Source organism: Vicia villosa, linkage group LG3 (genome assembly GCF_029867415.1).
Source record: "Vicia villosa cultivar HV-30 ecotype Madison, WI linkage group LG3, Vvil1.0, whole genome shotgun sequence".
NCBI lineage: Eukaryota > Viridiplantae > Streptophyta > Magnoliopsida > Fabales > Fabaceae > Vicia > Vicia villosa.
The window spans coordinates 128,988,337-129,132,515 of record NC_081182.1 but is presented as its reverse complement, the minus strand read 5'-3'; positions in this window follow the sequence as shown (position 1 = coordinate 129,132,515).

Sequence of the window (144,179 nt, the reverse complement as noted above, 5' to 3'; positions counted from 1 at the left end):
ATCACTTCCTCATAAGTCCCCACAATATGGTGAGTGGTCATTCTCACATCTCAGCATTCATCACATCTTATACCATTAAGGTAACAAGCAACCTTATACCATCTATATGATTCCACCTATTATCAACAAGAGATTAAGGGTGATCAAGTCCTCAATTTGTCAATAGATAGACGACAATCATATTTAAGCATAGACCGTTGTTACTACATAATAGCGTCTTTTCCGAGTTTGCACCCAAACTCAACAACATTGTCATAGTCTAATAATTCTCTATGGTGTCCTTCTTCTAGAATATTCTTTTTCAGCTCGGTAACATCTGGAACACAACTGCGACTTCTAGACCTCATTACACCATCCTCGTCAATTCTGAATTCACCGTCTTTACCTTGGCAATTCAAGGTCGACTTATCGATCAACTCAACATCAGCTTTCTGATTTCCTCTAATCTCGTCAGGAATACCATTAGTCAGTTTCAGTATACCCAATCTAACATTATTAGGAGCACTTTCACATACCAAACTTAATTCTCTGAATTGTTCAATTAAATCCAACTCTTTCACCATCAGCATCGATATTTTTAGAGGCAACCTCGAACCATACAAATAATGTCACTGCAACATCAAAACAAAACCATGGCTGCCAATTCTAAATCATGAGTCAGATAATTCCTTTCCTGCGCTTTCAATCGTCCGACGCATAAGTTACTATTTACTGGTTTTACATCAATACACCATCCAAACCCATCAACGACGCATCACAATATACCACAAATGGTTCCAAAGTCTATGTCGCTTTTTTTTTTCCTACTGATTCCCTCATCACTCAAATCCATTAATACTTAAATCATCCTGATCATCTTATTCATCAACGACATATTCTACTCGACTTCGTTCCGAACAATCGCGGTAATAGGCATTCTTATTCAACACTTGTTCATGCTTCTTTAACCGACATCATCATATCTCCTCATAGGACCAGTCTATGGTATTTATAACTCTTCCACAATGTAGAACATAATCTCTCCTCTTCGTGGATTCAAACGGTACATTAATCTGACACTCAGAGCTCAAGACATGAATGTTTCCAATCGTTATCCAAGATACAATACCGACACCATGCAACAAAACCCTATACGACATCTCCAAAACTTCTCAATTGGCACATTTAATCTCTAAGATTGCTTCTCAACAAGCCTCCTCATTATTCCTTTATTCTGTTTAACTCTGACACTGACATCCCATGCCGCACCAACGAACAATCTAGTTCTAAGGACAAGTGTAACCGTAACTTCACCTCTTTCCAACAGCACCCGGTCACAATTAAATATTGTTACAGCTGCTGCAACCATTTTTATAACAAACTCCATCTCTTTAGCTTTCCGACGCTTCAAACGGAACTCAAATCGGATGTCCAGAACTCCAGTTATGAATTTTCGAAGTTTCATAACGATTCAGCAATCTTCCTGCGATTTGCTTATGGAAATTCTGCTCCAAAACTCGTCCTTTTCAAATTAATCTCATTATTAACATTATCTCATCACATATCTTCGCTTCCAAACTTCTTATAACTTAAACAACACGTTTCATCGCTGAAACTCGATTTCTACAACATCCTGAAACCAAATTCATGTACGCCATCATCAACCTTCTTATCCTTGAGATCACACTCGTCTCTTTGCATTACTCGCACTTCGAAACTTTCTCAACAATATCGATAACCTCTACTATCATCTCAATTACTTACTAGTAATCCTACGACAAGGTCTACGTCAATACTTTCTTTAATCACTACTCCGACAGCGACCTTTCACATAGGCTACTCACACGACAACATCACAATACGTCAGTAGCACTTGAAGCATCACAACTTCGAAATTCCATTTCTCAGAAATAACCATCATCTACTCCGAGACACTCCAACTGAATAACGACCACAGTCTTCAGCCCAAGTCACCTTCACTTCAGAAAACAATAAGTCTACACTCTTGTACTGCTGCCCTACGCATCACTCTAACATCTTGCATCTGAGACATATCCGAGAAGCATAGCTTCTCCCCCACTAGTCTCAATCCCACTTCTACAGGCAAACAGTTAGAACACACTGAGTACCGACAGTGTTTCACACACATGTCGCATACCGAAAGGACATTAACAACAAGACTCTGGTCACAAGGACCAACCAGGCTCTGATACCACTATTGTAACACCCTTCTAAACCCCCGCGGAAAATAGAATAATAATCAGAGTAAACATGAAATACAAGGATGTCACAACTTCTTTAGCAGAAAATTACCATAGTCATTTGTCATGCTACACGAGGAACCACTTAACATAATTACAATTCATGTTCAACACAGCGGACAATAATCCATAACTTTGCATATTCATTATCCATGCAAGTTATTCTAAAACAATCATAAAACAACAAGACCGACATAATAATTCGTCTCTAAACTATCGTTCCCCAGTGTTACAATCAGAGCATGACTCGACACGAACTACGGGCTAGCTTACAAGCTATCTTCACCCAATCAAGACGCCGCTACATCCTTAATCTGAAATCATCAAAGTAAGGGTGAGTTTCATTCGAATTAATAAGCATTATGCAATCATAAGCAATAAAATCTCATAGTAATTATCATCCACTCAATCTTACATATAATCGGAATTATTACAACAAGCAAGCATCATCCAACAATATTGGCCATCGGCCCACAACTCATCAATTTCATCAAGGATCAAGTCATATTAACAACATCTTTTTAATACATCAACCATGTAAAAACACACCAAGGCATAACACTGGATCTCATCCAATCATGTTATCACTAATGCATATGATGCAACTGACACTATGCATGTGGTACCAAAATTCGTGAATCATATCACAGGACTTCTCTCTTTGATACTGCCCTCTAGTCGCTCACACCCCACATGGGCACACGACTACTGCCTCATCGCTCACACCCCACATGGGCACACGATGACTTCCCGCTAATCTCCACACAATGGGAATTAGCCTTCCAATGCAAATGATTTATGAATAATGCACACATGACACATACTTACATCTTCATACATCATCATCATTCCGATGCTTAACATCGCTTATCACCTCTTACCAATAAGGTCACAACAAGTATGTACATGTATAAGCATCATTCAATCATTCACATCCATACATCACATCATCACAATTAACATACACATCATATTAATGTTAATTGCCACCATAACCAACATTTTAATATTAACAATATATTAATATTCACAATCACCAATCATCATCATCATACTTCGTACATCTATCATCATTACACACCACGTATTAATTATATAAGACAACTCAACAGTAAGTCACACAACATGTATCATTTACGACATGTTATACATCAACATCATTCATTGGATATTATAATCCCATCACCAACATAAATACATGCATCAATAGTCATATGAATAAGCACATATACGTATACCATGTTTCAATCATCAATAATTAATTTGAGTTCTTAAAGTAAAGTCGGCTACTGCCCATTTATCAATTCATCAGTTAAAGCATCTCATTAGCTTCGCAACGCCCAAAACGGCACATAAATCGGATACTCAGATCAAAAGTTATGAGTTTTCAAAGATAAAACATTTTTAGAAAAATGCTGCAGGAACGGGGTTGTCCCTACGTGGGAACCGGTTCCTGGCTGTATCCAAAATCACGTCTCTGATTTTTACTATGGGGAACCGGGTTGTCCCTACATGGGAACCGGTTCCCAGCTACCCAGAATCCATATTTCTCTGTTTTTACAAGGGGGAACCGGTTCGTCCCACCTGGGAACCGGTTCCTACGTACCTGCACAGCCAAAATCAACATTTTGACAGCTTTTACCCTATCCCATAACCCCAATTTCAGGTACATACGAACATACACACAATTATCATTGATTTTCACACAATTACACATTTCAAACAAGTTATTGACATGTATTAACATCATATATCACAAGTATCAACAAAATCATGTCAATTCATACAAGATTATCCAAACCTAACAAATTCCCAACCCGACACGTACGATTGAACTGGACCACAATCCTAATCAATCATACTACCTACAATCACATAAGGAATACTAACCCGAAGAATCCCCCCTTACCTCAGAGTCGAATCTTCGAAGATCTTCTTCCCCTTTGGCTCTTCTCACTTCACGTGTTCTCCCTTTCTCAGAGTCTGTCTCCTTTCCTCTCCTCTTTTCCCAATTCCTTTATTTTATGAAAAATAAAATAAAATATTATAATGGGCTTGCTTAGTCAACACCCCCTCTTCTGCTAATCACCACTCTAGGCCCAATGCCAATAACTCATCATTTTCCATATAATTCAACCAAATACTAAATTATCTCTAATTAATAATTTAATTTCCAATTAAATTAAAATTAGAAAATATGGGGTGTTACAGTCACCATTGGACCCCATCTTCTGGGCAAGTTTCTGATGATCTTCTTTACATGATCAGCCTTGGTGTAGCCTTTGTCCAGAACTCTTAATCCAGCAGTTAGCGTTTGAAATAGCTTTACTGGATGTTTGTAACCATCCATCAGAAGATCCCATAAGTCACCATCTAGACCAAGGAAGTAACTTTCAAGTTTATCTTTCCAGTATTCAAAGTTTTCACCATCAAATACTGGCTTTATAGTATAACCATTGTTACCATTTCCATTGTATTGCTCAGCTGAGCCAGATGTAGATGTAGATGAAGGTGGTGGAGTCTCAACCATCTTTACTTAATGTTTTTCTCTTCCTGAATCTTTTCTAAACACGGTTAAGTGCTTGCACCTTAGAACCGACGCTCTGATGCCAATTGAAGGATAGAAAAACACTTAGAAAGGGGGGGTTTGAATAAGTGCAGCTTTAAAACTTGTAAGATAAAAAAAATTTGCACAATGATTTTTATCCTGGTTCGTTGTTAACTAAACTACTCCAGTCCACCCCCTTGGAGTGATTTACCTCACCTGACGATTTAATCCACTAATCACACGAGATTACAATGGTTTTCCACTTAGACAACTTCTAAGTCTTCTAAAGTATACTAATCACAACCTGATCACTCTAGGAACAATCTGCTTAGATACCCTCTAAGACTTTCTAGAGTATACTGATCAACAACCTGATCACTCTAATTCTTACAACTTAATGTAAACAAATTCTAAGAGTTACAATGCTTCTTATAAAGCTATTATCACAACTGTGATTTCTCTTAAGTTTAAGCTTAAATCTCACTAAGATATTACAACAGCAATGTAGTGAGTTTGATGAAGTTTGAGAGCTTTTGAATTTGACAGCGTTTCTGTATAATGCGCAAGTGTTGTATTGAGCTTCTCATGAGAACTTAATATTTATAGGCGCTTGAGAGGATGACCGTTGGGAGCATTTAATGCTTTGCGTATTCCGTACAACATTGCATTTTATGTTTCACTCTTTTGTCAACTACCTCGAGCCTTGTTTTCGCTGTGTCTACTGACGTTTCCTTTAATAGCTTCTAAAGTTTCTTTTATCAGTCAGCGTAGCCTGTCAGTCTAGTACTTGCTTCTGATCTGATGTTTGTGTGAACAACATTTGAATATCATCAGAGTCAAACAGCTTGGTGCAGAGCATCTTCTTGTCTTCTGACCTCGAAGTGCTTCTGAGCGTGATACCATGTGAACTTCAGTGCTTTTGCTTCTGATCTCAAGTTCTTCTGATGCTTCCATAGACCCATGTTCTGATTCTGCTTGACCATCTTCTGATGTCTTGCCAGACCATGTTCTGATGTTGCATGCTGAACCTTCTGAGTCAGTGCTTCTTGCGCTGATTTTGTGCATACTCTTTATATAATTCCTGAAATGGAAATTGCATAGCATTAGAGTACCACATTATCTCATACAAAGTTCATATGCTTGTTATCATCAAAACTAAGAATATTGATCAGAACAAATCTTGTTCTAACAGTTATCGGGTATCATTATTATTACAACCATCAGTAGTTAAAGTCATTAACATAAATATTAGAAGTTGTTTCATTTATGAAAATAACACATATGTAGTGGCCTTGCAGCAATTGGATAACTATTGGTAGTTATCATTTGATTCCAAGGGTGCCAAAAAGGATAATAACTTTTCAAACAGGGTTCATACTTTACAGCTTTAGAGATCCTTCTAAACGGCTACAATCTGACAGGTCTTTGACTGAGCATTTACCATAACGTGCCGATGTGTAGCCTGATGTTGAGACATTAGGATTGACATTACAAACTCAGCTTCTCTCTTGATGAAACTTCCTCTAGTTAGAGAATCAAAAATAGGTATCTTCACAAGAGTATTCATCTTCAGATATACCAGAACCACATTGGGACCCATAACCAGGAAGATTCTTCTAATTAGGTCACCACAAATAAGCTTAAGAGATACCTTATCACGATCTTCACTCTCGTATGGCGGTTTTGATAGTTATACTCTTTTGCTTCAGCTCCGCCCTCTCCTTTTATCAACAAGAATATTGAGAATGAGGGAATAAGTGTTCTGGACAGATTGGTATTCAAAATATTTTAACGATCTTCGAACCTCCATTGACCGTTGGGAAAGCTGTTAGATTTTCTCCATGAATGTTGAAATGACTTCGGCACCTTTTTAGCAACAACCTCAAGATTGTTACTTCTTTAATATTGGAAATATTAATCTTATAACCAATTGGGATCTGGTTCCAAAATAATCTCCACAAAATAACACACTTTTGTCGATAGGTCTTCAATTAATCTTCAGAGGAAAGACATGAAAATAGGGCTTCCAATAGTTTCTTTTTCAAGTTCAGGGTGTTAAGCCCCATGTCACAACATTATGTTCAACATATTAGCACCTGCTAATAGAATGTCCCAACAGCCGGTAGGACATCAGGTCCCTTCTTATGGAGCACACAACCTGAGCTTGGTCCTGAAATTGTTGCGGCTTAAAAAAAACATCCCTTGATTAGCTTTACCACAGACAAACCCAACTCTACCAACAACGACCAGACTCAGAGTTACTTCCTTAAATGCATCAAGAGTCATGAAGACTCCATTAGAGACCAAAATAAATTTCTCCAATCTCTCTTCAACAATCCGTAACATAGGTGGCGTGTTCCTTGAAGAAGTGAATATCAACCATATTAAAGTGCCTTTATGAGTGGACTTGAGAGCCAGAACTCAAGTATCGTTGGCCACTTTATTCAGATGATTGAGCCAATTTAGTACATACCTTATCATAGGGTGCAGATCAACCCCTAATGCTAAGACACCCAGGTTTGAAAGAGACACCATGCAGCGAAAATACATCAACAGCTCCTCGACTGTCTTCGCGAATAACACAGACACCTCATCATAGGTGCAAACAGATAGGAACTATTCCAAAGCTACAACCCTTACAACACCAAATTAGACCAAGTCTCACTTGTTATGAACAATCCATCGTCCACTTCTAGGGACCATTCGACTATAACATGAACTTTCTAAGTACAAACAATCTATTCAGTACGAGCCTCCCTTACCAAACCAGAAAGTTGTTAGAACAAGATTTGTTCTGATCAATATTCTTGTTTTGATGATAACAATATATATGAATTTTGTATAAGACAATATGGTACTCCAATCCTTTGCATTTTCCATTTCAGGAAATACATAAAGAGTATGCACAATTCAGCGCTCAGAAGCACTGACTCAAAGGTTCTGGATGGCTGCATCAGAACATGCTCTGGCAAGATATCAGAAGATGGTCAAGCAGAATCAGAACATGGACTATGAAGCATCAGAAGAACATGAGATCAGATGCAAAAGCACTGATGTTTTGAACGGTATCACGCTCAAGCACTTCAAAGTCAGAAGACAAGAAGATGCTCTGCACCAAGCTGAATGACTTTGATATTCGAACGTTGTATTTACAAATCTGAGTTCAGAAGCAAGTACAAGATGACAAGCTATTAAGTCTAATCTCTGACTGACAAAAGGAACGTTAGAAGCTACAAAAGGCAAAGTCAATAAAAGCAGCAAAAGCATGGCTCGAGATAGTTGACAAAAGTGTGAAACATTAAATGCAGCATTGTACTATTCATGCAATGCATTAAATGCAACCCAGCGATCATCTTCTCAAACGCCTATGAATATGGAAGTTATGATCATAAGCAGTAATACAACTCTTGCAAAAATACTGTAACGCTGTTGAAATCAAAACTCACGAACTTCATCTTCAACCTCACAAACTCTTGTAATATTTAGTGAGTGTTAAGCTTAGAACTTAAGAGAAATATCACAGTTGTGATTATAGCTTTCTAAGAAGCATTTCAATACTCTTGTAAACATTTATTTTACATTGATTGTAAAAGGTTCCTAGAGTGATCAGTTAGATCAGTAGACTCTAGAAGACTTAGAGGTTATCTAAGTGGTGAATTCCTAGAGTGATCAAGTTGTGATCAGTATACTCTAGAAGACTTAGAGGGTATCTAAGTGGAAAACCATTGTAATCAGATTGATTAGTGGATTAAATCCTCAGTTGAGGTGAATCACTCTAAGGGGGTGGACTGGAGTAGTTTCGTTAGCAAAGAACCAGGATAAAAATAATAGTGTTCATTGTTTTTATCTTAAGAGTTTTTAAAGTCACACTTATTCAAACCCCCCCCCCCCCTTCTAAGTGTTTTTCTATCCTTCAACTGGCATCAGACGCCGGTTCTATGTGCAAGCACTTAACCGTGTTAGAAAAAGATTCAGGGAGAAAAACACTAAGTCAATATGGTTGATCCATCAACAGCTGCATCAACTGCTACATCTGTTTCTAATGATCAAAACAACAATGGAAATGGATATTCTAGACCACCAATATTTGATGGTGAAAACTTTGAATACTAGAAAGATAGACTTGAAAGTTACTTTCTTGGTCTAGATGGTGACTTATGGGATCTACTTCTGGATAGTTTCAGACATCCTGTAAATGCTAGTGGAGTAAAGATGTCAAGACAAGAAATGAGTGATGATCAAAAGAAACAATTCAAAAATCATCACAAGTCAAGTATTATTTGTTGCACCCCAAAATTTGCCCACTTATTTATTCCCCAATTGGCCCTCACCTTACATTCATGTGCATACCTCATCTAGGCCATTCATCCATTACATTCTTCCATATCATGGTTACTATTCAGAATTGATAAGAAAAGAGCTTCTGCAGAAGAAATTCCTGATCAAAAATAAGAGAAGATTTGGAGTCTGATTGTATGGCATCATTCCCATTAAAGTCCTTCTAAAATCAGGGTTTCATCATCTCTAAGCCAAAGCTTTGATTAAAAGATACAATCCTCAAGTTCACCAGGCTTTCCAAATTAGGGCTTTGACCAAAGTTAACCCTGTTGACTTTTTGGTCAAATTTTAATCAGGAGATGATTTTGAATGTGAAATGTGGTTGTCCTGAAGAAACATTTACGGGAATTCGTTGTTTAGAAATTGATTGAGAATTGGATCAGAAACTGATTAATCAGGAAGTTCATTTGGAATCGGAAAAATCAGGAAAAGCTGACTTTTTGGTCAAAGTCAAAGTCAGCTGTCAAATATTGACTTTTGGTGGAAAATCGGTCAAAGAAAATCAAAGAAATAAGTAAAATCAAGAAAATGTCAAATTTTCCAACACTTAGAATTTTTTTGAAGAGTTTAAGATTGGATGAACAGTCAACTTCATGCCATGATTACACGAGTCAAAATGCATTATTTCAGAAAAAGTTCAACACCAATGTTGTTCATCTCATGGCATACTACAAGTTTGCAGTTGGGATTATTTTCAAAAGATGCTTGGATCAAAAGTTATGGAGGTTTGAAGTTGAACATTTCCATTGGAACACAAGTTAAGTGGCAAGGCAAATTTCTGGGCATACGTGAAGCGTTTCATCAAGCACTTGGTGTGTCACATTGGAAGCCAATTTTAGGACAGTGCCAAAACCATACGAATTTAAACTTGGTGTCCACCTCTTCTTTGTCATGCCCTCTACCAAAAAAAACCAAAATCAAGGTAACTTGATGAGTATTGAATCATCTATGGAGCTTTAAAGTCATGACTCCACCAAGTCATATTTTGGCCAAGACAAAGGCACTTTTCCAGGGCACGCGCAAAGCATTTTGTCAAACACGCGGCGTGCCATTTTAAATGTCAATTTTAAGGCTTTATGGGTCTCCATATGGATCAAGATTGATGCTAAACCATTCTTTACCATGTCCTCTATCTAATGAACCCGAGTTCTCTAATTTTGAACATGTGTGGACCAAGATGGAGACGTCTAAAGTCACGCCCTGACCAAACCATATTTCTGCCAAGGACGTGAGACCAAACCAAGTCACGCGCGCCAGCCATATGCAGCAACCACACAACATGTTCAAGTTCATTTTTCTCATACTTCCCAGTCTCACCTCAAGGATCTTTAAACACCAAACTTGTGCACTACGTTTAGAAAAAGCTACAATAAAAACATACACACCATAACCTCCATGCACACTCACACTATAAAAAGCAAAACTCTTCACAATTTCAACCACGATCTCACTTCCCATTTTTTTCAGTCTCAAACTTTTCTTTATCTCTTTTCATCACTCTCTCTTTTCTCTCATCTTCATCATTGTAACAAACTCAATAGACTTCGAACAAACTCCATAACCGCCTCGATCTCCATCTTCATCAACCTTCACCACCACCATAGTCACACCTCTACCGTTCCTTCAAGTTCTTCATCTCCTTCTTCAATCATCATCACCACCAGAACATCCATGGCCAGCCGTTAATCATCATCATCTTTGCTTCTTCATCAATCTTATGGAGCGAGTTGTATCCGGTTCGAACCATAAGTCTTGAGTTTATTTCTCAAGCTCTCAATCATTTTTTTGCACCGTGTCCAAGAATCAAGGAGCTTAAAGCTTGTAGAGTCTTCCTGAAGAATCGTCCAAGATCTTCAGGTGAGTTCCTTGAACCTTCTGATCACTGTAGAAGTATGAACTAGGACATATGCATTTGTGTTTCATCTTGAGCTATGATTTGGTTTGCATGAATGAATTGCGTCTGGAACGCATGATCTCTATGTTTATGTATTGTTAGGCGTGAGGTTTGTCTTGGTACACAAACCTTCAGCTTTTCATGAAAATATTAGAAGTAAGGGATATGAGATCTCATTCTGTTAGCACGTTAAAGGAAGAATTGGAAGAAACAGAGTTTAGATTCGGAATCATAGTGAAATTCCGAGTAAGAAGATGGTCCCTTTTCTAGTTTTTGTGCGTTTTAGTCGTAGCTCCGACGATGGTAGATCGGAGAAGACGACCGGAGCCCTAGCTCCGGCGTCTGTTTCATGCCATGCGTTCTTTTTCCGTCGCTTAGTGTTTACGGTGATTTCCTGTAAACAACCGCTAGTCTTCCAAACTATAATAAATATGATTTGGTTACTTGCAGGATCGACTAGATTGATCCTAGGACACATAGTCAAGAAGATTGTTATCAATGTTTGTTCGAACCATATTCATTATTTGTCTTCTTCAATAAGCGTTGTTTGATTAACAGAACAAATAGTCTTGACAATCACTTTGTTACATATAAATGTGACTTCAATGGAAAGATAAGTAACATAACATAGAAAATTAAAAAGACTATTGAAACGTAAAGAATCTTAAACTGCAGAAATGTAAAAGACTTTGAAAGTAAATAGCATGAAAGTAATTCGAAAATAAATGACGTTAAAATAAAGATACAGAAATGTAAATGGCAAGAAGTAAACGAAATGCAGTAATTCTGGAAGATAAAAACAAAAGATAATACACATGTATTAAAATGGTGGTGTCATACGTACATTTTCTCAGCGAACTCTTTCTCTTAACGCTTGATACTTGAGTAAATATGTGAGTGATTTGTACAAAATGAACACACAGAATCCTAACATTAAGACTCCTATTTATACTAGTTTCGACCTTAACGGTCCTATACTAATCTGCTGCCACGTTTCTCATCAGAACTTCCAGCGAAGCCATCTGTTATTGAACGGTTACGAAACCGTCTTCGAATTTCAAATCTTCCCGCCTGAGTCCGTTTTCGACGCGTGGCAGTGTATTAAAAACATTACGAAAACACGCTAAGTAGTAATACTTAAATACATATTCTATGAATTTTGTCTAAGTCCCGAAGACATATGCTTTCATTAATCTTTCAGCGTTCACTTATCTTCATCGAACTTAGAAGTCTTTATTTTTCAAAGCATGACCATCAGTAGCCATTCTTTTACTTTTTAAGGGATGGCCATCAGTAACCATCTTTCCTTCGATTCTCAACTCCTTCGAAGGACAAACAGTACAAAACGAAATCTTCAGCTAACAAATTGCCCCCAATAAATGCCTGTTTCGAGAATCAACAGAAATAGGCGTTTCTTGTCATTATAAGATTTCGTTTTTATGATCCTTGAAAGTTCCAAGACTGCTGACTAGCGTCATAATCATTGATAACACTGTTTCCGAAACGTCTTGTCATTTTCAAAGATGTCTTCTCATAACTTACATTCCCACGTTTTAACCTTACTTCCTGATCATTACTCCTACATACTAGGAGTGAAGCTAACTCATTCGACCGCCGTTGGATTAAATCACCAGCCGCCACGTGTCTTTCGGGCTTTACCCAAAAGATTTAAAAAGGTTTCCGTTAAACCTTTAAATACTTGATCTTGTGCCTCTATACCGCCTTTCATTCATCTTCTTCACCGAAAAATTGAAACATCTTCACTCTTTTTAGAATCTTGTTCTTTTAATCAAAAATTTCTCCATGGCTTCATCTTCAAACGTTCTTCAACCCGCTTTGAAGCTCCAATCAACAACACGTTCTGGGGAACGAGAGTTCGTTCCAAACCCTAACACTGAAGAAATACGCGCTATTTACGCTTCCCAGGTAATCATTCCCTTTGAACTCTCTGGAAAAACTCTTGCCTTTATGGGTCCGTTACCGAGTGAAAGTATCCAATCTGTGAATAAATTTTTCCCTGCTTACTACAAGACTAGACCATTAGTTAGCAAAGTTAAGATAGATGAAGATGGTCGCTCTCCTTTAGGCAAATCTGCTAATGTTGAGGAAACTTCAACCGCAACCCCTTTAGCTTTAACCAAAATTAGGTTAAACTATATGACCAATTCTGTAAAAGTGTTTAGGTCAATCCCTTTAGCCAAAGATCCTGACTTGTACTATGCCTGGCTAGAAAAGGTAGAGAAACAAAAAGGATCCTTCTGGAAAACATTAGGAATATACGATTTGATTCAACTGTCAAGAACGGGTTTAGAATACAACCAACCCATGTTAGTAGCAGCGGTTCATTTTTGGGATGCTTCTCACAACACCTTCCATCTCCCATGTGGAATGGTTACCCCCACGCTTTTCGACGTGGCCGCCATTACAGGACTTCGACCAACTGGTGAAACCTTCGATCCCAATGAAATGGATAATGACACTATTGGTTTTAACGATTCGCAAGTCACTTATACGGCATTCATCCAGAAGCATCATATTACCACTGAAGCGACAGTATCTGATGAAGAGCATATTGCTTTTCTAGCATTATGGCTTTCACGATGTGCCTTCTGTTCAAGGTCTATCCAAGTTGCGAAAAGGTACCTTTGCATGGCTAATCAATTGCATGCTGGGAAAAAGCTCAACCTCAGCCAACTACTTCTAGGGTCTCTTTATGAAAACCTTAGTGAAGCTGCAAACCTTACCAAGAATTTCAAATCTGGTAGTTTACTTTACGCTGGTCCTTTCTGGCTATTGCAACTGTGGCTTAATGCTACATTCGAAACTCATCTTCCCTTTCGAGGAGATGTCAATGAGGAGGATAGCACAATCAAAAATCGAACTATAGAGGGGACCAGGTTAGCTTACCTAACTCCAAAAGAGGAAATGGGAAAGCTCCATGAACATTTCCTGGCGTATTCGATGATGTTTGCCCGGCGTAACCAGTTCGATCCTTCTATGGCCCCATTTGTACACAGAACAATAGGTCCTGAATGGTTTACTCGAAAATTTCCACCAACATCTCAGGATCAACAAACTGAATCTATGGAAATTTGGGAAGCCTTTCTGACTCCAAGATTATTTTCCCACCGTCTTCGACCATCAAAGGGTCAATGTATCCTCATGTGTTATCAACCAAATTTGGTCTCGAGACAGTTTGGGCTAACCCAAATAACACCCGAGTGCTTATATGAGAAAAGGAACCATATGTGTTTCCACACTTTGTATTTGACTGAAGAAGAATGTGAACAAAAAATCGACAAATACGTTGACGTCACCAATCTTTCTCCTATTCCTTTTGAACCTTCTTTTTACTCTACACCAGATTTTCATCAATGGTGGACAGAGTATTATAGCTCTCAAATTTTTGATGCTGATAGCCTTGCTCAGGAACTAACTGCAGCTTTCAATGATGTGCAGGAGAACTTCCAAAAAGGTACTTCCACTCATATTAAAGAAATCCAAGCTTTTCAAAAATTCTTTGAAACTATCTATAGGCCTGATGATCTTAGTCGGACCGTTCGTGAGGCTGCAGTTACTTTGCGCGAAAAGTTTTCCGCCAAACTAAATAAGTTGAAATTGCCCTCGTATGTTCGACCAGAACTACGTTATGAAGTGGCTTTCAAACTCAATCCTCCAAAATTCCCCCCACTACCAAGTGCTGATTTTGGTGTGGCTCTAAGTCCTCCTTTCCCAGACTGGTTCGTGTGTGGGAATGCTCTCAAAATTCTTCAAGAGAGTACCAAAAAACGCGCTGAACGAGTGGTTCCGACTAAGCATACCTTGGATACTTTCAAAGGACATCTTCATATAGATCTTAAACATGTTCGTGTCCTGACTCCAATACCTGAAGGTCTGGATTAAGACAATCTTTTCGACTGACTTATCTTTTCTTTATTGATATACTGATTTCAGTCTCAACTACAGCTGTTGCACGAAGGAGGAAGATTAAGGAAGCTTCTGCCCCAAAAGACTCTGGGACATCTAAAAGCAATAAACCAAGTGGGAGTGATTCCCTCGTCACTGATAAGAAGCCCACGGTACATACTTATCTCATACTCTCAATCTTGTACAATCTGTGATTAGTACTCATCTTTCTCATTTTCCACTTGCCAGAGTTCGAAACCCCCAACGGGTTCGAAGCGTAAAGCTTCTTCGACCACTGGTTCGGATGGCGAAGATAAATCCCCTCCTCAAACTAGACAAGGACAGAAGAAAAAACACAAAGCTGTTACCCCTTCAAGAAAAGGGAAAAAGGCAAGTCCTTCCAAAGCTGTTTCTCCTGGTGATAAAGCGTCCTCTGAAGAGTCTCCTTTGAAAGCTGCTAGTAATGCTTTCGTTGTGGAAAGCCATAATTCAAGTCCAGACAATATTCTACCCAAGGTATTTTGGGTTTGTCCCACATATTATCTTGTGATTTTAACTAAATAATTGTACTGACATTTTACCTTGTTATTGCAGGATGATGCTGGCACTGCTACTTCCGGTTTTAAAGACCCTGGCCTCACCATTGATGTTGACAAACTTTATGGTAATTGTCAAACTTTAACTTTCGTTAACTAAACTCCTCAAAAGTTTATTTTTATGACTAACTTTGCTCTGTTTAACATAGGTACCTCTCAAAATCAAACTCGTGTTCTTTCGCCAGTCTTTGAAGACGTTAGGCCAATTGCTACCATATTGCCTAATGAACCAGTCGAAGAAAGCCACTCTACTGACGAATCCCCACCTACCCATCAAGGCAAAAATTTGGAAGAGGATCATCCATTCTCAGGCAGCGACAATGTGAACCCGCAATCACATGACAACGAAGATTCTGCGTCGGAGAAAGATGTTATGGAAGAGATTTCTCAGCCTGAAAAACCAGTTTCTCATGGAACTTCGACTCTTGACGCAAAAACCATTCCTGAGACGATTTCGACGCCTGCCCCTGCAAAGCTTACTCCTTCAGAGCTTGAACAACTTAAGCAAACTGATCCTCTTAGTTTCTTAAAGGCCATTATGAATGTGAATACTCCTTCGCCTCCGGAGCTTAATGTCTCACCAGCTGTAACTGCAGACTCTAGTGACAAGGAAGATATTCCCAGTCTTCTTCGACAAATAAAAGAAAGATTCTTTGGGGTCAATCTTGTAGATGTTCTCAACCGGGACCCTATTAAGAGCCACAACTTAAATCAACTTCTAAAGAAAGTAGATTTGCTTCAAGTTTCCATAGAAGTTTCAGAGGTAATTGTTCTGCTGGGCTCTCTACTCGAGCAACTCCAAGCTAACATCCTTCGAAGGCAAAATGTCGAAAAAGAGCTATCTGAGACAAAGGCCTCTCATGACTCTTCATGGAATTCTGCTATGGACGCAACGAAACAAGGTGAGGCCCTCAGGCTCAAACATTCAGAAAATCAGAAGGCCATTGATGATTATGAGAAGAAAATCGGCTCTTGGAAACAAGAAATCAAAGTACTCGAGGGCAAGATAAAGGAGGCTGAAAGTTGTCAAGCAGTCCTACAAAAGTCTAATCAACAAGACTTGCTCGAAGTGGTGCAGTCAGGAATGAAACATTTCGAGACTGCACAAAAGTTAGTGCCAGAAATCGAAAGGTTGAAGAAACACCGGGCACTAATTGAACTTCGCATGTCTTCATGGGAGACTCAATATCTGAAGATCAAAAAGGATCTCCCTGAGGATTTCAACTAGATGTTTTTCGATCTTGTTACTTATTGCACCTTTATTTTGTAATCGAGACCACTGTAGACATATAATATTTGTACGCTTGACTCCCATTTATCTCTATCATATTTGCCAGTGTTGATTTAGCAAATCTTTCAATTTCTTGTCAAAATATATCTTTAGATTTCCTACAGTGCTTTTATTAAATGCAACATGTAGAACCTGAACATCCTTCGCAGCACTCTTGCCTCTAGACTTGACGTTTCCACTTCTTCTAGCCATAATCATTATTAAAAAGTGACGTCACTTTCTCCAAACGTCGGTTTTAAGACGTGCGTGCATCAGTTTAATGATTACTTCTCAACTTCCAAGGGCGGGAAACGGCGGAAGCCATAACTTCTTTCTTTGGAAAACCAACCGCAGTCCAATCACTCATTAAAAATTGAAACCCACCCTTCAGTATTCCCCTTCTATATAAAGGGTCTAATATCGCCTTTATTTCTTCATTCATGCGTTTTCTCTCCAAACCAAACACAGAAAAAAGAAAAACACACAACTTCTCTTTCAGAACAACTTTCTTGTCTTGTAATGGCTGAACCCCTCTTTTTTAACGACATCAAAGCCCTCATCAGAGGCGAGTTCAGACTCTCTGAGGATGAACTTGTTCGCCATTTCATCACCATCGAAACCCTGTTTGTTAACCAGGAACTAAACTTCTACTTTGAGGAAGTCCTGGAGGGTGCTATTTACCCCAACATGGTGGCAGAATTCTGGATGAATGCGTCTTTACGCATAGATCCTGAAGGTAGGACCACCATTGATTCTGAAATTCGACACGCTCGTCTCAGCATTACTCCCACCACTATTGCCAATCTGATAAAATGCAATAACTCTGGTGAAACTTTTGATGACAACAGTTTCAGCATGACTACTCATCTCATGCTGAGAACTCTTATGGACAATGATCGCTTCAGTGCCAAAGTCATCAGGATCTGGCACCAGATGCTCGTGGGGAACTTCCAACCTCGGCGGATTGACGAAAACAACATCATGGTTGAAGACTTGGAGTTCATCCTCTGTGGTCTTCGAGGGAGGAAAATTAACATACCTTTGATGATCTTCAAGGGACTTGTTAAAGCTGTCTCTGCCGGTGTTGACCGTCGAGGGAGCGTGACTTGTCTTCCCTACGGGAGACTCCTTAGTTACATTTTTCTTAAGAAAGGCGTAGTGAGAAGGATGCGTGATTCTGGAGCCAGAGATATGTTCGAGGCTGAACCTTCTCCTGTGTTGTCTTTGGACAATTTAAACCAAAGGATTGACTAGCAAGTTTTTACCTTAGGTTTAATCTTTTTATATATATATGCCTTCCTTTCTTTTTGTAACCTCAGATCCTATTCTTTGGATCTTTTTGTAATGAATGTACCTCTATGCTTGAAATGAAAAGAATATTTTGGTGTCTTCTTTGATTTTTCTTTCCATAATTCTTTCTGATTGTGAAGCCATTTTGATCAATGTGAAGTATGTTTTTTGACACACGCCTGACCATTTTGGCTTTTCGTAGTACCCTGAGTATCTACGTCTTTGCAATCCTTACTTCGTGCATACTTGGTTTATATCTCTTCAAATATTTCCCGTTTACTCTCAAGATCCTATGATCTTCTGCTAATTCTTCAATTTCGTAAGCATTGTTCGAGAATACTTTTAAGATTCGAAAGGGTCCTTCCCAATGTGGGGACCATTTACCAAGTGCCTGATTCTTTCGATCTATAGGTAAAATAACTTTCCAGACTAAGTCATTATTAACAAAAGTTTTACCTTTCACCTTTTTATTATAAGCTCTGGACACTCTTTCCTTTTGCCTTTTTATCATTTCCAGTGCTCGAAGTCTGTCTTCGTCCAAATCTACTAACTCATTCATCATTAACTCCCAGTATACGTTGGGAGGAATGTCTGCTTGTCTTTGTATCCTTACTGATTGCAAACATATCTCAATTGGAAGTACTGCGTCATGTCCAAACGTCAACTGGAAAGGAGTTGTATTCGTAGCTTCTTTTGGAGATGTTCGACAAGCCCAAAGTGCTTGATCTAAAGTCTTATGCCAATTCTTGGGTCTCTTTCCTACATGCTTCTTTATAAGGCCAATTATTATTTTGTTTGCTGCTTCAACCTGTCCATTTGCTTGGGCGTAATAAGGTGTAGAAGTAAATAACTTGAAACCTATTTCTCTGGCAAAATCTTGCATTTTTCGTCCAGTAAAGACTGATCCCTGATCAGTTGTTATACTTTCTGGGATTCCAAACCTATATATAATGTGTTTCTGAATAAACTCAATCACCGCCTCTTGATCCACATTTGCCAGTGGGATTGCTTCGACCCATTTTGTGAAATAGTCTATTCCTACCAAAATGTATCTTTGCCCTTTGGATGACTTGGGGTGAATTTCTCCAATCAAATCTAGTGCCCATCCCCTGAAAGGCCATGGTTTTACTATTGTACTTAGTTCGTTTGCTGGAGCGTGTTGGATACCTGCATGTTCTTGGCACTCTTGGCACCCTTTCGCGAACTCTATGCAATCCTTTAGCATCGAAGGCCAATACATCCCATAACGAAACAAGAGCCATTTCATTTTGTGCCCTGCTTGATGTGCACCACATGCCCCACTATGTACGTTCGACAGAGCCAAGTATGCTTCTGCTTCTCCCAAGCATTTCAACAATACCCCTTCAGGAGTTTTCTTGAACAATTCGTTTCCCATCAGAAAATATGACAGGGCTCTATACTTGATTTTTCTGTCTGTATCCGTCGAAGGATTTTTCAGATAGTTAATAATTGGACTCCTCCAATCTGTGTCTGCCAATGAGTCTATATTTAGTACTTCGAATTGTTCTTTGTTGGCATAACCCAATTGTGAGTTCTCTAGATCACTTGGCGAAAGTTTAGTAAACATTGCTCTTCCTCTTACTTCAATCAATTCCTCCAACTTTTCTTTTGATACTTTATATCCCGAAGCTAATTGAGCCAAGTCGTTTGCTTCCTGGTTATTCACCCTTGGTACATGTTTTAATTCCACGTATTCGAATTTCCTGAGCAACCTATTTGCGATGATAAAATACATGATCAAATTCTCTTTGATGCACTTGTACTCCTTTGTCAATTGTTTGATGACCAATTCGGAGTCTCCTTTAATTTCGACTCTGGTTGCCCCCAATTCTAACAAAGCCTCAAGTCCAGCAATTAATGCTTCGTATTCAGCTTCATTGTTGGAGCATAATGGACCTTCGATTTTAAACTTGAGCTTTGTTGGAATTCCATCAGGAGAAATTATCAATATTCCAACCCCAGTACCCTCTCTATGCGTTGAACCATCGAAATATAACTTCCAAGGTTTTAAGTCCACATAATGCTGATGATTCTCAACCACTGCATGGTCGACAATGAAGTCTGACACAATCTGACCTTTCATTGCCTTGAGAGGCTGAAATATTAATGAATATTCAGTAAGGGCTAAAGCCCATTTGCCAATTCGACTATGTAGTATTGGCTTAGATAACATATGTTTAATAACATCACAATGAGATGAAACGTAAACATCAACTGGCTTTATATAATACTTAAGTTTGATACAGGAGAAATACAAACAAAGGCAGAGTTTTTCTATATCAGTATATCTAGTCTCTGCATCATTGAGTACTCTACTTAAGTAATAAATGGCTCTCTCGATGCCATTCTCATCCTCCTGGGCAAGCATGCTGCCTATTGTTTTATCTGATGCTGAAATATATAGGCGCATGTGCTTCTTCCCATTTGGGGGAGATAGAATTGGTGGACAAGTCAAGTATTGCTTTATCTGATCGAAAGCTTCTTGATGTTCAGCACGCCATTCGAATTTTCCTTGCTTAAGCCGAAGTAGAGGTGAGAAAGCTTGCGTGCGTCCACTTAAGTTGGAGATAAATCTTCTTAAGAAATTTATCTTACCCAACAATGATTGTAATTCTTTCTTCGTGGAGGGAGGCTTGGTCTCCATAATGGCTTTTGTCTTGTTTTGGTTGATTTCTATCCCTTTTTTGTGGACTACGAAACCCAAGAAATCACCTGCCTGCACAAAGAAAGCACATTTAAGGGGGTTCATCTTCAAGCCATATTTCCTCATTCTTTCGAATGATTGGCTCAGATGATCGAGATGACTCATACCCGAGGTAGATTTTACCACAATGTCATCTATATACACTTGCATGAATGTTTCTATGAAGTCGTGAAATATAGAATTCATTGCTCTTTGATAAGTTGCCCCTGCGTTTTTTAAACCAAAAGGCATCACAACCCATTCGTAAGTGCCTATTGCTCCTGGGCAACGAAATGTTGTCTTGGATACATCATCTTCCGCTATAAAAATTTGATTGTATCCCGAATATCCATCCAACATGCTCAAATACTCAAAACCTGCGGCTGAGTCTACTAACATTTCTGCTATAGGCATGGGATATTCGTCCTTAGGAGTAGCTGCATTAAGGTCACGAAAGTCTATGCATACTCTTAATGAGCCATTCTTTTTAATTACAGGTACTATATTAGCAATCCACTCAACATACCTTGTAGTTTGGATAAATTTGCACCGTAAGAGTCTTTCGACCTCTGCTTTAATCTTTGAGTGAATTTCTGGCGCGAATCTTCTGGGAATTTGCTTTATGGGCTTCTTCCCTTCTTTAATTGGTAATTTTAATTCGACTAAATCCCTTCCTAGACCAGGCATCTCATCATAGTCCCAAGCAAAACAATCTCTGTTTTCTTTCAACATTTTGATGACCGTTGCTTTCAATTCTGGTTCTAGCTTCGCGCTGATATACGTTATCCTTTTTTGATCACTGTCTCCAAGATTTACTTCTTCAAGTGGATCTTGGGCCAACATCTTTATATTCGGCGCCATTGGGTCTTTTTCGAACCCCAAAGGTTCTTCATCGTATATTGCATCTAACCTTTGGTTTGGTTCTTCTCTTATGATCTCTTCGTCTGGAGTCGTGTGTTCAGGGAGTTCGACACTCGCACGTATCTCCAATTCTGTTATTCCTTCTTTGGTTGAAACTGCATCTATCTTTGTATCTAATAGTTCGGCTTCGAGAGCCGCCTTTCTTTTGTTTTCGGCCACATAGGCCGAAATCTTTTCGAAGAACGAAGACTCAGACATGATTAATGTAATCGTCCCAGCCTGTTGGCCGTACTGTCGGATAATTCTCCAATGGTGCTGTATCTGGTGAACCATCCATGATCTCTCTATCCCATTGGAATCCATTTGGGTGTAAAGTTAAATAGTATAACGCATTTTTATTTGGGGTATACATCTCTTCTGCAGCATGACAAGGGCCTATGTTTGCCAAGTTCCTGTCGAAGTTGTTTTTGTTCACCTAGTTGACCTCAGCCATGTAGTAACTCTGATCACCTTCGATATTCTCCACTATACCATCTTCTCTCCAAATTGTCACCCTCTGATGCATTGTTGAGGGCACAGCCGCTACTCCATGAATCCATTCCCTACCAAGCAAAAGGTTGTAGTTTGCCTTTGCTGGTATAACCATGAACATGGTTGGCCTGGTAACTGAGCCTACTGTCAAATTGACTTGAACAACTCCCAGAGTTTGTCCTATTTTGCCTTCGTAGTTAGATAAAACCATGTTATGTGGCCTTATATCCGTATCGAACATACCAATTCTTTTTAGCATGTATTGAGGCATTAGGTTCACTGCTGCTCCCCCATCAACTAGGACTTTATTTATGCCCACGTTCTCAATCTTAGCCCTGATATAGAGTGGCTTCAAATGATTTCGCATACCCTCATCAGGCCTTTCGAAGAAAGCATTCTGTTCTTCTACTGCACCGTTATTCAGCACATAGTAACACACAGGTTTGTGTTTTGCCATTTCTTCGATATCAGCCTCTTCACAGTCTTCTACTTCAGTTTCCTGATTAAACTCGTGAGGGAGTACAGAGACAACATTGCAATTCAAGTTTATAGATGACACTCCATCAGAGTCAAAATCATTTGTCATTCTGTCCTCTTCTTTCCAAGAATTTGAACGCATCTTCTCTTCTTCATCCAAGAGTTTTTCAGCTTCGAATAGTCTGCGTTCCACCGGAGGTTTGTTCGACTTTGCCCCCTGGTATGGGACTTGGTTGCTACTAGAGTCTCCAGCTTCTCTTGGCCTGTATTCCTTCTGAGCCTTTTTTATTCTCTGATGCCTTCTCCACTGGGACCGAGACATAGGATTTCTTCCTTTATAATTTTCCAACCGATACGCCTCTCGATTTGGTCTTTGGAATTGTTTCCTATATGCCATTGCAGTTCTTCCACCTTGGTCCCAACTTCTGTTAGAACAAGATTTGTTCTGATCAATTATCTTAGTTTTGATGATAACAATAATATGAATTTTGCTTAAGATAATATGGTACTCTAATCCAATGCAATTTCCTTTTCAGGAAATATATAAAGAGTATGCATAATTCAGCGCTCAGAAGCTTTGTCTCAAAGGGTTCAGCATGCAACATCAGAACATGGTCTGGCAAGACATCAGAAGATGGTCGAAGCAGAATCAGAACATGGGTCTATGGAAGCATCAGAAGAACATGAGATCAGAAGCACTGAAGTTCTGATGGTATCACGCTCAGAAGCACTTCAAGGTCAGAAGATCAGAAGATGCTTTGCACCAAGCTGTTTGACTCTGATGATATTCAAACGTTGTATTCACAAACATCAGATCAGAAGGAAGTACAAGTGTCAAGCTACGCTGACTGACAAAAGGAACGTTAAAAGCTATTAAAGGTAACGTCAGTAGACACAGCGTGAACAAGGCTCGAGGTAGTTGACAAAAGCGTATAACATTAAATGCGATGCTGTACGGAACACGCAAAGCATTAAATGCACTCAACGGTCATCTTCTCCAACGCCTATAAATATGAAGTTCTGATGAGAAGCAAGGTTAACTATTCTGAACAAAAACAACTCATATTAACTTGCTGAAACTCTGTTCTATTCAAAGCTCAGAATCTTCATCTTCATCAAAGCTCACTACATTGCTGTTGTAATATATTAGTGAGATTAAGCTTAAACGTTAAGAGAAATATCACAGTTTGTGATTATAGCTTTTAAGAAGCAATTGTAATACTCTTAGAATTGATTACATTAAGTTGTAAGGAACTAGAGTGATCGTGTGGATCAGAATACTCTAGGAAGTCTTAGAGGTTATCTAAGCAGGTTGTAACTAGAGTGATCGTGTGGATCAGAATACTCTAGAAAGTCTTAGAGGGTATCTAAGCAGTTGTTCCTGGAGTGATCAGTGTGTGATCAGAAGACTCTGGAAGACTTAGTTGCTGACTAAGTGGAGAACCATTGTAATCCGTGCGATTAGTGGATTAAATCCTCAGTTGAGGTAAATCATCTCTGCGGGGGTGGACTGGAGTAGTTTAGTTAACAATGAACCAGGATAAAAATAACTGTGCAATTTATTTTTATCTGTCAAGTTTTAAAGCTACACTTATTCAAACCCCCCCTTTCTAAGTGTTTTTCTATCCTTCAATTGGCATCAGAGCGCCGGTTCTAAGGTGTAAGCACTTAACCGTGTTTAGAAAAGATTCAGGAAGAGAAAAACGCTTCAGTAAAAGATGGCTGATGAAACTGCAAAGTCTACATCTACATCTGGCTCTGCTGAGCAACACAACGGTAACAATGGTTATACTAGACCGCCGGTATTTGATGGTGAAAACTTTGAATACTGGAAAGATAAACTGGAAAGTTACTTTCTTGGTCTAGATGGTGATCTATGGGATCTTCTGATGGATGGTTACAAACATCCAGTAAATGCCAGTGGTGTAAAGCTGACAAGGCAAGAAATGAACGATGATCAGAAGAAGCTTTTCAGGAATCATCATAAATGCAGAACTGTTTTGCTGAATGCTATCTCTCATGCTGAGTATGAGAAGATATCTAACAGGGAAACGGCCTATGACATATATGAGTCTTTGAAAATGACTCATGAAGGAAATGCTCAAGTCAAGGAGACTAAAGCTCTCGCTTTAATCCAGAAGTATGAAGCCTTCAAGATGGAGGATGATGAAGACATTGAAAAGATGTTTTCAAGATTTCAAACTCTTACTGCTGGATTGAGAGTTCTTGACAAGGGATACACCAAGGCTGATCACGTAAAGAAGATCATCAGAAGCTTACCCAGAAGATGGGGTCCTATGGTGACTGCATTCAAGATTGCAAAGAATCTGAATGAAGTTTCTCTGGAAGAGCTTATCAGTGCCCTGAGGAGTCATGAAATTGAACTGGATGCAAACGAGCCTCAAAAGAAAGGTAAGTCTATTGCATTAAAATCCAATATCAAGAAATGCACTAACGCTTTTCAGGCTAGAGAAGAAGATCCTGAAGAATCAGAATCTGAAGAAGAAGATGAACTGTCCTTGATCTCCAGAAGGCTAAATCAACTCTGGAAGAACAAGCAAAGGAAGTTCAGAGGCGTCAGAAGTTCAAAGAAATTTGAACGTGGAGAATCTTCTGATGACAGAAGATTTGACAAGAAGAAGGTCATGTGCTATGAATGTAATGAGCCTGGACACTTCAAGAATGAATGTCCAAAACTTCAGAAGGAAAATCCCAAGAAGAAGTTTCATAAGAAGAAAGGTCTTATGGCAACCTGGGATGAGTCAGAAAATGATTCAGACTCTGAAGATGAGCAGGCTAACTCTGCGCTGATGGCGACAGAAGATGACGGATCAGAATCTACATCAGAATCAGATTCTGAAGAGGTATTTTCTGAACTTACTAGAGATGAGTTAGTTTCCGGTCTAACTGAACTTCTGGAATTCAAGTCTCAGATTAGTCTCAAATACAAAGAGCTGAAAAAGCTATTTGAATTTGAAACAAAGAAGCTTGAGTTGGAGAATTCTGAATTAAAAGAAAAACTTTTAAAATTATCCAATAATGTTGGATCTCCTTCTGATTCAGAAAAATCCACTCCTAGTCTAAACCATATTCTGAAAGAATATGATTTAAGTTTCAGGAAGTTCTTATCTAGAAGTATTGGCAGAAGTCAGCTAGCTTCTATGATATATGCTGTGTCTGGAAACAAAAGAGTCGGCATTGGTTTTGAGGGTGAAACCCCATACAAACTTGAACCTGTTGATGAAATGAAATTCACATACAAGCCATTGTATGATCAGTTCAAGTATGGCCACTCCCATGATATTAGGCACACTTCACATGCTCAAAGTTTTCACATAACACACACCAAAAAGCATGTGACACAACCTAGGAAATATCATGAAACTCACATTAAAAATTATCATGTTGTTCCTCCTATTGCTTACAATGTTAAACCCAAGTTCAATCAGAACTTGAGAAAATCTAACAAGAAAGGACCCAAGAAGATGTGGGTACCTAAGGATAAGATTATTCCTATTGCAGATATCCTTGGCTGCAAAAAGGACAAAGCACAACATGTCGTGGTACCTGGACTCTGGATGCTCACGACACATGACAGGAAGAAGGTCTATGTTCCAAGACCTGGTGCTTAAGTCTGGAGGAGAAGTCAAGTTTGGAGGAGATCAGAAGGGCAAGATAATTGGCTCTGGAACTATAAAGTCTGGTAAATCTCCTTCCATTTCTAATGTACTTCTTGTAGAAGGATTAACACATAACCTCTTATCTATCAGTCAATTGAGTGACAATGGTTATGATATTATCTTTAATCAAAAGTCTTGCAAGGCTGTAAATCAGAAGGATGGCTCAATCCTATTTACAGGCAAGAGGAAGAACAACATTTATAAGACAGATCTGCAAGATCTTATGAGTCAGAAGGTGACTTGTCTTATGTCTGTTTCTGAAGAGCAGTGGGTCTGGCACAGAAGATTAGGTCATGCTAGTTTGAGAAAGATTTCTCAGATTAACAAACTGGATCTTGTCAGAGGACTCCCTAATCTGAAATTCAAATCAGATGCTCTTTGTGAAGCATGTCAGAAGGGCAAGTTCTCCAAACCTGCATTCAAGTCCAAGAATGTTGTTTCTACCTCAAGGCCATTAGAACTCTTGCACATTGATCTGTTTGGCCCAGTCAAAACAGCATCTGTCAGAGGGAAGAAATATGGATTAGTCATCGTAGATGATTATAGCCGCTGGACGTGGGTAAAATTCTTGAAACACAAGGATGAGTCTCATTCAGTGTTCTTTGATTTCTGCATTCAGATTCAATCTGAAAAAGAGTGTAAAATCATAAAGGTTAGAAGTGATCATGGTGGTGAATTTGAGAACAGATCCTTTGAAGAATTCTTCAAAGAAAATGGTATTGCCCATGATTTCTCTTGTCCTAGAACTCCACAGCAAAATGGAGTTGTAGAACGAAAGAATAGGACTCTGCAAGAAATGGCCAGAACCATGATCAATGAAACCAATATGGATAAGCATTTCTGGGCAGAAGCAATAAACATTGCATGCTATATTCAGAATAGAATCTCTATCAGACCTATTCTAAATAAGACTCCTTATGAATTGTGGAAGAATAAAAAGCCCAACATTTCATATTTCCATCCTTTTGGATGTGTATGCTTTATTCTGAACACTAAAGATCATCTTGGTAAGTTTGATTCCAAAGCACAAAAATGTTTCCTTCTTGGATATTCTGAACGCTCAAAAGGCTACAGAGTATACAATACTGAAACATTGATTGTAGAAGAATCAATCAATATCAGGTTTGATGATAAGCTTGGTTCTGAAAAACCAAAGCAGTTTGATAATTTTGCAGATTGGGATATTGATATATCAGAAGTTGTTGAGCCAAGAAGCAACGCATCAGAAGCAGAGCTTCTCAGAAGCAAAGAATCTGAAGATCAAGTATCAGCTTCTCTGGAGAATCTAAGCATTTCTGAAGAACCATCTGTCAGAAGATCATCCAGACTCATCTCTGATCATTCAGAAGATGTCATTCTTGGAAAGAAGGATGATCCAATCAGAACAAGAGCATTCCTTAAGAACAATGCAGACTGTCAATTAGGTCTTGTATCTTTGATCGAGCCAACTTCTGTTGATCATGCTCTAGAAGATCCAGACTGGATAATTGCTATGCAAGAAGAACTGAATCAGTTTGCAAGGAATGATGTTTGGGATCTTGTTCCTAGACCAGATGGATTCAATATAATCGGTACAAAATGGGTCTTCAGAAACAAGCTCAGTGAGAAAGGTGAAGTGGTAAGGAACAAAGCCAGACTGGTGGCTCAGGGTTATAGTCAGCAAGAAGGGATTGACTATACAGAAACCTTTGCACCAGTGGCCAGGTTAGAATCTATTCGTCTATTAATTTCATTTGCCACTCAACATAACATCACTCTTTATCAGATGGATGTTAAGAGTGCCTTCTTAAATGGTTATATAGATGAAGAAGTTTATGTCCATCAACCTCCTGGTTTTGAAGACTCTATGTCTCCTAATCATGTTTTTAAATTAAAGAAATCGTTGTATGGATTGAAACAAGCTCCCAGAGCTTGGTATGAACGCTTAAGTTCTTTCCTTCTGGATAATGGTTTCACTAGAGGAAAAGTGGACACTACTCTCTTTTGTAAAACCTTTAAAAGGGATATTTTAATTTGTCAAATATATGTAGATGATATTATTTTTGGAACATCTAATGCTACACTTGGAAAGGAGTTTGCTGAGTCTATGCAGGCTGAGTTTGAAATGAGCATGATGGGAGAACTCAAGTATTTCCTTGGAATACAAATAAATCAAACATCAGAAGGAACGTATGTTCACCAAACCAAGTATGTGAAGGAACTTCTGAAGAAGTTTAATCTTCTAGACTGCAAAGAAGCCAAAACTCCTATGCATCCAACATGCATCCTAGGTAAGGATGAGGTAAGTAAGAAGGTAGATCAGAAGTTATACAGAGGTATGATTGGATCTCTTCTATATTTGACTGCTTCTAGACCTGACATTCTGTTCAGTGTTTGTTTGTGTGCTAGATTCCAATCAGATCCTAGAGAATCTCATTTAACTGCTGTTAAGAGAATTCTAAGGTATCTGAAAGGTACTACTAATGTTGGCTTAGTTTACAGAAAATCTAAAGAATACAACTTAGTAGGATTCTGCGATGCTGACTATGCTGGAGACAGAATTGAAAGAAAGAGTACTTCAGGAAGTTGCCAATTTCTTGGAAGTCATTTGATCTCCTGGTATAGCAAGAAGCAAGCAACTATTGCTCTATCAACAACAGAAGCAGAATATGTCGCTGCTGCTGGTTGCAGTACACAGATGCTCTGGATGAAGAGTCAGTTAGAAGATTATCAGATATATGAGAGTAACATTCCTATATTCTGTGATAATACTTCTGCTATATATTTATCTAAGAATCCTATTCTTCATTCAAAGGCTAAACATATTGAGATTAAACATCATTTCATAAGGGACTATGTTCAGAAGGGTGTTATATCTTTAAACTTTGTTGATACAGACCATCATTGGGCTGATATCTTTACAAAACCCCTGGCTGAAGATAGGTTTAAGTTCATTCTGAAGAACATCAGTATGGATTTATGCCCAGAATAAGAAGATGAGAAGTTCTTATGTATGAGTATCTTCTGAAATGAATGTGGATTTTTTTTCAGAAGTTCTGATTGAAATCTTTTAGAAATTATGATTCGGTTATTACTAACGTTTCATTGTCTAAGTTGATTCAGAACCTCTTTTAAAGCAAAACAGCTGTAACGTTTTATCTCGGGATGGTAAACCTGTCGTTACTGTTCATGGATAAGCGCGCGTGCAGTTGAAGGGACGCCGACCATAGGTAACTGTGCTAGTCACCTCATCTGTCTTTATTATCTCTCCTCATGTCATGTAACATTAAATGCTATCCAACATTTGTTTCATTTTATTTTCTTTTAAATACTCTTCAAACGCTTCTCCTTCCCTCCTATATTTTCTCTATTACACTCTGTCTCTGTTTTCCTGCATTCCTCTTTTGTAATCTTTCTTGTTGATTATCAATGAAAAGTTTCCTTGGTTTTACATTCCAGTGTTTTTATTTGTCGTTTTATTCATCTGAATCTTTTGAAATATTCTTTTTGATGTTATGACAAAAAGGGGGAGAAGATAAATGATAAATGATTTGATTAATCTATCAGTTGCTGGGTAAAGCTCCCACACATTTACTAACAAGAACTGCAAGTTCTATATGGTTTAAGTGTTTTGCAGGTATAAAGAAGTGAAGAGAATCTTCAAAGCAAACACAAGAAGCAAAACCATAAGAAGTGTTATTCTGTAAAAAGAATAAGCTCATGGAAACTGAAGCAAGCTAAGTGCTGTCAAGCTTCAGAAATCAGAAGCAAGAAAGAAGAATGAATCAGAAGCACTGATAATAGAATTTGATCCATATTTGTCTATTTGCTCTGACAAAATTCTATTTGCTCTGATACATTATTTTAGCCTATATGGCTCTAATACATATCATGTGTTCGAATATACATTTTATGTTCTGACTCGTTCATGCTGACTTTTGTCGTTTAGTTTTTGTTCTGTAACATTTCAGGATGTAGAGATGCTCTGATGATGCTCTGGTACATTCAACAATGTTCTGATACAAATCTAGCATGAAGTGATGTTGGTAGAAATTCAAAGCTCTGAAGCTATCCGAGGGAAGCAGAAATCAGAAGCTGTGAATGTTCTAAAGATCCAGAAAACTCAAGTTCTGAAGCTGTCCTAAATGGAAGCAGAAATCAGAAGCTGTGAATGTTCTGAAGATCAAAGAAATTCAAGTTCTGAAGCTGTCCTAAATGGAAGCAGAAATCAGAAGCTGTGAATGTTCTGAAGATCAAAGAAATTCAAGTTCTGAAGCTGTCCTAGATGGAAGCAGGAATCAGAAGCTGTGAGTGTTCTAGGGATCTAAAGAAATTCTAGTTCTGAAGCTGTCCAATGGAAGCAGAAGTCAGAAGCTATGAATTCTCTAAAGACAGAAGCTTATGTGATCGTCTCTACCGAAATAATCAGGGAAGTCTTTTATTAAAAGTTCTTCGAGTATTTATTTCAGGGGGAGATTATTTATCTCAGGGGGAGATTGTTAATCTCAGGGGGAGACATATTCATATGCTTATGCTATAGCTGTGTAATTTGTCTTTTGCCGTCTGCTCTTTCTGATCGCAAATTCATATCATTTATATATGTTTTTGTCATCATCAAAAAGGGGGAGATTGTTAGAACAAGATTTGTTCTGATCAATTATCTTAGTTTTGATGATAACAATAATATGAATTTTGCTTAAGATAATATGGTACTCTAATCCAATGCAATTTCCTTTTCAGGAAATATATAAAGAGTATGCATAATTCAGCGCTCAGAAGCTTTGTCTCAAAGGGTTCAGCATGCAACATCAGAACATGGTCTGGCAAGACATCAGAAGATGGTCGAAGCAGAATCAGAACATGGGTCTATGGAAGCATCAGAAGAACATGAGATCAGAAGCACTGAAGTTCTGATGGTATCACGCTCAGAAGCACTTCAAGGTCAGAAGATCAGAAGATGCTTTGCACCAAGCTGTTTGACTCTGATGATATTCAAACGTTGTATTCACAAACATCAGATCAGAAGGAAGTACAAGTGGCAAGCTACGCTGACTGATAAAAGGAACGTTAAAAGCTACTAAAGGCAACGTCAGTAGACACAGCGTGAACAAGGCTCGAGGTAGTTGACAAAAGCGTATAACATTAAATGCGATGCTGTACGGAACACGCAAAGCATTAAATGCACTCAACGGTCATCTTCTCCAACGCCTATAAATATGAAGTTCTGATGAGAAGCAAGGTTAACTATTCTGAACAAAAACAACTCATATTAACTTGCTGAAACTCTGTTCTATTCAAAGCTCAGAATCTTCATCTTCATCAAAGCTCACTACATTGCTGTTGTAATATATTAGTGAGATTAAGCTTAAACGTTAAGAGAAATATCACAGTTTGTGATTATAGCTTTTAAGAAGCAATTGTAATACTCTTAGAATTGATTACATTAAGTTGTAAGGAACTAGAGTGATCGTGTGGATCAGAATACTCTAGGAAGTCTTAGAGGTTATCTAAGCAGGTTGTAACTAGAGTGATCGTGTGGATCAGAATACTCTAGAAAGTCTTAGAGGGTATCTAAGCAGTTGTTCCTGGAGTGATCAGTGTGTGATCAGAAGACTCTGGAAGACTTAGTTGCTGACTAAGTGGAGAACCATTGTAATCCGTGCGATTAGTGGATTAAATCCTCAGTTGAGGTAAATCATCTCTGCGGGGGTGGACTGGAGTAGTTTAGTTAACAACGAACCATGATAAAAATAACTGTGCAATTTATTTTTATCTGTCAAGTTTTAAAGCTACACTTATTCAAACCCCCCCCCTTTCTAAGTGTTTTTCTATCCTTCAACTTCGCCATTTGTTGGTTCTTGCATCAGCTTGTACCCACCTATCCCTTGGCGCATTTGCAGGGACTTTGAACGTCACCCTTCGAGTCCTAGGATGTGGGATATCAGGCCTCTTTGTTGGAGTCCAAATGTCGAAACCGTACAGGTTGGGACGCAACCCCTGAGTTTCTTGACTCATGTAGCAATACACACGTTCGAATGATCGTGCTAGCATTTCGTCATAGACTGCCCCACATCTTGGGCAGAGAGCAACTTCAGTGTTTTCTTTGTGGCATCTGACCAAAAATCCTACCAAGCTTTCCTCCATCTTTGGGTACAGTTGTAGTAGGGGATTTGGCTCTCTTCCTGGGTGATCCCACCTTTCGCGTCGAACCCTTTCAAAGTTGGCTTCGACCCTTCGATTCAGCATGATCGAACACCTTGGACACATCCATTGCTTACCACCATTTCTCTCGTGGCAATTCCAGAGATATTCTTTGAGGCTTTCGGTTCTTGGAGGAACTTCGATGCCCCCATTTCGCCTCGTCAACCATGTCTCTAGTTCGCCAAATTCAGACACTGGTCGTCTGGCGCTAACCATGTTAACCGCTGCTGGAGGAACTTCAGAGATCTGAATTTTCTGGAGTTTCATCCTGAGGTCTTCAGTGGCCTCGCTGTTTTCTTCCTTCGAGACTTCAGTTATCTCTGCCTTGGAAGATTCTTCAACATCAGTATTGAAGATTATGTCACCATTTAGGCTTTCAGTAGCCTGCTTTCCATTGAACATTGCTTTAGTCTCCACAACTTCGACTTCAGAAACCTCCACCATGTTGATATCTTCTACCTCGCAGAGGCTAGCGTCAGCAATGTTTAGGGGATTGGTATCGACCCTCATATGACTCTTGGTCTTGTCAGCAAACTTCAACCTTCCATCATTGAGAGCATTTTGAATTAGATCCCTGAAAAGAAAACATTGAGAAGTTTTATGGCCTAAAAATCCATGATATTTACAAAAACCTCTTTTCTTCCGTTGTTCCAACGGAGGAGTTTTTGAATTTGGAGGTAGTATCATTTGGCCATCTTTTACCAATAAATCAAATATTTCATCACACTTGGTAATGTCGAATGTATAAGTTTTCTTAGGGAACCTATCATTCTTATCGTTTTCTACTGGGTTTTTTCCATTGGCAGGATTTAGCAGTTTGCAAGCATAAGGTGGCGCCTCTTTCAATTCAGCTAGGTCTATTTCGACTTCTTCAGGGCTATACGAGTCATTGAAAGACTCATCATCAGCGTCCTCGGCTTCGACGTACGCTATTCTCTCTTTCTTATAACTTTTATTCGCCCTAACTTTTTCTGCCTTCAGTCGTTCGACTTGTCGAACCCTATCTGCTAATTGGGCCATGTCCCTAAGGTATTGGGTATCTAGTTTCTTTCTTATTGAATAATCTAGACCACCTGCAGCCATTTCAACAAGTTCATGCTCTGGGACTGTTGTAAAACACCTTGATTTCAACAGACGGAACCTATTTAAATAATCATCAATTGTTTCTGTGAATTTTCTTTTAACACTGGCCAATTCTTTCAAACTTATCTTAGTTTGACCCATGTAGAATTGCTCATGGAAAAGTCTTTCCAAGTATGCCCATGCATCTATCGAATTTGGTGGCAAAGTAGTAAACCAAATGAAGGCATTTTTTGTCAGTGAACTAGGGAAATACTTGATCCTTAAATCCTCGTTTCCCGCTAAGTCTCCTGCTTCTGTCAAATATCTAGCAATATGTTCCACTGTTGACTCGTTCGTTTCGCCTGAAAATTTTGTAAATTTGGGTACCTTAGTGCCCCTAGGCAATTCTGTCTGCATGATATAATCTGATATTGGGGATGTATAGTTTGGACGTCTAAGTCCAGTACTAAGGCCATTATTAGCCATAACCCTTTCTATCATGGCAGTTAAGTTATTTTCTGTAGCCAGATTTTCTCTTCTGACTCTTTGAACAATCTCATCTGGGTGTTCGTTCCTACCCACAATCCTTAATCTGGGTTGCTCCTCCTCCGTTTCTTGTCGAACGGGGACGGTTCTTTGATTTGAAGATTCTAAGTTAATTATTGGAGTTCCTTCGAACACCTCCGTTCTTCGTGAGGGGCCTACATCCCTAGTAGCCGTCCTAGATGATGGAACTATGTCTTGTACACGTTCTAAAATGGGCCTCTCTTCTTGATTCGAAGGCTGTTTGACTTTCCTTTTAGGTGGCTTATTCCCATGAATTCTGCCATTCGATTCATTTGAGATGATATCTTTTGGAAAGTCTCCATGTTTTCTCTATTTGTAGTAGTAACATTTGCCATTAGTGGGCTTAAAACTGAAGTCAATTCTCTGGCCAAAACCCCTACCATATCATGGTTGCTTGCATCCATTTCTTGTCGAAATGCTGCTTGGTTATTTGTGGTAAAGTGAGGCATCTGGGTAGAGAAACCAGTGTTATGTGCACTTCGACCCACTGAACTAACATTTGGTGAAAATGTCGCATTGTTAGTTGGGGCATATATAGGTCCTGCCCCTCGTACGCCTGTTCCATATTGGTATGGCATTTCGTATGGATTATTTGGTCTCCATTCGAAAGCGGAATTCGTGCCTTGACCAAATAAATTGTTTGCAGCATTTGTCGAGGCAAACAATACGTCCTCTGCGCTTGTGGATGAGGGTGCGGTTGTCGACGCTGAAACTGGAATAGTCCCTGAGGGTCCTGTATTATTTTCAGGCATAGTCTGGGAATTATCTGCAGGTCTCGATCCATTTGGACCCGTTGCATCTCGTGTTTCTTGAGTAGAATTCGAATTTGCCGCTCCTGATCCTGAACCTTGTGGGGGATCTTGATTACCCCCTGCACTGGCCGTAACGACCATTTTCCTGTTGTACCTTCGTTTGGGAATCGGTTGTGCACTATTCTTTAATTTACCGTTCCTAAGGTTCATACAAGATTTTGATATTGTCTAGACAAAAATAAAGCAATTGATTAAAACAATCTGCTCGACACTGTCCCACTGGGCGTGCCAATTTGTTTACGGTGATTTCCGGTAAACAACCGCTAGTCTTCCAAACTATAATAAATATGATTTGGTTACTTGCAGGATCGACTAGATTGATCCTAGGACACATAGTCAAGAAGATTATTATCAATGTTTGTTCGAACCATATTCATTATTTGTCTTCTTCAATAAGCGTTGTTTGATTAACAGAACAAATAGTCTTGACAATCACTTTGTTACATATAAATGTGACTTCAATGGAAAGATAAGTAACATAACATAGAAAATTAAAAAGACTATTGAAACGTAAAGAATCTTAAACTGCAGAAATGTAAAAGACTTTGAAAGTAAATAGCATGAAAGTAATTCGAAAATAAATGACGTTAAAATAAAGATACAGAAATGTAAATGGCAAGAAGTAAACGAAATGCAGTAATTCTGGAAGATAAAAACAAAAGATAATACACATGTATTAAAATGGTGGTGTCATACGTACATTTTCTCAGCGAACTCTTTCTCTTAACGCTTGATACTTGAGTAAATATGTGAGTGATTTGTACAAAATGAACACACAGAATCCTAACATTAAGACTCCTATTTTTACTAGTTTCAACCTTAACGGTCCTATACTAATCTGCTGCCACGTTTCTCATCAGAACTTCCAGCGAAGCCATCTGTTATTGAACGGTTACGAAACCGTCTTCGAATTTCAAATCTTCCCGCCTGAGTCCGTTTTCGACGCGTGGCAGTGTATTAAAAACATTACGAAAACACGCTAAGTAGTAATACTTAAATACATATTCTATGAATTTTGTCTAAGTCCCGAAGACATATGCTTTCATTAATCTTTCAGCGTTCACTTATCTTCATCGAACTTAGAAGTCTTTATTTTTCGAAGCATGACCATCAGTAGCCATTCTTTTACTTTTTAAGGGATGGCCATCAGTAACCATCTTTCCTTCGATTCTCAACTCCTTCGAAGGACAAACAGTACAAAACGAAATCTTCAGCTAACACTTAGGTGGCACGTCGGCATTGGTGTGTTTTCCCAGATTTTTGTTAACTTTGCTTTGTGCTAATGATTGGAGAATGTGTTGTCTAATGGTGATTGGCTCATGAATTTTTTTTTGTTTTATTATAATTAAAAATAGTGGACCAATTAATACGTGTTGTGGGAATTTTGTCACGTTTCATAACACATGATATGCATGCTGAATAATAAAGTTGGAATATGGCATAATGTGATAAGAGGTCTTTCTTCTGACTGGGCCTTAGCGCCACATTTGATTTTCACACCCTCTGGAATCAGACCCAAACGCCATTGTAATTAAGTCTTTGTTCATATGTTAACTGCTAATGCACCCTCCTGGTAATTGAATTTTAATTTTGTTTCTATTATTTTTCTAACCTTTTAATCTTGTTTGATAAATCAGTTTTAGATAATAAAAAATAATAAAAATGTCTTTCTACCCAATTAGAATTTTTAGGAATGTTTGTTTTTATTAGAACTTTAATTGTTGAATTTCTTTGAATTTTGATTGGTTCTCACATAAAAAAAATAAATAGCTTTTAGTTTTAATTTTTGAAAATAGCTTTGACATGAATAAAAATATCATTGTGTTTGTAAATATTTTCTTTAATAGTTTAGAGTTTTATTTCTCTTATTTTTGTGAATACTTTTCATTTTTGTGAAATGTCTAAAATACCCCTAGTTGTTAAAGTTGACTTTAGTCAACTTAAACAACTTTCTTCTTGGTTAATTCTCTTTAGATGTTAGGTTAGTCCTTAATTAGGAATTAGACTTGTAGATTAGAATAACATAGATTAGGATGTTAGATTTAGTTCCCCTATTTCATTCTTTTTTCTTTTCAACATTAAAATACTAATAAATAGAGATGCGAATCACACCTTACTAAAAGTGGGAGAGAAATGAGTGGGATTTATTCCCTAATCTGTTTCTAAGTCACTTGGTGGGAGAGAAATGAGTGGGATTCATTCCCTAATCTGTTTCTCGATCACTACATAATGGGAGAGAAATGAGTGGGATTCATTTCCTAATCTGTTTCTCGATCATTATACATTTTATGTGATTCAAATCGCAAAGTAAATCCCCTTAAAAAATACTCAACCAAAAACATTTAAAACACTTAATAAAGGTTCAAATTAAAACAAAGTAATGAAGTGGTGCGAAGCCTTGTATTGGGTTTCGTTCATCATGTAGTTACATAAAAAACACAAACCCAATTTTTCTGCTGCTAAGAGCAATTTAAGTCCAATCCAGAATTAGGCGTATAAGTCTCCAAAGGTCGAGCATCGTGGATTGTGACCTTAACCTCTGTTCAACCAAAAAACACAAAACAAAATGGAAACTATTGAGCCGAATTACGGTCGCTATGATTCCTGAAAAGGATACGTAGGCATTGGGTCGCGGGGCCTAACCGAGCACACTTGTAAATAATTCCTTCTTTTCCCCGTATTTCTTTTGCATTCATTCGCATTTAGGTTTAGACATAGATATACACCCTTTAGATAGAAACAAACATAGGTGGATACCATCGAGTATGATGGACGCGAGGGGTGCTAGCACCCTCCCTTTGTGTAACCGACTCCCGTACCCTGTTCTCTGGTCGAAAGACCTTGTTCTTGTTTCGAGTTAGGTTTCTGATATTCCTTTCTCACGATGGGATGAATATATTGGTGGCGACTCTGATCCATTTTTCGCGGTAGCGACACCTGGCGACTCTGCTAGGGATGTGATAGATCTGTGCTGGTCCATTCTTAGCGAGTCGATCCTATCCTTTGTTTGTTTCGTTTTATTGGGTGTTTCTTTGTTTATTTATATGTTTGCATCAATTTTTTATATGCTTGCATATCATGTTTATTTCTTGCTTGCATATCATGTTTACTTTCCGCATGCATCTGGACTATATTATGGGTCCCCGTGGGGGCCACATATTTTTTCTCTGATTGCAGGTTGGGTGGGATGTTCTATGAGGTAAAAGGCCCAATACCCAGGCCATGAGTGATACCTTAGGAACTAGGAATAGAGTGGCCATGACGGACAGAAGACGTATGTCTGATTGCTCCGATCATGTATCCACGGGCAGAGCTTGGTTGAACGAGGCAACATCGTATGATTGCGCCTACTTTCAATCCTCTGTTAGCTTTTTTGACCTACCCTGGCCTAGATTCACCTGGGAGTGGGGAGGGATATACATGATAGGTACCATTGGTGACTCGGGTTTTGTTGGTGACTGTTCATTTCCGTTGGTGACTATGGTTCCTTTGGTTCTGTGGTATCTATGTCGGACCTTTGATCTCGTGACATCTGACCTACATCATTTGTTCAGAAGATTGTACAGATGCTACTCAGATTATATAGACCTTGATCACATGCTTTTGCATTGCATATCATCATTGCTTTATCCACTTCATTTGTGGGGGATTCTAAAGTCTATTTCCAAAAAATAAAAAAGGAGGAAACAAAAAAAAAGTAGAAAAAACAGAAAAGATGGAAAAAAAGAAGATACTATATGCAAAAAAAAAGAATAAAAGAGAAACAAAAGCTGATGAAAAGACTTTAGGATCCCTTAGAAATGAAACATGCATTCATATTATCATGCATTTCATGGTTCTCTCAGAAGCTTATGGGGGCCCTTTCTACTCAGATTCTAACTTCAGCAACAAAATTGACTTCTCACCGTTATGTGCTTGAAAGTTAATAATGGAACAACTCCGTGAGATCTTGACTAAAGTGAGAACAGAAATGGGGATTATGAATCAGTGCATGGAGGTTATTCAAGATTTTTCTCTTTGACAAGAAGAATAGAGATAGGTTCCTCAGAGGCCAAATGTTAATCTCACCCCGAGAGGAGGTCTTATGAATCAGAATGTCTGAAATACTGTTGAGATTCCCATTCCTATCAAGGAGACTTTGCGTCATGAGAACAATTTGGGAACTGAAGTCTTCAAGTTTCCGATCATTGAAATAACAAAAAGATTCCACCTCTTGAAGACAAGGTTGAAAGCCATAAAAGATTTTGACTCTGTTGATTTAGACATTGTTGGATTGTGCCTGGTGCTTGATGTCAAGAGCTGCAAAGGTCATTTATTCTCTCTCTGGATAGTTTGGACATGCAAGCCAAAGTGGTAATCATCACTTTTACATATGTGGAAATTGCTTGGGGCTCCCGACCGAGGGATAAGCAAGACATATTCTTATCTTGAGCATTGCATCATTCACATTGCTAAAATCCCTAAAAGCATTATAAATTCTTGTGCAACTTCGTCAGAATCTTTTGACATATGGTAATCAAGAGTGTTCTGCAGAGGCATTTCTCATTCTCAAGCTGTTGCTTCATATCATATGTTACCTCTTCCCAGAATTTTCTTCTCGGTGGCCTTTGCTCGTCAACGGAGACAAAAAGAATATGGGAAACATAACGATGTAACTCAAGTGCCTCGTGCCCAATTACTTCCCTGCTGGTTAGAATCTCGGTTGGTTGAGATTTGTGTTGTGGGTATTCCTTACCACATGTAGCTCTCTTGAGTTTGATGATCATACTAGCGTCTTCCATTTATGATGGTGATTACTGTTCTAGCATCTATATTTGGGGCTCCCGACCAAGGGATAAGCAAGACATTGTCTATCTTGAGTATTCCATCATTTGCATTGCTCGAATCCCTAAAGTAAGGCAAAAATGCACCACTCTTGTACGCCTTTGTTGGAATATTCTTTGGGGAAGTAATCTAAAGTGTGTGGAAGGAACATATGATAATTCTAAATGGCTACCATGCTGGGGCACCTAGCCATTCAACTGAAGGTGGTAGGACACTCAAAGGTAGAATTCAAGTCCTCGTTAATTTCAGAACAACCGCATCCACTCCAAGAGGTTTTATGCACAAATTGAAGTCTCGATGGGGTATCAAAGCTACAGAAAGCATTCAAGAGCAATAAGTCCATACGGAGTCAAATCTCCTCCACAATGGCATTCATTTAGTTCTTTATCGCATTCTCATTTGTAACATTTCATTGTTTGTTTAAGCATTTGATTGCATGTAAAAATTTGTTAATTTTCAAATGAAAATCATAATACATTGTTTATGTTTGTCTTGAAGTAATCCATTCGTTTTCACTCAAAAAAGAAAAATGTTTTGGCATTACGATACCAGCTTTTACTTATCTCTTGCTTAGGCAACGAGCGAAGGGAGATTGATGATGATATAAAAATGCAAAACTCCCTAATTGTGTGTTTTTGTATAAAACCCTGCTGATGATGTACAGGCATTGTTTTAAATCCCCAAACACCGGAGATATAAGGGAGATAGACCCTCGTCAACCCCTTTGAGCCTTGAAGTAGGAGTTTCTTTTCTGATCAGACAAAAACCTTAATCTCAACCCTAGGGCAGGTTACTGTTCATTTAACTTGATCAAGTGTTCAAAACTCATATAGGGTATGTATCTAAGGATACAACAATGGTTATCCTTCGAAAGGTTGAGGAGAGTCAAAACCGTGATGGTTATCCTTCACCTGCCAAAAGCTCAGAAGATGACGATACCACAATGGTAATTCTTCATCAATCATGGAATGAGACAGTCGCAATCACTTTGAACGAATCAAAGACAATGCGAGGTCACACGACTTGTTTCAAAAAAAAAGAGCAAAAAAAATATGGCAAAATAAAAAAATAAAAAAAGTGATGAAAGAAAAGAATATAGCAATAAAAGGAAAAAGGATGGTGAAAATAAAGCAAGAACAAAGTCGTGTGATAATAAATCAAAAGAATAAAAGGTGAGCGACTGCCATGTCCAAAAACCTCATTGATTCCTCAACCGTTTCAAAATTCCTTGTGAGGGATGAGCACTCATGTTGAGTTAAGTGAACTTAGGAGTGGAGAACATCACGAAGGGGGTGGGCGCCAAATAATTTTGAGCCTAAAAATCCTTTATTTTCTAAAAACCATGAACCAGGCCAAGTTACAACCCTTAAAAGTCCTAATTGAAGTAGGGTTTATTTCGAAAGCGCACTCCGATGAGATAGCGTTTAACTGACTCTCAATGAAGCATAACACATATTTATGTTGGTATTGTATGCCCGCTTTACATTTCATTCACAAGAGGTGGCCACCTCATTGCATATAAAGTTTTTAAACTTCAAGACTAGCATAGGCTTTGCATTAGAATTACCATTCTCATAATTAACATTCTTTTGCATACAAAACATTTGCTTAAACATCAAGGAGGTTTCCATGATGAGAATCCATGAAGAGCTTGATCATGTCAAAGTAAAAGAGACTTGAGAACTCTGTAGAATAAAAAGCAGTCATTTCAGAGACTGGTTATCAAAGCAAGTTATCTGAATACTCCATTGAGCATGTGCATTTTGATGCCCTCATTGTTTGATCATTAAGGGACAAGTTCCTGAAGACTCCGCTGAGCCTGATCAGTTTGATATTGTTCTTGATTGGTTACCTTGAGGGGAAAGGGTTGAACGCTCCATTGAGCAAATCAGTTGATACCTTCTTTGATTGATTACCCTGAGGGGAGAAATCTGAATACTCTGTGGAGCAGATGCATTTTGATTAAATACCCTGAGGGGAAGAGTTTGAAGACTTCATAGAGTATGATAAAGTTGCTCCGGCAGTTTGTTTGATCTTAAGGGAAGTAAAACTTGAGGATTCTGATAAGAGGTACATAATCAGGGGCAGTCACGATGAGGAATCCCTCTCATGAGTTCATCCAATCTGGGCAATCAAATCGAGGTTTGACATCTCAAAATCCGACCAATCGGGATCAATCAAGTCGAGGAATCTCTTTCTTGATTTTGACCAATCTGAAGTAGTGATGGCGAGACATCTCTCTCAAAATTCAATTAATCAGGGATAATCACGACGAGGAATCCCTCTTGTGAATTCGATCAATCCGAGGCAGTGATCTTGAGACATCTCTCTCAAAATCCAGTCAATCTGGGGTGTTGCACCCCAAAATTTGCCCATCTAATTTTTCTACTAGTTGGCTAAGTTTCACATTCATATGCATCTTTCCATTAGGTCATTATACACAACATGCATTCATTGGATACATCATCAAAGGATCAGAGGAATAAGGGATAGTGGCACATGCTTGATGTGGGTATATCAAAATAGACTTCTCAGGACTGTGGATCAAGGCGTTCATCATTATTTAAGGATTAATTCAATTGATCCTCATCATCTCATCTACCTTGGTTTGAGTGGGCTTTTGTTATCATCTGAAATATTGAGTTAACCTGAATATGTGGAATTTGTCATTTAGATCCAAATCGAAAATGATTCGTTATTCAAGTGAGCATCATGACCCATTACAAGCTTCATTCAAGGTTTTCCATAACAAAGTTTCAAGCTCATAAGGTCCAATTCATTATAAATGTTTCATTACAAAAAAGCCATACCATTACATCATTCAAAAAGTTCCTACTAATTACATTGTACATACCATTCCATCTCAAATTTCATCACAAGCCATCACAAGTTATTCCCAATTTAACAAAAGGAAACAATGTCCTAACCTCACATGAAACGATCCATATATTTCACACCAAAGGCCGTTATTTAATCCCATTACAAATTCAATATGTATTCACTACATTTTTTAAGACTACCCACTTTAAAACCTAATTTCAATTTTTTATTACACACATGAAAAATTGTATACAAAAACCTACACAAAGCCAATGTAACTTCCTATCTATTGCCCTAATCTTCAAGCTGCCCTTATAACAATTCCATCTTCATCATCCTTCCTTCACCGCCATCTTGTTTCCATGTATGCTACATCACCAAGTTGTGTCTCTATCCCATTTCAAACCAGCTGCCAAGTCTCCTATCTCAACAAAACAGAGCCTGCATCAGTATAAGTTAAGAATTCAGTCTCACAGTTTGAGTATATTACATAAGACTTACACAATCAGAATTCAAGTCCAAGTTTCAAGTAGATGACAAAAAAAGAAAACAGTTTGACCTTAGTTCTATACTTTGGTCCCTATGCGGCCACCTGAGGCGGATTGATTCACGTGACAGTCTTGCTTTGTCATTAAAACGGAACGATCCTTGAGCTTCCTGTACCGGCCACTCCAATCCCTTAGAAGCCACGACATGCAATCAGGCCCGCTGCCCAAACATAATCCCTGCAACGGTACCCGAATTGCAACACCATCAGTCAAGTTAATATAAAATGGTGCAGAAAAAAAAGGAAATTCAAGAACAAGTGCCGGTGGCCGGAAAATCTAGTATGTTCACTTGGGAAAAGAAACAACAGTCATGTTCATTTTATTACATCAGTCATATTGTGTTCCAATGTATCACCTACAAGAATTCATATTCAGCTCTGTGCCTGCATACATACACACATTCTTTAACCTTTCCAACTAGCAACCACTTTCCAAACCTAACCTATCAATTGTTTCTAACAAATATTACCTAAACTAACTTAACAGCATTTATAAATAACTATCAGAACTAACAGTTTTCCTAACCTCCAACAGATTTCTAACAGAATTTAGCTCCTGACAGAATTCAGTTATTAACCCTAACTGTTTCAAACCAAGTTATAACAGAAAAAAAACAGCTTTGTAACAACCTGTAACTAATCCTAACAACCTCTAACTGATTATTTAACTAACAGTTAACAGAATTTTCAGAGGAACAAACCTTTAGCTTCTATATATAATCCTCAATCCCTTCTTCATTCAGGTCCTCCACCATTTTTGCTCTCTCCACTTTCACTCATCTTCCTCTCTTCACTTCATCACCATACTCTCCTTTCTCCCCTTCATTCATCCATTCGTTCAGCGCCATCTTCACCACCACTTCTCTTCCTTCACTCTCTGAATTCTTCATTCACCATCCTCCTCCATCTTCTTCAGACCACACACTCAGAATCAAGACATTTCTTCAATCTCATTTCAACCTTCATCATCAATCAACCTTCAATCTACAACGCGGCAACACCGAATCCTCAATCATCAGCAACCTTCAACAATAATCATCGAATCTTCAAGCTTCAATTTTCAACTCTTTCCCTCAATCTCGCAGCAAGAACAACAGAGCAATCACAACACAAAAGAGACAGAAATCAGAAGAAAGATCAAGAAAAAGATTTGAAGAAGAAGAAGAGCGAAGACCTGAAGAATAATGGATGCTTAATATTACCTGAGCTTCAAAGATATCTCTGATTCTCTTGCTTCCTCAAGTTGAAGAGGCGCCGGACCGTTCTCCGGTAGGTAAGCTTCATCGATCCCCGAATCTCCATCTTTCTCTTCAAGCCTTGATACCACAACGTGAATCTGAATCCCCGAGCATTTTTCCCTTGCTTGTCGATTAGAAGCGCGTGTGATCTCCTCTTAATTTCAAAGTTAGGGTTTTTAGGATACTTGATTTGGTTAGGTCCATAGATGGGCGAAATGAGTCGATTGATAAAGAGCGGAGAGATGAGAGGTTGAATTGGACATGAGAGAGGTGGTGGCGCCGGTGAAGCCTCGCCGGAGAGGAAGAATTTCCCGGCGCCGTTTGGTTGTGCTCGAGAGTGAAACGAGAGAAGAGAGTCTGAGAGTGATAATGTGAACGGTCATAACTTTACCCTAATTTCCAATTTCCATTTTCCTTTTTTTTATTTAATTAATTGTTTTGTTAATTAATCAATTTAATTGCAATTAATTAGAGCTAATTGGACATTAACCAGAATTTTATTTGAATAAGATAATAATCTGAAATAATGTTGATTTGGATCAAATGTCCTTGGGCTACACGAATTCCTTAATACACCTCCTTCTGGCCCATGCATCCTGCGTTTTTTTGGCTAAATGCCTTCCCAACAAAAATACCTTTTGGGCCATACCTGGGCCCTGCGCTCTTTGCTATTCAGACCTTAATATTCAATATCACACCCCCTGATTCACATTTGCTTTATAATTAGGATTAAGACTTTTTTCACTTAGGTTTTCCTATCTTTTTAGATGACTTAATGATAAAACTACTAATCTTCTTTTAGGCTTTAATCCAATTTTAGACATAAAAAATGCGCATAAAAAAAATATTAGTTTTAGGTCATTTGCTTTAGTCTTTTACTTGATTAGAACTCAATTTCTCCCATAAAATCAATATAAAAAAATAGTAGTATTTTTAGGCCACTTTTGTATTATATTTTTTGCCTTGTTGCTTCATGCTTGTGTATAATTTGGTACCATTATATCATTCTCAATTTTGCTCATGTATCTTACTTATGACTTCTAATTGTGACTTTATTTTCATGTCTCTTTAACTCCTAACCATTAGGTAGAAACCATGACAACATTAGGACTTAGAAGTTCCCTTCATAACATTAAGCTAGTTATTCATTTTAGGCTAGTTTTCTTCTTCTTTTTCTCTTTCAACATTAAAACATTAACAAATGGAGATGCGAATCACATTAAGAAAGTGATAGAGAAATGAGTGGGATTCATTCCCTAATCTGTTTCTCAATCACTTAGTGGCATAGAAATGAGTGGGATTCATTCCCTAATCTGTTTCTCGGTCACTACTTAATGGGAGAGAAATGAGTGGGATTCATTCTCTAATCTGTTTCTCGAACATTAACTAATGGGATAGAAATGAGTGGGATTCATTCCCTAATCTGTTTCTTGAACATTACCTAATGGGATAGAAGTGAGTGGGATTCATTCCCTAATCTGCTTCTCGATCATTATACATTTTTATGTGATTCGAATCGCAAAGTAAATTCCCTTAAAAAACACTCAACCAAAAACACTTAAAACATCTAATAAAGGCTCAGACCTAAACAAAGTAAGGAAGTGGTGCGAAGCCTTGTATTGGGTTTTGTTCATCATGGAATTACATCTAAAAGACACAAACCAATTTTCTCTCTTCTTTCTCTTGCCTCCGAGGCATTCTTTCTCTTGCCTTCAGGGCATTCTTTCTCCTAATCGGACACGTTATTTCCGCTCCATTCCCAGCTTAAGACTCCAGAGGTCGAGCAGCGGAGTGCGAATGTAACTGTTCAACTAAAAAACACAAAAACAAGCAAAAACTAAAGAGCCGAACTACGGCGCTCTGATTCCTGAAAAGGATACGTAGGCATTAGGTCGCGGGGCCTAAGCGAGCACAACTATTTAAAAACCTTATTTTCCCCGTGTTTCTTTTCTTTCATTTGCATGCATTCTCTTAGTAATTAAGCTTTAGATTTATACACCCTTTAAATAGCAACAAACATAGGTGGATACCATCGAGTACGATGGGCGTGAGGGGTGCTAGCACCTTCCCCTCGCGTAACCGACTCCCGTACCTTATCTCTGGTCGCAAGACTTTTCTTATCCATTCCTTATTCCAGGTTTTCTGATATTCCTTTCCCTCTTTGGGGTAAATATATCGGTGGCGACTCTGTTCATTTTTGCGAGCGTGCGACAGCTAGCGACTCTGCTGGGGAAGTGATAGACCTGTGCTGGTCCATTCTTAGCGAGTCGATCCTAGCTTGTGTTTGTTTTCTTTTCTTTGGGTGTTTATTTATTGCTTTATTGCTTTATTACTTTATTGCTTTATTGCTTTATTTCTTTATGCATCGCATTTTATTTTCATATACTATGATTATTATTCTGCTGTCTGTTGGGATGGGATGTTACTGATTTGAGGTAAAAGGCCCAATACCCAGGCCAGAGTGATACTTAGGCTACCTAGGATAGAGTGGATAGTCATGACGCCAACAGAATGTCAGGTTCTGTTGATTGCGATCATGAGACCCACGACCAGTTGAGGTTCAAATGGGATACCATTGTTGGCATGTATTTGCAACAATGATGGTGTCTCAGGAGAACTGTTAACGCTGGAGACCTTTTAACCTACCATATACTAGATCCTACCTGTGAGAGGGGTTGGGAAATTTTGTTTTGCAGGAAAACATGCCTCCATCCCACCCTATGCCCATTCATACTATCTATCATAATCAACATCGAACCTCTGAATCTGGAAGGTTCGACCTTATTTGACTTATGCAAAGGTTATCTATTCTGAATCAACGTCGAACCTCTGAATCTGGAGGATTCGACCATCTTTGACTTATACAGAAGTTCTACATCAGTTATCTATCAGAATCAACGTCGAACCTCTGAATCTGGAGGGCTCGACCATCTTTGACTTGTGCACCGCCTATTTATCAAGAAAGCAACGTCGAACCTCTGAATCTAGAGGATTCGACCATATCTTATTGACCATAAGAAGTTATAGTCCAAGAGGCCTTGATCCTTGATCCTGATTCATGATACATTTGCATCTCCATTAACATTTTTGCATTCATGCATTCGCATCCATGGTTACCAAAGACTCTTACCACTCTTCCTCCATTAGATCATACAAGACGATTCCTCGACACCACTATTTGACAAGAGCTCACAGACAAAGAATCATGGGGAATTACAAACAAAATCAAGCTACTATCAAAGAACCCCACGCCTCCTCATGGGGGCACCTTCCACCATTGGAGCTTAAAGACTTCATGTTTGTCAGAGAACATTTCATTTGCATTAGAATAAGGCCAAGCTTGCCATTGTATAGATTTCTCTAGTATTTTTTATTGTACTATTTTCGTTGTTATCAAGTACTATTCATTGTAAGAAACTCATTCTGTTTGAATAAATAAAAATAATTCAATATACATGTTTTTCTCAAATCATTTCATCTTTGTCACTATGTTCATTGATATTCAACTCATTTGTCTTAAGCAACTAAAAAGGGAGAATGATGAAAATCAAAAACACATGCACTACTAACCGTATGCTTTTGGAACAAGATCCTGCTGACGATGTACAGGCATTGTTTCAATTCCTAAACACTGGAGTTATAAGGGAGTGAAACCTTCGTCAACCCCTTTGAGCCTGAGGAGAAGTAGTTCTTTTCAAAAAATACAAAACCCCCAATCTTAACCAGGGGCAGGGTAGTCTTCAGTTAGTGCGACCGAGCGCTCAACTTTCAGGTACTCCATCAGAGGATCAATCATATTCCATCTCTCACAACAAAAGAAGAAGAGCATAATCCACAATGGATGTATCTCATTCATTAAGAAGAAGGCAGTCACAACTTTTTCATCAAGTCAATCACAAAAGTCATACAACTTGTTCCCGAACGAGACAAAAAAAGAATGAAAAGAAAGTTATGAATCATGATAAAAAAGGAAAGAAACAATAGCCCGCTAAGTCAAAAAAGGAAAATAAAAGCTTTGAAGCAAATGACTTAGGCAAAAATTAGGGCATATCCCGCTGGACAACGAAAACCAAAATCAAAAGAAACTTTCTGTCCAGGCAAAAGTTAGGGAAAGCAAAAGAAAAGAACAAGAACAAAAATCCTCCAAAGGACAAGTTGTTATATCATCAACGAAAGCACCAAAGGGTGACTGCCACCTCCTTCAAAGCCATAAAGGATCCTCATCCATCACCATCCTTCCTGAAAGGCGAACGCTCGTGTCAAACTAACTGAACGTAGGACTGGAGAACATCACGAAGAGGGGTGGGTTAAGTAGAACTTGAGCCTTTATCCTTTGTTTCTTAAACCGTGAACCCGGCCACGTTACAACCCTCAAAAGTCCTAATTGAAGCAGGGTTCGTTCCGAAAGCATACAAACTGTGAAATCATGTCAAACTGACTCCTAATGTTGCTGTGTCATTTGTGTTAGTATCAGTACAACATTTTGACAAATAAAACTTTTCTTTTGAGATTAACATGTGCATTGCATTCTCATTATCCTTTTCAAAACAGAATTGTCTCTAATCAGAAAGTAAGTGCTTGATACCAAGGAAAGTTCAACATTGAAATTCCATCGAGTGATCTTACAAAGGCAAAGGTTGGTCATCCACTAAGCAAATATCTGAAACATCCATTAGGTGGAATAGTTCCCTACAATATGGGGCACTCATCCCTCGATCTACACTGGGGCATACCATTTCAAGTCTCCATGATTCAAGCATATCAAAGTTCTATCTCAAAAGATCATACAAGCTGGGGCAAGATAGAAACAATTCATCTCTTCATCTCCAATCAAGTGTCAGATATCGAGACTGGTGTCGAGGAGTCAAGCCAAACACCTCACCTTCACAAATTATATCCTTCAAGCAACAACCTTCCTGCAAGGAACCATCCATCCATTCCTAGTATCATGGAAATAATCATTCCATTCATAATCATACATACATCATGCATATCATTTCATTTTCATTATCATTTCTCCCGCATGATCCAATCATCAACAAAGCAGGGGCATCCACCTCACCTTGAATCTCAAGCAGAGTTTCACAACTCCGCTTAATCTATTCCCTACACAAAACAGAAACCCTGATCAATCAGTACACTGCATATAGAAATCATTGCATTGCAGAAGTGCACAAATAAATCAAACATTGCATAAGATGAGGTCCCTACAAATATTCAATTGATAGTCCACTAGATCACTCAAAGTTACCATTGTGGTGTCATCTCCCAAAGTCAATCATGTTATCCCTTTTTCAACCCAGAGTTGATGTTTTTGTGTTCAACTTAGAGTTGATTTTCCTTTCATCTTTTAACCCCGAGTTAATTATCTTTTCCCACTCAACCCAGAGTTGACGGTTATTGCTTGTCTTTTCCCACTCAACCTAGAGTTGACGGTTATCTGTTCTCCTTTCCCACTCAACCCAGAGTTGACGGTTATTCCTTGTTGATTCCTTTTTTCCCACTCAACCCAGAGTTGACAGTTATCCTTTGTCTTTTCCCACTCAACCCAGAGTTGACGGTTATCTTTCTCCTTTCCCACTCAACCCAGAGTTGACGGTTATTGCTTGTCTTTTCCCACTCAACCCAGAGTTGACGGTTATCTGTTCTCCTTTCCCACTCAACCCAGAGTTGATGGTTACCTCTTGTTCAATCCAGAATTGAATTTTCATTTCTCTTTCCCACTCAACCCAGAGTTGACGGTTATCTATTATTTCTTCCCACTCAACCCGGAGTTGACGGTTATTTTTTATCTTTTCCCACTCAACCCAGAGTTGACGGATATCTTTTACTCAACCCAGAGTTGATCCTTTCACTTTTCCACTCAACCCAGAGTTGACGATTATCCTTTATCTCTCCCACTCAACCCAGAGTTGACGGTTATCATTTATCCTTTCCCACTCAACCCAGAGTTGACGGTTATCCTTTGGTCAATCCAGAATTGATTATTTCTCTTTCCCATTCAACCCAGAGTTGACGGTAACATCCCATTCAACCCAGAGTTGACGGTTATCTTTTACCCTTTCCCGCTCAACCCAGAGTTGACGGTTATCCTTTTTATTTCCCACTCAACCCAGAGTTGATGGTTATCTCTTATTCAACCCAGAGTTGATCATTTCCTTTTCCCTCTCAACCCAGAGTTGACGATCATCCTTTATTCAACCCAGAGTTGACTTTTCTCCTTTCCCATTCAACCCAGAGTTGACGGTTACCTTTATTTCAACCCAGAGTTGATCCTTTCCTTTTCCCACTCAACCCAGAGTTGACGGTTATCTTTTGTCTTTTCCCACTCGACCCAGAGTTGACGGTCACCTTTTATTCTTCCCACTCAACCCAGAGTTGACGGTTATTTCTAATTGTTCATCTTTCCACCTTCAACCCATAGTCAATATCCAATTACTTTCTCTCAACCCAGAGTTGATCTTCTTTCTTTCCTTCTCAACCCAGAGTTGACCCACTTTTCTGTTTCAACCCAGAGTTGACGTTTATTTCATTTCTAACCCAGAGTTAATTTGTTCAACCCAGAGTTGATACGATTTTCCTCAGTGGATTTGACACCATTCTTTTCCCCAGTGGATCCTATCTCATCTTTCTTCGGGCAAATTTTTCAGGTTCACTTGGTATTTAATCTTCTTCCACCTTGAATGCTCGAAAGACTAGCGTCAATCTCACTTTCAGGTTTAAGACGATTAAATAGGGGCAGCTGTTGCACCCCAAAATTTGCCCATCTAATTTTTCTACTAGTTGGCTAAGTTTCACATTCATATGCATCTTTCCATTAGGTCATTATACACAACATGCATTCATTGGATACATCATCAAAGGATCAGAGGAATAAGGGATAGTGGCACATACTTGATGTGGGTATATCAAAATAGACTTCTCAGGACTGTGGATCAAGGCGTTCATCATTATTTAAGGATTAATTCAATTGATCCTCATCATCTCATCTACCTTGGTTTGAGTGGGCTTTTGTTATCATCTGAAATATTGAGTTAACCTGAATATGTGGAATTTGTCATTTAGATCCAAATCGAAAATGATTCGTTATTCAAGTGAGCATCATGACCCATTACAAGCTTCATTCAAGGTTTTCCATAACAAAGTTTCAAGCTCATAAGGTCCAATTCATTATAAATGTTTCATTACAAAAAAGCCATACCATTACATCATTCAAAAAGTTCCTACTAATTACATTGTACATACCATTCCATCTCAAATTTCATCACAAGCCATCACAAGTTATTCCCAATTTAACAAAAGGAAACAATGTCCTAACCTCACATGAAACGATCCATATATTTCACACCAAAGGCCGTTATTTAATCCCATTACAAATTCAATATGTATTCACTACATTTTTTAAGACTACCCACTTTAAAACCTAATTTCAATTTTTTATTACACACATGAAAAATTGTATACAAAAACCTACACAAAGCCAATGTAACTTCCTATCTATTGCCCTAATCTTCAAGCTGCCCTTATAACAATTCCATCTTCATCATCCTTCCTTCACCGCCATCTTGTTTCCATGTATGCTACATCACCAAGTTGTGTCTCTATCCCATTTCAAACCAGCTGCCAAGTCTCCTATCTCAACAAAACAGAGCCTGCATCAGTACAAGTTAAGAATTCAGTCTCACAGTTTGAGTATATTGCATAAGACTTACACAATCAGAATTCAAGTCCAAGTTTCAAGTAGATGACAAAAAAAAGAAAACAGTTTGACCTTAGTTCTATACTTTGGTCCCTATGCGGCCACCTGAGGCGGATTGATTCAAGTGACAGTCTTGCTTTGTCATTAAAACGAAACGATCCTTGAGCTTCCTGTACCGGCCACTCCAATCCCTTAGAAGCCACGACATGCAATCAGGCCCGCTGCCCAAACATAATCCCTGCAACGGTACCCGAATTGCAACACCATCAGTCAAGTTAATATAAAATGGTGCAGAAAAAAAAGGAAATTCAAGAACAAGTGCCGGTGGCCGGAAAATCTAGTATGTTCACTTGGGAAAAGAAACAACAGTCATGTTCATTTTATTAAATCAGTCATATTGTGTTCCAATGTATCACCTACAAGAATTCATATTCAGCTCTGTGCCTGCATACATACACACATTCTTTAACCTTTCCAACTAGCAACCACTTTCCAAACCTAACCTATCAATTGTTTCTAACAAATATTACCTAAACTAACTTAACAGCATTTATAAATAACTATCAGAACTAACAGTTTTCCTAACCTCCAACAGATTTCTAACAGAATTTAGCTCCTGACAGAATTCAGTTATTAACCCTAACTGTTTCAAACCAAGTTATAACAGAAAAAAACAGCTTTGTAACAACCTGTAACTAATCCTAACAACCTCTAACTGATTATTTAACTAACAGTTAACAGAATTTTCAGAGGAACAAACCTTTAGCTTCTATATATAATCCTCAATCCCTTCTTCATTCAGGTCCTCCACCATTTTTGCTCTCTCCACTTTCACTCATCTTCCTCTCTTCACTTCATCACCATACTCTCCTTTCTCCCCTTCATTCATCCATTCATTCAGCGCCATCTTCACCACCACTTCTCTTCCTTCACTCTCTGAATTCTTCATTCACCATCCTCCTCCATCTTCTTCAGACCACACACTCAGAATCAAGACATTTCTTCAATCTCATTTCAACCTTCATCATCAATCAACCTTCAATCTACAACGCGGCAACACCGAATCCTCAATCATCAGCAACCTTCAACAATAATCATCGAATCTTCAAGCTTCAATTTTCAACTCTTTCCCTCAATCTCGCAGCAAGAACAACAGAGCAATCACAACACAAAAGAGACAGAAATCAGAAGAAAGATCAAGAAAAAGATTTGAAGAAGAAGAAGAGCGAAGACCTGAAGAATAATGGATGCTTAATATTACCTGAGCTTCAAAGATATCTCTGATTCTCTTGCTTCCTCAAGTTGAAGAGGCGCCGGACCGTTCTCCGGTAGGTAAGCTTCATCGATCCCCGAATCTCCATCTTTCTCTTCAAGCCTTGATACCACAACGTGAATCTGAATCCCCGAGCATTTTTCCCTTGCTTATCGATTAGAAGCGCGTGTGATCTCCTCTTAATTTCAAAGTTAGGGTTTTTAGGATACTTGACTTGGTTAGGTCCATAGATGGGCGAAATGAGTCGATTGATAAAGAGCGGAGAGATGAGAGGTTGAATTGGACATGAGAGAGGTGGTGGCGCCGATGAAGCCTCGCCGGAGAGGAAGAATTTCCCGGCGCCGTTTGGTTGTGCTCGAGAGTGAAACGAGAGAAGAGAGTCTGAGAGTGATAATGTGAACGGTCATAACTTTACCCTAATTTCCAATTTCCATTTTCCTTTTTTTTATTTTATTAATTGTTTTGTTAATTAATCAATTTAATTGCAATTAATTAGAGCTAATTGGACATTAACCAGAATTTAATTTGATTAAGATAATAATCTGAAATAATGTTGATTTGGATCAAATGTCCTTGGGCTACACGAATTCCTTAATACACCTCCTTCTGGCCCATGCATCCTGCATTTTTTTGGCTAAATGCCTTCCCAACAAAAATACCTTTTGGGCCATACCTGGGCCCTGCGCTCTTTGCTATTCAGACCTTAATATTCAAAATCACACCCCCTGATTCACATTTGCTTTATAATTAGGATTAAGACTTTTTTCACTTAGGTTTTCCTATCTTTTTAGATGACTTAATGATAAAACTACTAATCTTCTTTTAGGCTTTAATCCAATTTTAGACATAAAAAATGCGCATAAAAAATATATTAGTTTTAGGTCATTTGCTTTAGTCTTTTACTTGATTAGAACTCAATTTCTCCCATAAAATCAATATAAAAAAATAGTAGTATTTTTAGGCCACTTTTGTATTATATTTTTTGCCTTGTTGCTTCATGCTTGTGTATAATTTGGTACCATTATATCATTCTCAATTTTGCTCATGTATCTTACTTATGACTTCTAATTGTGACTTTATTTTCATGTCTCTTTAACTCCTAACCATTAGGTAGAAACCATGACAACATTAGGACTTAGAAGTTCCCTTCATAACATTAAGCTAGTTATTCATTTTAGGCTAGTTTTCTTCTTCTTTTTCTCTTTCAACATTAAAACATTAACAAATGGAGATGTGAATCACATTAAGAAAGTGATAGAGAAATGAGTGGGATTCATTCCCTAATCTGTTTCTCAATCACTTAGTGGCATATAAATGAGTGGGATTCATTCCCTAATCTGTTTCTCGGTCACTACTTAATGGGAGAGAAATGAGTGGGATTCATTCCCTAATCTGTTTCTCGAACATTAACTAATGGGATAGAAATGAGTGGGATTCATTCCCTAATCTGTTTCTTGAACATTACCTAATGGGATAGAAGTGAGTGGGATTCATTCCCTAATCTGCTTCTCGATCATTATACATTTTTATGTGATTCGAATCGCAAAGTAAATTCCCTTAAAAAACACTCAACCAAAAACACTTAAAACATCTAATAAAGGCTCAGACCTAAACAAAGTAAGGAAGTGGTGCGAAGCCTTGTATTGGGTTTTGTTCATCATGGAATTACATCTAAAAGACACAAATAAATTTTCTCTCTTCTTTCTCTTGCCTCCGAGGCATTCTTTCTCTTGCCTTCAGGGCATTCTTTCTCCTAATCGGACACGTTATTTCCGCTCCATTCCCAGCTTAATACTCCAGAGGTCGAGCAGCGGAGTGCGAATGTAACTGTTCAACTAAAAAACACAAAAACAAACAAAAACTAAAGAGCCGAACTACGACGCTCTGATTCCTGAAAAGGATACGTAGGCATTAGGTCGTGGGGCCTAAGCGAGCACAACTATTTAAAAACCTTATTTTCCCCGTGTTTCTTTTCTTTCATTTGCATGCATTCTCTTAGTAATTAAGCTTTAGATTTATACACCCTTTAAATAGCAACAAACATAGGTGGATACCATCGAGTACGATGGGCGTGAGGGGTGCTAGCACCTTCCCCTCGCGTAACCGACTCCCGTACCTTATCTCTGGTTGCAAGACTTTTCTTATCCATTCCTTATTCCAGGTTTTCTGATATTCCTTTCCCTCTTTGGGGTAAATATATCGGTGGCGACTCTGTTCATTTTTGCGAGCGTGCGACATGGGGCAATTACGTTGAGATCTGAAAAATCTCTTCAAGGATCTGTTGATTAGGAAGGACCGTTTGTAACATATGAATATGCTGGGGCTGATTGTCTCAAGTAATTGTGGTGTAAGGATCCTTTCAAGGAAAATGTCTTCGTAAATCAGATATCTTCACAAGTCAGGCAGCCTGGGGCATACTCTTTTGGTTTATATTGAAGGAATTGTCATTCACCTGTAAGGTGCGGTTAGCCATCACATAGTGGAGAAGTATCACAATGCTTTTCCCCAACAAGTTACTCTCTCCCCAAGCATAGGAGTTTATTTCTCCTGAGAGTTAGTTCCATTCCTCAAGCATAGGAGTTTATTTCTCCAAGAAAAGTCTCTCCCCAAGCAAAGGAGTTTATTTCTCCTAGAAAAATCTTCCCAGAGTATAGGAGTTTATTTCTCCTGAGAGTTTGTTCCATTCCACGAGTATAGGAGTTTATTTCTCCTAAGAGTGGTTACTCCTCTCAACCAAGGTTCCTTATATGGTTTTCTCATCCCCAACATGGTGAATCGAGGGAATCTCCTCAAGTTGAAAATCCTCCAAGTAATGGCATATGGTGAGAAGTCAAAAGTCATTCCTCAAGTCAACGAAGAAGCATATCTTGCAAGTTAAAGTCCAATGTCTGTTGGCATCCCCACAAAGTTCCTAACACTAAGGGGATTCTCCCTGGTGTTTACCTCTCCTGAGGTCAGACACGAAGCTCGATCAACAAGTCAGCGGAATATTCTTTAAAGGGACCTCGTTATCTCTGCATATAGTAATCATTGCATTCACATTGCATCAACAAAAAGCATAGCATTTCCATGAATATGGAGCATTACGCTATGAAAAATTCAAGCATGCATCAATGCATAAGCCAAGTTCATATGTATTCCAAGGGCATAAAGTATTACATCCCCAGAAGAAGTCTCACTCTAATATGGATTGTATACAAAGTCTTTCTTCATCAAAATCATTGTTTCATTGGTCATTTCCCGTATGCTGAGTTCAACCATTTGGATAACCCACACTTTGCGTGAGTCTGGTCATTACTAGTCTTCTTGCAATCAAGTCCAATGATTATTGGCATCGCTTTCAGATCCAGTATTCATAAACATCCCCTGCAGAGTCTAGTCATTACTAGTCCTCTCTAATAAAGTCCAATGATTATTGGCATACCTTTTCAGATCTAGATTCACGCTACGGTTGTGTCTCTTTTTCAAAGTCTAACTAAGGTTAGCAGTTTGGTAGAGTCGTCTACGGATGGTTTCTTCCTTATCGATCCACGCTACGCTTGTGTCTCTTTTTCAAAGTCTAACTAAGGTTAGTAGTTTGGTAGAGTCGTCTATGGATGGTTTCTTCCTTATCGAGCCACGCTACGGTTGTGTCTCTTTTTCAAAGTCTAACTAAGGTTAGCAGTTTGGTAGAGTCGTCTACGGATGGTTTCTTCCTTGTGGAGCCACGCTACGGTTGTGTCTCTTTTTCAAAGTCTAACTAAGGTTAGCAGTTTGGTAGAGTCGTCTACGGATGGTTTCTTCCTTGTGGGGTCACGCTACGGTTCTGTCTCTTTTTCAAAGTCTAACTAAGGTTAGCAAATTTGGTAAGATTCCCCTTCGGCTGGTTTCTTCCTTTTGGAGTCGTCCTTCGTCTACGTCTCTTTGTTCAAGTCTAACTGAGGTTAGCAAATTAGGATCGTATTCCCCTTCGGCTGGTTTCATCCTTGTTGAGTCATCCTTCGGCCGTGTCTCTTTTTGAAGTCTAACTAAGGTTAGCAAATTTGGTAAGATTCCCCTTCGGCTGGTTTCTTCCTTTTGGAGTCGTCCTTCGGCTACGTCTCTTTTTCAAGTCTAACTGAGGTTAGCAAATTAGGATCGGATTCCCCTTCGGCTGGTTTCATCCTTATTGAGTCACCCTTCGGCTAGGTCTCCTTTTTGAAGTCTAACTGAGGTTAGCAAATTATGATCGGATTCCCCTTCGGCTGGTTTCATCCTTATTGAGTCACCCTTCGGCTGTGTCTCTTTTTAAAGTCTAACTGAGGTTAGCAATCTGTTTAAGGTCCACCTTCGGATGGTATCCTTTGATAATACTCAACACTTTTTCTCTACCATAGAATGCAAATTTTGATGGTACTTTTGGGTATTCAATCCATTTACACCTCTCATGTCCAGAACTTGTGTCGTTCATACATTCGGGTCCAAGAAGATTGAATAGGGGCAGCTGTTGCACCATAAAATTTGCCCACTTATTTATTCCCCAATTGGCCCTCACCTTACATTCATGTGCATACCTCATCTAGGCCATTCATCCATTACATTCTTCCATATCATGGTTACTATTCAGAATTGATAAGAAAAGAGCTTCTGCAGAAGAAATTCCTAATCAAAAATAAGAGAAGATTTTGAGTCTCATTGTATGGCATCATTCCCATTGAAGTCCTTCTAAAATCAGGGTTTCATCATCTCTAAGCCAAAGCTTTGATTAAAAGATACAATCCTCAAGTTCATCAAGCTTTCCAAATTAGGGCTTTGACCAAAGTTAACCCTGTTGACTTTTTGGTCAAAATTTAATCAAGAAATGATTTTGAATGTGAAATGTGGTTGTCCTGAATAAACATTTACGGGAATTCGTTGTTTGGAAATTGATTGAGAATTGGATCAGAAACCGATTAATCGGGAAATTCATCTGGAATCGGAAAAATCAGGAAAGGCTGCCTTTTTGGTCAAAGTCAAAGTCAGCTGTCAAATATTGACTTTTGGTGGAAAATCGGTCAAATAAAATCAAGAAAATGTCAAATTTTCCAACACTTAGAATTTTTTTGAAGAGTTTAAGATTGGATGAACAGTCAACTTCATGCCATGATTACATGAGTCAAAATGCATTATTTCAGAAAAAGTTCAACACCAATGTTGTTCATCTCATGGCATACTACAAGTTTGCAGTTGGGATTATTTTCAAAAGATGCTTGGATCAAAAGTTATGGAGGTTTGAAGTTGAACATTTCCATTGGAACAAAAGTTAAGTGGCAAGGCAAATTTCTGGGCATACGTGAAGCGTTTCATCAAGCACTTGGTGTGTCACATTGGAAGCCAATTTTATGGCAGTGCCAAAACCATACGAATTCAAACTTGGTGTCCACCTCTTCTTTGTCATGCCCTCTACCCAAAAAAACCAAAATCAAGGTAATTTGATGAGTATTGAATCATCTATGGAGCTTTAAAGTCATGACTCCACCAAGTCATATTTTGGCCAAGACAAAGGCACTTTTCCAGGGCACGCTGTAACTCGGTGGGAGAACTGACTTTTTATTTCGCAAGCAATGTTGCGGTGAGCAAGAGTCGCCACCGACTTTTATTTTATCCAATAACTCGGAAGGGCAAAAAGAACAGAAAAAGACCTTTTAAGAAAAACGGGCTCGGGGGTAGATTATGAAAAGGGAAGGTGTAAGCACCCTTTTCATCCGTAGTTATCTACGGGCTCTTAATTTGCTTAGCTCATGTTTGTTTGTTTGTTTTGAAAAAAAGTGTAAGGACTTTAGCTTAAAAGCGTAGCCTTAGTCTTTAAAAAGAAAGGTGCGAAAAAAAATTTAGTTGAGCTAAGCATATTAAGAACATTACCCTAAGTTAGTCTTTTTCTATGCTTTTTACTCTTCTAAGGGAGATAGGGCTATCCTTACCATTCGGGGTAAGTAGTCCTATTAATTGGATGTACGGGACAATCGAAGGGTCATCGATGGTCGTTGAAGGAAACATGATAGAGGTACCTTTAGCAAATTCGAAGGGACAAATCATCTCTTTTTTCGTAGACAGCAATCGAGGGACGAGATCATGTATTTGTAGGCAACAACGAGAGACCGTGATCTTTGATGATTTAAAACGTAGGGACTTATGCTAATGGTACCTCTATATTCGAGGGACACAACCATTTAATTTGTAAGGCAACCAAGAGGGGCGTACCCTAGAGGTGAGTGTGTGAACAAGAAAAAGGAGTGTGTCAATTTCATATATGTTATCTTGAAGTTAGTGGGCTGGCGTTCAGTTAATTTATCTTTCCATACAATCCTATTAAGCATTCATCTAACAGTTATATAGCAGTTTATATGGTGCGGAAAGTAAAGTGCGGAATGTAAAGTTCCTACGCTATTACATCGCTTCGGGGAGGGGATTACAATAAAAACTTGCGGGAAAATAAGGTGCGGAAAGATAAAAATCCTAATTACTATTACATCCCATAAGCAGATACAAAAATTGATAAAAATACGGGAATAAAATGGTCAATAAACAAAGCTAGCAATCGTCTATGATAGTCCAAGATCCTCGAGGATTACCTCAAAATAAAAACAGAATTGTTAGTAATGACATAGGAACAAACTGCCAAAATTACGAACGATTATTGATAAAAAATTAATTAAAGAAAAAGAAAATCTAGATAAAGACTAAATTGAATTCTAGAGAAAAAAATAAACATTGAATTAAAAATATTTTTGGTGTTTTATGAAAATTATATAGTTCAACTAAAAATAAAATTAACATACAACCAAACAAGAAAGAAGTAATAGAAATGGGGGTGTAACCAGAATGAGGGCGCTGAGCCCATGGGAGAGGCCCAAAATCATAAAAAGCCATCGACAGGGGTATAGGTACTGAATTGGATGCGGCATCAAGTAAAAAACAGTTGGGCTTAAGAATTGACCCAAGATTATATTCATAAATAGCCCAGAAGGGGTGCAGGGCAGTCCGCAGGGAGTATGTATGCAGTGAAATCAAATGGGCTTAAACCAAACCCAAACCAAACACACGTGAAAATAACCTAGAAGTAAATGGAGTCCGCCTCCCTCCTACAATCTCCTTCTATTCTCTTCACTCTGTAATCTCTCTCTGCCAATTTCCTTTTAATTGCTCTTCTCAAAGCAACTCTCAGATTTCTTCAAGTTTCCAAAAGAAACAACCATTCACAACCATTTAAACATGCTATATTTCTCCATATTCATACTTTATCACGATTCTGAGTTAAGAATTAAATGGCAAAAGGAAGAGAAATACCGTTAGAATCGGAGAAGACGGTGAATTAGAAACGTGATGGAGTGCCCCACGTCGGAGAGTGTCATGGTGGAGAGCGGTAGCTTGGAAGACGGCAGAACTTAATCGGAAGGGAAGGCGGACGACTGAGGTCGTCGGAGAGTTGCGGCTGCGCGATTGGAGGGTAGTGGCCGGCCTTCGGTGGATCGATGGTGGTCGACTGGTTGTGCGAGGGCGGAACTGCGATTTTCGGTTGTTCTCATCGGAATTTGTGGCGGTTGATCAGGGGCCTTGTGTGGTGTTGGCTTCCGATTCTTCTTCTTCTTTTCCAGTGGCGGAGGAGCCACGTTGGGACAGGAGGAGGCCATGGCCACCCCATCATTTTAATTATTATAATATTTATATAGAGTATTTGAACATATTTAGAATAGGAACTAAAATGGCTAATTGGTTAAAGCAGCAATGCTATGTGTACACTAAAGTGTACACCTACACCGTATTGGTGTATGTACGGACGACACTGTTCATGCACGGTGTTCATGCACGGACGGTACTATTTACCGTCCGTACATGAACAGTGCAATATTATATTAATATTTTTTTTAAAGTTTTTTATTTATTTTTTTAAATATTATTTTTTAAAAAAATATTTTTTTTATATTTTTTTAAAAAATATTTGACAATACCTGTAGATTTACCTGAATTTAAAATTATCTGCGGATTTACCTAAATTCGTAGGTAAATTCGCAAGTAAATCTGCAAATATTGTCAAATTTGTAGGTAAATCTGCAAATAAATTCGCAGGTATTGTCAAATTCGTAGGTAAATCCGCAAGTAAAATCCGCAGTTATTATCAAATCCGTAGGTAAATCCGCAGGTATTGTCAAATATTTTTTTAAAAAACATAAAAAAAAATTTAAAAAAAAAAATTTTAAAAAAAATGTAAAAAAAAATTAATATAATATTGCACTGTTCATGTACGGACGGTGAATAGTACCGTCCGTACATGAACAGTGCCGTCCGTACATACGGTGTAGGTGTACACTTTGGTGTACAAATAGCATTATTGTTGGTTAAAGGCTTGTCTTGCAACTTCATAGTCCATGGTTCTACTCTTAGCATAACAATTTTAATATTTACAATTTTTTTAAGGTAATGTGTATTAAAATTTGACTGATCCATGGTTCTACTCTTGGCATAGCGATTTTAATATTTACAATTTTTTTAAGGTAATGTGTATTAAAATTTGACTGAAATTTATCAGCTTAAATTCAAAAGCTTAGACATCTCCGATCTTTATTTTTTTAAGAAATGCATTATTTATATATATATATATATATATATATATATATATATATATATATATATATAGGGCATATCATATGAGAATGACATATTTATATGAGAATATGAGAATGAATCTGAACCATTGGATTTTAAAATAAATGGTGGAGATTATGAGTGAATCTTTTTTTCTCTCTCCTACTTCATTTATTTCAAGATACAGGAGAGAGAAAAAAAAGATTCACTCAGAATCTCCACCATTTATTTTAAAATCCAATGGTTCAGATTCATTCTCACATAAATATGTCATTCTCATATGATATGCCCTCACTATATATATATATATTGTTGCACCCCAAAATTTGCCCATCTAATTTTATTTTTAATTGGCTTATTGCTTTGACATCATTTGCACCTTAGGCCAACAATAAAACCATGCATCTCATTGAACACATAATTAAAGGATCAAGGATCCTGGATTAGGGCTTTCTCTTATTTATATCATCAACTTTTGGCATCAAGAATTGGTTCATTATCTCTAAGTACGATATAAGCATTTTGCATTGAGTTACTTCCTAAGATTGGACTTGTTCAAAAGGGCTTTTATTATCATTTGAATTATTGGATCACGAGATTACATGGATTACGAGATATCATAGCCCAACATTCTTTGTTTATATCTCTTCAAGACGATAAAAAAAAAGATTCAATTGGGACAAGAGGATTAATTTAAATATTTGGAACTTGTCGTTTGGATCCAATCAATAATTTGAACATAATTCACTCAGTGTTCAAGAGTCGACATCGGAAAGGTCAATTGCTTAAATTCTACTACAAAAAAAAAGATCCACTACAATATGCTCCAAAGTTTCATTGCACAGTAAACTATACAAAATAAATAATAGCCTATTGTTTCCAATCTCATGCTTCATCCTAAGTGACAATTGCTGATCTTCAAGCTTCCATATCCCCACAATGCTTCATGTAAAAATCTCCATGCTGAAATTATCTTCATGTCCATGCTAGACTCAGTTTTTCTTTTATAACCCATCAGCCTCCAAGAGTCAGCTAACGATCCATACCAGCATTCATCCAACATCATCCCAATACAAAGCTCACGAAGACTTGCAGCCATATTAAACCTTCACATCTGGAAAAGTTCAGCAAACCAAAGAAAATAAACCAGTCAGCAGCAATACTTAACCAAACAAGACCAGTCCCTAGAAAAAAATACAACATCAGCATATAACTAACTATCCATTTACTTTTTTAAGCTGACAGTTGCAACTAAATTTAACTATTTTTAAACTAACTGTCAAACCAATTCCCTAACTATTTCACTCAACACTTAACCACCTCATAACAGAATTGAGAACTTGCAACTAACTGTCAAACAAAAGTTCTCTAACAGCTTCCTAACCGATTTTATAACAAACTTTCCTAACCTAACAGATTGGTAACCATTGGTAACTGAGATTCAATAGAGAAATCAGAATTTGTAACTAACCTTGGATACCCCTATATAACACCATCTTCATCATTCTTCAAGCTCTCCCACCACTTTTCCGCAAATCATCACAATCATTCTCAATCTTCTTCTTCAATTCATCATTCTCCTCCACAATCCTTCCATCACCATTTTCCACTTTCACCTTCATCTTCATCCACTCTTATCCTTCAATCGACCTCCATTGCATCATCTCCTTCACTCTTGAATCTTCTTCTTTCTCTCTTCATCTTCTTTACCTCTGAACCAAGCTCCAACCTCCATAATCGATCAACCTTCATCTTCTTCACCTGGATTCATCACCTTTAATCCGCAATCTCAATTAACAAAAACTTCCATCGATCCCTCTTCATTCATTCTGCAGAAGAAGCAATAGAAAAGATAAAAAGAGGAAGTTGACATCGAAAAGAAAATCAGAGAGGAAAGAGTAACAAAAAAAACGAACATGCACAATCTGAGAGAATCGTCACAGCAACTTTCATCATCAATCTTGCTCTTCTTCAATAATCTTCAAGAATAACTCCACTTCACGATAATCTTCACGGCAACTCCAAGAAATCATCAAACTCTATTCTTTTCTTCAGATCCTGCATCTTCACGCTTCAAATTAATCATCACCAACGCAGATACGAAAAGAAGAAGACGCGAAATCTGAAGGTGCGCAAGCAACGAAGGATACCTAATTGGAAGTTTTCCGTCACGTTTATTTCGTCAATTCGAGCTCTGAAGAAGCAGTGGACGTTTCTCCGGCAAGTAATCCGATCCTTTTCATTCACCTCTATTGCTTGTCGTTGGTATTCGTGATTATTACTTTCAAGCAAAATCGGAGACGAGATTGAGTCGGAGAGGACGGCAAGGTTAAGACGTCCATCGCGCCGTCGTCGTCGTCGTCGTCGGTTCAGGAGAGGATCTCTGGCCGCCGCTCTGTAAGTTCTAAGTTCGTAAGAGTTAATTCGTCGCATCCCGAACCCTAATTCCCCCTTTTGTTTATTTTTATTTTTATTCTTAATTCTTAATTAAACCAGTAATTAGTTCTGAATGAATGATAATTGGATCTGAATCAATCCCTCTTGGGCCATGAAATTGCTCTTCACACCATCCCATAGGCCCGTCCTCTTTTGGCCATAGAATCTGAATATGAAAACATCTCTTGGGCCTGATCCCAGTTCGCACCCCCTCTGGGTCCATATAACCTATTGGCAACAAAAAGCTCTGTAAACAAAAAATGCCTTTGGGCCAGACTTGGGCCCTGCGCCCAGATTCACTTATGCTCCATAATTTCAACATTCACCCCCTGGATTCACATAAAAAAATTAACTAGCAATTTAGTATTTTACTTAGATTTTGTTATTTCTTTTAGATGATAAAAATACTAATTTTTCTACTATCATTTTTAGACTTTAATCCAATTTTTTGACATATAAAAATAATCACTAAAAATATTAGTTTTTAGGCTATTTGTTTTTTAGCCTTTTTTGCTTGACTTATAATTCAATTTCTCTCATAAAAATCAACATAAAAATAATAGTACTTTTAATTCACTTTTGTGCTATATTTTGACTTGTTCAATTTCATGCTCTTGTACTATTTTCATATATCCTACTTATGACTTATAATCGTGACCTTATTTTCATGTCTCCTTTAATCCTAACCTTAGGTAAAAACCATGATAACATTAGGTAGAAATCCCATTTCATATTAGGCTAGTTTTCACTTAGGCTAGTTTCTTTTCCTTTTCAACTTTAAAACATCTAACAAATACTTGAATTAAATCCCATAAAAAATACAAAGAAAACCCTTTAAAAAACATTAAATAAAAAGTGAAAATTCTTAAAAAGGGAATGGAAGCTTGAACATCCCTTGCTTAAGGGAATGTTCGAGTGCTTGGATCTCCCTTGCTTAAGGGTTCCATTCAGGCGTAAGTTCCCAACTTCTAAAAAATACAAACCAAAGAGCAATCCGAGTTTCCCTTGCTTAAGGGATTTCCTCGAAACGCTCAAAATCTTTCTTCTCTCTCTTGCCTCCGAGGCATTCTTTCTCTTGCCTTCAGGGCATTCTTTCTCCTAATCGGACACGTTACTTCCGCTCCATTCCCAACTTAAGACTCAAGAGGTCGAGCAGCGGAGTGCGAATGTAACTTCGTCCACTAAAAAACACAAAAACAAACAAAAACTAAAGAGCCGAACTACGGCGCTCTGATTCCTGAAAAGGATACGTAGGCATTAGGTCGCGGGGCCTAAGCGAGCACAACTATTTAAAAACCTTATTTTCCCCGTGTTTCTTCTTCTTTCATTTGCATGCATTCCCTTAGTGATTAAGCTTTAGATTTATAGTAATACACCCTTTAGATAGCAACAAACATAGGTGGATACCATCGAGTACGATGGGCGTGAGGGGTGCTAGTACCTTCCCCTCGCGTAACCGACTCCCGTACCCTATCTCTGGTCGAAAGACCTCGTCCTTTCTTTATTCTAGGTTTTCTGATATTCCTTTCCCTTATGAGATAAATATATTGGTGGCGACTCTGTTCATTTTCGCGAGCGTGCGACATATATATATATATATATATATATATATATATATATAGGGAGCGTATCCAATGAGAACTGATATCTATTGTGAGAAACGAGAACTATCGATATCAACCATCTGATTTAATTAACGCTTAAGATTTAATTATTCCATATTAAGAGCACTTTATAGAATCTTTTCTATTATTTTTAATATTTAAAATTTTCATAAAAATAAAGTCTTACCAAAAATATAATTCTATATGCTATTTAATTTTATATCAAACATATCAATTTTAATTTTTTCATGTTATCTCAGTTTTTTTTTCAAACTCTCTTGATACTTTAGTTTATTATAAAAAATATTATTATCAATGTTTTTTTATTGTTGGGGAGCTTTGATATTATTTATTTTATTAAAATAGACATGATTGTAAAATAGACATGTCTAAGTGTAGAACTTTATTTAATTTTTTTTACTGTCGACTTTATTTATTTATCTCCTATATATTCATTTATTAAAAATATTAAAGAATTTGAAATTATTAATTATATTTTACTTTGTTTGATTTATTTATTTACAAGTTAAGAAATTTTTTTTTCGAATCAATAGAATTTGATTAATTCAAAAAAACATTCTATACACGGCGATCGCTCACGATGCAGCCCAAGCACAAAGCCAGTAAACAAAAACAAACTATGTGCCTACACCTATAGCATAAGCTTAGCTAATTGGTCCCTATATTTCTTAGCATTCCAAAGTCTATATACAAGAGTATCTATAATATCTTTACCAATGGCATCTATGTGATTTCTCAGACCAAACACCATCTCATTCCTCGCTTTCCACACAGCATAAACAGTTTCGGTAATAGCACTCTTCAAAAGTGTCGCTCTCCAACTTTTGCCCTTGCAATTTCTAGTAGCCTAAGCAAGTTCTCTGTCCCAATCCATTGGTGCGTGAGTAATATTGGTCCAGTGCAGAACTTTTTCCCAGATAATTCTAAGACAGTTACAGTAGAAGAAGAGGTGGTTTATAGTTTCCTGTTGCGAACAGAACAAACATTTATCCTCTAGGAGAAAACCGAATCTCTTCATCCTCTCTTTCGAATCCAATCTCCCATTACAGGATAACCAAAATATGAACACAGATCGAGGTCGAGCAAAGTTACCAAACATCATATGCTTCCACACAGGTTTCACATCCGTGGCTAGCAGTTTTAAGTATAGGCTCTTCAACTGCAACTTATTACCAGCAAGAGGAACATCCAGCTCTTGGTATAACTGCCTAGCATGGAGCAGTTCCTTGAATATCCAAGAGTAACTCTCTTTGATGGGAACCTGAATCAGATCAACATCCTTCAAATAGTACTCATGAGACCACTTGATCTAGAGAGAGTCTGCCTTCCTGTGCAAATTCCAAAGGAGCTTGAGCATACAAAGCTTATTCCAGGATTCAAGGTCTATAATACTCATGCCTCCATAAGCTTTCGGCTTGCACACCTTCTTCCAGGCCAGGAGAGCTTTCCTAGACACAGCCTTATCACATGTCCATAAAAAACTACGGCAAATAGCATCAATACGATGAAGGACTACCTTAGGAATTGGCAGCACTTGCATCCAGAAATTTACCACAGCAAATAAAACACTCTTAATCAACAACACTCTCCCCGCGTATGTAAGGAGTTTAGAACTCCAATGTGTGACCCTCTGAACAATTTTATCAATCAGCACAAGGTAGTGCTTTGCAGCCAGCTTCCTACTAGTTAAAGGGAGACCTAAATACCTAAACGGTAACACACCTCCCCTATAACCAGAGTGCTCTCTAATTGCATCCCTAATGGTATTCTCCACTCCACCAAAATATATGAAACATTTATTAGGATTCAGATGCAGACCTGTGGACTTTGTGAATACTCCAACCTTAGCTAGAATCAGATCAACAGAAATCAGGTCTCCTCGTGCAAAGAGCAGCAAATCATCAGCAAAGGTCAGGCTAGTGATCTTCAGTCTCTTACACTTTGAATGATATTTGAAGCTGGGCAATCTGTCAAGTTGAAGAAGTAATCTTGTGAGGTACTCCATCATAATCACAAAGAGGAGGGGTGACAAAGGGTCACCTTGTCTGATCCCCCTCTTAGCAGACATACTTTGGGAGTATTCACCATTAATATGAAACCTGTAGGACACAGTAGACACAGTTAGCATGATCCACTTAGCAAATCTAGTAGGGATCCGTAACTCCATCAAGATGCTTTCAAGTGCTTTCCAGTCTACCATATCATAGGCCTTTTGTAAGTCAATCTGCAGCATACATTTTGGGGTGGAATGTTTCCTCTCATACCCTCTGATTAACTCATACGCCAGAAGAACATGATCTTGCAAGTGTTGCCCCTTAACAAAAGCAGCTTGATTCTTAGAGATAATGGATGGGAAGACAAAACCTAATCTCCTAGTTAAAACTTTAGAGATTATTTTGTAAATGGTGGTACAACAGGATATAGGCCTATAGTCCTTTGCAGCCTTTGCCAAACTATGTTTAGGGATGAGAGCTATAACTGCAGTATTGAAACCATGATGCAAGCTTCCATGAGCAAAGAACTCCAGCACAGCCCTACACACATCATCTCCCACAATGTTCCATGCCTTCTTAAAGAACCTTGCTCCAAATCCATCAATGCCAGGGGTTTTATTATCCCCAATACCATTTAGAGCCTTATAAATTTCCTCCTTAGTGATAGGTTTTATAAGGAACTCTCTCTGCTCATAAGATAGTTGTGCACCCTGTCTACGGGCAGGAATATTCACTCCATCGAGAGTCACCTCTGTAGTGCCCATAATTTCAGTATAGTATCTCAACACCTCTGCCCCAATATCATGTTGTTTATGGACCAAAGTCCCATCCTCCTTGCTCAAACACCTGATGTAATTCTGTTTTTTCCTTTGTTTGATAGAGGCATAGAAGTATTTGTTATTACCATCCCATGCCCTTATCCAATCAATTTTTGCCCTTTGACTGATATCCATGTGTTCCAATTCTGCTAAGTTAAGAACTTGATCCGTATGCTGCTTCACTAGATTAATGAGGTCAGGGTTATGTCTATCAGCTACAAGGGACTGCTGAGCCTCAAGGAGAACCTTCCTAGCACCTTCCAGCTGCCTCTTTAGCCCAACCAAAGGTCTACCAAACCTTTTCAGAATAGGAACTAATCTCTTCAACTTGTGCCAAACAACATACATGGGAGAGCCCCTAATAGGAATTTGCCAACTCAGAAGAACTGTCTGGTGAAAACCTTCCAGCTCAGTAATGTTGTTTCTGAACTTAAAATGCCTAGTCTTCATAGTTCCAGGATCCTCTTTCCTAAGGCAAAGGAGGGCATGGTCAGACACATGGGGTTCCATGACAAAGAGGTTGGAATCCATATTGCTAGTAAGCCAATCCAAGTTTCCCGAGACATGATCAATTCTGGAATATATGATACCATCAGCTTGCTTGTTAGACCATGTGTAATAATCACCACTACTATCCATCTCCGTCAAACCAACCGTGTCCATCATCTCAACAAGGTCCTGAAACTCAGAGTCAGTAACATGTCTACCACCAATTCTATCTTGAGCTTTAATCACATTATTGAAGTCTCCTATTAAGCACCATGGACCCTGCAGATTGTGACTAATCCCCTCAATATCTTTCCATAAGATCTTCCTTCTCTCAAGTTGATTCTGGGCATATATAGCAGTGATCCAGTGTAAAAACTCACCTCCATTATTTTACACCCCACAATGAACCAATTGATCAGTAGTTTTGAACAATCTGATATCATACTTCCTCTCATTCCAGCTAAGCCAAATACGCCCATTGTAATGGTTTCCATAGTTATCTAAATAAGAATCATGTAATTTCAATCTTTTCCTCACAGAGTCAGCCTTATTCATCTTTACTCTAGTTTCCAAAGGAACTAAGATATCCGGGTTAAGATTACTGAGACGGGAGCTAATCTCTAAAATCTTACCAACTTTATTCAACCCCCTGACATTCCACGAAACTAACATAACCCTTTTTGATGCACCACACCCTCATTCTCAAGGGTTAATGGATCAAAAGAGTTCCCCTGGGTGATCACAGCAGTCACTCCCTCCTGCAGCACAGCTTTCCCCTTTCTTTTCCTTTCGATGGTAGTCCAGACCTCCTCACTAGTAGTCACAAGGGTGGGGGAAGACACCTTAGGGTTGGGTGGAGCTTCTTCTGCAAGGACTTGTGTCGTCTTGGGTTTCCATTGTTTCAAAGTTTTCTTCTGAGTGGTATCAAGGCAGTTATGTCCAATGCGTTGACATCTTTCACAGAACTTCGGCATCCATTCGTACTCCACAACCTGTTTCCTTTTGATCCCGTCAGCATCCTTAATGGTTATCTCCGTAATTGGATTCTTCGTGACATCCATCTCTACTAAAATCCTTGCATAAGAGACACACAGTTTGTTCACCGTGCATTCATCGGTCACGACTGGAGTCCCCAAAGCACTCCCAATCTTACTGAGGCTTTTCTGTCCCCATAGGTAGAGGGGACTGAGGGAGCTTGACCCAGATTGGAATCGTGCGCAACATATCCTTCTTTAAATCAAAATTGGGTTTCCAGTCAGTCAATAACATAGGCATATTATGAATCGTATACGGACCTTTCGTCAGCACCAAATCCTTGTCATCCATTGAATGGAACCTCAGGATGAAGTAACCCTCATCGTTGAAGAGCATATCCGGCATCTTGATAAAGTTCCAATTCTTGAGCATAAATTGCTTTACCGTGTTCATACTCAGATCACCACCAATCACGTACATGATAAGAGCAAACTCCCAATACCGGATCTCTGAAGCAATGTCCTCCTCTTCAATATCAACCTCAATTTCACCATTAATAATCTTCGGAGGTACAAATTCCATTTGCAATCCATTTGAAGGGTTCCTGTTACCACTAATAATATCTACCCAAAGCTTCTTTGGAGTATCCAGATTCTCTTCAGCAGTTCCGTTCACAATTTTAGGTTCTACCGCCTGCGCTGCTCCTGTTGGTTTCGTCAGATTAACCGTTGTACTCGAGTTGCCTTGCACTCCTTTCCCTGAATTGGTATTCTCTATCTCAGTAGCTGCTTGAGATACGGATTTTTCACGACTTGCCGGAGGTAGCGAGGCCTTCTTCGGCCGTCCCCGCCCCTTGCCACTCATGGTGAGGGAAACCCTAGCAGAGCAAAAAAAGGAATCTATATATTACATCATTAATTTATCATCTATATATTTATTTGATTTTTATGATTAAAAATATTTCTTTTATAAAAAGATGTTTTCATTTAATTTATCACTTATGTTTTATTAAAAATATTAAAGAAATGTGAAACTATTGCCAATATTTTAATTTCTTTGATTTATTTATTTGCGTGTTTGAAATTTTTTATTTTTATAAATTTTACCATTGTAATTATTTTAATAATTTATACTATTGTAATAGTTTTTTAATATTTGTGACCCCTCTTAACTATTGATAAATTATTATTTTTAATTTTATTATATATTATTTTTTTCAATAGAAAATTATCATTCTTTCAAAAATGAAAATATTTTTCTATATGTTACTTGCAAGAATAATAACTTAGAAAAAATTAAATAAATAATAAGATTAAAATATCTAGTTTGTGAATATTCAACAGAGTCACCATAGTAAAATTTGTAAAAATAAAAAAAAAATTATAAATTTGGATATAAATAAATCAACCAAATTAAAATATTAAAAAAACCCTTAACAATACAAAATTTAGAATATAATTTTTTTGACTAAATGATAAGTTTAGACATGTATATTTTAGTAAAATAAATAATAAAAAAATTCCATAACAATAAAAAAAAATGATTTTATTTTGCAATATATATAAAGGATCAAGTTAGTTTTAATTTTTTTTTACGAGATATCAAGGAAAAATAAAAATTTATATGTTAAAAGGTAAAATTAAATAGCATATTGAAAAATATTTTTGGTAAGATTCTATTTTATGAAAAGTTTAAATATTAAACATAATTGAAAAGATTCAATGAAATGCTTTATATATGGAATTATTAAATCATAAACGTTAATTAAATCTGATGGTTGATATCGATAGTTCTCGTTTCTCACAAAAGACATCAGTTCTTTTCATGTAAGCAAGCTAATATATAATAGAGAACTAATATAAATATTGTTATAATATTTTTCACTTTACAAACTCATATTCTATATTTTTTAAATATGTCAAATATTCTTATTTTATCGTATTGTTAAAATATGGATTGTTAAAATATAGGTAATACTTGCACATTTTTTCAATATTTTTAATCAAATATAAGTGATAAATCAAATGAAAATATTTTTTCTCATTAAAAATATTTTTAATCTAATGAAAATTTAGATGATAAATCAATAACGTATTTTCACTTAAAATAATAACAGTAGTAAACCATGCAAAAATAAAAATTTCTAACTTGGAAATAAATAAATAATTAAATTAAAATATAGATAATAATTTTACAATCTTCAATATTTTTAATCAACTGAAAATATAGGCGATATTATAAGAACTGAGAATTTTTAATAGTAACCATATGATTTAAAATCAATGCCTTATATTTTATTCAAATTTTAAAAGACAATAATTAATAGATAGATTCTGGTTTAAATACATATCACACAAATGCATATCTTATTATTAATTTTAAATCATACGATTGTTATTAAAAGTTCTCAGTTCTCATAATAACCAAAGTTCTCATTTGATACGTCCTCATATATATATATATATATATATATATATATATATATATATATATATATATATATATATATATATATATATATATATATATATATATATATATATATATATATATATATATATATATATATATATATATATATATATATATATATATATATATATATATATATATATATATATACATACGAGGAGGGACATTCTTACTCCAGGAATAAGTTTAAAATATTTACTTCAAATCTTAACCATTGATTTTTATTAATCTTACGGCTTTAATTGATTATAAATATTTCCAAAAATAATTAGATTAAATGACCGATTAAAACCGTTAGATTAATAAAAATCAACGGTTAAGATTTGGAGTAAGTGTTTTACTTACTCTTGGAATAAGGGTATCAAGGCTTACTTTAGATCTTGACCATTAATTATTCTCAATTTAATAGATAAAATTAATGGTCAAGATGTGGAGTAAGTCTTGATAACTTACTCTTGAAGTAAGAACATTTCTCCTTTTATATATATATATATATATATATATATATATATATATATATATATATATATATATATATATATATATATATATATATATATATATATATATATATATATATATATATATATATATATATATATATATGAGGAGGGTTATATTGACTCCAAGAGTAAGTGTTCAACACTTACTCCAAATCATAACTATTGATTATCATTAATCCAACGGTTTCAATTAATGTTTAACATAAAAAAATATTTTCAAAAATAATTAGATTAAATGATCAATTAAAACCGTTAGATTAATGAAAATCAATGGTTATGATTTGGAGTAAGTGTTGAACACTTACTCTTGGAGTCAATATAACCCTCCTCTCTCTCTCTCTCTCTATATATATATATATATATATATATATATATATATATATATATATATATATATATATATATATATATATATATATATATATATACTCCAAGAGTAAATTATTATCACTTACTCCAAATCTGAACCATTGATTCTTATCACTCTAATGGTTAATATTATTAAGTAATTAAATGTGAATTAGTACATTATTAATTTTAATTGTCAAAAAATATTAATTTAATTTATAAGATAGTGGTGTTTTGACAAGATGTACTGCAAAATTATGTTAATTAAAATTAATAAATTAAAAAAAAGTAGATACTTGCAAAAGAAATATGATATATATATATATATATATATATATATATATATATATATATATATATATATATATATATATTTTATATATATATATATATATATGGGGACGACTCAAGTGAGAACATTTGGTTATTATGAGAAATGAGAACAATGAATCACGACCATTAAATTTTGATTTTGTTGATTTTAATGGATTGGATTGGTTTCTCTTTCTATTATCCTTAGTATTTATTTTAAATCAACATAGAAAGAGAAATCAATCCAGTCCATTAAAATCAACAAAATCAAAATTTAATGGTCGTGATTCATTGTTCTCATTTCTCATAATAACCAAGTGTTCTCACTTGAGTCGTCCCCTATATATATATATATATATATATATATATATATATATATATATATATATATATATATATATATATATATATATATATATATATATATATAGGGCATATCATACGAGAATGCCATCTTTATATGAGAATGTGAGAATGAATCTAAACCATTGGATTTTAAAATAAATGGTGGAGATTATGTGTGAATATTTTTTTCTCTCTCCTCCATCATTATAATAAAAGATTGAAGAGAGATAAAAAAAGATCTACATATAATCTCCACCATTTATTTTAAAATCCAATGGTTCAGATTCATTCTCACATTCTCATTTTATAAAGTTTGAAATATTTTTTTAATAATGACTTTTATTTGGATATTTTTAATAGTGGTAATTGAATATTTTATTATTAATATTACTACTATAATTATTATTTTATATTAAGTAGAAGTAGATTATTATTATTAATATTATTATTAATATTATTATTATTAACTAAATATTATATTATTATTAATAATAGTGGTGGTTTAATATTATTATATTATTATTATTTATTTTAATATAGAGTTTGTAATTAGAATACTTACGAAGATGACATGTGGCTAGGATTGTTTTCAAAATGACATGTGGTTAGGATTGTTTTCAAAATGACATGTGGCTGGGGTTGCCATCATGACTTCCTTACATTTATATTAAGTAGATTGGTTAGTTTTGTATCTTTGTTTCTTGGATTACTGGATCATTTGATCGCATTGTACTTCACAGTTTTTGAATTAATAAAAGTTATTTCTTCCAAAAAAAAATCACAAATATAAAAAGTACTTTATTATTTTTTCAAATTAAATTTTTTAATAAAATTGATATAATTATAATATCTTGAAATTATTTTAATATATAAGTTATATGATATATAATAATGATTATAATATTATTAATATTCTTATTCCAATTCCAATTATAAATTTAAAAAATGAAACTCATAAATTCTTCATTATTTTAATTTTAAATCAGAAACTAAAAAATATTTTTGGCTATAATGAGAATGAGAACTTTTAATAATAACCATTAGATTTTAATTAATGGCTCACATTTATCTCATATTTTAAATACATATTCCATAAATATCTTATCCATTTAACCATTAATGAAATATTTAAAAATATAATAATTAGTACTCTCACTACTCAACAAGAGATTTTAATACATGCAAATTTATTTTTACTTTTAATAATTAATTGTTTTTTACTTTTAATTATTAAGTAGAATTTTTTTTTGCATTATATTATTTTCTTTACTTCATGTAAGTTACAAAATTAAAAGGTTAATAAAATAAGTTTTAAGAAAATATGTTAAATTTAATAAATATAATGTTATAGTTGAGTATTAAATTTATTTTAAATGTAACTCCCAACTAAATTTTTCTATAAAAACGGTTAACTGTGTCATAAATTTTTTATAATTTATATCACAATTAATGTATTTATGATAGAATTTACTCTACGTTATATTGAAATATTTAAATATGAGCGTTGCTATTTGATTCATATTGATATTATTTATGTTAGAATTTACTCAACATTATAATGTTATTTTAATTCATATTTATGGTTGAAATTTTATTGATTTTATAATGATATTTAATAAGGATAGAGGTACTCACAAACTTTTATCAGTTTATAGGCGTATTTTGTCTCACTAAAATCTCTTCAACTGCATGGCCATTTCCAACCTCACCAAAATTTCTTCTTAGTGTAGAATTTCCCATTTTTGGCAACTTCACCTTTTAACTAACTTTTCAAATTTAGAAATTTTGATTCCTTTTTGATTTTAATGACTTTTCATGATATTTTCTTTGACTACTTTTTCACTAAAAATCAACATTTTGAATATTGACCTGAATTTTGACCAGAATCTCAAAAAGTCAACATTTTAACTTTTTAATCCAAATACAATTCCTAATTAAACAACTGTCAATATGAGGCTATTGCAATACACTGAGACCTAAGATCTCTTTCTTTAGATCAGGAACCTCTCTCAACAGAACCTCATTTCTTGTCAACCTTTGAATAGCAAAAGTGATATGAATGCATGTATTTGAATTATGACTTAAATGAAGTATGAATATGAATGTGATATAAAATCTTTTCCAGTTTAAAAATAAGTGGAAAAATTTTGGGGTGCAACAACAGTTAGGGGAGGAAATAAGTCAGGCCGATAATAGAGGCCTACAGGCTAGCCTACACAGGCTCAGGCCAGGTCACACAATTTTTTTTAAATAGAAAAGGCCTAGGTTTTTTTATAAGCCTATTTAGTTAAAAGGCTAGGCCTTAGGCCCTCAAGAAAAACTTTTTAAGCATATCAGGTCGGCCTATTTAAATAAATATCAATAATTTTTATTATCATTATGTTATGTTTTGTATTTTGAATTAAAATACATAAATAAAACTTGGTTATCTTGAAGAACTTGTGAAAATAAGTTGAAAATAACTCATGAACATTGTTTTCATAAGTTCTCTTAAACAAATAGTCTGACAGAACTTATGCTAATAGGTAAGCTAAAATAAGCCAATGCAGACAAATTTTTAGTCTCTTGGTCTTTTAGTTAGTTAGTCTATTTAAACATTGTTTTAATTTCTTATTTACATATGTCTAAAACTAATAGGCTTTTATGTAGGCTAACAGGCTAATCAGACTTTCGAAAAGAAATCAACTATATATTTTTTTCGTATGTAAATATTAATTTTGTTTTGCCATTATTTATAAAAATATTTCTACAATCATTTAGTTTTATAAATATCATCAACTAATAACATAATATAACTAAGACAATTAAAAATAAAAATGGTTTAATATCTACTTAATATAAATCCAAGGTTGTCATGATGACAACCCTAGCCACATGTCACCTTGGTAGCCACTCTAAGCTAAAAACCCTAATAATATTTTTACTATTTTGCCCCTATATTAAAAATAAATAATAATAATAATAATAATAATAATAATAATTAATATTCAACTTCAAACGAAAATATTTATTAAAAAATTTAAATTTAATTCTTACTTTTTAAATCATATTTTATTTAATTTTTATTTTAATAAATACTAAAATTGTAACTGCAAATATATAAACATTAAAATATAAAATAAATACGTTAAAAGTTACTACTCATAAAAAATAAAAAAAAACAAATATGTAGAAATATTTTATAATTTATGATAGTTAAATTCAAAATAGAAAAAAATGATTTAATAGAAAGTAAATCTTTATTTCATAAAAAATTAATATAAAATTTTTTTAAAAAAAATATTTTGACTTTATATTATTAAAGTATTAAAAAATCCTTATAAACTTTAAACTATCATATAACTTAATGTTAGTTCTATTTTTAAATTATTATTTTTATAATTCAATTCTTTAACATATATTTTTTGGTTAACTTATAAGTGTATTTAATTTTTATATTAAGTCAATCTTTAAGTAGTTAAGCGTTATAGATTTAATTATGTTATATTTTTATAACTGATATCTGTGCACAAGTGTTATAAAAAAATATTTGTGTTATTTTTTAAATATAATTATATTTGTATTATTATTATTATTATTGTTATACAATTTTTCTTACATTAACGCATTAAAAATTCAAAACTCAAAAATTTGTTTTCCCTTTTTTAATAAATTAACAAAAAATATATACATTTAGAAATATAAATATAAATTCAAATTTTCAAGAAATTCTAATAAAAATATATACTAATAGAAATAAATAAAAAATTAACTTAAAAATTAAGTGATTCAAATTTTAATGCAATTTCTAATTTACTTTAAAATACATATAACAACTACGTATTTGAGTTTTTATTACATACTCTTTATATAAAGTTTTAAAAATTTTAAAAACATCATAATGTAACCGTTATACTTTCAATAATTTTAATGAATTAAACTTTAAAATACACAATTAATTTATCGCATTAAAGGTTCCAAAACATAAAAAGTAACCATTATTTATATCAATTGTTATATTGGAACTCCCATATATATAAAACTTATTTATATTATTATTTTTGAATATAGAATTTTTAAAAAAAATTTATTTTGAAATTTTAATGTTATTAGTATTGTTGTTAGACAATTTTTCAAATTTTTTTTTATTTTAATGCAATTTCTAATTTACTTTAAAATACATATAACATTAAGTTATAACTACGTATTTGAGTTTTTATTACATACTCTTTATATAAAGTTTTAAAAATTTTAAAAACATCATAATGTAACCGTTATACTTTCAATAATTTTAATGAATTAAACTTTAAAATACACAATTAATTTATCGCATTAAAGGTTCCAAAACATAAAAAGTAACCATTATTTATATTAATTGTTATATTGTAACTCCCATATATATAAACCGTATTTATATTATTACTTTTGAATATAGAATTTTTAAATTTTTTTTTATTTTGAAATTTTAATGTTATTAGTATTGTTGTTAGACAATTTTTCATTTTTTTTTAAATTTAAGATATTGAAAAATTCAAGACTGAATAAAATAATTTTTCATTATTTGTTAAATATATAAAAATATATGCTCATAGAAACATAAATAGAAATATAATATAAATTTAAAACTTTAATATTATTATTGTTTATGTTAGACAATTTTTTTTTTACATTACAACATTGACAAGCTCAAAACTCAAAAAAAATAGTTTTCCATTTCTTAATAACTATATAAAAACATATACATATAGAAATGGAAATAAAATATAGATTTAAAATTTCAATATTATAATAATCATTATTATATTTCTAATATATTTTTCCACTGTTTAATTAATTAAGAAAAATACATACTTATAAATATAAAAATAAAAAATAAAAAAAAATATAAACTTAAAATTTTGAAATTTTAATATTATTGTTATTTTAAGTTTTGTTAGACAATTTTTTTTACATTAAGTAATTGAAAAATTCCAAACTCTAAAAATATTTTTCATTTTTTAATAAATTAATAAAAAATATATACTCATACAAATAGAAATATAACTTCAAAATTTTCAACTAATTCCAATAAAAATATATACTTATAGAAATATAAATTAAATTAAATTCAAATTTAGTGGTTCATATTCTAATGCAGTTTCTAATTTACATATTTTTGAGTTTTTATTAGATACTCTTTATATAATTTTTTAAAATTTTAAAAACATCATAATGTGACAGTTAGTCTTTCAATCATTTTAATTCATTAAACTTTAAAATACACAATTAATTCTAATGCATTAAAAAGGTTTAAAAACATCAAAAGTAAACGTTATTTATATTAATTCTCATATTTATATTAATTAATATATTGTAACTCCCATATATATTAATTCTTATTTATATTTATATTTTATTATTCTTTATAAATACCTCCTTCATTCTCAGTATTTCGTCATCTCATTACACACGATTATTTTACTAACAATTAAATTATTTGGATTTGCCAAAATGTCTAAGATACAATATTTTGAAAACATATCAATATCCAATATTTTGTATATTTAAAACATATCAATATACAATATTTTGTATGTTTAAGATTAAATTTATGATATGTTATTGTTTTGTTGTTTGTAGGTATCTCTTCCATGATAACTCTTGAGTATTTGGGATTTTGAAGGGGTTGAAATTAAGTTGAAGATTAGATTCACACAAATCTAGCAGAGGATGGAAGTCTCAATATGTTGATGCTCGGTGAATATGTATTATTTTTATTAGTGTATATGATTTAAAATTTTATATTTTTTATTATATATATATATATATATATATATATATGTTTAATTTTCTTTTTATTTATGAATAGTATGGAAAAATTCATGCAAATATTAGAAAAATGAAATACATATATTTTCATTTGACATTATATTATGTCATTGCTACTCTAGAGGTATATGTACTAAAATTATTTAAAGAAAAATTATTTAAAGAATAATAGTTTCACTATATGTAACCTCTTACTAAACTTTTTGAGCATGCTACTAAACAATTTTTTTTTTACATATAATGCTATTTTTATACACATTTAAACTAAATTTTATATATTGTAACTTTTTTGATTCCACAATTCTCTGCTGACAAAATAAATAATAGTTAAGTTTTTCTTATAACAAGACCAATGGGTTAATTTTTTTCTCTTTCAAAATAAAATTTATTGAGGATTAAAGTATGATGATTAATTTTAATAATTTTATGTATTGTTCTATTATATAAAAAAATTTAATAAAATGATGATATAAAATCTTATCTACCAAAATTATGCTTATAAAAAATATATACTTTTAAAAACATTTCTTTTTATTAAATTTTATAATTTTTAATTATAAATTTTTTAATGAAATATTTAATTCTCACCTTAATAGTTCTTATTTTAATTAATAAAAAAATTATAATCTCCTTTTTGTCTAATTCTCACTTTTAATTTTCATTTAAATAGGTTGATATTCTAACGTCTTTTAACATAAAATATATTAGCAATTGTTTTCTCTTTCCTCAATAAAAATAAGAAAAAATCATTATTATAAAAAAAAATTACATCAAATACTCTTATAATTTATAATATATTTATGTTATATTTTTTATATTTAAACTTAAATATTATAATATAAAATCTATGTTTCCATATACCTCATAAAAAAAACATCTCTCAAGTAAAAATTAAAATACAATATATCATGTGAAAGAATAATATCTCTTCTATTTCTTAATCGACTAAAAAGTATTTAATTTTTTACTTAACTATCAATTGAACTGTTCATTTCATAAAACTCATCATTTTTTAAATTTTATTTCTTACCATTTTTGCTTTCATTTTCTTTCATTATCATTTTAATAGTCATTGAAATTATAATTAATACACATTATAATGATGATGATACATAATATGATGTTAACGAATGAACAAGTATTTTAAAATATTTTAATTTTGTTGGCATTCATTTAAAGAATTATCTTTGAAAAAATGACAAGCACTCATTAAAATGTTGATATGGTGTAAATCAATTTAATTAATAAAAAGTTATATTACCATAATAATTTCATAGTATTAAATATGTTTATATTATATTAGATTATATTATATTATATTATATTATATTATAGATTTTTACTCACTTTTTAAAATGATTGTATTGAACATGATTAAAAAACAAATTCAATATAAAATATCAATACAAATATATTTTATATGTATCCATAACAATTTAATAAAATTAATCCGCGCATCGCGCGGGTAGCCGTCTAGTTATATTAAAGAAATCATTAGTTTTATTGTCAGAAGCTTGTCCTCTTTGCTTGCAATCAGTCTACCATGTTATTATAAATTTAGAGAATTTCTTTTTTCATCTCCCTATGCGGCTGACCCCAGCGAAAACCCCTAAATACCACTACTTCGGAAATACATTTCCGAAATAATTTTTTTTTTCAAATTTTCCGAGAATTCGGAAATGCATTTTCGAAATCCCATTTTTTGGAATTTCGGAAGTACACTTTCAAAAAAACGCAGAAGTTTTGAAGTATTGAAATGGTGGTTTAAAATTAAGATCTTCAAAGATTTATACTATTTATTAGTTAATAAATTGACAATAATGTTTCTTATGACAAATATATCGATTTTAATTATAGGGAACAACCATTTCAAATTTTGGACCGATTAAATAAAACATATTATAAATGGAATGTTTTAAAATAAAAAAAGATATTTTAATAATTTTGGAATTTTGTTATATTGAATTAATAATGATACTCAAAATTAGAATGAATTTATTATATTAGAATGACCCAAAAACTGCCATATTCAGTTCATTTTATTTCTATTGATTAATATTTTTTTTTTTCATTTTGATACTTTGTTTCTTTATTGTTTTGAATCTATCAACTATTAATTTTAGTATATTAAAAAATTTATAAATTTTGATTCCTCTAAATTATTTGCTACTATTTTAATTTAATTATTTTTTTTTGCAAAGTTTCATGTGGTGCACTTGTGTATTTCAAATAATTTTTTTATGATATTTCATCAATACAAATTTAAATTATTATTAGTTTAATAATTTTTCTATTTAATTTTTAAATTTTATTAATTTATTTATAAATATGAGTTAAGTTTTAATTATTAAAATTAAAATTTTAATTGTATTTTTTAATAAATTTTATTAGTTTTAGATATTTTATAATTAACGTAATAAATTTTAATTAAAGTTAAAATTATATATAATTAACTATTAAACTATTTATATTTATAATTTAGCTATTTTATAATTAACGTAATAATTTTTAGATAATCTCAATAATTTAGTTAAATAGTTACAATTTTATAAATAATTTATTTAATAATTCAACTATTTACTTTTTAAATAGTTAATAATATTTAAAAAATAAATTAATAAAGATTAAAGTTATAAATAATGAAATTAGTAAAATAGTAATATTTTAAAGTTTTATCAATGGTATATAAAATACTCACGGTACTTGTATATTCAGTATATTAAAATATATATAAATTTTTTGATTAATTTATATTTTCTAATGATTATTTAATGACATATCATTGATAAGATATATATTGAAAAAATAAATGAAGATAAAAAAATAAATAATTAAATTAAGAGAATAATAATATTTTAAAGTTTTATCAAAATGAAAAGAATTAATATTTAAAAAAAAAGATTGAATAATTATTTTTACTAATTTAAAGTTTTATGTATAGAATTAAAGTACCAAAATGAAAAGAATTAGTAATTGGCAGACATAAATATAATTGAATACAACAGTTTATTTTTTTTAAAAACACTTATCAATCTAATATTGGAAATTAATCAATCAATTTTATTAGGCAATTATATAATCAATTAATTTTAATCTAATCTTGGTAATTATATAATTTTAATTAATACAATTGATTCACCTTGATTTTTATTTTCTGTATCAGACAATATTTCGGAAGTGTACTTCCGAAATATTTCAAGGGATGTGAATTTGAAAGTGCATCTACGAATTCACATTTTTTATTGGAAAAAATGGTGTTTTTGGAAATGCATATCCGAAAACACTTTTTTCATAAAAATAAAGTGTTTTCGTAGGTGCACTTCCGAAATCAATCTTTTAAAAAAAAAGTGATTTTGAAAATGCATTTCTAAAATATAGGGGCATTTTGGGATTTTCGACGGAAGTGACCAAGAAGGTTGGGAGGTTTATAAAGAAATTTCCTAAATTTATCATGTGAGATTATAGTGCATATTTAATCTCCTTTGAATGACATTTGACATAGTTTAGTGCATAATTTATACATTTAAATGTCAAAGCAAATTTTATAGTATTTAAAATTATAAATAATATTATTATAATTTTAAAATAAAAAGCTAAAATTTATTATTGATATTATAAACTTATAATTTCTTGTTGCTTACAATTATAAGGATTAAGCAGTCTAATTATCAAACTAATTTTGATTTGCGATTAACATGAAATTTTAAAATACCCGTGTGGTATATTTATAGGACAATAACAATTAGTACTTAAGGGACTGTATATAAATTTTGTCATAAACATAAAGAAATATTATACATTTTTTAGTCAAAAATTAAAATAAACATATGTATAATAAAAAATATGATATAGAGTATGAATATAAATAATAGTAATATTCTATGCAAAATAAAAGAAATGATAATGGGTTTAAGAAAAATGAAAATGGGTTTGTACAAATTCAAGTCCAATATATTAGTTAAGAGTTTAAAGAAAGAGTTTAAAGATAGTGCACAATTAGTGTAAAACAGTTTTACACATATAATTAATCATAATGTTTTAATTTGTCATGTAATTTTAGTTTTTTAAAATTAAGAATGAAATTTATTCTGATGCATGTGTAAAAATTAGTTAAGAGCTTCAAGATAGTGCTGTAAAATAATTTTACACATACAACCAATTAAAATGCTTTAATTTACCATGTCATTTCCGTTTTTTTGGAGTTAATGAGAGAAACCCTAATGTATGGATCATAACACAATATACTTTCTTCTGGTAGTGCGACTTCTTTTTTTCTCATGCTCTTTTGCTGCACATTGCTTCATATTTTAGAATACCATAGAACTCTCAAGCTTTTCACAAAAGTCAAACGATCTCCTTCATCCTCTCTCTATTGTCTATCTCTTTTTCATATTTTTAACTTTTATTTTCTCTTCTTTGTTGTCCAATCTACTTTATTTTAAACAAAATACATATTTCCCATTATCTCAATCTCCATTACGTTTTTCATGGAAAATGTTTGAAAACCGGAGGGTAAATGTTTGAAAACAAAAAAGCAGTGAAGAAATATAGTAAGGTTAAGAGATAAAGTAATTTTTCAAAAAGGTTGTGCGTCGGAGAGATGAAAGGAAGAGAAATCAAAAAGTTGTGAAGAAATATAGTAAGGTTAAGAGATAAAGTAATTTTTCAAAAAGGTGTTTATTGAGAAGATGCATTTTGTATAAATTTGGAAGGAAAAGAAAGTAACATCATATGCAAGGAAATGATAAAGTTTTCCTTCAGAATGTAACAATAGCAAAAAATTGTCACTAAAAGTAACGGTTTGACACTCAATAGTTGAATAAAATGTAAAATATATAGTTTTTATTGGACAATATCAGTATGTCAGTAAATAGTCACAAAAGTAATATTTAGATATATTTTAACCTTAAAATCAATATGTGGCAATTTTACCGGATACATTTATTTTCTTATTTTATAGACTAGAAAATGGAAATATTCAAATTATTAAGTGGAAACACAAATACAAAGCTTTTGTGCCTTAATATTAAATAAGAAACGAAATACAAAATCAATCAATAACTTAATCTACGAAGAGAGATTAACATATCTGCATATTTTTTTGGTACAAACCACTGTATATGACTTTCCACCTAAAAGATTTGAACAATCAGAATCTTTCAAACATCTCGTATGTTTTAGTGCTGCAAAAAAGAAAAGAAAAGAAATTAAATAATATATGACAAAATATTTCGTGCAAATAATAGAATAAAGTTTATAAGGGATAAAAAATGGCTTACATTCAATGTTCGGTGCAACGAGAACTATGAAAATAAATATAATTATAACATAAACAAACATGGAAACTAAAGCCATTTTATTCCGTTGTGCATGTAACAAATTATGTAGTTTATAGTATTTTTGAATTTATAAAAAATTATTCTTTCAATAATAATAAACTATTAAATATCCTTTAAATATGTAGTATTTGTCCCTTTAGCACACTAAATAACATGTCACGTGAAAAAAAAAAAAAACTAACTAGTTTAAAACCTTTGATGTTATCAAAGGGTAAAACACAAAATATGATAAATATTTTCTAAAAACATATTTACGACGGATTGATTTATTTTTATCGAGAAAATGATTAGCAAGATGTCTCGTAGTTAGAAATATTTTTGTTTTGTTGTTCACCGGTATACTATTTGTGAAAAGATTTATTATTAAAAGTATTTTGTGTACCAATAAATCATAATTAACTTAGAAAAAATTATTTCATTAGGAATTTGCATGGTTTGTTTTGAAAAGATTTCGTTTGAAAAAAATTAAATGTTAACAGAATGAAATGATTTGAAAATATTTAATTTGTTTGATATTGTATATCCTTTTAAAGAAAGATTTAATTTGGTAAAAATTATATAAACTTCAGATTGTTTGTAGCCAAATTCAATTTCAAGTTGGATTGTTGTCTCTATATAAAGAGAACGGTTTCCCGTGGAAAATACAGATAAAAGAATTCACACATATGAGAGATTAATAATACTATAAAACTCTGTCCTTTAATATTTTTTACTTATTAAAAGAGATATAGCTTTTGATTTATGATCTAAAGTTTTCATGTCCATAATATCTATTCTTGCAAACCCTTGAGAGACGGTTTAAATGGAAGTAAAGGGGATTTTGACTTCAAGGGAGCATGAGATGAAACTCGCAAGTAGTATTAAAAAAAAATAGGAGAGTTCAAATGATATTATTCTTAGAAAAATTAATTTAAATCGAATGGAATTGAAGCTGGAATCATGAACGAGACCATTTTTTTTATAAGTATTTCAAGCACTTTCAATATGTCTTTGAGTTAGAACGCAGGAATAACCAGGATAATTCAGTCTTTTGTCGAGTTTGCGTAAGTCCGACGAAAAAATCGAATGCAAGGAAGAGTGTCTGAAAGAGGATTTATGATTTTTGTATTTTTCATTTTGGATTCATAAATGTGTATTTATAGGCCATGCAAGTGTTGTTTTATAAGTTTGCAACTCTTGATGAAACAACATTTTTTTCACCATATATTGCAATGGTTCATCTATAAGGACACAAGGCACCCCTTCATGAAATGTTGTAAATTTGAATTCAAAAAATAAATTTATGCAACAACCAAAAATCTATTCCCATTTTTTGTCACATTAGAACACACTATGGTAATTATTATTTTATAATTTCCAACAATCCCCCACTTGTTATAATAATGACAAAAACTCATTTCAGAAATAAAGATATAAAGAGTGTTAATACAGTTAGGTATCTTTCGATTTAAAACTTAACCTTAGTGAGAATAACGCAAAGTTTAATTGGAATATTAGATAGCAATGCTTTTAAACCATTAATCTATGTGATTAGACCGGCGTTACCTTACACACACTCTTTAAAGGTTCTTCCTCTACATATCTCGCTTAACACTTATTTATGGCCATTGCTATCCTGTTTCATGAATTTTTCATGAGAGAAACTCCAACTCTCACTTTGAGACGACACCATCTCGAAATTCACATAGGTGAAGTTCATATTGTGTCATTTTCCACGAGACACGTACCCTCAGTATTGAACTTCATTAAGAGTTTTAAAATAAAACTCAACCCTCGTTTTAAGGTCAACATTATCACGAAATGTTCGAAATTTTTCCAAATCAATGACTTGTTGTTACCTATTCAAAATCTTGAGGTTAATGTTTTGTTAACTTAAGATTGGGTTGCCACCGCTGTCGGAACTCTTACTCAAGGAGTTTCAACCCCATACCGCTCGAGGTTGTTTTTAATAAGTCTCTAGCCGGTGGCTTAGTAAATGAATTTCCCAAATTATAGATTGATCGTATATATGCGAGTAAATGATTACATCTTTAATCAATTTTCTCACGAATGTCTAAGGCCTCAGTGCCCAGACTTTCCATTTTACACTTATCTGAATTCTCTTGCTAAATTGGCTTGACTAACAAATTGTGTTAACACCTTTGTGTCATACCCTAATTTTGAACCTCCTGAGATGTCACATCTCCAGACACTTCATCAACTCAAGACAAGTACCTAGAGCAGTCTCTTGCTTTCCAAGTACTCAATCGAGGGTGTCCAAGGACAAGAAGCTCAAGCAAAGGATCAATCAATAAGAAAATGATCTCCGATACAATCATAGGACTTAAAGTGATTCATCCATCCACCTATGATGATCAGACATCAGTCATCAGGACTCAGGCTTGCTCAGGTTACCAAACTAGGGTTTTGAGCCTATCAAGGACTAAAATCAGGGCCCACATCTGGGAAACTCTAAAAAGCTCCATGGCATCACTCAAAGTGTTTAATCATTTTCAAATCATCCCTATGACAAGATCCAATGGGAATTGTACTTCAATTCAGAGGCCACAGTCATCAATTCCATTTGGCCTACTATTAGGGTTTTTAATCCAATTCACCCAGACAGTTGACTTTTAATCAGGACATGGTTCCACAACTCAAACGCTGATTCCATGACCTCCAATACTTCAATACAATCCATCCATTTCAGTCATTTAAGAAGGAGGGCTTGGTTCATCACAAAAGTCCAAGATCTCACTTCATTTGGAAAAAGTCAACTATACAAGATCACCTTTGACTTTTAAGATTTTGGATCAAACCATGACTTTTAAGGATCAATATCATCAACATATAATTATTTAAGTCATTTGACCAAAGAAAATCTAAAAAATCCATCAAGGATCAAAAAGTCAACAAAAGTCAAAATTAGGGTTTTTCAAGGGTATTTTGGGAACTCAAATTTTTGCTTACACACTCAAAAATATCCCAACATGAAAGTTGTAGATCTTGCAAAATAAAACAAATCTTCACAATGCAACTTTTTGGAAAAGATCAATCATTTGAGAGATATAAGTTTTGCAAGTTATAGGTCATAAACACTTAATGAAATTCTAAGTGTTTTTAACCTATTTTCTTCAAACTTTAAGCTCATTTTACACAATTTTCCCAAATTAATTTGAGGAAACTCCAAACTAATGAATTGAAGTACATATCAAGGGATTTCCAAATTGTGTTCAACCTTCTCCAAATTCATTTTGAGCTAGGAGTTATGATTGGTTAATGTTGGGCTTATGAAGAGATTTTTCAAGACATGACCAACTTTGGTCTTAGTCATTTTGTGCCAAAGACCTACACTACTTGGTACATAAAGGCTCCAAATATATACGAAGATATTGAATGGAATCATTTGAATCATTAGCATCAAGATTCCAAATTATCCAAAAATCAAAGCCATGTGATTAAGTAATCATTACATTTGGGAATTTATGGCAAATGATGACTCATCAATTGGAATCTTCTTCTAAGCCAATCAAAAGCTATTTTGCACCAGAAATGTTCCCCAAGATCACAAGAGATCAATGGATAGGGAGCTAGCTCGAAAATGCCATCATTGCATAAGGATAGTTCTTGGATTTCTTCATGACCAAGGAACCAAAACTACCTCACTAAGCAAGCTCACTCTCTTCAATTTGAACTGAGCTCTTTGCCTATAAATAGAAGTATCATCCCCAGTATTCAACACACCAAATTAACTACAATTCTTGCTTTCTCCTTCTCTCCCTCATGCTTATTTGTTTTCTTAGGTCATTTGGCAAGAAGAATCGAGTTCTTCAAATCATAGCTTCTCCTCTGAAAGTAAGCTTTCTAACTCATCATAGCGGTTCATTATAAGTGATCCAAGCACCTGGAACACTTCTAGAAGTGGAGGAACACCATCTCCACTTTCAACTTGGAGCCAAGTCAGTTGGAGTCGTGCAGAACATTTTAGAGGGTGTCAAAGCGTTCCAAGCATTCCAACACGTTCCCGGTGAATCATCATCATTCATTTCTACTTGGAGCTCAAGCAAGAGCGGTCGAGTAGATTGATTCAGAGGTATTCAAAGCAATTCAAGTGCCCAGATAGCATCAACAAGGTCCCAGGAAGCTTTTGCAATCATCCAATCATAGCCAGAAGCTCTCCACCATAACCACGACCTTCAGTTTCAGAGGTAATTTTTTTAACTCCACATCTTTAATTCGTGCACTTATTTTGCTAAAGCTCGGTACCAGTTCATTCAGTGTCATTAGAGGATCAAAAGCCCTCTATCATCATTCATTTATTCATCAGCATCATCATTTAATTTAATTTTCAATTTTTAGGGTTCTTCATGAATTTTAGTTAATTCAGTAGCTATAATCAGTTTTAGTCTATATTAGTTACATATCTGGAGTCGTGAGTGAATTTAGAACAATTTCCATGTTTACATCTTGACCATTGGTTGAGAATTGAGCAAGTTAGAAAATTCAAATTTTCTGAGCTTGAGGTTGAAGACGATATTGGCCATGGCGTGCAAAATTTAAATCCTTAGGGCGAAGTTTATTATATTTTTAGTGGTAGGCATTTTATAAACTAATTCATCGTTTTCCCTAGTGGCCTCACATGCCCTCTTAGTCCTCTCTTGCCCACAAGTCTGGGGTTCAAATCCCCCTCGCCCCAGACTTTTTGGTTCTTTTATTTTTCAATGATTTTCAACTTGTTTTGAATCATAACCAAATTGATGCGTGTTATAGTCACCAACTGGCGCTTGGCGCAGTGGTGTTATTTTGAACTGGTGACTTTAAGGGTGTGAGTTCAACCCTTGGTGAGACCAAAACCATATTTTTACCACTATTTTCTTTCATTTTTATTCACAACTTCATATAATTATTTAACCTATCAAATTAAATCATTTTCACTTAATTTTTCACACACTTCTCATTTAATACATATCTTTTATGAATAACCAAAAAATCATAAAAAAATATTATTTATTTAATACATTTTTATTAGGCTCAAAATGACATATTTTAAAGTATTTTAAAATATTTAAATATAGTTTTCATTGGATTTTTAAAACCTAATTGTCATACCCCAATTTTTGACCCTAAGATCATATATCATTCATATCCCAATCATTAATCAATAGCTTCACTTGGAAGTTTTGTTTGTGGTGTTGCACTCACCTCATCAATAAGAGGGACCGTCAAGCACCAATGATTGTTTATCTTGTATGCATATTATACTAACCCAAATACCAAAAATATTGCTTTGTTTCTTTGTAGACTTTTGTTTTGTAGGTACCAAGCCAAGACATGCAACAAACAAGGCATTTTCCACATTTTGGACTGATGAAATCGATTTCCCTCTTGGGTAAATCGATTTCCCTACAGCAATTTTCAACAAAATCACATTCTGGACAGCATGAAATCGATTTCCCTCCTGGGAAAATCGATTTTCCTAGTGTATTTTGCGCCAAATTCTCTTCTGGAACAGAGTGAAATCGATTTCACTCCTGGGGGAAATCGATTTCCTTAAGGCGAAATTAAAAAAAAAATAGAGAGGGAAGCTTGATTTGATTTTGGCACCTATTTTCTTTGACCATTTTTGTCATTTTACCAATTTTCCACCTCACCAAAATAATTCCCTTCATTAATTCCATTTTAACCTCATTTTACCATTTTTTACCATTTAAATGCCACTTTAATCACCAATTAAACACAAGTTAATTAACTAAGAGCAAATGACCAAATGGCCACTACTCTTGCTCTCATCCTATAAATAGAGGCCACTACTCTCTCATTTCTCATGCTTGGAGAGCCAAAAAACCCCTTGCAATTTCTCTCCTCATCCCTACCAAATCCATAATATTAGATGAATGATATTAATGATAGTGTGAGTTGACTTTACTTTATGCATTTTATCTTCTTCTTCTCCTTTTTTTCTTTTGATCGATGAAAGTCTTAACACTTTGAGAATTCTTATGGTTCTTAGTAAAGACTAGATCGTTACCTATTTTTCTTTTCGTGCGGTATTGCTTTCGGAGAGTGATCTACATATCACTTCTCTCGCATGCATTAGCACATAAAGTTTTGACCGGCCTCGTTGTAGGGTGATTTCTACATAAATCACTTGGTGATCTGCTTAACATAGCGCAATATTTCGTGTCCCGAATCAAAAGGATCAAATATGGAAGAGAATTGTATGCAGTTGATTTAAGACTTATGGAGGTTTATCATGTAGTCGCTATGATTTTATCAAGCTTCTGATAAATGTCCATTGAATTTAAATCCGAGAACATCCTTCACTCACCATCAATCTTCATTACTAACTTTGATAACATACTTGACAAGTTTCAAGATGGTTATCTTTAACATCTAACAATTGACTTTAATTTCCGCAATTTATTATATCGCTATTTTATTTTTCGCTTTATTGCTTTATTTTATTATTTCATCATATTTACATTCCGCTATTTTTTCTTTGTCCATTTGGACGTTTATATTCCGCTATTTTCTCTTTGTCCATTTGGACATATGTTTATGTTTCCGCTATTTTCTCTTTGTCCACTTGGACCATACTTTACTTTTATGCTAAAACACTAATAAACAACAAAAATCTAAAAAACACTTAAGGTTCTCTCTTGGACTATTGGTTACTATCCCGAGCATTTTGGAAATCTGGACTTATGGACTTAGTGCCTTTGGACCCTCATTCTGTTATTACTCTGTGATTGTTCTGTCTGTCTGGCATTGGATTGTTGTCTGTTTATGTGTGCAGGTATTTCCTTGAAAGCCCTTGATGGTTAATTCCAAGGCATTGAGATAAGGATTTTACCCGAAAACAGCCGTTACTCTGCCCGATTTTTGTCAGAAATTTAATGTGCTTAATGCAATGTGGTGCTAAGACAATAAGTTCATCTGGATCCCCAAGTGATAATGTTGGTTTAGTATTGATGTTCCAAAGGATGGGAAATCTACCTTGACTCATAATGTCAAGTGTTGGCTTCTTCTTCGGTTAGACCGTTTCTTTCCTTAGCTTTTATTTTACGCAATAGGATAGCCTCTTCATCTCCTCCCATTCTTAAATTTTCAAAATCTTCTCCCTTTTTTCAAAATATTCTTATGTTTGCAAATCTTTTCAAAACCTTTTTTCTTAAAAAATATCTTTTGCCCTTAGTGGCCTCTTTTCTTCAAAAGTTTAGACACTGTTAATTGTCGGAACGAGTGGTTATACCCCACGATTTTGAAATTGATTGATATAATGAGATCTTTTCCGCGTGAGAGAGCTAGTGGCATACTCGTTGATTTTATCCGAGTTGGAGCCCTTCTTTCATTTGCGAAGCAAAGAACTCATTTGTTCTCATGCTCAAGATCAATGGCTGTGTATTTCTCTCCGACGACGATAAAGTGTTTATTCGTTTTAAAAACGTTTTTCCCTTTAAGCAGAACTACATTAGCTCTGACTTCTCCATTGCACCGAGGAGGTATGTAGGCACAAAGCTTAACGCTTTGCCGAGCTTATTTTAAAAATAAAACAAACCCTTTTTTTTAGCATACACGACACCGATTTTCAAAAAGGTTCCTGTGGAATACCACAGATATGAGGGGTGCTTTAAACCTTCCCCTCATATAATTAACACCCGAACCTGAGTTCTCTTTCTTGTTTTAAAAATAAAACTTTGGGTTTTTCGTTCTTTTCCCTTTTCCTTTGAAAAATAAAGCGCGGTGGCGATTTCAAATGAAATATTGATTCGAGTCAATCCCATGGCTTCGATATCAGATTTTCCCCGCTACACTAATCTCTTGTAAATATTTTTGTGATAAAACCTTAATCCATTAGGTCTTAATTAAAGCATAGACTTTTTCTTTACCTTGATTAAGTTGACTTTTGTCAAAATTCAAACTGTTTTAATCTCTAAATTAAACAGACAATCAAGGTTTTCAAACAACAAAACCTTGCATCATCCAGCAAAACATCTTCAACTGCTTTTCATAAACAGTAAATAAATCTTTGGGCCTCTAATAGAGTGTAAGACCCAACATCTTTTCTTTTCATAGTTTGTTTTCAAATCCTCTTTAAATAGAAAACTTCTCATCTGTTTTCAAAACTTTCTTCTCGGTATTGAAGGGCATTATTCCTGGTGAAACTCTTCATATACCTATGTGACCAAGTGTCCATCTTCACTTCTTCTGTTTTCAAACCAAAAACATCTCAAAACTGTTTTCAATAAACATTCAACTGTTTTCAATCAAACTTTCAATCGGTTTTCAAAACAACTTCAAATCAAATTCACACGGGCCTCTCCTTGTGTCTAAGACCCAACCCCTTTTGTACATACATCTTTCAAAGACCTCCTCTCCATCCAGGTTAGGCTTTACAGCTTTCAATTTATAGCTTTCAATTTACAGCTTTCATTTACATCACTGTCAAACATAAATTGTATATACATTGTTTAGAACTCCGTCTGAGAAAAACCTTAGGACAAATAAACTGTATATATTATAGGACTATGGCCTATGATTGAGAATGTCTTCTCGGTGAAGGCACTTTCCTAATTAGAATTCTTTAGTTCAACCTCAAGATGAATTATTCCCGGTGAAACATCTTGAAAAAAGCCTTAGAACAAAAATAAGGCACATCCACCCAAGAGGAATTATTCCCGGTGAAACCTCTTACCCATTTACTTAGAGCCAAACTAAGTTCAAAGCCAACATAGCTTTCTCTTGTGCTATTACAAGTACCATCGATGACCCTCGATTAGCCTCCTCCTGGGCTTACAATACAAGGACCCACAGACTTCTTAAAAGCATATTCACAGCTTTCTCTTGAGCTTGTATACAAGGACCCATCAAGTTTCTTATAAACATAGGAACAGGTCTTTATTCACCTTTTAGCCTACCTTGGTGAGATTCTTCTATTCTTCAAACCAGACTTCAAATAAACTAAAAATGTCTCCATCTCAGTATTGAGTTCACCTTTTGGAATGAGAGACATCGATAGTCTCTGTCACCCACATTTGGAATTTCCTCAGTCAGGTCAGCCTTAATATTGGGCTTTAAACAAGAATTATAAATCAATCCTTTCATATCTTTCATATCAATGGAGTGCTACCCAATCATTCATTTCATAAAATTCCCTGGAAAGGGTCAGCCTCCAAAATCATTCCTTCTTTTCAAAATCCCCTGGAAAGGGTCAGCCTCCAATCAATTCCTTCAAATTCAAAATTCCCTGGAAAGGGTTAGCTTCCAAGTCAACCTTCAAACAATATTCCCCAGCAAGGTCAACCTTCAACTCTGGGCTTTCATTCATCAATCCCTGTTTAAAGCAAATTCCCCAGTAGGGTCAACATCCAATCTCTGTGCAACAGAGTAACCCTTAGTGGAGTTAGCCTCAACCTTGGGCTTTGTACAAGGAAAATATTTTCCTTTAAAGTCAAAAGATCCCAAACTGGTAGATCTTCCCCCATTCATAGTCAGCCACAACCTTGAGCTTTGCACAAGGCAGATAATAGAGTCTCCACAATGAGTCCTTCTCCATCATGATTAGCCACAACCTTGGGCTTTGTACAAGGCATATAAACATCCTTTTCCTATGTCAAAAGATTCATAACCCTTGGGGGCTTTTCTCCATTGAGTCAGCCACAACCTTGGGCTTTGTACAAGGCAGAAAACAATGTCTCCCTAGGTAGAGTCAGCCACAATGTCTCCCTAGTGGCAGTGGCGGAGCCAGAAATTTTACACAGCCTGGGCAAAAATTTTACACCATTTATTATTCATCTGTTTTAATTTTTTACACCTTATTTTTACTAATTTTTCCCATAATTTTACCCTTGATTTTATCTAAAAACCGACTATTAAATTGGGAGAGTACAAAGAAAATAGGGGTTGAGCCCGGGCGCTTGCCCGGGCTAGCTGGGCCTTGGCTCCGCCCCTGCCTAGTGGAGTCATCTCCCAAGGTCAATCAAAACCTTTTTAAGCCTCAAGCTTGGGCCTCATACAAGCCAGTCAAATTCAAATCTTTCATACGGTAGATAGACATGATTTATCTTTCATAATGATGACCACAACTCTTCCATCATTATTTTGACACTAAGATCAAATTGAATATTCATTTTTTGAAACGTAACAGTTTGAACTTATCAAGAACTTTCTTAACAAAGTATATTTGACTAAGTTCATAACCCCCACCATTTTCGCATTACTTTGATCCCCAAAAGAGTGTCAACTAGTCCAAGATCTTTCGTCTTGAATGTGGAAGTTTTCGCAATATGTTTTTAACCCCCACTATTTCGCTTTACTTTAATAGAAAATGGTGTCTATCATTTCAAGATCTTTTCATCTTGAATGTCGAATCTAGAAACTCTTTGTTTCTGATATTTCATTTATCTTGTTGCTAATTATCAACATAGAGACAAAACAATATCACAATATTCTCACACAAATTTGTGTACAAACATTTGTCCCGAGATGAAGTGAAAGATAAAATTATGAGCACTTTAAAGTAGTATAGTATAAATTGCAATGAGTACCTTAGTTAAGTTCTCTTGTCTCAAATATTCACCTGAATTTCTATTTTCAACCTTCTTGATCAACTTCATCATTGATGTTCATGACAGTTTTGATCCTTTTCTTCTTTGATAATCTTTGTCTTCATCAAAACTAGATATAAGACGTAATTCTTCACAATCTCCCCTTTTTGGATGATGAAAATCTCTTTTAATTCTTGTTTTGATAAGATTGAAAATTCTCCCCCTAACTTGTGTGTCTCCCTTTTAATTTTTGAATATTGTACTGGCAAAGTCAAACTTTTTGAAGTCATTGTTCCAGTGCTTATTTTAATCCATACAAGGATTTGACATGCTTGCACGCTATTTGTTAACTACCATGAAGCATAACCTAATGGTTTCTCCATGTAAATATCCTCATCGAGATCTTCTATTTAAGAATATTTTTGACATCTATTTGATGAAACTAATGCAAACGAAACTATAATTTTCATTGTGCTGGCTTCTAGTGCATATGTGCATAAATAATCAACATCTTTCTTTTGTCTAAAGACCTTGGTTGCTAATCAATCCTTGTAGATGTTTAATGTACCATCACTATGATACTTTCTTCTAAACATCCATTTTCATCCAATGGACCTTGATCTTTTAAGTATATCGACAAGTTCCAAGTATGGTTTGACATTATTGAATCTATTTCATCTTGGATATCATTATTCCATAAATAGAGTCCTTTGAAGCTACTGCTTCCTTATAAGTCTTTAGAATCGTCTTCCACTTGAAGAATAGGAACATTAAAAACAAAACTCTCACTATTTCCTTCTACACAAGAGAAATAAGTCGAAAAGTGATTTTTGTTCGGTCCTAGATCCTTAGTATTGTAGGCTCTCTAGCTTATCCTTAGTTCGGGATATTCCAACAATCCGTTAAGAACTTTCAGTTTTCAACGATCGACGGAGAACCTTCCTCACAAGGTTCTTATTTGTATGACTCGAATTCCTTATCCTCCGCGATAAGGTTCTTAAATTTCTACATCTCGTTATGAATCATCTTTAAAGGATCTCTATATGTCTCATAATAATATATTTTATCAAACACAAACAATTCACATAACATATAAATCATAATTCAATTGCATAATTTAAAATTATAAGCTTCAATGAATTTGATCACTTATATATGCGCGCGCGCGCACACACACACACACACACACACACACACACACACATATATATATATATATATATATATATTTATGCAACAAAAATTCTATAAACATGAGATATACAAGTCTTATAAACCAAAACATACTTTCCTTTAAAAACAAATATCCCAGTATATAGTATTTTTCTATTCTGTTAACGTTAGAAATTTGTAACCAGTATATAGCAATTGCCAAAATGAAAATAGATGCCACTCTTTATAATATGAGATTAAAAAAAACCACGTTACAATTTAATGATTTAATCCGATGAAAAAATCGAATGCAAGGAAGAGTGTCTGAAAGAGGATTTATGATTTTTGTATTTTTCATTTTGGATTCTTAAATGTGTATTTATAGGACATGCATGTGTTGTTTCATAAGTTTGCAACTCTCGATGAAACAACACCTTTTCACCATTTATTGCAATGGTTCATCTATAAGAACACAAGGCACCCCTTCATGAAATGTTGTAAATTTGAATTCAAAAAACAAATTTATGCAACAACCAAAAATCTATTCCCATTTTTTGTCACGTAAGAAAACAATATGGTAATTATTATATTATAATTTCCAATAATTGTCGTGTACTGTTTACTATTTATAATTAGTAAATTTCTTTTTCATTGGGTTACAATCTTCTATATGTAGATGAAAATTACACCAAATTTGGTTACCAATTCTTTGTATCTTCTATTTAATATATTTTATTTGGTTCATCGATTTATTTAGATCATTTTTCCTGTACATTGTTTCAATATTGTGTTTGGCATCTTATTTTGATTAAACAAAATTTTAGAATGTGTTGTTCAACTTCTTGTGGCACTCGGAGTTTTGTCACTAAAAGCTAAGACTGAAAATTCTAGTAACTCACGCTGGATGTCTTACTGGATGTTATGACATCCATAATTACACAGCACAGAACGTTAAAACAGAAACGCATAAAAACGATAAAGAACACACAAAATTGTTTACCCAGTTCAGTTCAAACAACCTACTCTAAAGGCTACCAAGCCAGGGAGGGAATCCAATATAAGCAGAATTAATTCGGAGTTAAACTCCCCCGTTTACAACTCCTCACATAAAACCTACCCAATGTAATTCCAATCTATTCCTAGACCTGAGTATCTCCACTCACTCCCCCTCAATCACAACAGTGATTACAAATAAACATTAAACAAATTCAGAGAGAAGACACACTTCAAAAACACACCTTGATCTGCATAAAAGCTTCAATCAAGAGACACACACCCGTGCTTAAAATCTTAGAGTGACAAATAACAAACACAACCTATTCCAATACAATCATCAAAAGACAATTGCTTGGAGTACAAGAGACAACTACCAAACTATGGTTCTTCAAAGTTAACAATTCACTCTCTCTCCGTTCCAAATTAGGATTGCTGTCTTCTTATATGCAGCTCTTGGGCCTTGGGCTTTTTTAGAAACAAATCAGGGTTAACCAAGTTAACATAGTTTACACGCCATCTGGTTGTTACAGAATGTGTTGTCAGCGAAATCTTCTAGACGAAATATTCAGCACACAATAAAAGGTTTCCTAAATTGTAGATTGACAGAAATCAGGAAACACAATTAATAAAATATAACAGCTCTTGCTGTTAGACAAGGATGTCATGACATCAGTCATGACATTCACTAACAGAACCTGTATTAGCTTTAACACATATGCAACCTACATAACACAATATAAAACATGTCATGACATTAGTCAAGACATTAAACACCTAAGTATGTTTTACCACAAATGCAGCCAACATGAAAAACATCTACAATCTCCCCCTTTGGCAAATTTTTGGCTAAAACAACCTGTCACACCATATCAGAGAAACACTTGCAGCAGAAATAAAACAACCAAATACAATCAGAGCTAATACAGTACAAACAACATACACCACCAGTATGCACATAGTGCCCACATAGCTAAACCAACCACACCACAAGAGCAGCACAACAGCACAAACACAAACAGATCAACACAAAATAAGCACATCAGAATTGTTGATCACACAAACACCACATACTTGTTGTTCTGAGGTGACATTACTACTTCTCCCTTTGTTTCGCCACAAAAGTTGCCAAAGCAAAGAACTGTCTTCTCCCCAATATCCAAATAGGTACAAACAAAACTAAAACTGAACTAAATCGAATAAAATGCAATCAAAACTTAAACGGATGAGATAAAAAAACTCCAGCTACAATTACTGCACAGAGTTAGACCCACTAGAGGTGTCTGCATAACTTCCTTTCTCAGAGCCATCAGCAGGATGTTAGCTGAAGATTTCGTTTGGGAAGAATGTCCTTCGAAGGTCTGAAATTCGAAGGAAGATGGTTACTGATGACCATCTTTGAAGATAAAAATGGCTAGTGATGGCCATGCTTCGAGAATGATGTTTAAGTTGGAACAAAGATAGTGAGCACTGAAGTTAAATTCGAAAAGAATAGTCTTTGGGACTTAGACGTTTTTGCGAAATATGCGAAGTATTGAAGCTTAGCGTGGTTTCGTGGCATTCTCGACTCTGATTATGTTGCCACGCGTCGAAGGGAGATTTAGGCGGGATGATTTGAATTTCGAAGTAGTTTATGTAACCGCACGAAGACAGATGGTGTCCCTGGATTTTCTGCGGGCAACGTGGCATCAGAGTAGTGTAGGACCGTTAGGGTCAAATTTAGTATAAATAAGGGTCTTAGTATTAGGATTCCGTGTGTTCATTTTGTACAAATCACTCACATAATACTCAAGTATCAAGTGTTAAGAGAAAGAGTTCGCTGAGAAATGTACGTATGACACCAGCACCATTTTAAATACATGTGTATTTTTGTAGCAACCTGCCTAAAATTATAGCTTAGAGAGCCGCCACCTATTCTGAAGGGCGAATAGAAAACCCTACGCAGTTTGGAGATCGGGGTAAGTTATTATAATCAGGTTGAGGGAAGGTGTTAGGCACCCTCAACCTTTTCCTATTGGCTTTGAATCTAAGGGTCAAATTTTATGGCTTAAGGTTAATAGCTAAGTGGGGAAAAATTGAGATTTTAGGGAGGGGGACTCGCCTTGGTTATCCAAGTGCCTACGTATCTCCTTAGGGAGAATCAGAGTCAACGTAGTTCGGGCACAAGGTTGTACGCCTTTGAATTTGATATGAATGTGTTGTCGGTATTTTGAATTACCGTTTCGCAGTTTTGAACAGATGAAAATCTGTGGTTCATGGTTTGATGTGTTTTATGTTTGCTTGGGCGTACAACCCTGATTTGATATGGCACCGTTAGATGCAATGACCAATAGATTTGGTCAGTATAGCTAACGGATTAAGGGGCATTGCTGGTTACTCAGATCGATAGATTGATCGTCGTGGGCAACAAATTAAATGTGTTTTAATTTGTATATTTTTTTATCTCTCATCTAATGCGACTAATAGATTTAGTCGGGTCGAGGAGAGAATTAATTCATGGTTAATGTTTTGCCCAAATGGCAATGGGATTGGGCAAATCCTAATGCAGGATAACTTTATAGTTTTCTTGTGTTTTTTTTTATGTTAATTAAATTTAATGAAAATTAATTAAATCGAGTAATCGAAATAATCGGGACAATTATCCTAAGTAATTCTAAACCCTAATCCTAGTTTTATAATCCTAATCCTAATTTAAACAAATTAATTAAAAAAACTAACATTTAATATTTAATCTAAATAAATATATAAATAAAATTGATAGAGGAACCTGGGCATTGATTTGGTGTGACGGCTCTTTGAGTGTCCACCATGGAATCACAATTCTTGGGCGTTAGATCAACCTGGAGGAGGATCTTACGATTGACACATGAGGGTGTATAGTAGGCACTTGTCCTTGGGATGCGCTGGATCCATTCGCGAATGACAAGTAAAATTTAAAGAATGTCGTGGGTAAGACTCGAACCCACGTTCTCCCCTTCGCTGTTCATGCTTGTGACCACTTGAACTGTATATGGTATTTGTTAAAGTGACGCTTCTATATTAATATATACAAAAATGAATGATAAAAATGGAAACAGAACCGTGCCCAGCATCTTCCCCTTCGTTCCTTTTTTTCAGAAACCGCAGAACTCCACATACGGTGTTTTTTCATGGCCGAAATCTTCCCCTCTCCAAACCTACAAACCATTGTCAATAGATACTAAATAGTAACCCAGATCGATAGTATATAGCACCAAGAATCCACCGGTACGAATCATGAGGTCCAAATTTCAACGGAATTTAAAACCCCAATCTGAAGCTTTCCATCCCTAGCAATGGTGTTTCTTCACATCTGCAACCAAACTTCAATAGAATGTGTAGAAAGCTTATAATTACCGATCTAAACACATATATATATATATATATATATATATATAATTAAAGTCCGTTTACAATTTGTGAATAAACAGAACCGGGAATGAATCGTCTTAGGCAAACCGCGAGGAAAGGGAAAAGATTTGGATGGCCTTGATCATTGGTGATGGTCGTGGTGGCTCCAGAGATCACCGACAAATCTCCTTGAATTTTCAGAATCGCTTCAATCCCCGTGATTCCCAGTTTTTTCGATTTTCAGAGTAATCCGGATTTTTTCGTTCTTGCTACCGGTCTGCCGAAAAAACCATCCCCTTGTGCCTGTGTAATCCCTATGCTTTTATAATATCCATTTAGGTTTATTTTCCCAATAATCCTTGATTGAATCTGATTCAAATTTGATTGAGATTTGTTGTATTTTTAGAATGATTGGATTTGAAGAAGTTTGAAGATGCAGGTGTTGATTTGTCATGTTTGGATCCTTTTCACGTTACTATTTGCCTCTTTTTGATTTAATGATAATAAAAACTCTTGATATAATTATAATGGACAAATATAAAAAAAACATAGTATAATAATAATAGTATATAATGATAATATGAATCTAAAAATAATAACAATAAGGTAAATCTATTCTAAGTAAAAGTAGAAATAATAACTATAAAAATAAGAAATAAAAATATTATCAAACTAATAATTACTAAATTTTAAAAATAATCTAAAACAAACAATTATATAAATGAATTTGGATTAGTAAAGATAAACTTATTTTAAACTAAACAAATATTTTAAACAAGCTATTTTAAAAGGCTAATGTTAATAAAAAGTTAAATGTTAGGATAGGCAAATTTTGGGGTATGACAGCTGCCCCTGTTCAATCTTCTTAAACCTGAAGAGTCAGATAGGCACGTCTGCCTATCGTGATCTAAAGGTAGAAGATGATTGGACACTGAAATGCCCTAAAATTTGCATGGGAAGAAATTCCGTAGGAGATGGGCTTACAGATGCCATCCAGGGTAAACATCCTTTTTCAAAGTGTGAAGTAGATGCTTTCTGGAAGGAACCACTGTGTTTTGATTGTAGCATGGCCTGAAAAGGCAACCTGAATTTTATGCAATGTTATGATGCATGCGATGTATGATGCAGTGAGCTTCTCAAAATAAATGAGAGCGGTGTATGTATATGCAATATGTATGAATGAGGTGTGTTAGTTGAATGATGCATGATTGTCAGTTAAAGTATGTTAGTAGCTCTGAAAAGAAAGATAACACCTTTGATTGTTATTGATAATGTTTTGGAGAATATCACTGCCGAGGGACTAACGTGATAAACCCAATTGAGAAACCTTTTGAAAATCTTTGTTGTAAAATCCTTTGTAAAACCCTGTTTGCTTGGAAAAGCTCCTAGAAAGGATGGAATACGTCTTAAAGAAGACTGCCTGAAAAGGTTCCTGAAAAGGACTGCACCAATAAGATCATTTGCCATAGCTATAACAAACTCACCTGCACCATTTAGGATAATTTGCTATGCTTATAGCAACTTCACCTGCACCATTTAGGATAATTTGCTATGCTTATAGCAAACTCACCTGCACCATTAGGATAATTTGCTATGCTTATAGCAAACTCACCTGCACCATTTGGATCATTTGCCCTGGTTCGGACAAATTTTACCTGCACCATTTGGATTATTTGCCCTGGTTCGGACAAATTCACCTGCACCATTAGGATTACTGGGTTTTGCTGTAACAGTCAGACAGAAACTGACTACCAAACGAGAATTGGATTTTTGTGCACCAGTCAGACGGGAACTGACTACCAAACGATAATTGGATTTAATTGTACCAGTCAGACGGGAACTGACTGCCAACGAGAATTGGATTTTTTTTTATGCACCAGTCAGACGGGAACTGACTACCAAACGAGAATTGGATTCTTATGCACCTGCCAGGGCAAGCACTGGACTTTGAAATGATTTGGATTGCTAATGAAAATTGGACCTCTGTGATATGTAGTGTGTGAATGCCCCAGATGATATGCATATGCTAATGTGTATGTATGTATGCTGATGCAATCCCAAGATTTTATCTCCTTAATCCCATTGAACTTGTTTAATCCATGTTTGCACCTACACCACGGCTATGCTTATGCCGGCTTGGTAATGTGGATGTATGTGGATAATGCTTATGCTTATGTATATGTTGATTGATGTAGCGAGTGGAACGAAGTAACGTCTTCTATAAGACTACCTGAAAAGGTTTCTGGCATGGATATGAAAATTTGTCTTAAAGAAGACTACTGAAAAGGTTTCTTAGAAATGATAGCAATTTGCCTTAGAGAAGACCGCCTGGAAAGGCTGAGAGACGTCTTAAAAAGGACTACCTGAGAAGGTTCTTGGAATGACAACGAATATCTTAGAAACGTCTACCTAGAAAGGTTCGTAGAACGTCTTAAGGAAGACCACCTGAAGAGGTTCCTGAAAAGGATGACAAATTGTCTTAAAGAAGACTACCTAAAAAGTTTTTTTTTAAGAAAAGAATGTCTTGAAAAAGACTACCTAAAGAGGTTCTTAGAAAAGGAATGTCTTGAAGAAGACTACCTGAAAAGGAACTTAGAAAAAGGAATGTCTTGAAGAAGACTACCTGAAAAGGTACTTAGAAAAAGAAATGTCTTGAAGAAGACTACCTGAAAAGATTCTTGGAAATGACGCCAAATTGTCTTGAAAAAAGACTACCTGAAAAGGTTCTTAGAATACCTTAAAGGAGACTACCTGAAGAGGTTCCCAAAAAGGATGAAAATTTGTCTTAAAGAAGACCACCTGAGAAGATTCCTAGAAAGGATCGTGCGATTTGTCTTAGAGAAGACTACCCGAAAAGGCTGAAAGATGTCTTAAAAAGACTGCCTAAAAAGGTTCCTGGAAAGGACAATGAATGTCTTAGAAAAGACCACCTAAAAAAGTTTTTAGAATGCCTTAAAGAAGACTACCTGAAGAGGTTCCTAGAAAGGACGATGATTGTCTTAAAGAAGACTACCTAGAAAGGTTCTTAGAAAAATAATGTCTTAAACAAGACTACATGAAGAGGTTTCTGAAGATGACGAGAGACACCTGGAAAAGTTTGTAGAAAAAACGAGTGGATGTGTCTTAAAGAAGACTTTTTGAAAAGGGCTCCTAGGAAGGATAATAGATATTTGAGCATGTCTTAAAGAAGATTTCCTGAAAGGATTAAGAGACGTTTTAGAGAAAATTACCTAAAAAGGTTCCTAGAAAGGATGTAAGAATAGTATTAACACCATCGCATATGAAGTGAGTGACCTTTGCAACGTGCCCCCAGGTAATGGACTTGCCCCATGGGCTATTCAGAGTCCTTGAGAGATTCCATGGATTTTGATTAGATTGCCCCAGATAAATAGGATAACAACGGGCCATGCCCTGTGTATACAATAGCCATCCGAGTCAGGCGTAAGAGATATTTCTTGATATGCTTTTAAAGCTATTTCGCCTGTCGGTAGGATTTTTAGTCATTAGCCATGCCCCATGCAACTTCTCCCCGATGTTAAAACATTTGAATCTACATAGAACAGTGTGCTTTACGATGAAATTCATAAGATGCGAATGCATATGTCTGTCTTGAAAGCTTAAAAACATTTTTGAGTAAAACAAAGTTTTTTTAAAAAAAAAAAAAAGTGATATCAACTCAAGAGTTATAGTAGACCTTAAGGAGTCAGGATACCTTTTGGTAACAGCATGCTTTCGAACTAACCATGCTTCAGTTAGGACTTTTAAGGGTTGTAACGTGGCCTGGTTCACGGTTTTAAGAAACAAAGGATAATGGCTCAAAGTTTATTTGTACCCATCCCAATCTTCGTGACGTTCTCCAGTCCTATGCTCAGTTAACTATGCATTTAAGCTCCAAAAGACTTTGGGTGTTATAATGTTGACATTTATGATGGTTCAAAAACCAAAGGTTTATCTGCAAAGGTAGTCATCCTCCTTTTTTTGTAATATTTTCCATTTGTCGAGGATGCATAGTGACCTCTTTTTTTACTTTATTATCCCTAATTTTTGCCTGAACTGTTTATTTAAAATTACAGTCAGCGGGATGCCCTAATTTTGCCTGAGTCTCCTTAATAGGTTTTGACTTGGCAGGCCTTGCGTTATTTTTTCTTTTTCTTTGCGGACATTGACTGCCAGGCTTAATTATGACGGAGAACCATCAATAATTATGTTCAAAGGAACAATTTGGGGTAATCAAGTTAACTGAACAGCTACCCCATCCCAGGTTATATTTTGAGGGTTTTTATTTTGTATGTGAAGGAAAACTCCTACTTCTTAGGCTCAAAGGGGTTGACGAGGGATTAACATCCTTATATCTCCACTGTATTGGAATTGAAACAATGCATGTACATCGTCAACACGGTCTGTTCGAAAGCGTACTGTATGAGATTGCGGTATCGTTTTCGTCATTCTCCCTCTAAAGGTACACATCTTTGAACGAAAGTTGAATATCACAAATAAGTAAAAACACAGTTTTAAATATAGTGAAAACACTAGGAATAATCCAAGACACACGTAAGCAATGCATTAATGATTATTGTAAAGTACATAGCGTCTGTCATACGACAAATGTTTAAACAAACAGAAAAGAGATTGCGACTGCAAATGAAACTAATGATCTAAGAATCCCTCCTTCTAGACATCTATAGCATTAGACTTGTGCGGCTCTTTAGGCTGGCCGGACTCAATGACCCCTTCTTCAATTAAATCTTGCTTCCCCTCCACCATGCCTATGCATCCTTGTTCAAGATATTGCCCCCAGTTGGACTAATCTTTGCCCCACAAACCGTTGTAAGGTGTTCTCGTAAACTTCGTTGCGTTCTAAGATGAACCCCTTTATAAGTAGATACCCCTTAAGTGCATCTATGGGAGAACTTCTTTGTTGAACCAACTCCTGTTTGGTAACGACCTCTATTGCGTCGACTGCCCCAACATGAGGAGGCATAGGCGCGGGCGTAGGCGTAAGTACGTAGTTTGTATAATGAAGGGCAACCTTTTCTCCTTGTAGGACCAAGCTCTTTTGAACATTCAATGGTTGGTTCTCCTCTCTCCACATTTTAGGGCTTTTCTTGAGTTCATTTATGAGTCTCAGGAAATCAGCCAGCGTAGTTGTTGATTAGATAAGGGTGAAGACAAAAATGCAAATGTAGATGTAAATGTATGACAGCATGAAAATGCGAATGCATGCGTATGCGAGAGACTCCTTGTATTATAACTCCGTGCATGCAATGCAGATGCGTGACGTATAATCCTAGGGATAGCGTTAGAGGCGACATTAGACCCTAGTGCAATCCTTGCAAGATAGATGTTATGACACGCCAATGGAAATCCCTTAGATTAGGGGGGTATGCAAAAGGTAGCGGCTGGTGACCGTTCAAGACAGTCACCAAGTCTCATGGCCATCGAGAGGCCGATCAACGTGTACCAATGAAGTTGTCCTTGGTGGGAAGGTCCTCTATGCGGAACACAACCTATCTAAGGACGATATTAGAAGAAGCGAAATCCCTACAGGCTAGGGATGAAAGATGTATAGATGGGAATCCAAACCCTACAAGTTAGAGGATGGCGGAAACAAGCATGGAGTGACCGTTCAGGACAGTTACTAGATCTCATAGCCATCGAGAGGCCAATCGAACGCATGCTAATGAAGTTGTCCTTCGGGGAAGGACGCGTCGTTGTGAAAACACATGGATGTAAAAGGAATTCGTAGAGGCAAGCACAAAGTGACCGTTCGAGACAGTCACTGGATCTCATGGCCATCGAGAGGCCAATAGACGTGCATAAACGAAGATGTCCTTCGTGGGAAAGACACTCAGTTGTAAAACGACAAAGATATAAAAGGAAACTCCCTAAAGGCTAGGGAGTGCGTAGATGCAGGCGCGGAGTGACCGTTCATGACAGTCACTAGGTCTCATGGCCATCGAGAAGCCAATCAACGTGCGTAAATGGAGGTGTCCTTCGTGGGAAGGACATGGTCTTAGAAATGAAGTCCCTGCAGGCCGGGGAGCGCGTAGGAGTACCTGCAAAAATTACATGCAAGACATTCGCAGTATATAAATTGCATATATAATAAGCACGTAAGCACATAAGCCCTAGGTTCATAGGTTCGACGTAACGGCTTAGGGTGCCTACCCTTCTCATTGGTACGTTCTAGAAGGTCTCATGGGATAGTTCGTAGCCGCCGAGACTTTTTGTCTCTTTGGATTTTAGAACAACTCATTTATCCATGAGGTTCAAGTTTTAGGGGTAGGTTCCCAGAGAGATCAGCCAAATACCAAGTCCAGCCCTCAACAAGGTCGAGCCTCGTATCAGACCTTTCCGGATATTCAACCCACTCTGAGTGGAATTATAATAAGACTCGTAGACGATGTAATTCCCCTCTGGTCATTATTATAATTCCCACGCTTAGGTTTAACAACAATTTATATATCCCCGAAATGCGATAAAATAGCACATATTCAAATAAATAAATATTTAATTGAATGGAATTGCGGTAGATAAATATAATGGCAAATAAATGAATAAATAAATAAAATTTAAATATTTAAATATAACACCATAAATCTTCGAAATTGTAAATAAATATATAAATAAAAATTTAAATATTTAAATATAACACCATAAATCTTAAAGATTATAAATAAATATATAAATAAAAATTTAAATATTAAAATATAAAAAGAAAAGAAATAAAACCTAAATCCTACTCCAAAATCCTAATTTTGGCAAATTTGCCAAACCCTAAAAAAGTTAGCCATAAACCTAAAAAATGTTTGCCAAAACCTAAACCCTGCCAAAACCTAGGAGCATAATAATTCACCATTGTTAGTAGTTATCCCCAGCAGAGTCGCCAGCTGTAGCAACCTGCCTAAAATTATAGCTTAGAGAGCCGCCACCTATTCTGAAGGGCGAATAGGAAACCCTACGCAGTTTGGAGATCGGGGTAAGTTATTATAATCAGGTTGAGGGAAGGTGTTAGGCACCCTCAACCTTTTCCTATTGGCTTTGAATCTAAGGGTCAAATTTTATGGCTTAAGGTTAATAGCTAAGTGGGGAAAAATTGAGATTTTAGGGAGGGGGACTCGCCTTGGTTATCCAAGTGCCTACGTATCTCCTTAGGGAGAATCAGAGTCAACGTAGTTCGGGCACAAGGTTGTACGCCTTTGAATTTGATATGAATGTGTTGTCGGTATTTTGAATTACTGTTTCGCAGTTTTGAACAGATGAAAATCTGTGGTTCGTGGTTTGATGTGTTTTATGTTTGCTTGGGCGTACAACCCTGATTTGATATGGCACCGTTAGATGCGATGACCAATAGATTTGGTCAGTATAGCTAACGGATTAAGGGGCATTGCTGGTTACTCAGATCGATAGATTGATCGTCGTGGGCAGCAAATTAAATGTGTTTTAATTTGTATATTTTTTTATCTCTCGTCTAATGCGACTAATAGATTTAGTCGGGTCGAGGAGAGAATTAATTCATGGTTAATGTTTTGCCCAAATGGCAATGGGATTGGGCAAATCCTAATGCAGGATAACTTTATAGTTTTCTTGTGTTTTTTTTATGTTAATTAAATTTAATGAAAATTAATTAAATCGAGTAATCGAAATAATCGGGACAATTATCCTAAGTAATTCTAAACCCTAATCCTAGTTTTATAATCCTAATCCTAATTTAAACAAATTAATTAAAAAAACTAACATTTAATATTTAATCTAAATAAATATATAAATAAAATTGATAGAGGAACCTGGGCACTGATTTGGTGTGACGGCTCTTTGAGTGTCCACCATGGAATCACAATTCTTGGGCGTTAGATCAACCTGGAGGAGGATCTTACGATTGACACATGAGGGTGTATAGTAGGCACTTGTCCTTGGGATGCGCTGGATCCATTCGCGAATGACAAGTAAAATTTAAAGAATGTCGTGGGTAAGACTCGAACCCACGTTCTCCCCTTCGCTGTTCATGCTTGTGACCACTTGAACTGTATATGGTATTTGTTAAAGTGACGCTTCTATATTAATATATACAAAAATGAATGATAAAAATGGAAACAGAACCGTGCCCAGCATCTTCCCCTTCGTTCCTTTTTTTTCAGAAACCGCAGAACTCCACATACGGTGTTTTTTCATGGCCGAAATCTTCCCCTCTCCAAACCTGCAAACCATTGTCAATAGATACTAAATAGTAACCCAGATCGATAGTATATAGCACCAAGAATCCACCGGTACGAATCATGAGGTCCAAATTTCAACGGAATTTAAAACCCCAATCTGAAGCTTTCCATCCCTAGCAATGGTGTTTCTTCACATCTGCAACCAAACTTCAATAGAATGTGTAGAAAGCTTATAATTACCGATCTAAACACATATATATATATATAATTAAAGTCCGTTTACAATTTGTGAATAAACAGAACCGGGAATGAATCGTCTTAGGCAAACCGCGAGGAAAGGGAAAAGATTTGGATGGCCTTGATCATTGGTGATGGTCGTGGTGGCTCCAGAGATCACCGAAAAATCTCCTTGAATTCTCAGAATCGCTTCAATCCCCGTGATTCCCAGTTTTTTCGATTTTCAGAGTAATCCGGATTTTTTCGTTCTTGCTACTGGTCTGCCGAAAAAACCATCCCCTTGTGCCTGTGTAATCCCTATGCTTTTATAATATCCATTTAGGTTTATTTTCCCAATAATCCTTGATTGAATCTGATTCAAATTTGATTGAGATTTATTGTATTTTTAGAATGATTGGATTTGAAGAAGTTTGAAGATGCAGGTGTTGATTTGTCATGTTTGGATCCTTTTCACGTTACTATTTGCCTCTTTTTGATTTAATGATAATAAAAACTCTTGATATAATTATAATGGACAAATATAAAAAAAACATAGTATAATAATAATAGTATATAATGATAATATGAATCTAAAAATAATAACAATAAGGTAAATCTATTCTAAGTAAAAGTAGAAATAATAACTATAAAAATAAGAAATAAAAATATTATCAAACTAATAATTACTAAATTTTAAAAATAATCCAAAACAAACAATTATATAAATGAATTTGGATTAGTAAAGATAAACTTATTTTAAACTAAACAAATATTTTAAACAAGCTATTTTAAAAGGCTAATGTTAATAAAAAGTTAAATGTTAGGATGGGCAAATTTTGGGGTATGACAATTTTCCTTTATTCAAGTATCTTTCGATATTACTGCGCTTCATTTACTTTCTGTCATTTACATTCCCGCACTCTTTATTTTCATGTCATTTATCTTCGAAGCATTTAACTTTTCTGCACTTTAAGATTCTTGCACTTTTACAGTTTTGTCTTATATTTTATCTTTAACTCACTTTTCACTGGTGTTATATTTACGTGTATAACAAGGTGATTGCTAATCTTTATTTCTTTGTTTAAGTATTTCTTATTTCGAGACACATCAATCATAGACATAATTCGAACTATCATGAATAACAACCTTTTTGACTATGTCCTAGGATCAATCTAGTCGATCCTGCGAGTAACCAAATCATATTTATTATAGTTTGGAAGACTAGCGGTTGTTTACCGGAAATCACCGTAAACAAATTGGCACACCCGGTGGGACTGTGTCAAGCAGATTGTTATTAATCGATTGTTTTGTATAGAAAATTTCAAGACCTTGTATGAACCTTAGGAACGATAAATTAACAAACAGTGCACAACCGATTCCCAAACGAAGGTACAACAAGAAAATGGTCGTTACGACCAGTGTAGTAATTCTACGCATGTTTCAACTTCTACTCAAGGAGCGCAGAACATACCGGGTCCGAATGGATCGAGACCCATGGATAGTTCCCAGGCTATACCTGAAAACAATACAGCAACGACAGGGACTATTCCAGTTTCAGTATCGACTACCGCGCCTCCATCCTCAAGTGCGAGCGAAATGCAACTTGCCTCGACGAATGCTGCAAACCAGTTATTTACCCCTGGATCATCTGCGTTCCAATGGAGACCAAACAGTAAATATGGAATGCCATATCCGTACATGACAGGTACACGAGGAGCAGGACCTACATATACTACAACTAACCCTGCGACATTTTCGCCAAATGCTGGTTCAGTGGGTCGAAGCGCACAAAATACTGGCTTCTCTGCCCAAATACCCAATTTTACCACAAGTAATCAAGCAGCATTCCGACAAGAGATTGACGCAAGTAACCATGATATGTTAGGAATCCTGGCCAAAGAATTAGCGTCAATCTTAAATCCTTTAGCAACAAATATTGCTAATACTAATCGGGAGAATATGGAAACTTTTCAAAAGATATCATCCCAAATGACCCGAATGGCAGAATTCATGGGAGTTCAACCACCCAAGCGAAGAAATAACCAATCCTCTTATCGAGAAGAGGATCCCATTCTGGAACGTATCCAAAATGCAGTTCCTCCGCCTAGTGCAAACACTGCTGGGGTGATTCCTCCATAAAGAACAACAATGGTCGAAAGGAATCGGGTAATAGATTTAGAGGCTTCGAATCAAAGAACTGTTCCCGTCCAGCAAGGGTTTGAGGAAGAAAGACCCAGATTAAGGGTACTAGGTAGGAACGAACACCCGGATGAAGTAGTTCAGAGAGTCAGAGAGAAAACCAAGAGGGACCAAATTACCCAAATTCACAAAGTTTTTAGGGGACACTGGCGAATCAACGGTCGAACATATTGCCAGATATTTGACAGAAGCAGGAGATTTAGAAGGGAATGAGGATTTAAGGATTAAATACTTCCCTAGTTCGCTGACGAAAAATGCTTTTGTTTGGTTCACTACCTTACCCCCAAATTCGATAGATGCTTGGGCACACTTGGAAAGATTATTCCATGAACAATTCTACTTGGGTCAAACCAAGATAAGTCTGAAAGAATTGGCTAGCATCAAGAGGAAGTTCATAGAACCTATAGATGAGTACCTAAACAGGTTCCGTTTGTTAAAATCAAGATGTTTCACGACCGTCCCGGAGCATGAACTATTCGAAATGGCTGCCGGTGGTTTAGATTATTCAATTCGAAAGAAACTGGATACTCAATACCTAAGGGATATGGCCCAGTTGGCAGACAGGGTTCGACAGGTCAAACGCTTAAAAGCAGAAAAGGCTAGGGCAAACAAGGGCTACAAGAATGAAAGGGTAGCGTACGTCGAAGCAAAAGATGTTGACAGCGAATCTTTCGAAGACTCATATAGTGTAGAAGAGGTCGAAATAGATCTAGCCGAACTAAAAGAAGCACCACCTTATGCTTGCAAATTACTTACCCCTGCCAATGGAAAAAATCCAGTAGAAAATGATAAGAGCGATAGATTTCCTAAGAAAACTTATACATTTGATGTCACTAAGTGTGACGAAATATTTGATTTACTAGTAAACGATGGCCAAATGATAGTGCCTCCTAATTCTAAAATTCCTCCGTTAGAACAACGGAAGAAGAGAGGCTTTTGTAAATAAAATGGTTTTTTAGGCCATAAAACCTCACAATGTTTTCTTTTCAGGGATCTAATTCAGAATGCTATCAGAGATGGACGTTTGAAATTTGCTGATAAGGCCAAAAGCCACATGAAGGTCGACACAAACCCCTTGAACATTGCTGACACTAACCTGTGTGAACCACTTGATGTCAACATGGTAGAGGTGTATGAAGTCGAAGTTGCTGAACCGGAAAGGATGTCAACTGGAAAGCAGGCTACTGAAGGCCTAAATAACAATATAGTCTTCAATACTGATGTTGAAGAATCCTCCAAAACAGAGATGACTGAAGTTTTGAAAGAAGAAACCAGCGAGGCCACCGAGGACCTTAGGGCGAAACTTCAACAAATTCAAATTTCTGAAGTTCCCCCAGCAGTTGTTAACATCGTCAATGTTAGACGTCCTTTATCTGAAATCGAAGAACTAGAAAAATGGTTGATAAGGGAGAAAGGAAACATTGAGATTCCGCCAAGAGGAAACAGTTTGAAAGATTATCTTTGGGATTGTCATATAAAGAATGGTGGAAAAAGGGTGATGTGCCCAAGATGTTCAATTATGACAAATTGGAGGGTCCAGGCCAATTTCGAGAGGGCCTTGCGAGAAAGATTAGAGCAACCTTGGAGAGGAGGAATCTTGTTGTTGAAAGTGTACCCACGGTCTGAAGAAAGCTTGGTTGGTTTCTTGGTCAGGTGTCACAACGACAATTCTGAAGTTGCACTGTGCCCTAGATGTGGCGCAGTCTATGACGAATTGCTAGCAGGATCATTCGAAAGGGTGTATCTTTATATGGGCCGGGAAACTCAGGGACTTCGTCCTAACTTGTTTGGGTTCGACAACCGAACCCCATCGAGAAGGCCTGACAGCCCACACCCTAGAGCTCGAAGGGTCACATTCAAAGTTCCTGCAGACATACCCAGGGATAGATGGATGCAAGCTGGTGCCAGAACCAACAAATGGCGAAGTTGGGACCAAGGTGGAAGAACTGCAATGGCATATAGGAAGCAATTCCAGACTTCCAATCGAGAGATGTACAGGTTGGAAAACTACAAAGGTAAAAATCCCATGTCTAGATCCCAATGGAGAAGGCATCAGAGGATGAAGAAATCCCAAAGGGAATTCAAACCAAGGGAGGCTGGAGAGACAAGTAGCAATCAAATCCCAATGCAGGGGGCAAGGACAAGCAAACCTCCAGTAGAGCGCAAGTTGTTCGATTCTGAAAATGAGAAAGAAGAGGAGAAGATGCATTCCAGCCTTTGGAAAGAAGATGATAGAATGACAAATGATTTTGACTCTGATGGGGTATCATCTATAAACCTCAACTGCAATGTTGTGTCTGTACTCCCTCATGAGTTTAATCAAGAAACTGAAGTTGAAGATTATGAGGAGGCTGACGTCGAAGAGATGGCAAAACACAGACCTGTGTGTTACTATGTGCTGAACAATGGTGCAGTTGAAGAGCAGAATGCTTTCTTCGAGAGGCCTGATGAAGGTATGCGAAATCATTTGAAACCACTCTACATAAGGGCTAAGATTGAAAATGTTGGCATTAACAAAGTCCTGGTAGATGGAGGGGCAGCGGTGAACCTAATGCCCCAATACATGCTGAAAAAAATTGGTATGTTTGATACTGATATAAGGCCACATAACATGGGTTTGTCTAACTACGAAGGCAAAATAGGGCAAACCTTGGGAGTTGTCCAAGTAAATCTAACGGTGGGTTCAGTTACCAGGCCAACTATGTTTATGGTCATACCAGCGAAAGCAAATTATAACCTCTTGCTCGGAAGGGAATGGATCCACGGAGTTGCTGCTGTGCCTTCGACAATGCATCAAAGGTTAACCATTTGGAGAGAAGATGGCATAGTAGAGAATATTGAGGGGGATCAGAGTTATTACATGGCTGAAGTTAATCAAGTTAATAAAACTAACTTCAATAGGAATTTGGCAAACATAGGGCCTTGCCATGCTGCGGAAGATATATACACCCCGAACAAGAATGCATTGTATTACTTATCTTTGCACCTAAATGGATTCCAGTGGAATAGAGAAATAATGGACGGCCCAGAAGATACCACACCAATAGAGCATTATCCAACAATACGGCCAACAGGCTGGGATGATAACGTTGATGATGTCTGAGTCTTCGTTCTTCGAAAAGATTTCGGCTTATATAGCCGAGAACAAAAGAAAGACGGCTCTTGAAGCCGAATTATCAAATATGGTAGTTAATGCAGTTCCAAGAAAGGAAGAACTGATAGATTCTGGGATACACATGATCCCTCAACCCACCGAAGATTCAGTTCGAATCGAAGAAATCTCAGGAGAAGATTCGAGTCAAAGGTTAGACGCAATCTACGACGAAGAACCCTTGGGATTCGAGAAGGACCCAATGGCATCAAACATAAAAAGGTTAGCCCAAGATCCACTCGAGGAAGTAAATCTTGGAGACGAGGATCGGAAGAGGATAACATACGTCAGTGCGAAATAGACCCAGCGTTGAAATCAAAAGTCATCAAATTGTTAAAAGAAAATAAAGACTGTTTTGCTTGGGACTATGACGAGATGCCTGGTTTAGGGAGAGACCTGGTCGAACTAAAGTTACCAATAAAGGAAGGGAAGAAGCCCATAAAGCAGACTCCTAGAAGGTTCGCGCCAGAGATTCATTCAAAGATTAAAGCAGAGGTCGAAAGGCTTCTACGTTGCAAGTTCATCCGAACCATAAGAAGAAGATGTGTCTAAAATAGCTTTTCGTTGCCCAGGGGCAATAGGCACCTATGAGTGGGTTGTAATGCCTTTTGGTTTAAAGAATGCTGGGGCAACCTATCAAAGAGCAATGAACTCTATATTCCATGATTTTATAGAAACATTCATGCAAGTATACATAGATGACATCGTTGTGAAATCTGTTTCAGATTACGATCATCTTGATCATCTAAGCCAATCATTCAAAAGAATGAGAAAACATGGCTTAAAGATGAACCCCCTTAAATGTGCTTTCTTTGTGCAGGCTGGAGATTTCCTGGGCTTCGTAGTCCATAAAAAGGGAATATAAATTAACTAGAATAAAACGAAGGCTATTATGGAAACTAAGCCTCCATCCACGAAGAGAGAATTGCAGTCTTTACTGGGGAAGATAAACTTCTTGAGAAGGTTTACATCTAATTTGAGTGGACGCACGCAAGCTTTCTCCCCTCTGTCGCACGCTCGCGAAAAAATGAACAGAGTCACCACCAATATATTTATCCCATAAGGGAAAGGAATATCAGAAAACCTAGCAAAGAATAAGAGCAAGGTCTTTCGACCAGAGAATCTAGATACGGGAGTCGGTTACGGAAGGGGAAGGTACTAGCACCCCTCACGCCCATCGTACTCGATGGTATCCACCTATGTTTGTTTCTATCTAAAGGGTGTGTACTATGTCTATGCCTATATGTGAAATGAATGTAAAATGTAGGGAAAAGAAGAATTGTGCTTGCACGGGCCCTACCCCGCTACCTACGTATCCTTTTCAGGAATCAGAGTTACCGTAACTCGGCTCACGATTTTTTGTTTGTTTTTGTGTTTTTTAGTTGGGCGGAGTTGACGTTCGTGCTCTTGCATAAGGGGACGACCTACGATGCGTTCGAGCGGAAATAACATTGCCCTTAGGTGCCAACGAGGCAAAAGAAAAAGAAATGATTGGTTTGTGTCTTTTAAGGTACATGAGTGATGAATAGTTCCCAATATCGGGCCACTCACCACTTTCTCTACTTTGTTTTAATTTAAAACATTGTTAGGTGTTTTAAGTGTTTTTGGTTGGGTATTTTTTAAGGGGAATTTGTTTGCGAGTTGAATCACATAAAAGTGTATAATGGTAGAGAAACAGATTAGGGAATGAATCCCACTCATTTCACTACATAGCGATCGAGAAACAGATTAGGGAATAAATCCCACTCACTTCTCTCCCACTAAGCGATTAAGAAACAGATTAGGGAATAAATCCCACTCATTTCTTATAGCGATCGGGAAACAGATTAGGGAATGAATCCCACTCATTTCTCTCCCACTAAGTCATTAAGAAACAGATTAGGGAATAAATCCCACTCGTTTCTCTCTCACTTTTAGTAACGTGTGATTCGCATCTTCTTCTTATTAAGTATTTTAGAAGTCGAAAAGAAAAAGAATGAAAGAAGGGGAGACTAGCCTAACCTTAACCTAATGATTATTGCTTATGTACAAAAGAAATCTAGTGTTAACATGGTAATGATGTAGATTCTAAAAGGAGCATACAAACAAAATAGGCCAAAAATATGGCCAAAGTCACACAACAAAATCATACTCAAAACATACAAAATTTAACATGGAAATGGTATAAAAGAATAAAAGAGGCAATTCAAAAATTGACCTAAAATACTACTATTTTTGTATGGCATTTTTATGAAAGAGAAATGAACTCTAAATCAAGCAAAAAAGAATTAGCCTAAACTAACATTTTTTTATGAGGTTTTTATTGTTAGAACAAGATTTGTTCTTATCAATTATCTTAGTTTTGATGATAACAATAATATGAATTTTGCTTAAGATAATATGGTACTCTAATCCAATGCAATTTCCCTTTCAGGAAATATATATAAAGAGTACGCATAATTCAGCGCTCAGAAGATGTGTCTCAAATGGTTCAGCATGCAACATCAGAACATGGTCTGGCAAGACATCAGAAGATGGTCGAAGCAGAATCAGAACATGGGTCTATGGAAGCATCAGAAGAACATGAGATCAGAAGCACTGAAGATCAGAAGATGGTATCACGCTCAGAAGCACTTCAAGGTCAGAAGATCAGAAGATGCTGTGCACCAAGCTGTTTGACTCTGATGATATTCAAACGTCGTATTCACAAACATCAGATCAGAAGGAAGTACACGTGGCAGACTACGCTGACTGACAAAAGGAACGTTAAAGCTACTAAAGGCTACGTCAGTAGACACAGCGTGAACAAGGCTCGAGGTAGTTGACAAAAGCGTATAACATTAAATGCAAAGCTGTACGGAACACGCAAAGCATTAAATGCATTCAACGGTCATCTTCTCAACGCCTATAAATATGAAGTTCTGATGAGAAGCAAGGTTAACGATTCTGCACCAAAAACAACTCATATCAAACTTGCTGAAACGCTGTTCAAATCTAAACTCAGAATCTTCATCTTCATCAAAGCTCACTACATTGCTGTTGTAATATCTTAGTGAGATTAAGCTTAAATTGTAAGAGAAATATCACAGTTGTGATTATCGCTTTTAAGAAGCATTTGTAAACTCTTGAATAGATTACATTAAGTTGTAAGGAACTAGAGTGATCAGTTGATCAGTATACTCTAGGAAGTCTTAGCAGTTAGCTGAGCAGGAAGTCTTGGCAGTTGGCTGAGCAGGAAGTCTTGGCAGTTGGCTGAGCAGAAAGTCTTAGGAGTGAACTAAGCCTAGAGTGATCGTGTTGATCAGTAGACTCTAGAAAAGTCTTAGGAGTGAACTAAGCAGTTGTTCCTGGAGTGATCAGGTTGTGATCAGAAGACTCTGGAAGACTTAGTTGCGGCTAAGTGGAAAACCATTGTAATCCGTGCGATTAGTGGATTAAATCCTCAGTTGAGGTAAATCATCTCTGCGGGGGTGGACTGGAGTAGCTTCGTTAACAGCGAACCAGGATAAAAATAATTGTGCATTTTATTTTTATCGCTCAAGATTTTAAGTCACACTTATTCAATCCCCCCCTTTCTAAGTGTTTTTCTATCCTTCAATTGGCATCAGAGCGCCGGTTCTAAGGTGCAAGCACTTAACCGTGTTTAGAAAAGATTCAGGAAGAGAAAAACGCTTCATTTAAAAGATGGTTGATGAAAGTGAAAGGACTATACCTACACCTGCATCTACATCTGGCTCTGCTGAGCAATACAACGGTAACAATGGTTATACTAGACCGCCGGTATTTGATGGTGAAAACTTTGAATACTGGAAAGATAAACTGGAGAGTTACTTTCTGGGTCTAGATGGTGATCTATGGGATCTTCTGATGGATGGTTACAAACATCCAGTAAAAGCCAGAGGCGTGAAGCTGTCAAGGCAAGAAATGAATGATGACCAAAAGAAGCTTTTCAGGAATCATCACAAATGTAGAACTGTTTTGCTGAATGCTATCTCTCATGCTGAGTATGAGAAGATATCTAACAGGGAAACGGCCTATGACATATATGAGTCCTTGAAAATGACTCATGAAGGAAATGCTCAAGTCAAGGAGACAAAAGCTCTTGCCTTAATCCAGAAGTATGAAGCCTTCAAGATGGAGGATGATGAAGACATTGAAAAGATGTTTTCGAGATTTCAAACTCTGACTGCTGGATTGAGAGTTCTTGACAAAGGATACACTAAGGCTGATCATGTAAAGAAGATCATCAGAAGCTTACCCAGAAGATGGGGTCCGATGGTGACTGCATTCAAGATTGCGAAGAATCTGAATGAAGTTTCTCTGGAAGAGCTTATCAGTGCCTTGAGAAGCCATGAGATTGAGCTGGACGCAAATGAGCCTCAAAAGAAAGGTAAGTCTATTGCATTAAAATCTAATATCAAGAAATGCACTAACGCTTTTCAGGCTAGAGAAGAAGATCCTGAAGAATCAGAATCTGAAGAAGAAGATGAACTGTCCATGATTTCCAGAAGGCTAAACCAACTCTGGAAGACCAAGCAAAGGAAGTTCAGAGGCTTCAGAAGTTCAAGGAAATTTGAACGTGGAGAATCTTCTGATGAAAGAAGATTTGACAAGAAGAAGGTCATGTGCTATGAATGCAATGAGCCTGGACACTACAAGAATGAATGTCAAAATCTTCAGAAGGAAAGTCCCAAGAAAAAGTTTCATAAGAAGAAAGGTCTTATGGCAACCTGGGATGAGTCAGAAGATGATTCAGAAGATGAGCAGGCCAACTGTGCGCTGATGGCGACAGAAGATGACGGATCAGAATCTACATCAGAATCAGATTCTGAAGAGGTATTTTCTGAACTTACTAGAGATGAGTTAGTTTCCGGTCTAACTGAACTTCTGGAACTCAAGTCTCAGATCAGTCTCAAATACAAAAAGCTGAAAAAGCAATTTGAATTTGAAACAAAGAAGCTTGAGTTGGAGAATTCTGAATTAAAGGAAAAACTTTTAAAATTATCCAATAATGTTGGATCTCCTTCTGATTCAGAAAAATCCACTCCCAGTCTGAACCATATTCTGAAAGAATATGATTTAAGTTTCAGGAAGTTCCTATCTAGAAGTATTGGCAGAAGTCAGCTAGCTTCTATGATATATGCTGTGTCTGGAAACAAAAGAGTTGGCATTGGTTATGAGGGTGAAACCCCATACAAACTTGAACCTGTTGATGAAATGAAAATTACATACAAGCCATTGTATGATCAGTTCAAGTATGGCCACTCACATGATATTAGGCACACCTCACATGCACAAAGTTTTCACATTACACACACTAAGAAGCATGTGACACAACCTAGGAAATATCATGAAACTCACATTAAGAATTATCATGCTGTTCCTCCTATTGCTTACAATGTTAAACCCAAGTTCAATCAGAACTTGAGAAAATCTAACAAGAAAGGACCCAAAAAGATGTGGGTACCTAAGGATAAGATTATTCCTATTGCAGATATCCTTGGCTGCAAGAAGGACAAAGTACAACATGTCATGGTACCTGGACTCTGGATGCTCGCGACACATGACAGGAAGAAGGTCTATGTTCCAAGACCTGGTGCTTAAGTCTGGAGGAGAAGTCAAGTTCGGAGGAGATCAGAAGGGCAAGATAATTGGCTCTGGAACTATAAAATCTGGTAACTCTCCTTCCATCTCTAATGTACTTCTTGTAGAAGGATTAACACATAACCTTTTATCTATCAGTCAATTAAGTGACAATGGTTATGATATAATCTTTAATCAAGAGTCTTGCAAGGCTGTAAATCAGAAGGATGGCTCAATCCTATTTACAGGCAAGAGGAAGAACAACATTTATAAGACAGATCTGCAAGATCTTATGAGTCAGAAGGTGACTTGTCTTATGTCTGTTTCTGAAGAGCAGTGGGTCTGGCACAGGAGATTAGGTCATGCTAGTTTGAGAAAGATCTCTCAAATTAACAAACTGAATCTTGTCAGAGGACTCCCTAATCTGAAATTCCAATCAGATGCTCTTTGTGAAGCATGTCAGAAGGGCAAGTTCTCCAAACCTGCATTCAAGTCTAAGAATGTTGTTTCTACCTCAAGGCCATTAGAACTCTTGCACATTGATCTGTTTGGACCAGTCAAAACAGCATCTGTCAGAGGAAAGAAATATGGATTAGTCATCGTAGATGATTATAGCCGCTGGACATGGGTAAAATTCTTAAAACACAAGGATGAGACTCATTCAGTGTTCCTTGATTTCTGCATTCAGATTCAATCTGAAAAAGAGTGTAAAATCATAAAGGTCAGAAGTGATCATGGTGGTGAATTTGAGAACAAATCCTTTGAAGAATTCTTCAAAGAAAATGGTATTGCCCATGATTTCTCTTGTCCTAGAACTCCACAGCAAAATGGGGTTGTAGAACGAAAGAATAGGACTCTTCAAGAAATGGCCAGAACCATGATCAATGAAACCAATATGGCTAAGCATTTCTGGGCAGAAGCAATAAACACTGCATGTTATATTCAGAATAGAATCTCTATCAGACCTATTCTAAACAAGACTCCCTATGAATTGTGGAAGAATAGAAAGCCCAACATTTCATATTTCCATCCTTTTGGATGTGTATGCTTTATTCTGAACACTAAAGATCATCTTGGTAAGTTTGATTCCAAAGCTCAAAAGTGTTTCCTTCTTGGATATTCTGAACGCTCAAAAGGCTACAGGGTATACAATACTGAAACATTGGTTGTAGAAGAATCAATCAATATCAGGTTTGATGATAAGCTTGGTTCTGAAAAACCAAAGCAAGTTGATAATTTTGCAGGTTGTGATATTGACATATCAGAAGTTGTTGAGCCAAGAAGCAACGCATCAGAAGCAGAGCTCCTCAGAAGCAAAGAATCTGAAGATCAAGTAACAGCTTCTCTGGAGGATCTAAGTATTTCTGAAGAACCATCTGTCAGAAGATCATCCAGACTCATCTCTGGTCATTCAGAAGATGTCATTCTTGGAAAGAAGGATGATCCAATCAGAACAAGAGCATTCCTTAGGAACAATGCAGACTGTCAATTAGGTCTTGTATCTTTGATCGAGCCAACTTCTGTTGATCATGCTCTAGAAGATCCAGACTGGATAATTGCTATGCAAGAAGAACTAAATCAGTTTACAAGGAATGATGTTTGGGATCTTGTTCCTAGACCAGATGGATTCAACATAATTGGTACAAAATGGGTCTTCAGAAACAAGCTTAGTGAGAAAGGTGAAGTGGTAAGGAACAAAGCCAGACTGGTGGCTCAGGGTTATAGTCAGCAAGAAGGGATTGACTACACAGAAACCTTTGCACCAGTGGCCAGGTTAGAGTCTATTCGTCTATTAATTTCTTTTGCCACTCAACATAACATCACTCTCTATCAGATGGATGTTAAGAGTGCCTTCTTAAATGGTTATATAGATGAAGAAGTTTATGTCCATCAACCTCCTGGTTTTGAAGACTCTATGTCTCCTAATCATGTTTTTAAACTTAAGAAATCATTGTATGGATTGAAACAGGCTCCCAGAGCTTGGTATGAACGCTTAAGTTCTTTCCTTCTAGATAATGGTTTCACTAGAGGAAAAGTGGACACTACTCTCTTTTGTAAAACCTTTGAAAAGGATATTTTAATTTGTCAAATATATGTAGATGATATTATTTTTGGAACATCTAATGCTACACTTGGAAAGGAGTTTGCTAAGTCTATGCAGGCTGAGTTTGAAATGAGCATGATGGGAGAACTCAAGTATTTCCTTGGAATACAAATAAATCAAACATCAGAAGGAACGTATGTTCACCAAACCAAGTATGTGAAGGAACTTCTGAAGAAGTTCAATCTTCTAGACTGCAAAGAAGCCAAAACTCCTATGCATCCAACATGCATCCTAGGTAAGGATGAGGTAAGTAAGAAGGTAGATCAGAAGCTATACAGAGGTATGATTGGATCTCTTCTATATCTGACTGCTTCTAGACCTGACATTCTGTTCAGTGTTTGTTTGTGTGCTAGATTCCAATCGGATCCTAGAGAATCTCATTTAACTGCTGTTAAGAGGATTCTAAGGTATCTGAAAGGTACTACTAATGTTGGTTTAGTTTACAGAAAATCTAAAGAATACAACTTAGTAGGATTCTGCGATGCTGATTATGCTGGAGACAGAATTGAAAGAAAAAGTACTTCAGGAAGTTGCCAATTTCTTGGAAGTCACTTAATCTCCTGGTACAGCAAGAAGCAAGCAACCATTGCTCTATCAACCACAGAAGCAGAATATGTCGCAGCTGCTGGTTGTAGTACACAGATGCTCTGGATGAAGAGTCAGTTAGAAGATTATCAGATATTTGAGAGTAACATTCCTATATTCTGTGATAATACTTCTGCTATATGTTTATCTAAGAATCCTATTCTTCATTCAAAAGCTAAACATATTGAGATAAAACATCATTTCATAAGGGACTATGTTCAGAAGGGTGTTATATCTTTAAACTTTGTTGATACAGACCATCAATGGGCTGATATCTTTACAAAACCCCTGACTGAAGATAGGTTTAAGTTCATTCTGAAGAACATCAGTATGGATTTATGCCCAGAATGAGAAGATGAGAATTTCTCATGTATGAGTATCTTCTGAAATGAATGTGGAACATTTTTTTTAATCAGAAGTTCTGATTGAATTCGTTTAGAAATTATGATTCGGTTATTACTAACGTTTCATTGTCTAAGTTGATTCAGAACATCTTGTAAAGCAAAACAGCTGTTACGCTTTATCTCGGGATGGTAAACCTGCCGTTACTATTCATGGATAAGCGCGCGTGCAGTTGAAGGGACGCCGACCATAGGTAACTGTGCCAGTCACTTCATTTGTCTTTATTATCTCTCCTCACGTCACGTAACATTAAATGCTTTTCATCATTCGTTTCATTTTATTTTCCTTTAAATACTCTTCAAAATGGTTTTCGGTTTCCTATCTCTTTGTTTTCCTCTTAAAATTTTTTTTCTCTCTCTCTCTCTCGTTTTTCTTTTCTTCTCTCAAAACCTAGCATTCACCTCAAGCCTGTTGAAGCTCCATGACTCAAAGGCGACAGATCTCTGTGCATCTCGGGATGGCTCTTCTAATACCGCTCAAGTCAGATCCTTCTTTGATGTTGTTATCAACTTTCATCCAAAGACAGAAGACTTTCTTGAGTTGTGGGAAGATAGGCTCAACGTCTATGTTGAGGGAAAGCCCCGTTTGCAACATTAGCTCTCTGTCTGTGAACTGTCCCTCACTTCCTCCTTGGTTCTGGGATCTCTCCTACAGTGGAGGTTTCAGTCTGGAAGACAAGAAGTCCTCCGGGATTCTTGATGGGTTGACACAGAGCGTGTCTTGCTAGGGCTCTGTTTTAAATTTTTGTAGTGATTTCCTTTTTGGAAATCCTTTTTTGTATTTGCTAGGAATGTTTTTCATCTTGTTAAACATAGGAACCTTTTGTAATATCTTTTGATTATCAATGAAAAAGTTTCTTTGTGTTTTACATTCCAGTAAATGTTTTCTTTTGTCGTTTTATACATCTGAATCTTTTTATATATACTTTTTGATGTTATGACAAAAAGGGGGAGAAAGATAAATGATAAATGATTTGATTAAATCTATCAGTTGCTGGGTAAAGGCTCTCACACATTCACTAACATGAACTGCAAGTTCTATATGGTTTAAGTGTTTTGCAGGTACAAAGAAGTGAAGTGAATCTTCAAAGCAAACACTAGAAGCAAAACCATTGAAACTGAAGCAAGCTGAGTGCTGTCAAGCTTCAGAGATCAGAAGCAAGAAAGAAGAATGAATCAGAAGCACTGATAATAGAATTTGAACATTCCTGTTCTGACAAAATTCTATTTGCCCTGATACACATAATGTTATGGCTTTGATACATTATTTGCTCTGATACATGTTTTTAGCCTAAAATGCTCTGATACATTTGGCTCTGATACATATCATGTATTTGAATATACATTTTATGTTCTAACTCGTTCATGCTGACTTTTGTCGTTTAGTTTTTGTTCTGTAACATTTCAGGATGTAGAGATGCTCAAATGATGCTCTGGTACATTCAACAATGTTCTGATACAAATCTAGCATGAAGTGATGTTAGTAGACATTCAAAGTTCTGAAGCTATCCGAGGGAAGCAGAAATCAGAAGATGTGAATGTTCTAAAAGATCCAGAAATTCAAGTTCTGAAGCTGTCCTGAATGGAAGCAGAAGTCAGAAGCTGTGAATGTTCTGAAGATCAAAGAAATTCAAGTTCTGAAGCTGTCCAATGGAAGCAGAAGTCAGAAGCTATGGATTCTCTGAAGGCAGAAGCTCATATGATCGTCTCTACTGAAATAATCAGGGAAGTCTTTTATTAAAGTTCTTCGAGTATTTATTTCAGGGGGAGATTATTTATCTCAGGGGGAGATTGTTAATCTCAGGGGGAGACATATTCATATGCTTATGCTATAGCTGTGTAATTTGTCTTTTGCCGTCTACTCTTTCTGATCGCAAATTCATATCATTTATATATGTTTTTGTCATCATCAAAAAGGGGGAGATTGTTAGAACAAGATTTGTTCTTATCAATTATCTTAGTTTTGATGATAACAATAATATGAATTTTGCTTAAGATAATATGGTACTCTAATCCAATGCAATTTCCCTTTCAGGAAATATATATAAAGAGTACGCATAATTCAGCGCTCAGAAGATGTGTCTCAAATGGTTCAGCATGCAACATCAGAACATGGTCTGGCAAGACATCAGAAGATGGTCGAAGCAGAATCAGAACATGGGTCTATGGAAGCATCAGAAGAACATGAGATCAGAAGCACTGAAGATCAGAAGATGGTATCACGCTCAGAAGCACTTCAAGGTCAGAAGATCAGAAGATGCTGTGCACCAAGCTGTTTGACTCTGATGATATTCAAACGTCGTATTCACAAACATCAGATCAGAAGGAAGTACACGTGGCAGACTACGCTGACTGACAAAAGGAACGTTAAAGCTACTAAAGGCTACGTCAGTAGACACAGCGTGAACAAGGCTCGAGGTAGTTGACAAAAGCGTATAACATTAAATGCAAAGCTGTACGGAACACGCAAAGCATTAAATGCATTCAACGGTCATCTTCTCAACGCCTATAAATATGAAGTTCTGATGAGAAGCAAGGTTAACGATTCTGCACCAAAAACAACTCATATCAAACTTGCTGAAACGCTGTTCAAATCTAAACTCAGAATCTTCATCTTCATCAAAGCTCACTACATTGCTGTTGTAATATCTTAGTGAGATTAAGCTTAAATTGTAAGAGAAATATCACAGTTGTGATTATCGCTTTTAAGAAGCATTTGTAAACTCTTGAATAGATTACATTAAGTTGTAAGGAACTAGAGTGATCAGTTGATCAGTATACTCTAGGAAGTCTTAGCAGTTAGCTGAGCAGGAAGTCTTGGCAGTTGGCTGAGCAGGAAGTCTTGGCAGTTGGCTGAGCAGAAAGTCTTAGGAGTGAACTAAGCCTAGAGTGATCGTGTTGATCAGTAGACTCTAGAAAAGTCTTAGGAGTGAACTAAGCAGTTGTTCCTGGAGTGATCAGGTTGTGATCAGAAGACTCTGGAAGACTTAGTTGCGGCTAAGTGGAAAACCATTGTAATCCGTGCGATTAGTGGATTAAATCCTCAGTTGAGGTAAATCATCTCTGCGGGGGTGGACTGGAGTAGCTTCGTTAACAGCGAACCAGGATAAAAATAATTGTGCATTTTATTTTTATCGCTCAAGATTTTAAGTCACACTTATTCAATCCCCCCCTTTCTAAGTGTTTTTCTATCCTTCATTTATGTCATTGAGATCATCTAAGAAATAGAAAAAAACTATGTGAACCAAAACCTAAATCTAGCATGAATTTGAGTTGCACACGGGGTTTATTGTTTAAACTATGATGTAGGGGGTAGAAGCGCAGACTCAACAGGGTGAGGCCCAAGGTGGTCCTTTTTTGTTGTTTAGCTTTTCTTACAAAAGAGGGTGCAATGGGCCTTCGGGGGTGCACTAGCAATGGCGCAGGCCCAAGGAGTATGAGTTAAAAATCCAAATTCTCAATTGATTTAATTTCCTTAATCAGACTTATAATCCACTAATCAAACTTAAATCTCCAATTAATACCAATTAAACTTTATGGAAACAAATTAATTCAGACCTATTCATACTAATCTCACATTAATCTATAAACTAAATGTTAATATTAAATCAAATTAATAATAAAAAAAATTGAAAGAGGGATTTAGGGTTACTCGTTTTGTGGCTGATGGAGTTCTGAAGAACTCAACCTTCCTCCCTCTCATGACGGCGACGGCGACGGAACCCGCCACCTCTCCTCCGTGAATCAACGCAAAATAACATACCCTTATCTCTCACCGCACACTCGTTATTGCTCAGCCTCTCATCTCTCTCGATTCGAGAACCTCTCATCTCTATCGGAGTTCGTTTGGCGCGTCGACGACACTGTGATTACAAGATAACCGCAGACGAATCAGGTGCTCTCATTCTACTCTTCCTGTGTTCTTCTTCCTTACGTCTTCAGTCTTCAACGATTTGCGTCCTTGTTTTGGACTTTTACCGATTGCAGGCTTGTTGGAGTTGCGATGATGATGATGATATTGATGTGGCTACGCTGATGTTGTTGCAGAGAAGAGCTGAAGATGATTGAAGTTTGAATTATCTTAATGGTGATTCTTGGTGGAGAATTCGATTCAAGAAGAGTATGGCGTGAAGCACTGGATGGAGATGAAGGTTGCTGTGAGTATGCAGAACAAGGTTCTCTGTTCAGAGTGAAGGTTGAAGGTGGTTAGAGGTGAATTCTTTGTTACGATTTTCTGTTGCGCCCTTTTTCTGAGATGCAGCGATTGGTTTTCTGGTTTTTTGTGGTAGATGATGATTGAATTGGAGAGATTGAGAGTTTGAAGATATGATTTGAGGTTGAAGAATTCAGAGAGAGAGAGAGAGAGAGAGAGAAGAGTGTCAAGAGAAGGTTGGGGATGATGATGAATGAATGGTGAAGAAGATGGTGGGGGAGAGATGAATGGAGGTGATGGTGGTTCTGAGATTGTGAGCAATGGTGAACCCCTGAAAGTGGTGAAGACTGTTCTATTATATAGATGCCTCAGGTTAGTTCCCAATTGGTTCAATTCTGTTTTCTGTTAGAAGGTCAGTTAGAGACTGCTAGGAATGTTAGTTGAGTTTGTTAGAGGGAGTTATGATTAATTGGTTAATTAAGTTGAGTACTAGGTAGTTATGTTTCTGTTAGAGATTTTCTTATGTAATTTCGAGTGCCTTTCTTTGAACTGATGCAGTCTCTTGGATTCATAGGTCTGGTGATGATTCTTTGGATTTTAATAGCCTTGTGCATATAACAACAACATGACAAGCCCTGGTTCAAATTGATGCTGGCAGGACCCACAGCGACATGTTTGAAACTGTTTAAAGGTACTCTTTTGACTTGGCTAGACTACTGTAGAATATTGTTTCTTTGGGATTTTTGAATTGGTTTGAACTGGGTGCATATCATGTGTATGGCAGGTTTGGCTCAGTGCTATAAATAGACTTGGCGTAGCCGCGAACTAAACTGGAATGTGAACTAGAGTTGCTTGACAAACTGTTGTAAACATGGAGCTCAACTGTTTTCTTTTTCTTCCGCAGGTTTGGACTTTTCCTTCTGATTGTTGCTACTGTTAGCTTGATAAGTTGTTAGGTTGGTTAGGTTTGAAATCGGTTTAGTGATAAAACTAAGTTAGTTGTTTAGCAAAATTGAAATGTTAGTAATAACTGGTGATGGCTGAAAACATTGCAGGGTTGATGCTCTTCTTGTATCAATATATATGTATTGCTGTTGGTTCATACTGACTGCAACTTGTTTGAGATGTACCTTGATGAGTTAAACATGGCTTGAATATTGTGATGTATGTAGGGTGTTTGGTGTGGGTTATGTTTTTGTATTTGCACCTATCTGAATGTGATTTGATGCGGTTGTTTAAGATGTTAGAAATCAAATTCTGTTAACATAGGTGTTAGGTTAGAAGAAATGTGGGGTTTTCTATTTATTTGGCAATTGGGACGGTTAGAGCGGTTAGCGAAAGGTCGGTTATGGTGAATGAATTAGAAATTTGGAACTAAATGGTTAAGATCATTTGGTTTTTCTTGTAGTGAACGAGTAAATGCATGAGGGTAATACTTGGACTGCTGGAATGTTTGGACAGTTTTATTACTAAGCTAAACTTGGTTTTGTTTTGTAACAGGTTTGGTAGTTTGAAGAAGGTGCTGGTCATGACACTATGAAATTCTTGGCAATTGGACGAAATCAAAATCGTGAAGGAAGAAGATGAAAAATTGAAGATGTTATAATGAAAACAATTAAGTTCTAGGATATAGGCCTGATAGTTAGTGTAGAGTTTGTGAATAGAAATGACATATGACTTTTGAAACTTTTGGAGATGTTACTGAGTTGTATATTTTCTCGATGACAATGTAATTGAGTTGAAGTTGTAGTGGTGTACTGAACATGAACATACCCTTGGATGAGAGAATCTGAATGTTGACTTAAAATGTGTAATACTTCTTTTTTATCAAAGTATTTTTGATTTTTACTCTTTTCCCTTCAATGCCTTTATTTGAATTTCAAATCCTTCTTCAATTTGCAACTTGAATGAAGTCATGATAAGAGAAACCCAAAAAGTCTAAAGATTGACTTTGGTCCAAAAGTCAACCTTCCTTGGTTGACTTTGACCAAAAGTCAAAGTCTTGACATTTTTCTCCAATCTTGCAACAATACACCGACTACATCATGTATGTCTGAATATTTGTAAAACCCAAGAATAATGACTTGCCATCCAATGGATTAAATGAGTCACACTTTGAATGATGAACAAAACCTAATTGAAACCTTAATGATGAAGAATAAGTCGCTTAATGGCAATGAGCTTGAACCTTAAAATGACGAAAGAGAATGTTGGTTGAAATAAGTCTTTGTGGTGAAGAAACCTTGATCCATTGGACCCTTGATCAATGCCATATACACTGGTCTCCTGAACCCAAGGTTGCTTAATGAATGTATGATATGTTAATGCCCTAATGGAAGGATGATGTATATGAAATGAGAAGTCTAAGCCAGTTAGAAATTAAGGGTAGGACAAATTTGGGGTATGACACCCTCTACTTCGACACAAGCAAGGAAAGTTCGAATGGTGTGCTGAACATCAAGAAGCTTTTGATAAAATCAAGCAATACTTGATCCATCCACCAATCTTGTCTCCCCCAAATGGGAAGAAGCACATGCGCCTGTATATTTCGGCTTCAGATAATACAATAGGCAGCATGTTAGCGAAAGAAGATGAAAATGGCATCGAAAGAGCCATTTATTAAAGTAGAGTACTCAATGATGCAGAGACTAGGTATAGCGCAATAGAAAAACTCTGCCTTTGTTTATATTTCTCTTGTATCAAACTTAAGTATTATATAAAGCCAGTTGATGTTTATGTTTTGTCTCATTGTGATGTTATTAAACATATGCTATCAAAGCCAATATTGCATAGTCGAATTGGCAAATGGGCTTTAGCCCTTACTGAGTACTCATTGATATTTCAACCTCTTAAGGCAATGAAGGTCAGATTGTATCAGATTTCATTGTTGACCATGCAGTGGTTGAAGCCTTGGAGGCTATACTTCGATGGTTCGACTCATGGAGAGGGAACTGGTGTTGGAATGCTGATAATTTCTCCTGATGGAATTCCAACAAAGCTCAAGTACAAGATTGAAGGTCCCTTATGCTCCACTAATGAAGCTGAATATGAAGCACTGATTGCTGGACTTGAAGCTTTGTTAGAATTGGGGGCAACCAGAGTCGAAATTAAAGGAGACTCCAATTAGTGATTAAGCAACTGACGAAGGAATTTAAATGCATCAAAGAAAACTTGATCATGTACTTTGTCATAGCAAATAGGTTGCTTAAAAAATTCGAATATATGGAGTTAAGTCACGTCTCGAGGACCAAGAATCAAGAAGCCAATGATCTGGCACAGTTAGCCTCAGGATATAGGGTATCAAAAGAGAAATTAGAGGAACTGATCAAAGTAAGAGGAAAAGCAATGGCTACCAAGCTTTCCCCAAGTGACTTGGAGAATTCACAATTAGGTTTCGCCAGCAAAGAAGAATTTGAAGTATTAAATATAGACTCTGTGGCAGACACAGATTGGATGAGTCCAATTGTGAACTATCTAAAAGATCTTTCGACAGACACAGATAGAAAGGTGAAGTATAGAGCCTTGTCATATTTCCTGATGGGGAACAAATTGTTCAAGAAAACTCCTGAAGGAGTCTTGTTGAAATGTCTGGGTGAAGCAGAAGCATATTTGGCTCTCTCAAATGTACACAGTGGAGCGTGTGGGGCACATCAAGCGGGGCACAAAATGAAATGGCTTCTGTTTCGATATGGAATGTATTGGCCTTCTATGTTAAAAGACTGCATAGAATTTGCAAAAGGTTGTCAAGAACATCCAGGTATTCAACACGCTCCAGCAAATGAGTTAAGTCCAATGATAAAACCATGGCCTTTCAGAGGTTGGGCACTAGACTTAATTGGAGAAATTCACCCTAAATCCTCTAAGGGTCAAAGATACATACTAGTAGGTATAGACTACTTCACAAAGTGGGTCGAAGCGATACCACTGTCGAATGTGGACCAAGAGGCTGTGATTGAGTTTATTCAAAAACACATCATATACAGATTTGGAATCCCAGAAAGTATAACTACAGATCAAGGATCAGTGTTCACTGGGCGAAAGATGCAAGACTTCGCCCAAGAAATGGGTTTCAAGTTGCTTACTTCTACACCTTATTATGCTCAGACAAATGGACAAGTCAAAGTAGCGAATAAGATAATAATTGGTCTCATAAAGAAACATGTGGGAAAAAAGCCTAAGAGTTGGCACAAAACCCTGGACCAAGCGCTTTGTGCTTGTCGAACATCTCCAAAGGAAGCTACAAACACTACGCCTTTCTAATTGACATTTGGACATGATGTAGTACTCCCAGTTGAGATATATTTGCAGTCAGTTCGGATACAAAGACAGGCAGAAATCCCTCCTAACATGTATTGGGAGTTGATGATGAATGAATTAGTAGACCTGGACGAAGACAGACTTCGAGCAGTGGTGACGATAAAAAGACAAAAAGAAAGAGTGTCCAGAGCATACAACAAAAAGGTGAAAGGTAAAACGTTTATCAATAATGACTTAGTTTGGAAATTTATTTTACCTATAGATCGAAAGAATCAAGCACTTGGTAAATGGTCCCCACATTGGGAGGGACCCTTTCGAATCTTGAAAGTATTTTCGAAGAACGCTTACGAGATAGAAGAGTTAGCAGAAGATCGCAGGATTTTAAGAGTAAACGGGAAGTATCTGAAGAGATACAAACCAAGCATGCACGAAGTAAAGATTACAAAAACGTAGATATTTGAGGTATACTACGTGAGCCAAAATGGTTGAACTAACACCAAAATGGCTTTGTGTTCAAATGAACATGTATGGCAAATAAAAGAAGAAGACAAAGAAACTTCAAAATACTTTCCATTAATGTCAAAGGACTACATTCATTAATAAAAAGGTGGTTCCCAAAACAATGAAGGTTACAAAAATCCAAAACAAAAAAACCTAAAACAAACCACCTCCTAGTTGATCCTTTGATCTAAACCCTCTAGGGGCAACATGGGCAAGCTTTCCGCCTCAAACATGTCCATGGATCCAGAGTTTCGCATCCTCCTTACTATTCCCTTTTTGAGGAATATGTAAGACAAGAGCCTTCCATATGGAATACACGTTACGGCCCCTTGACGAGAAGCATCCATAGAAACTGCTTCAACAAGTCCTTTGAAAATCATTAAAGGAAAGTTGATTTTCTTCCCACGGAGAGCGCAGAGGATAAATTCCAAATCCTCCACCATGATGCTATTTTGATCATGGTTTCGTGGACAAAAGTTGCCCACAAGGAGTTGGTGCCAAACCCTAATGACCTTGGCGCTGAAAGGGTCATTGTCCATAAGAGTCCTCAACAGAAGATGAGTCGTCATGTTGAAGTTGTTGTCATCAAAGGTCTCACCAGAGTTGTTACATCTCATCAAGTTAGAGATGGTGGAAGGAGTGATTCTGATGTGGGCATGTCGAACCTCATAAACTATAGTAGTTCTGCCTTTCGGATCTATGCGTAGAGACGCAAACATCCAAAAGTCTACTAGCATGTTGGGATAAACAGGTCCCTCTAGGATTTCATAGTAGAAATCAAGCTCTTGGTTAGCAAAAAGGGCACTGATGCTTATGATGTTTTCCTCAAGTTCTTCTTCAGAGATTTTGAACTCCTTTTTTATGCAAGCCCCAATGTTATTGTAAGTGAGAGGTTGCGCCATGTGAAGAAGAAAAAAGGTTGAAAAGGTTTTTTAAACTCTGTGTTTTGAGAAAACGGAGGAAGAGAAACAAAGTCTTGAGCAAAAGTTTGAAGAAAGTGTGAAGGAAGAAGTGTAACGTTAATCCTTTATATAGACATGGGGCAATAAAGAAACGGTTCAATTTTAATGATTGATTAGACTGCATTTGGTATTCCAAAGAGAAGTTATAGCTTCCGCCGTTTCCCGCCTTGGGAAGTTGAGATGTAATCATGAAAAACTGGTGCACGCACGTCTTAAAGAGACGTTTTGAAGAAAGTGACGTCATCACTTAATGATGGTTACGGCTAAGGGAGTAGAAACGTCAAGTCTAGACTAAAAGGAGTGTGAAGGATAGTCAGGTCACGTGCTTGCATTTATTAAAATCACTGTGGCAATAAAAATATATTTTGGCAAGCTTTGAAGAATTGTTAGGATGTTACTCATGACCAATGCAAATAAAGTGAGTGAGCAGATTAAAAGATAAAATGGCACGTACATAGATTCTTGGAGAAACTGATTACAAAACAAGGAAAAGATAAGTGCGCAGCACAAAAAGAAAGTACAAGGTTCGAAGCAACTAATTAAAATCCCTAGGAAGATTATCTTTTATCTTCGAATACTGAGTTTCCCACGAAGACATACGAAGATCAAGCAATGCCCATTGTCTCTTTAATTCTTCAATTTCTGGCACTAGCTTCTGTGCAGCCTCGAAGTGTTGGATCCCTGACTGCGCCACTTCAGTTAATTCTTGCTGATTGGTCTGCTGAATTGTTGCTTGATGAGACTCAACCTCCTTTATCTTCTCTTCGAGCATTTTAATTTCCTGTTTCCAGGATTTGATATTCTTCTCGCATTCGTCATATGCTTCTTGATTCTTCAAACGTTTAAGCTTAAGGGCGTCACCCTTCTTGGTTGCATCAGTAGCAGCTTTCCATGAAGAAATGTGAGAAGCCATCTTCGCAGTAAGTTGTTCGTCAACATTTTGCTTTCGAAGAATGTCAGACTGAAGTTGTTCGATTAGAGAACTCAGCAATACAATCACCTCTGAGACTTCTTTTGAGACTAGAAATAGATCCACCTTCTTCAAAAGTAGGTTCAAGCTATGACATTTGGTAGCATTCTTGTTAAGAGATTCGACAAGGTTGGTTTCGAAGAACTTTTCCTTTATTTGATGAAGAAGGTCAGAAGTGTCCTCTTTATCACCAGATTCTGTCTGGACAGCTGGAGAAGTTTCGAGCTCAGAGAGCGAAATGTTATCAATATTCATCATGGCCCTGAGGAAGCTGAGAGGATCAGTCTGTTTGAGTTGCTCCAACTCTGAAGGGGTAGGCTTTGCTGGGGCAGGCGTCGAAGTAGTTTCAGGAGAAACTATGGTCCCAAAGGGTGAAGTTTCGTGAGGGCCAGCTGTGGCTAGTTTGGAAGTTTCCTCCATAGCATCTTGTTCAGATACAGTATCCTCACTGCCAGTTGGGTCTTCAGCTGCATTGTTACTACCTGAACATTGACGATCTTCTCCCATATTTTCGCTTTTGTGAGTAGGAGGAGAATCATCAGTTGAATGGCTTTCTTCAACTGGCATAGTAGGAATAATGGTCGCTAAGGGCTGAGCGTCTTCGACAACTGGTGAAAGTACGTGAGATTTGTCTGCATTGAGAAATTAGAACACATTATGATGGGAAGATTGCAAGAAATCTGTTTGTCATAAGAAAGAACATGCACTTACTTTGGAGATTATCAAGGTCGATGGTAATGTTGAAGGCTTTGGGATCAGAAGTGGCTGTGCCAACATCATTCTACAACCATAAGGTAAAATGTTAACTTAATTGTTTAAGTTAAAATTTATAGAGATGATTATGTTGTGAAATCCAAATACCTTGGTTGAAATGTTATATGGACTCGAGTTGTGGCTCTCTACAATAAGAACGTTACTACCATCTTTTAAAGGTGATTCTTCGGAAGGTACCTTATCAGCCGGTGAAGTAATCTTCGAAGAAACAGACCCATTTTCTTTGCCTGAAGGAGTGTCAGTCTTCTGTCTTTTCTTGTGTCCTTGCCTGGTGCGAGGAGGAGATTTGTCTTCATCGTCTGAAACAACTGTTTGAGAATCTTTTCGCTTCGAATGTACCGGAGGTTTCGAAGTCTGAAGAATATAAATTGAGCAAAGTAAGTACTATCCACAGAAATATACAAGTTGGAATATAAAATGCGTATGTACCGTGGGTTTCTTGCCGGTCGTGGTAGAATCACTCCTACTTGTCTTGTTGCTCTTCGAAACTCCAGAATCCTTTTGTACAGCGGCTTCTTTGATCTTTCTCTTTCGAGCAACGGTTGTAGTTGAAACTGGAATCAGTATTTCAGCGAAAAAAGAAAAGTTAGTCGAAAGTTGTCTAAACCCAAACCTTCAGGTATTGGAGTCAAGACACGAACATGTTCAAGATCTATATGAAGATGTCCTTTGAAAGTATCCAGGGTATGCTTAGTCGGGACCACCCGTTCAGCGCGTTTTTTAGTGCTTTCCTGAAGAATTTTAAAAGCGTTCCCACACACGAACCAGTATGGAAAAGGAGGGCTTAAAGCCATACCTAAATCAGCACTTGGCAGTGGATGGAATTTCGGAGGATTAAGTTTGAAAGCCACTTCATAACGCATGGTCGAACAGACGAGGGCAGTTTCAACTTATCCAGTTTAGCAGAAAACTTTTCGCGTAAAATGACTGCAGCTTCACGAACGGTCCGACTAAGATCATCATGCCTGTAGATAGTCTCAAAGAATTTTTGAAAGGCTTGGATTTCATTAATATGGGTCGAAGTACCTTTGTGAAAGTTTTCCTGCACATCAGCAAAAGCTTCAGTTAGTTCTCGAGTAAGGCTCTCAGCATCGAAGATTTGCATGGTGTAGTAATCTGTCCACCATTGTTGGAAATCTGGAGTAGAATAAAAGTCAGGTTCGAAAGGGACAGGAGAGAGATTGGTAACACTAGTGTATCTGGCGATTTTTGATTCACACTCATCTTCAGCTAAATACAAACTATGTAGACGCATATGGTTCCTTTTCTCATACAGGCATTTGGGTTTTATTTGAACCAATCCAAATTGTCTCGATACCAGATTTGGTTGGTAGCAGAGAAGAACACATTGGCCTTTGGAGGGTCGAAGACGGTGATAGAATAGCCTTGGGGTAAGAAAAGCTTCCCAAATAATCACGGATTCAGTTTGTTGATCTGGGGACATTGCTGGAAACTTTCGAGTGAACCATTCAGGACCCACTGTCCTTTGTACGAATGGAGCCATTGAAGGGCTAAATTGATAACACTGAGCAAACATCATGACATATGCTAAAAAATGTTCACGAAGCTTCCCAGTTTCTTCTTTAGGAGTTAGCAAAGCCAACCTGGTTCCTTCTACAGCTCGATTTTTGATGTTTGGATCTTCTTCGTTGACAGTACCTCGAAATGGGAGGTGAGCTTCGAAAGTAGCATTAAGCCACAGTTGTAGAAACCAGAAAGGACCAGCAAAGAGCAGAGATCTTGATTCATAACTCTTAATGAGGTCTGTTGCTTCACCTAGGTTCTCATAGAGAAACCCTAGAATCAACTGGCTCAGGTTTAGTTGTGTTCCAGCATGTAGTTGATTGGCCATACAAAGATACCTTTTTGCTACTTGTATGGACCTAGAACAGAAGACGCACCTTGAGAGCCATAATGCTAAGAAAGCAATATGCTCTTCGTGCGAGACTACCTCATTATTCTCGTCATGATATTGTTGAATGAACGCAGTATAAGTAACTGTTGCTTCGCTAAAGTTAATGGTATATGTATCCATGACATTGGGGTCAAAGGTCTCTCCGGTTGGTCGAAGCCCCGTGATAGCAGCTATGTCGAAAAGAGTGGGGGTGACCATTCCACATGGAAGATAATTTATTCAAAGAGGAGTTAGTTTCTCCTAGTAAAGGACCCATGAAGGCATGAGTTTTTCCAGAAAGTTCAAAGGGAATGATTACCTGAGAAGCATAAATGGCGCGCACTTCTGCAGTATTTGGGTTTGGTAGGTGCTCTTGATCCCCTATCTGTGTAGGTTTCTGAAGTTTCAAAGCGGGTTGAAGAACGTTTGAAGAAGATGCCATGAGTAAGTTTGATTTGGGGAAATGGGTTTGAGTGTAACCTGAGATGTTCTTTGCTGTGGAAAGAATGAGGAAATAGAGGTGAAAGTTATATGAGGGTATGAGTTCAAGTATTTAAAGGTTTAACGAAAACCCTTTCAAATCTTTTGGGTAAAAGCCAAGAGACACGCGACAGGCGTTGATTTAATCCAACGGCGGTCGAATAGTTATTAGCTTTAAACCCTATGTATAACCGATCTCCCAGACTTCAAAATATCTGATTAGGTGAAATCCCCACACCTAGAAAACTCCTAGGGTTTATTTGAGATCTTTTTACCCTTCCTCCTCGTAGGATAATTAAAACGTTCGTCTGCTATCGTAGGAAGAACTGAAATAAAATTCATCCCACGAGGGCGCCTCTCTCCTTCCAAATTTCGCGTGAAGTGTCCGGTGTGCCATCCTCCCAGGTGAAACGGGGGGTAAAAAAAACGACACCACACTTTGAAACATTGTATTTAGCCAATGGAACCTCCAACAGAAGGTCTCTCAATCATTTAACTTCTTTGACTAGTGGAAGAGAGATCCACATTCTATGCATCTTTGTTTCTTGATCTTCCAAGAAATCTCACCCCTAATTAGTGTAAATATCCACTCAGTTGTAAATTTTTGATCTCCAACACTCGATATCCAACTCATATTGGTATATCCTTCTAATATGATAGGAAACCTACCATGATGGAGGTCAAGATTTTGGATTTTAAAAGATAATCAAAATCCTTGTGATGGTCTTCCAATGCTCACCATCTGGATTGCTAGTAAATCTACTCAAATCCTTGTGTATTCTAATATGACCACAACTCTTCCATCATTATTTTGACACTAAGATCAAATTGAATATTCATTTTTTGAAACGTAACAGTTTGAACTTATCAAGAACTTTCTCAACAAAGTATATTTGACTAAGTTCATAACCCCCACCATTTTCGCATTACTTTGATCCCCAAAAGAGTGTCAATTAGTCCAAGATCTTTCATCTTGAATGTGGGAGTTTTCGCAATATGTTTTTAACCCCCACTATTTCGCTTTACTTTAATAGAAAATGGTGTCTATCATTTCAAGATCTTTTCATCTTGAATGTCGAATCTAGAAACTCTTTGTTTATGATATTTCATTTATCTTGTTGCTAATTATCAACATAGAGACAAAACAGTATCACAATATTCTCACACAAATTTGTGTACAAACATTTGTCCCGAGATGAAGTGAAAGATAAAATTATGAGCACTTTAAAGTAGTATAGTATAAATTGCAATGAGTACCTTAGTTAAGTTCTCTTGTCTCAAATATTCACCTGAATTTCTATTTTCAACCTTCTTGATCAATTTCATCATTGATGTTCATGACAATTTTGATCCTTTTCTTCTTTGATAATCTTTGTCTTCATCAAAACTAGATATAAGACGTAATTCTTCACAATCTCCCCTTTTTGGATGATGAAAATCTCTTTTAATTCTTGTTTTGAAAAGATTGAAAATTCTCCCCCTAACTTGTGTGTCTCCCTTTTAATTTATGAATATTGTACTGGCAAAGTCAAACTTTTTGAAGTCATTGTTCCAGTGCTTATTTTAATCCATACAAGGATTTGACATGCTTGCACGCTATTTGTTCACTACCATGAAGCATAACCTAATGGTTTCTCCATGTAAATATCCTCATCGAGATCTTCTATTTAAGAATATTTTTGACATCTATTTGATGAAACTAATGCAAACGAAACTATAATTTTCATTGTGCTTGCTTCTAGTGCATATGTGCAAAAATAATCAACATATTTCTTTTGTCTAAAGACCTTGGTTGCTAATCATTCCTTGTAGATGTTTAATGTACCATCACTATGATAATTTCTTCTAAACATCCATTTTCATCCAATGGACCTTGATCTTTTAAGTATATCGACAAGTTCCAAGTATAGTTTGACATTATTGAATCTATTTCATCTTGGATATCATTATTCCATAAATAGAGTCCTTTGAAGCTACTGCTTCCTTATAACTCTTTAGAATCGTCTTCCACTTGAAGAATAGGAACATTACAAACAAAACTCTCACTATTTCCTTCTACACAAGAGAAATAAGTCGAAAAGTGATTTTTGTTCGGTCCTAGATCCTTAGTATTGTAGGCTCTCTAGCTTGTACTTAGTTCGGGATATTCCAACAATCCATTAAGAACTTTCAGTTTTAAACGATCGACGGAGAACCTTCCTCACAAGGTTCTTATTTGTATGACTCGAATTCCTTATCCTCCGCGATAAGGTTCTTAAATTTCTACATCTCGTTATGAATCATCTTTAAAGGATCTCTATATGTCTCATAATAATATATTTTATCGAACACAAACAATTCACATAACATATAAATCATAATTCAATTGCATAATTTAAAATTATAAGCTTCAATGAATTTGATCACTTATATATGCGTGCGCGCGCGCACACACACACACACACACACACACGTATATATATATATATATATTTATGCAACAAAAATTCTATAAACATGAGATATACAAGTCTTATAAACCAAAACATACTTTCTTTTAAAAACAAATATCCCAGTATATAGTATTTTTCTATTCTGTTACCGTTAGAAATTTGTAACCAGTATATAGCAATTGCCAAAATGAAAATAGATGCCACTCTTTATAATATGAGATTAAAAAAAACCACGTTACAATTTAATGATTTAATCCGATGAAAAAATCGAATGCAAGGAAGAGTGTCTGAAAGAGGATTTATGATTTTTGTATTTTTCATTTTGGATTCATAAATGTGTACTTATAGGACATGCATGTGTTGTTTCATAAGTTTGCAACTCTTGATGAAACAACACCTTTTCACCATTTATTGCAATGGTTAATCTATAAGAACACAAGGCACCCCTTCATGAAATGTTGTAAATTTGAATTCAAAAAACAAATTTATGCAACAACCAAAAATCTATTCCCATTTTTTGTCACGTTAGAAAACAATATGGTAATTATTATATTATAATTTCCAACAATTATCGTCTACTGTTTACTATTTATAATTAGTAAATTTCTTTTTCATTGGGTTACAATCTTCTATATGTAGATGAAAATTACACCAAATTTGGTTACCAATTCTTTGTATCTTCTATTTATTATATTTTATTTGTTTCGTCGATTTATTTAGATCATTTTTCCTGTACATTGTTTCAATATTGTGTTTGGCATCTTATTTTGATTAAACAAAATTTTAGAATGTGTTGTTCGACTTCTTGTGGCACTCGGAGTTTTGTCACTAAAAGCTAAGACTGAAAATTCTAGTAACTCACGCTGGATGTCTTACTGGATGTTATGACATCCATAATTACACAGCACAGAACGTTAAAACAGAAACGCATAAAAACGATAAAGAACACACAAAATTGTTTACCCAGTTCAGTTCAAACAACCTACTCTAAAGGCTACCAAGCCAGGGAGGGAATCCAATATAAGCAGAATTAATTCGGAGTTAAACTCCCCCGTTTACAACTCCTCACTTAAAACCTACCTAATGTAATTCAAATCTATTCCTAGACTTGAGTATCTCCACTCACTCCCCCTCAATCACAACAGTGATTACAAATAAACATTAAACAAATTCAGAGAGAAGACACACTTCAAAAACACACCTTGATCTGCATAAAAGCTTCAATCAAGAGACACACACCCGTGCTTAAAATCTTAGAGTGACAAATAACAAGCACAACCTATTCCAATACAATCATCAAAAGACAATTGCTTGGAGTACAAGAGACAGCTACCAAACTATGGTTCTTCAGAATTAACAATTCACTCTCTCTCCATTCCAAATTAGGATTGATGTCTTCTTATATGCAGCTCTTGGGCCTTGGGCTTTTTTAGAAACAAATCAGGGTTAACCAAGTTAACATAGTTTACACGCCATCTGGTTGTTACAGAATTTGTTGTCAGCGAAATCTTCTAGACGAAATATTCAGCACACAATAAAAGGTTTCCTAAATTGTAGATTGACAGAAATCAGGAAACACAATTAATAAAATATAACAGCTCTTGCTGTTAGACAAGGATGACATGACATCGGTCATGACATTCACTAACAGAACCTGTATTAGCTTTAACACATATGCAACCTACATAACACAATATAAAACATGTCATGAAATCAGTCAAGACATTAAACACCTAAGTATGTTTTACCACAAATGCAGCCAACATGAAAAACATCTACAATCTCCCCCTTTGGCAAATTTTTGGCTAAAACAACCTGTCACACCATATCAGAGAAACACTTGCAGCAGAAATAAAACAACCAAACACAATCAGAGCTAATATAGTACAAACAACATACACCACCAGTATGCACACTGCCCACATAGCTAAACCAACCACACCACAAGAGCAGCACAACAACACAAACACAAACAGATCAACACAAAATAAGCACATCAGAATTGTTGATCACACAAACACCACATACTTGTTGTTCTAGGGTGACATTACTACTTCCCCCCTGTTTGGCCACAAAAGTTGCCAAAGCAAAAAACTGTCTTCTCCCCAATATCCAAATAGGTACAAACAAAACTAAAACTGAACTAAATCGAATAAAATGCAATCAAAACTTAAACGGATGAGATAAAAAAAAACTCCAGCTACAATTACTGCACAGAGTTAGACCCACTAGAGGTGTCTGCATAACTTCCTTTCTCAGAGCCATCAGCAGGATGTTAGCTGAAGATTTCGTTTGGGAAGAATGTCCTTCGAAGGTCTGAAATTCGAAGGAAGATGGTTACTGATGACCATCTTTGAAGATAAAAATGGCTACTGATGGCCATGCTTCGAGAATGATGTTTAAGTTGGAACAAAGATAGTGAGCACTGAAGTTAAATTCGAAAAGAATAGTCTTTGGGACTTAGACGTTTTTGCGAAATATGCGAAGTACTGAAGCTTAGCGTGGTTTCGTGGCATTCCCGACTCTGATTATGTTGCCACGCGTCGAAGGGAGATTCAGGCGGGATGATTTGAATTTCAAAGTAGTTTATGTAACCGCACGAAGACAGATGGCGTCCCTGGATTTTCTGCGGGCAACGTGGCATCAGATTAGTGTAGGACCGTTAGGATCAAATTTAGTATAAATAAGGGTCTTAGTATTAGGATTCCGTGTGTTCATTTTGTACAAATCACTCACATATTACTCCAGTATCAAGTGTTAAGAGAAAGAGTTCGCTGAGAAATGTACGTATGAGACCAACACCATTTTAAATACATGTGTATTTTCCTTTATTCAAGTATCTTTCGATATTACTGCGCTTCATTTACTTTCTGTCATTTACATTCCTGCACTCTTTATTTTCATGTCATTTATCTTCGAAGCATTTAACTTTTCTGCACTTTCAGATTCTTGCACTTTTACAGTTTTGTCTTATATTTTATCTTTAACTCACTTTTCACTGGTGTTATATTTACGTGTATAACAAGGTGATTGCTAATCTTTATTTCTTTGTTTAAGTATTTCTTATTTCGAGACACATCAATCATATACATAATTCAAACTATCATGAATAACAACCTTTTTGACTATGTTCTAGGTTCAATCTAGTCGATCCTGCGAGTAACCAAATCATATTTATTATAGTTTGGAAGACTAGCGGTTGTTTACCGGAAATCACCGTAAACACAGGACTGGCACTTTCTTCTTCTAGTTCTTCTTCTGGTTCTACTTCCTTCTCTTGTTCATCTTCATCTTTCATCTCTACATCATCTGCAAATTCCTCATTCTCATCTATTTCCAGAGTTCTTATCATTTTTTCAAGAGATATCTTTCTAGATTCCAGTTCTTTGCACGTCTCTTTTAACATTGATATGACTTTTACTTTGTTGGCTGATGCTCGAGATTTGGATGTTTCAGTCGATGTCATGACAATGTCTGGAACATGTGTACCCTGAAACAGTTTATAATGGAAGGCCAAGAGAGTTTCTCTTTTGCAGTTTATATCATGCTCGTTGAGAATGTTGGGATACTGATTCAGAATTATACCACACAGGAGGGATGGAAAGGCAATTGGACCCTTAACACTGAAGCTTCCATCATGCTTCATAGTTTGGTAAAAAATATATGTTCCATAGTCAAATTTTACCTTTGTTCCTACAACATACATAAATCTGCCAAGAGCAGTTGAGATAGTGGACTTGTGATTCGTTGGAACCCAATTAGCTGCTCCTATCTTGTGCAGCATTGCATAATTGATGCTCAGCTTACTTGCAGTTAGTTTCTCTTTTAGGGGCCAGCATTTTACCTGCCTAGCTGAGATCATTTGACAAACCTTGTTGTATGTCACTTCAAGCTCAGGTTGAGCTTCATCTGTTCTTTCCAAGAACTTATTAATCACAAAAGGAGAGAACGATACACACTTA